Source organism: Coturnix japonica, chromosome Z (assembly GCF_001577835.2).
Source record: "Coturnix japonica isolate 7356 chromosome Z, Coturnix japonica 2.1, whole genome shotgun sequence".
NCBI classification, from domain to species: domain Eukaryota; kingdom Metazoa; phylum Chordata; class Aves; order Galliformes; family Phasianidae; genus Coturnix; species Coturnix japonica.
The window spans coordinates 25,274,417-25,378,387 of record NC_029547.1 but is presented as its reverse complement, the minus strand read 5'-3'; the positions used below and the strand labels follow the sequence as shown (position 1 = coordinate 25,378,387).

Here is a 103,971-nt window from a genome sequence, read left to right as displayed (position 1 = left end):
TTCATTAACATTCGATTTGCTCTTCAAACGAACACAAAATATTTAGCAGTAAGAAAAACAATCTACTCCACACTGATGTTAAAAGGCAGTTTATAAAATGTAATATGTAGGAGAGGTAAAATTTGGGGAAAAAAAATAAGAAACAGTGCATCTGGTCTATAGAGGTTATGTGATGATAAAAATAGCTTATAAATCAAAGTGTTTGCTCCCATACAGCCTCCAGGTTTCATGCTGGTTAAACTTTGGATTTACAACTATTCTGATCATTAGAAAAAATTCTTGCTGTCTTCTTTAATTTACTTTTTTTGCCATTACTATAGCTTACTCCTGGCAATGCTGATGCATTACTAATACATACTGGAGCCAGAGATAACCATGTGAGTCAGCTAATGAAACACCTTCTATGGGAAGAGTTTACATAAAGTGTTGCTCATTTTATCCTTGCCCTTATCTAGACTAGTTAATTATCTTCAATACAATTAGTTCAAATGAACAGCAGCCGAGCAGACACAGCTAAATGTACTTTGAAACAGACTTCAGTAGATTAAATTATAGCGTAAATTCCTTTCTAGCCTTTAATTTCTTGGTCCTGCATACGCTGAAGTACAATTGCTTTATCTTAACTGCAGTTTCATGACGTGTTAATTAGATCACACTAGGTAATTTCATCTCATACCACATCCTTAAACTCTAATCTATGTAGGCCTCTGATTTCCTTATATTGTTCCTAAAATATGATTAGCAACACACACAAAAAAATAACATCACCTTGGAAACGAGGCAGTATGTTGTCCCAGCACACAAATAATGATCTTACATTTTCTCTAGGTTGTTCTCATTATGCCTTTCTTAAAAAAATACATGAGATTTTAAGGCTTGAGATAAAATAGGCAAACAGAAGGAAACCGTGCCTATGATGTATTCTAAACAAAAAGGAGTTGTGTTCATCTTAATATCAAGCTTTATGCACTCTTATGCTCAACATGTTTAAGATCATGGAAAAGAGAAAACTAAATTATGATAGTCTTAGATCTTTATCTTGATGGAATTAAAACAGAACCAGCAACTGTTGTAAGAGGAATATCCATTATACTTAAAGATACATATGCTCATTTTATTTCTACACTGTTCTTATTACTTCTACACTGCCTATCACTATTTAGCACCCTATCAAATCCATTGCTCCCTGCAGCTTTCTGAGAAGAGGAAGCAGGAGGTGGTGCCAGGCTTTGCTCCTGGGACCCAATGGCAGAAGGAGAACAGCACAGAGCTGCCAGGAGAGGATCAGGATGGGCATCAGGAAAATTCCAGTCATAGTGAAGGTGGTTAAACACTGGAATAGGGCTCCTAAGTAGGTGGCTGATGCTCCAGGTTGACGCTCATCAGTGTTCCAGCGGCATTCAGACAACACCCTTACCAGTCAGGCATTCAAGCTCAACAGTCTTTGAAGATCCCTTCCAACTGTCCAATTCTACTGTATCCCTTCAAAGACTCTCTAGGTAGTAAGTTCAGTTTCTACAATATATACCCTTGACTACAAATCAAACCCAAATTTCCTTCATATCCACCTATAACATTCATATCCACTATGGCCAATGCAATCAAGAGAGGAGATAATCGTGCCTATTCACTGCATGTTTTTCTTTTCTAAACAGAAACTTGCTTACCAGTATTCATGAAACTGAACTTCAGAGACAAGACCAGAACTGACATGCATAGACAGCAAACTAAGAAACAAATCTAAGACACGTGAGAATGCCTACATTTTTACCTGTTTTTACAAAAAAAAAAAAAAAAAAAAAAAATTAAAATTAAAAAAATCTTTTTTTAACATTAAAGCAACAAATCAGACCCACAAATCTTCAAATATATGCTTTAAAATAATGTAACCTAAAGGTAAGCAGCTCAATATCCAAGCCAAACTTGGATTTCCAAAATAGGTATTATTATCACCAAGACAGGTATAGTTGGAAAACACTTCATTTTTACCTAGAAAGCCTGAGCTCCAGTTGAAAGACTGCAGCCACCACCATCTACATATTTCACCAGAAAAGGCACCTGACCACACTGAAACTGTTAGTGACCACTAGGCATCAGGGATGCTGTCACCTTCTGTAAAGGACTTCAGAGTTCATTAAGAAGGTGAAGGATATTTCAAACAAGATAGAAGCTATCCATCTTTCTCACCACATGCGTCCCCAAGCCACATTAAGAGAGTGTCCTTGTAAATAGCATTCTAATTTCTGAGGGAGGATGGTGAAGCCACCCAAGTATACCATGTCAAGCCACACAAACAAAGCACTGTATAAACTCATATTGTCCAAATACAAGCAATTGGAGAGGCTTTCTAGAATTACATATTATTTCTGAGTTATCAAAGCAGAAAGATCTCAACAAAACACATAAATCTCAAGTCAGGGTACATCCTTGGATGGGAGGTCTTACTCCCATAAAAACAATAATTGCACTTGATGGAAAAATGAATGGGTGATTTCTGGCCAATCTGAACTAACTGCTGGGAATAAAATGAAGTCTTAAAGAAATCATGAAAAGCAGGCCAGACTCTGAATGAAAAGTACACACTGTAAGGACCCAAAAGGTCACAATGAACTTGGGATAAAAGCAGCAGCTGAAGGGAAAGGCTGTCACTGTGGTTTTAGAAACAGATATCCGAAAAAGAATTATTCTCTTAAATTGAAATGATGATCAAAGAATTAACATGTTACAAAAGACGCTGGAATGGAAATAGGAAGAAGTGGTAAGAGACTTTATTTTAAAGCTCTTTGAGGAAAAAAACCTAAGGCACCCGAAGCTGACATGATAAACTGATAATCGTACACAATAAAATGAAGCAATTGCTCACCAAAATTCTCTAACTTTCGAATTTGCACTAAGGCTGTTGTGCTAATTTTACCCATTCCTTATTCAACATTCCATCTCATTTGTCTTCATTACTGCAAACCATCCAACTTCATGGCTTCCTTCTTCCTTCTTAATGAAATTCATGATACAACAAAATTGCAAACTAGATCTTTCCTGAAACGGACTTCTTCTGTACTTACTTTCCAAATGACAGAAATCAGAATGAAGAATGTTAAAAAGTCACTAACCTGTCCTGGTATCTAGACCAATTCAAATTTAAAAAAATAAAATAAAATAAAAAATATGTATATATAAATAGTAGGTCTGTCAGAAAAATTATTGAACATATCGAACATGAAGAGAGTAGAATCTGCAGAAAGCCTAAAGAGCCGAAAAATGGATCACAGGCGGACTACCACAATTCCTATTTTAGAATTTATTAAATAATATGGGTTATGTTTAGAATTTGCCTCATGGAGACTTGATGACCGTTGTATAGTATACTCTAATAAAAAGCTGTAAGCAGGTTGGTTATATATCAATAATGTAGTGCTGCCAAGCAGTCACTGAAGTAATTAAAAAATGCACGTCTATTTCACAAATGCAGTGGCAGGTATACACAAGTAAAACAGTAGGCAACACTGCAGGCCTGGGACAGAGTGGCTGGAAGACTGCACAGAGGAAAGGGTTCTGGGGGTACTGGTCAACATCCAGCTGAACATGAGCCAGCAGTGTGCCCAGGTGGCCAAAAATGCCAATGGCATCCTGGCTTGTATCAGAAATAGCTCTGCCAGCAGAAACGATCATTCCTACGTACTCAGCACTGGTGAGGCCACGTCTAGATTACTGTGGTCACTTTTGGGCCCCTCTGTAGGAAATACATTGAGGCCCTGGAGGGCAACAAAGCTGGCAAGGTGTCTGGAACACAATCCTCATGAGGACTGAGGGAACCGGGATTATGATGCAGGTGGGCCTGGCTCCGTGACAGCGGGGAAAAGGGACCCACAGACTCACATCCAGGGAAGTGGGGGGAGAGAAGGAAAAAATGGCTAGAAGATGAGCCTACACGAAGAAAACAGCATCAATGAACTAAGGAAAAACTCAGTTTACTAAATATAGCAGTGGAATGTGAGATTATACAATATAATACGACTGGAAATGAAGCTAATAAATTAAATAAAGAGTTTCCAAAACTGTACTTCTTATTCTAATGTTGTAGACAAAACAGCCGGAGAGCAAAGAGAAGCAGTCTCATGACTCCCAGTCAGTTTTATCCTTCTCGACAATTGGAAAACAGAAAACAAAATGAAATCTGGAAGTAGCAATTCTTTCTTCTCTTCTGAGACCAAGAGACCAGAACAACAGACAAACCATGGAACCAAAGCATTAACTTTTTAACAGCCAGTTTACTGCATGTTGTTACAATGTGGAATACCGATGAAGAATCATAAAAATCATGACATTTTAGGCACTTCAGTCTGGAGGAGACTTAGGAGTGACCTTACCGCTTTCTACAGCTAGCTGGAAGAAGGTGTGGTGAGGTAAGAGTCAGCCTCTTCTCCTGTGTAATTAGCAAAAGGACTAGAGGGAATGGCCTCAAGTTAAGCCAGGGGAGATTCAGGTTGGATGTTAGGAAATAGTACTTTTCTGAGAGTGGTCATGCAATGGAATGGTGGTGGAATCACCCTTCTGAGAAGCATTTAGATGTTGTACTGAGGGACATGATTTAATGGGAAATACTGGTGATAGGTGGATGGCTGGACTGGATGATCTTGTACGTCTTTTCCAACCTTGGTGAGATTATGATTCTGTGATTCTGGGCAATAAAGAAACCAAAAATCAAAAACGGCGGTAAATGGAAAAAATAGAGAGTAAGTATCAGAATGAAACATACCTTTTCCATCAACAGACATGGAGGAACCATTCAAATTGTGACAATTTGGGGGAAAAAAAAAAAAATGTTTAAAATAAAAAAACCATTTATAGCAGTGAGAAGATTATGTGGTAACCATGGCCACAAATAAACTCAGGACAGCAAGATTAACAAAAGTAACTCTTACTCGTTTGTATGAGAGTCCTAAGTGGCTGCCATATTACAAAAAAAGAAATTGTACTGAGAAGTAAACATTAAGTAAGACATCTACTGATTCACATAATATTCTATTGGAGATAAACGAAGTGCTCTACAGCCAATCTACATATCTCAATAGGCACAATACAGCTGTAGTACACTGCAACTTGTTCATTGTGATACTGATTGATACTCCTGCAACATCCTCAGGAATTCAGCAGAGACAAAATTACATGTCAACCATAAGAAATTAAAAATAAAAGTGTTTCCTGGTACAGGAAGCTCTGCAGAACTATCCATTAAACTGCATTTCATAAAGGTATACTCCTTCAAAAAGGAAATAGAAGAACACAATTAAAATTATATTTATTTGTGCCTATTCAATCCATAAATGATGCATAATTGTCTAGCAAAAAAACATTTGCTTCTTGTTTTTGCCTACAGTAAATTATAAGATAGCAGAAGTTTCTAAAAGCTAGCAACAAAATCCTGAGCAGTACAACCATAACAAAGAGAGGAACTATAAAATTTAAAAAAATAAAAAAGAGAGGGGGGGTGTGAGTGGGGTGGAGGGGAAAGTGTCTCTAAGAATTCAGTTTTTCTTCTTTTCTCTGTATGTGACATTTCAAGAAACCCCATGAGCCCTTCATAGAATCACAGAACCACAAGGCTGGAAAGGACCTACAAGATCATCTAGTCCAAATGTCAAAGGCTTTGCTGAAGCCTACACAGACTACATCAACAGCCTTTCCCGCATCTTCCAATCTGGTCACGTAGTTGTACAAGGAGATGAGGCTGGCTGAGAACAACCTGTCCTTCATGAACTCGTGGCTGGCTGGGCCTGATCCCCTGGACACCACGCACATGTCGTGTGATCTCACCCAAGATGATTTGTTCCATAACTTTTCCTGGTACCAAGGCCAGACTGACAGGCCTGTACTTCCCCGGATCCTCCTTACAGCCCTTCTTGTAGATGGGAGTAACACTGACAAGCCTGCAGTCCTCTGGGACCTCTCCAATCAACCAGGAGCACTGGTAAATGGCTGAGAGCGGCTTGGCAATCACCCCCGCCAGCTCCTTCAGCACCTGAGGAGGGAGCCCATTAGGTCCCATGGACTTGTGACAGTCCAGATGGAGCAGTTGTTCTCTGTCTCTACCTGAATCACTGGGGGTGTGAATCACTGGGGACTTCCAGATCAGGGCATGAAGTGCCCTGAGGATAACTGGTCTGCCCATTAAAGACAGATGTAAAGAAGGCATTGAGGCCCTCAGCCTTTTCCTTATCCTCAGTGGCCACATTCCTCACTGCATCAAGTAAAGGATGGACATTTTCCTTGGTTCTTCTCTTACCATGGATATATTTGTAAAAGGATTTTTTATTCTCTTTTACTTCAGTGGCCAATCTGCATTCAAGTGGGGCTTTTGCCTCCCTAACTTCCTCCCTGCATACCCTAGCAACTTTCTGGTAATCTCCCCAAGTAGCCTGTCCTTTCTTCCAGTGGACATAGACTCTTTTTCTTCCAGACTCTCAATAGTAGTTTCCAGTTTATCCCCACTTGTCTTCTTCCCCCACGGCTCGCCTTATGGCATTCAGGGACAGCCTGTTTTTGTGCCTTCAAGATTTACATCTTGAGGAGTGTCCAGGCTTCCTGGACACCTTTACCCTTAAGGAGTGACTCCCAAGAGACCCCTGCTACAAGCATCCTGAACAGGTCAAAGTCCATCCTGTAGAAGTTCAGGATAGCAGTTTTGCTAGTCACCCTTCTGACATCTCCAAGAGCAGAGAATTCTACAATTTTATGGTCACTCTGCCCAAGACAGTCCCCAGTCTTCCCATCTACCACCAGACCTTCTCTGTTAGTGAAGAGCAGGTCTAGCAGGGCACCACCCCTGGTAGGCTCTCGTACCAGCTGCATAGAGAAGCTATCTTCTACACACTCTAGAAACCTTCTGGATTACTTCCCCTGTGCTGTATTATATTTCCAACATATACCAGGGAAGATGAAGTCTCCCAAGAGAATGAGTGCTGCTGATCACGCAACTTGGCAAGCTGCTCACAGAATGCCTCGTCCATCTCTTCATCCTGATTAGGTGGTCTATAACAGACCCTGACCAAGACATCACCCCTACAGGCCTTCCCCCTGATCCTTACCCACAGACACTCAACTTTATCAATCCCAACCTCAAGCTCTTCAACATCAAAACAGTCTTTAATATAAAGGGCCACACCACCACCCTTCCTTCCCCATCTGTTCCTTCTCAAGAGCTTGTAACCATCCATCACAGCACTCCAGTCATGGAAGCGGTCCCACCACATATTGTTAGTAGCTAGGGAGGACATCAAGAAACAACCATTCTGTGTATCCCTTGATCATACAACTTTCCTTCTAATAAACTACTTTTCAGAGTCTTTCACCATCTGTACAGAAGTTAGCACCAGTGATTATTTCAGACGTGGCCAAACAATGAAGCAAATGATATGAAGAGATTTATGTTTATCTTTCAGGTCACTACAAAGTTATCAACAGACTAAGATAACAAATGTGGCATGAATCCTCTTTGCCTAAAACAGAGGATTCCATTTTAAGATTACCGAAGTAAACACATCCCCTTTTCTAGACATCTGCACACCTGCTGTATTCATCAACACAATTTTGATAATCGGGGCATAAAAAGACAAAAGTAAATTTTCTTAAGGACCAAATTACAACAGTGGGAAAAATATATATTAAATGTATATATATATATACACTGGCTGACAGTCTGCATTCTCATTTACAGTTAGTTCTGAAAAAACAATATGAATTCTAATCTGCTTTCAAGGCTCGTATAATATCAGTAACCTTTTTGTATCCTTTTTCAGAAGAGTCACAATGAGTGACACTCATATATCAACACAGTCAATTCTGATCATCTGTTCAGTTTTGCTACTATATATTTGTGTTTTCAAGCATTTGAAACTGCAGGCAAAATACAACTCACACAGTAATGCAAAATACAGTACTGGCAACAACAGGCCAAACTTATTGAATGAATACAGGTAAACTAAGTGTTAATCCAAGCTGGAAACAAGGTATTTGAGGCTACCGCTTATAAAGGTATCTGCCTGACATAAATATTTGCAAAGACCTCTGTGAACTCAACTAGTTCAATATATTCAGCTTTCCAATCTACTGCTAAGTTACAAGGCATTTGCCAAGCAATTAGCTCTACAGCTTTCTGCTCAGCTTCTCTGCCCTTCAACAGCTTCAGTAACCTTCACTTTCCATGACTTCTCCTTCACATGCATAAATGCAGAAATATATCACATGCTTATCACTGCACACTTACAAATAAAGGCATATATTAGCTCACAACAATCTCAAAATTCTCTTTTCTAACTGCTAGTTGTACTAATAACATCAAACAAACAAAATAATCAAGTAGTGATGTGCTTTTTAACATAGCGTTCATGTTATGGATTGATACTATACAGCAAGTCTTTCATTTTGGACTTTTTTCAATATATGCACTTCTGTGACCTGGTACCTATCTTGCCAGAAAATTATTAAGAGGTCAGAAAAGTTTGGAAGTGCAATTCAATGCCAGACAGACACCAGATAACAGGAAGAAACCACACAACAAATCACAGAATGAAGAAGAAAACAAGAAAATTATGTTGCACTTAAATTATCATTCCAGCAACTTCAGAAGGTATTGCTGGCAGCCATTCCTGTACTATGAGCCAAAAGAAGCACCTACATCATTTTAGAACTTACGTGAGCATAGATGTGCTCAAAAAAAAACACAGTCATTTTCTTTAGCCATGTTGTGAATAGCTCTGAAATGTAAAAGAGGACTACCAAATTTTAATTAAAAGTAAAAATCCAAATGAATTGCAGCAGCATAATCAATACAAATTGCATTATTTAATTAAACAAAATTCAATTGAAGGCTTTCTCATAAAATTAATTCTCTCTGGATTTAAAGCTTTCAAATTCAAACTGTTTTCTACCAATTGTATAGGTATTACAGCAGCCAATAAAATTTCGAATTAGTCTAAATTAGCTGCTATGTTTTAGACACATTACCTTTATGAAACAAAATACTGATTCTGATGAACATTGGAGTTTAGCAACAGTGCCCAAGAAAGAAAGCCAGTTCAGTCTCCAGACTAATCTGTAGTATTACTGCCCAGTTGATTAAGGAGACCCATGTTGCACAAAGTTAACGCCTCTCCTCCTGCAAGACAAGCACTTTGTCAGTGTATGACAGAAGAGCTATTTCACAGAAAACAATAATCTGCCTGCAAAAAACACAAGCAGCAAATGTTGCAAAGCAACACAGAATGTCAGAACAGAATGCCCACTGACGAAGACTAAAATACTATCTGAAATGAAACAAAAAACTACTGCTGGACTTTCAGAGATGCTGAATTATGCTGTTGGCCAATAGGACCTGTAAGAATTCAGCACCTCCCACAAGTCAAAAAAAATCTGTTGGGTTGTCATTATTGTATTATATAGCTAGCACTCAATTTATCCAGATAAAAAAAATGCAAGAGCAGATTTTTTTCTGTCATTTATTTCCACACAGATTGGTGAGACTGAGACATAAACATGGAAGTGACTTGCTGTAAAAAATACGCAAGTGCTAGGCGACTGGATCTGTGAAAGCCTGCAGATTTGTCGCCCTCCTCTAACACACATCATACTGCTACATTTCACAGGCCAAAGATCTCTAGTACATAGCAGTAGAGATTAGAAAACACTTGCTAGATTCCTCTTATCAGTGATCTGTCCATCAGAAGGTGATAAATGTTTTTAACAGTCTTCCATGTTTTTATTCTTACAGATTTCCTTTTTGTTGAAGGAGAGAAATAGGCAATATATTGGCAAAGGAAGCCAGCTGACTGCTCTGCTAAAACTGCAAATTTGTTCTGGATGTTCTGGACTTAGAGATCATAAAAAGAAACATTACAAAACTGATGTAAATACACTATAAAGGCCTCTCCTTTCAACAGATTCAGCTATGAGGAGCTGCTGATGACTGACTACTGTACATACATGTGTATGAATCATTACCGTTAAATTAACACAAGGCATTCAATTTTTAATCAACAAATAACAGAAAGCTGCCTGATAACAATTATGAGTAAGTCGATGTTTAATGATTTTAAAAGGAAGAATTCAATCAGAATGTTTTGAAGCAATTTATAACTTTCAAATAATGACAAGTAAGCCACATGCAACTTCTAACAGCTATTGAAAAGAACGTGCACTATGGAAAGAACAGCCCAGTACTATTACCGATGCTCAGATTCCCTATATTCTAGCTCCAAGTATCAGACTAGCAGGACTGTATACTCTACAGTCAGAAACTGGCTTGTCCAGAATTACCTACTTTGCCCAAAACTTCTACTGTCAAAAACAGTTTGTACAAGTAATTGTAACAGAATACTCCTCCATCTTCCCAGAACTAGTGACAATGTAGAAATAGCATTTTCCAGTTTGAAAAGGCAGAATGCAAAGAGCAACAGCTACAGATAAGTTCAACACAAATCTTAAACAGGCAGTCAAAGATTAAATAGACTGAATCTGACAATTACGATTTTTGCTCCAGATATCTTGAAAGCAAATGGGACTAGGGTATACAAAACAGATAATAACTTCAGGAAGGCAAACAAAATAGAGACTAAAAATGAAGAGCTGGGGCTGTTCGGCCTGGAGAAGAGAAGGCTGTGAGGTGACCTGATAGCAGCTTTCCAGTATCAAAAGGGGAGCTACAGGAAGGAAGGGGAAAGACTCGTAGTAGGGTATGTAGTGATAGAACAAGGGTAAAGTGAGGGTGGTGAGGCACTGGAACAGGCTGCCCGGAGATGTGGTGGATGCCCCATGCCTGCAGACTTCCAAGGCCAGGGTGGATCAGACCCTGAGCAACCTGATCTAGCTGTGGATGTCCCTGTTCGTTGCAGGGAATTTGGACTAGATAGCCTTAAGAGATCTCTCCCAACTCAAGGATTCCGTGATTCTATAAATAAAAAGTAATATGATCAACTTCTGATCACAGATGCCTACAAATTGCACAGATTCTCTGACTCCACACATGCTTTACAGCTACAGAGACAGAAGCATCCTTACTTTCAGCTGAAAACCAGCAGTAATTTTCAAGCAATCACACAGTAGACAGAAGCAGAGAAGGTACCTCGGTCTACTCAGGCAAACAAGTACAGAATCACACAAACCCTTACAACAGCCAACGGAGCACCACTACTTGATCACTTCAGCCTCTAGCATAAAACTAATCTGACTTCAGATCCTGAAGTCAAACTTGGTAACACTCTGCTTAATGGGGTTAACCTCATTCAGATTAATAAGAATTAGTGGCTGTGAAGCAAGTAATTATAATTAGCAAAAAAAATAACAAAAATATTCAACAAGTGCTTTTGTAAGGAACCAGCAATTAAATTTATTTAACTGTGCTGTATACAGATCTTTACCAACAACACAAGAATCTTGGCTGCTAAATCACATTAGTTCTTTATTATCAATCTCAATGAAATTTGATTTTAAACACTTACAACAATGGCAGAGAAGACATCAAAATGTTTCCTCTCCAATCCTGAACCAAAGCAGTGCATTTAGACTATAAAGGAACAATCTTGCAGAAATCTCGCTATATTTCTCATTAGTACACTTAAACAAACAGTCCAATAGCTGGATACTGTACTAAGACACAGTCTAACACTTACAGACAAACAACTAACTTTGCTGTTATTTTCCATGCAAAAAATTTCCAGTTCTGCATCAACTAAACTATTTCCTTTTTAACATCCTTTCTCTTTTTGTTCCAAGTACTAAACAAAACAAAATTACTTCTTGTAGGAAATTAAATTCATGATGCAGGAACAAAATATTTATTCCTTATAGCCAACAATAATCAAATAGTAAAAGTAAACTGAAATGGCAAGTGCAGAAATTATAGGTTTCTCTTGGTTCATCAAAGCTCTCTCATTAATACATCCACAGGACCCTACTTTCAGGATCTCCTAACATCAGTTCATTTTTATTTCACTGTTTCTTCCCTATCTATGCCAAAGGTCTTCTGATATAATGTCCACAAACACCTGGCCTCCGTTTTGGGCACAGAAATGTCTGAAAATGTCTGAAAATGTCTGAAAATGAGTTGAAGAGAGCTACAATTTATAGATTAACTCCCATCAAGCAGCTTAATATAGTTTTCTCTATTTTATTTAGAGTGTTTATCTCAAAAGCTGAAACTACGCCAACGCAAAACAGTAAAAATAAAAAACCTTTTTTCAGGACATTACTTGAACATGCCAACTTTCAGCTAAACAATGTTCCACCAGTGTTATCTCAGCCTGCAAATTCCTGTACCACATCAAGTAAAAAAAAAAAAAAACATACCATCTTCTTACACATGGCAAATCCTATTTCGTGAACTTATTAAGTTTCTTCTTAGTGCCTCTTCAAAACTACAGTACACATAGAGTACTGCATTTCAACTCTTCATTGTTGCTTATTCTCATTCTGATGTAGCAAATGTTTTTAAAAAATAGCTATTTTTAGAGTCTCTCGTCATTTTTATTATTTATATTATTCAGTTGTTTATATAACAAAGTCTGACATTCATCATAATGATGGTACTAGTTCTGTAACTGAGTTTTTAATGCATTCTGGGTTTACCTGGCCAGCTCTTAGTAGCTGTGAGGCGGCAGGAAGGCCTTTGCAAGCCGGAAGGCCAGAAGGAGGCACAGCACATAGAGCACCTTGAGCTGGTGCTGCTGTTTGTAGGGAGCAGCCAGTGGCAGGGCAGGAAGGATCAGTGAGCTGCTGCCCATTGGGAACAACGTGGAAGAGTGCTTGAAGGGTGAGCCCTGTGGTAAAGAGCTGTATTGGAGATGCGCTGGGAGAGCTGCAGCCTGTGGGAAGCCTGAGCAGGATCAGTGCAGGAAGGACAGGATTGCATGGGAGAAGAGGGAGGAGAGAGTAACCTGGAGGAGCAGCAGAGAGGAGACATTAAACCACAGCCCCCATCCCCTGTTCCCCTCTCTTCTCAAAAAGAGGAGGTAGAAGGGGGTGAATGAAGTTTGTAGTTTTTATTTAGTTCTCACTGCTCAAAGATGCAATAAATTGTATTATTCTTTCAAGTCTGTTTTGCCTGTGACAGTTATTAGTGAGTGATCTCCCCATCCTTGTCTTAACCTATCAACACTTCCTCACTTCATTTTCCTCCCCAGTTCCATTGAGGGGGAGTGAGAGATTAGCATGGTGGAGCTTACCAGCTACCTACACATGCTAAATCACCACATCATGACACAAGTGTGGCAACAATTCCTCCACCTCCAACTACCTTGCTCTGAAATCACAAATACTGTAGGTAGGTGTTCAAACTTAAAGTGATGTGTCCTCCTTCCTTTCACAGTCTTGTGCATTTTCTGCTACTGGGCATACTTTACTTCAGTGAAACAAAAGGGACTCTCTGTTCACTACCCAGCATGAAACTTGTACAGATACAGTAACTCCAAGAGCCAACCTTTCTTCTTTTGTCCAGTTTGGCTGACTAAAAAGACCCTTCATTTACAGCAAGCAAGCACATTATATCCTTTTCTTATTATCTTTCTGCAACCATAATTCAGAGTGTGATGAAGATGAAGCACAAACAGAACTAAGTCTTATTTGCTTAATTAAGCTTGCAAAGGCAGCGTTTTTCCAGCTTCTAAATAAACAGAATTTCTTCAGCACATCATTTTGATGCAACACGAAGCTACATCTTATCAGACACCTCACTTATTCAAAAAAATGCCATCATAATGAAAATGATTTCTATTTCCCAAACTTTCCACCTCCAAGAATCAAATACACTTTTATTTAAATACAATTATTTCTTAAGACTTCTGCCAAAATGTGTATAGACTCTCCAATGTCCCAATATCTGCTTTGACAGTAATAGTAATTGATTTAACGAAGTTAATGATGAATACATGAAACCACATTACATTCAGTGAACAAACTTCATACTATTACCTGAAGTTGTACTGGTTATAAGCTAAGAACAGGATGAAATAATACATCTTTTTCTTTAGTGTTAATATTGTAATGAAGCTGACAGGGAACTATATATTCTATGATGAAGATGACACACTCAAGGTGATTGATTCTACCTTTCCACTCATCAAGTTGAAAGCTGTTAATGCTTCAAGGCAGCTAACAAACCTTAGAAGCTGAATGTGACTGCATGAGCACTGAGGTCTTCATTCAACATTTTTGGATGTAAAATATATTAAAAAGACTATTTCAAGATACATTTAGATAGCTTCCTTTTCGTAAAGCATGTAGTTAGGTTTTGCAGTTAGTTTAATCTATAATCAAACCGGTACAGGTTAAGATCACTTAAGATCTTTTTGTAGACTTCTAAGATCTCCTTACATGCAGCTAGTTTTAAAAGAAACGTTCAAGTAAGAAGTGCACTGGAGTTACTAAACTTCCAAATAAGATGTTCAGCTCCCGTCTCACATATCTGCAACAATACATAAGATCATCTGCACCAGAAGTAACATATATACTATTTACCCTGATGTAGTTATCTCAGGACATGGGTATATCATCCACTCTTCATTCAAAGTAAAGGATTTTGAATTACGTACTTATAAAAATATGATTTCTTTCAAACAGTGGAAATGAAGAAAACATGGATGTTTCACATCTGCAATACCAACCACAACTCAACCTTTCCTCTTCATTTTATCATGATTTTCCAAATGCTTTGGGGGAGAGAAAACTGCAAGCACATGCTCATCTCCATCGTATGTTTGGCATGACTCTGTTCATACAATTTATAATTCAATCTGTGATATACTCTACCTAAAATCTCAAAACCTCTCATTGTCATTAGTATCACAGATAATTCATATTGCATCACTGTTTGCTCTGAAGTGGTACTGTTAAGTTCTAGTGTATAGTGAAACTAATAGTAATTGCAGGAGGATTCACATCTCATCTGCTGTTTCAATAGAAAATAAATAGCTTAGCTGAGTGAAAGTAATATTTACACAAAGCTTTTTCTCTATATACAGATACAAGTTTAAAAAAGAAAAAAAAATCCATATATATCTGAGCTGCCAGACAGTATCTGGAAGGACATAGGTAGGATATATGATATATGATAGCAGGATGCAGTTAATTTTTAGCACAATCTCTGCTTAGGAAAAGGGAATAAATAAGAGAGTATACTGACAGGGTATAAACAGGAGAATATACTGAAACTTCAAATGCCTGGGCATCCACTGCCACTTGAACCACCTTTTGGTAGCTGTAGCACCAGCACAACCTCCAAAAGCCACACAGGTCTCATGAAATTCCAGTTCTCTTACAGCTTGAAAGAGGAAAGCAAAATATCTTACCCACTTCACATAGTCTTAGAAACATGTGTTTCAGCAACTGACCCAAACCCAGAGTCTATTTTATAAGCCTCAAGTTCATAAAAGCTATTTCTCAGTTGAAATTATTGTTCTGTGAAAAACAATCTGGAATGAAAGTGGTATCTGCTTACAGGCTGACATTAATATATGGACAGAAAGTACCCACTGACAATAGTTTTTCGCAGTAAATGAAGGATAATTGTAATCAGCTTTCTGGTGAAAAGCAGTGGAGACAAACTGTATTGATTTACCCAGAGATTCATGTAAATTATATTCTGAAATAGAAGAAATAGAAGTTTATTGCAAATTAATGACCTTTTTCAGGGGAGGGAAAAAAAAAAAAAAAAAAAAAAAAGATCACTTTGTTTGTTGGTGATAACTGCCATAAAACAAAAACTTCCAAACAAGTTGGAGCAAGGGAGAATCCACTGAGTATGCCAATGTTGTACATTTGTTACTTTGATAAAACAAACTTTTACCACATGTCACACAAAAAGAGCAGTGAGACTCAGAGAATGCCACAGTATGAAAAAACCACACAGTCATATTAAGATTCAGAATATGAGCTTGCTATTATTGCACAAAGTGCAATTATATCCACAAAGTGGGAAGACACGGGAAACAATAAAACATAACTCTCTATTACATATGCAGGTAAAAATATCACTATTATTTCAAATAGAAAATATGAGTTGGCGGCACCTGCAACTTCAAACACCACAATTCTAAGAGATTCAGAATGTTCAAATGAAGGTACATCACAGTATTCCAGCGTGTATCTGTATCACTTGGATATATACACGTGGATATTGTAGGGGGCATTAGAATAGGTTTAAAAACAGAAAGAAAAAAAACAAGAAAGAAAGAAAAAAAAAACAACGTAATTTCTTCAACTTAGTAGCTGTAAATTTAGAACTATAAATTGTTAAGAGAATCATACCATGAAAGTCTTTTAAAGCTGACTGAAGTAACATTCTATTTCTAAAGCAATTACAATTCTAAATTCAACATCTCTAAGTATTACAAAACTGGAAGAACACAAGTTATCACCTATTGAGAAACCGGCCATCTCTCCACCACAGTGATAGATCTGAGGCCACAGGAACCAAATGTTAAAACAGAGGTGTTTTATAGGTGCTGTTCTCAGGAAATGATAAGTTTGTGATATAAGAACCAAACAGAGGGTGCAGATGATGGCAGCAGTAAGATAAGCAAAAACTAAAGATAAAAAAGATTCAAACCTTTCTTTTTTTATCATTTAATAAAAAAAGAGTGCTCCTTGACAACCATATAATTGACAGTATATTGATGACCCTATGACTGTGAACATGCAAGTGTAGAATACACAGCAAGTGGCACACTAACATCATGACCAGACATGGAAAGCATGTCTCATCCCCAAATCCTTGTAGTATTTCACTACAATATGAAGGGAAGTCGACAATATAAAGGGAAATTATGATTTCTATTAAGTGAAAATATTTATCTTGCGCAACTTGAATGAGGCTGCTATCACTGCAAACTGACGTATCAACATGTGTTTAAAAAAAAACAACAACAAACCAAAAACAAAAACATGACTTTGATGGCAGAACATAATTCAAACTAGCAAAATGAGCTGATGCAATAATCATTTATGAGCTCACACATAGCTATTGCTGACACTCAGTATTAAAATGTGCGTATCAGACTAGCGAAATTTTTTTTTAGCCCAGACTTTCAAATCATTCAACACAAAATAGCCTCTATGGCCTCTTTTAACAAACTATTATCTCAGTAAATTCTGGGAAGTGGAAAACTGCTATTGTATACTCACTAAGTATAATTTCTTCTCTCATATGATTACATAAGTCATACATATTGTCCCCCACTGCATGTTTCATAATAAACTGGACATGGCCATTCTCGAGACCACAGCTCTCTTTAACATAAACAAATCAGGATAGTAAATAACTTTTTTTTTCCCCCCTTTAAAACAGTCATAACTGCTTGAGGCTGTTGCAGCACAAAACCAAAATATCTTCACAAATGTCTCCAAACAGTCAAGCTGAAAATCTAAGCCAAAGTTTCATTTAACAGCCTGTCAGTTTTTTGATGTGAAGTTAATGAATGCAGTGGCAAACAAATCCATCAAACCTAACATCAAAACAACTGCACTTCATCCCACCAAAGGGAAAAATACAACCTGCAGGCCAGCACTTTGATGCAACCTATCCACAGAAAAGGTGTTGCTAAGCAGCTCCCACCAAAGAATATGCATGAATAATTACCAACTTAATTTTACAAAAGTGAGCAATTATTCTTAAGTGGCCATAGTTTCAACAGAAAAGGTTGGTAGACTTCTCTCTCTTCAGGTTCTGCACATCAGCTAAAGAATAAAAAGCTTTCCAACACAGAACTCTTCAACATTTAAAAACATATCACGTTCTGAAATGAGCTATAATACAAAGGAATCATTATAATGATGAGTAAAATCACCTAGTGTGACTTCTATCCCTGATAGAAGGCAGTAAAATTTACATACATTTACACTGAAGGAGAGTTCTCAAGTGGTGCCAGAACACACACACAGCAAGCAGTGGGAGCAGCGTTTGAATATGCCAGTGTTTTCCCTTTTGAGAAAGCTTTTAACTGTATGGATAGGTATTGATGCAGGCAAGGGATAACAGACTTGTGAGATGCTGAGACAAATGGATTTGGAAAAGCAAGATATAGGGAAACATTTGGATTTAAACAATAACAAAAGGAAGAGGGAAGGAAATAGTCTAATATAACCGAAGTCTAAAATATCAAGTAAAAAAGAACTAGAGATCCCTCTTCTGGAGATTCTCTTCAGAATCTCCACCTCAGCTCATCCCTGTGTTTTGTGAACTTCCTTCACCCATCACGATTAGATGGAATCATGCAGTTCAGACACTGTGCACAAGGTCAGACAAAGTGTTATGTGAAAGGATTCACTGTAAATAGGAAGTTCTTGTCTACACTGACACCTTTCAATCAACACTCATAAACAGCAGCAAGATAACAGAGAAATGCTAAGAAAAAAAAATGGATTTTATCTAGACTTAAATCTCTTTCCAGTATCAAACTGAAGTGCATATAGATCACTGGTCCTACCTACAGGAGCTAGAATTTGGGTAGGGCAAAATCAGGACTGAAAATCCCAATTTGGGCACCTGTAAAATGAGAGGTCTCACACTTAAAGCCTTGTATGATGGCAACATTGGCATTTATGAAAAGTAGAAATCACAACAGAAAAAAAGAAATACAGATGGGTCAGAAATGTTTGAGGAGCAAGGGGTAAGGATTTCCTTCCTACATTTAATGAAGATTAATTTTTTTGCTAAAGGAAAACATGACCTTTCTCAGACTATAGAAGTCTCTTTCCATTCAACCACTTCAAAAAATACAAAATAATTCAGTATTTATATTCTGTGATTGGGTAGCTGAGCATAACCCCATCTTCAACATCAAGTTTCCTGCAGTGTACAAATTAAAGTACGTACCTACAAAACTTATGAGCTAATTACTACTGGCCTAGCTGCTTTACTAATTATAACAAAATGTAATGGTATGATGACTTCATTAAACTACATATTTCCAATCTACTAATATAAATGTTGCTCCATTACGAAAAAGCCAAAACTCACGTTCCACCTACCCCTATTTTGTACAATTTTAAATTTTCAAAATTCATGTCATCTGGAAATTTAGTGAGGGTGCACTCAATGCCCTCATCCAGCTTATCAATAACAATGCTGAACTAGACGGGTCCCAGTACCAACTCCTGAAAAACACACCTCATGACCAGTTGCCAATAGGATTTAACTCCATCACCACATTCTGAGCCCAGTCCTCCAGCCAGAAAAGAGTGTATCTGTCCAAGTCAGAACCTAACACTTCCCTAGGAGAACTGTGGGAGACAGTGTCAAAGACTCTGCTGAAGTTTAGGCAGACTACATCAACAGCCTTTCCCACTTCCAGCAGGCAGGTCACCAGATCACAGGAGATCAGCTTGGGCAAGTAGGACCTGCCCTTCATGAACCTGTGCTAGCTGGGCCTGTTCCTCTGGTTGTCCCCCATGTGTTGTGCAATCTCACTCAAGATTATCAGTTCCACAAGCTTCCCTGGCACCAATGAAATCAGGCTGACAGGCCTGTAGTTTCCTGGATCCTCGTTACAGCTCTTCTAGATAGAAAGGCATCACATCATCAAGCCTCCAATCCTCAGGGACCTGTGCTGTTGACCAGGAACACAGAAGGATGGTGAAAAGCAGTTTGCCTATCACCTCTGCCCAACTCCCTCAGCATCTTCAGGTGGCTCCCATCTGGCCCCACAGACTTGTGGCAGTTCAGTTGGCACAGTGGGTCTCTAACCATTTCCACCTGAATCACAGGGGGTTTATTCTGCTCCCCACCCCAGACTTGCATGTCAGGGGGTAGAGTACTGGTCTGACTTTTTAAGACAGACATAAAGAAGGTACTGAGAACTTCAGCCTTTTCCTTACCCTCAGTGGTCACATTCCTTGCCACATCCAGTGAAGGATGGAGATTCTCCTTATTCCTCCTCTTACTGTTAATATATTTATAAAAAAAATTTTTGTTCCCACTGAACTCACCAAACACAGCCTAAAGCAGCAGCAGCCATAGAAAAAGGCACAGTTGGAAGCAAGCTTTTCATATGTTGCCCAAGTGAAAGTATTACACCAACCCTGTAAAACAAGGTGAATGTACTTTCCTGATCCCAGGGCACAGCTACCACAGGTAGGCAGGCTACACATACCAAAACCAAGATCACGAGTTCAGCATTTTTAATGGCAGGAAATCATTTGGGGAATCTGTATCTGTAGTTTGTGCTTAACTGATGTTTACAGTACTTACAGCCTAAATGATCTCTGATTTAATTAACATTTGCAATCGATTTCACAGAATATTTATCATTCCATTTTGTGCAGGAAAGCAATATCGTCACACAGCCTAAATATTTACTGCAACTTTAATGGAAATCTTTGCCTGATTTTATTTTATTTTTTTTCCAAATTAATGTAGAATGAATATTGACTGTATTTCAGGAGTTTTTCTTTTTCTAAGACAGAAATTCAGCTGTAAGCAATTAGAAGCTATTCTGTAAAAATGAATGTGTTCCTGTAGGAAGACAAATAATCAGTCATCAACATGCAATATTCTCTGAGGAGACCAGAGCAACTAACTGACCTAGATACTGCTGTATTTTGCTGACACAGGCAATTTCTGCAGTACCAAGCCAAGCAACTAAGAGACCCAAACCATATTTTTCAAGTACAATTCTTGTGCGAATAACATAAACAAAGAATAGATAAGTTAAACACAACATCAGCACTCTGAACAATGACAAATGAAAATGTAACGCTACTTTTTTTTTTTTTATCACATTATCAGAGCACTTACAAAAATAAAAGTACCCTTTGGGCATGCAGACCAGTATTTACTATTTTCAGGAAATTTTCTAAAGTTGTTATAAAAGCAATCATAGCTACACTTAAGCATTTCTTGAAAGGCCATAATAAAGAAACATAATATCTGATTTGCAATAGCTCTGGAAGTTCGTTATGCTTTCAAAGTGTCATGAAATTACACTTCAAGAATAGATTTCTCTTTCATCAGCTGGTTTACCCTATTTGTACAGCATAAGCAAATACAGACACGTATTACACAGAATATCACTTTATCTCACTTCTCGCTTACGTAATTCCAGTAAAAATACTTTAAACGCTATTTGTACTTCCTAGCATTTTCTTTTTCATTTAAAAAAGATTTAAAAAGAAGCTTTGTCATGTGTTTTCTGTAATAAGTCATAGAAATAAGTAACATTAAACACTTCTATCATTTGCCAAAGAATCTAGGCTTCTCATTTGACTCAGTTCACCCAGTTCTGCATCCATGCCCTTATTCTTCTCAGCTTCGTTTCACTGTAGTACTGTACTGAAATTCTGAACTACCTTTGGCAGTGCACTCCTTGCCCTCTCACCCAGCCTGGTCATTATGGCCCAAGGCCTACTGCATACAGTGAGATGCAAAGATTTTGTCCTTGGTGACTGGTAACAGTCAGGGCTTCATGAAGACAGTTAGCAACCACCACACTGACTCAGACTGAGTGCTTCGAGAACTGAAAACAGACACATAGCTCAGCAGATCCAATTCTAAGCTGCACGACTATGAGTCAATCATCTTACTCCATAAATACAAAGAAGCCTAAGAATCCCATTTGAGAGTTCCTCTTGCAAGCAGCTGGTTGCACACCAGAATCTCCCCCTGAGACACCTCTCAAGGTTACTTAACGCCTGCGCAGAGATATACCCTGGATAAGGTGATGCACTCCTGACAGATTCTCAGTAAACTATTTATTATTTTTAAGCTACACAAGCTTTGCTTAGATTTGATGTCAGATTCATTATGCACGCTGCCACCACCACCACCACCCTCTGTGTAGCAAATAGTCAAGGATATCTAGCCATTTCAAATCTTGTTAAGTCACTGTCATCACTGTTCAAATTACCACATTATATCCATTTTATATTGATAAATATCTTTCCGTCTTCCTCTTATGAGTGATGTGTGCAGTGCCTTAGCCTCCACCCATGACTACCAAATATTTAAACGTCTTTTAAATGACTCTGTAGTCGCAGCAACCTGGACAAGCTTGGAAAGTGGGCCCATGTGAACCCAAAGACATTCAGTAAGGCCAAGTGCAAGGTGCAAAATCTGACATTCTCAAAGACCTTTCTGGAGGCAACCCAAAATCTGTGAATGAAAATTGCCAACCCAAACAATGGGTTAGAAAGCCAACACTGCTTTATTGTAGCACAGCAAATTGTTCTTCACTGCACACATACCCAGGATCTAAAGGACAACGATTGAATACATTTTAAAATGTGAATATTCTTACTATTTCCACCAAGTACCTGCCTATTCCTAGAACTGCAACACATACTAAAATTTCAGTACTTCTCATGCACTGTGTTAACATGGGGTTTTTGCAAAGGGGTCTTCAGTGGTTACAAGGTTCCACTGGGAGGTGTTATCCAGGCAAAAAGTCATGTGTTATGTAGGCCAGGTCCTGTGTTAGGTCAGGAACTCTGCAAAAAGACATGGCTGTTGACTAAGTTTCTGATCAGTGTGTCAACTTAGTTATGATGCCTATACTATCAACCCCATGGTCTCTGATCATATCCTGCTCGACCAAAGGCAAGTCTTCTTTTCCTCAGAATCTCTTTCTTACCTCCAGGGTTCAGGATTCCCAAGAGGCAGTCTTGAAGCAAAGAAGACATTCAGTATCTCTGCTTTCGCAGCATCCCCTGTTACCAGGGCACCCACCTCATTAGTAATACACTCACATTTTCCCTAGCTTTCTTTTTACTGTTAACACACTTAAAAAACCTTCCTTGTTGTCCCTGACCTCCCTTGCAAGATTGAATTCCAAGTGAGCTTTAGCCTTCCTCTTTGCATCCCTCCATGCCCTGACAGTTTTTCTACATTCCCCCCAGGTGGCCAGGTCCTTTTTCCACAAATCCTACATTTTCTTCAATGCACTGCAGGAACCTCCTGGACCGTGCATGCCTGGCTGTCTTGCTAATGTAACAGATATCAGGATGGTTAAAGTATCCTGTAAGAACTAATGACCAGAATTACAAGGCTGCTTCCAGCTGTTTGCAAAAGGCCACAACAACTTCCTCTTCCTGATCAGGTAGCCAGAAGTGTAGGTAGCCAGTATACATCCACAACAGTGTCACCCATATTAAGCTGCCCCTTAATTATCATGCACAAGCTCTTCCTTTGATCATCATTCACTCCTTAAAGTGAAGCTTAATACATTATAGTTGCTCTCCCTCACAAAAAGCAGCTCTATCACTTTACCAGCCAATCACTCCTAAAGAGGATATACCCATTCGTGACAGCATTCCAGTCATGAGAGCCTTCCCATCATGTCTCCACAGTCACAGTGAGATCATGGCCCTGTGACTGCACACATCTCTGGTTCTTCCTGTTTATTTCCTATGTTGCGTGCATTAGAATACAAGCGCTCCAGGGAAAAAGAGGGTAAAGGTACCTATAGATGAATACAAGATTTCATGTAGGCATACTCACTCTTGGGACATCTGGCCTTCTGGCTTTTTCCATTACAGATACCTAAGGAACATTTGCTACCTCTACTGTTGCCTTGCCTCATTCCCTAGTCCATTACAGTGGCATGAGCATTGCCATCACAGACACCAATGACTCACAGACCTTCAGTACACTCAGCACTTGAAAGCTTCCATAAATAGAAATTGGTTTTAAAGAATAATAGATTTAGCTGAAAACAAAATTCAAATTCAGTAACTGAAACGCTGCTGGGAGGTAATTAATAAATAAATAAATTAATAAATAAGTAAATGAAGAGCAACTACAAATAAAACTGGCAGGAGTAGATGCTACCTGATAAATAAATAAAAGAAGAGCAATTATGAATAAAACTGGCAGGGGTAGACAATACCTGAAAGTTCCCCACTTCTCATTGACTTTAATAGATTCCCACCACAAAGAATCAACAGAAATCCCTTTCACAACAGTCCTCTGCAGTGACTTACCAACTTTGCTGCTTTTCCATAATCAATCCATCTGATGGTTGCAAAGTTCGTTGACTCTGCACAGTTGAAGCCATGGTTAAATCCCGCATGGTATCCGTATGGGAAAGTGATCATGAATTCCCCTGCTTCTTGTGTAACCTGTTGCATTAAGAAAATAAAATAAAATAAAACAGCGAAGCATATTACAAAAGCATTTCTGGTCTTGGACCAATTAAAATTACACTTTTCCTTTACCATTACCCAGACAGAAAAATATTTCTCCTTCCACACAATTGTCATTTAATATATTGGAGGTATTTTCTGATAAGATGGAGAAGAATGGGGCACTAGAAAAGACAGAGGAAAGAATGTTCCAATCTTCCTGAATGAGAGGAATCAGAGGTATAATGGACTAAAAATATCCACAGTTATCATCATAAGTACTAGTATGCAATGAAGAAATTATTCTGTTCACCACCCTCAAGATGATTCTCTAAAATGGCACCAGAATTATTCTGCTGTTTCAGGGGAAAAAAATCTTATTTTCACCTTCTTCTCATACTCACCTGAGGGACTGATTATGCTTTTAAGCTACAGTGATGATCAAGCATAAAATAGGAGAAACTAAGTTAGTGAGCCTTGGCACAGAAAATATGTTTTATACCAGTGGAATATACTAGAAGGAAAACAGTGAAACATATTACATTATGTTAACCCAAGGCAGTATCCTCAAATCATTTTGTATAGGAAAGAAAACTACAAATTCCAAGGCACCAGCTCCTAATTATTACATTTATTAACACATAACAGGATTCTTGAGCTAGGTATACCATGCAGAATGTCTGAACTTTAAATTGTTAATTTAATTGCACAAGCATTACTTCAGAATTAAATGTAATGTGCTTCTGTCCTTATCCTCTTTTTCCTTAGCCACAGTTTAAGAGAGAATAATTCTGGTACTACTCATGACCGTAACTCCATATACCTGGAGTACAGCTGGCCTCAAAGAAAATTCTCAAAGAGGAAAAGCCTGACTACACTTAAGATTTGGTACTGCATTAGAAAATAAGCAAGGGTAGCTCTGAGTCATTATTCTGTTCTTTCCAAGTACAGCAAAGAGCAATCAAAGTAAATGCAAGCTGGGGCTACTGATTCAACAAGAAATTACAGGTAGAAGAAAATTAAAACAAAAACAACAACAAAAAAAAAAGCGAAAAATACTAAAAATACAGTGACAGTAACTATATCTTGCACGGTCTCAATGAGCCCTAATTCCTAGCAGTCACCAGCACCAAACATAAGATATAAAATTCTTCTAGAGGAAAATTAAAAAGTGGGGTAACATAAGCAAAAGATTGGTCAGGATATTCTCTTTCAAGGTGAAAAAAACAACCTCTTATCTTCCCACACTTGGATGGACTGGTGCTCTCCTCCGGAGATGAAGAAAAATACAGTCAGCACTTACTCGTCACTCACTAATATCTGTCCAAGAGATTAAAGCCTCAGAAAAGACCACCAAAGTCTATATCAAGGACAAACTAGTCAGGGACTAGAAATGGTACACTGTCTCCTCAACCATCAGACAAGAGTTAATCTGTAAACTAGAAGAAATAAAGGGTCAAATGAGTTTTACATGAAAACAGCAACAAAAGACAGCAGCACTAAAAAGCAATCTATCTAAGCTCAGCAGAGGAACTGAGTAATGATGGATGTCTGCTCAAAAAGATGTATTCACTGATTACAGGGAAATAAGGAGACTTCCTAGAGATGAAATAGATTTATTTTCATTGTATGACAATGCTTTGCAAAAGCAATACAGTAAAAAATACTCGTACGATTTTAAGTAGCAAAAATTGAGAGACTTGAAACAATTCTATAAATCAAAGTCACAAATTGAGACATTTTTTCTAATAAGAATCTGATTTTACAACCCCCTTTTCTTCTCTCTCAAAATTTTCATCTTCTACTTTTTGAAATTCCTTTCTGTGCTTTTTACGTGTGGTGCAAGAATAAACACAAAGGTTTAACGCCTCACCTATTGATATAAATTGCTGATAGTCTTATGGGAGGATGCAAAGAGGGAAAAAAAAAAACCATGAAAAATATGCTGAGCCGAAATATAAAGCACTGCAGAACTGTATTTTACATTTTTCATTTGCATTTTGCAAGGTTAATATTTTGGGAGGTTCATATGTAGCATATACATGCAAACACAGATACAGATGCATATATTATAAACGCTACTATAGTACTTCAACAATCACTGTGGGAATGTTTAAGAAGGATTATTCTCAATGCCAGCAATTCCAAAATTTATCTCAATACACCCTCCCACTGCTGACAGTTTAGCAGGTGTTCTATTGCAACAAGCACCAGTTCAGCTGCCACCTGGTAGGCGTAGGCTGTCTTATCAGCGTTCAGCACATTTCCAGTTCCATCACTTTGAGCCATGAGAGATCACAGCCTGGTTTTCTCTATTCACTTTCTCACTGAATCCCATTAATTACAATTACACTCGGGTACAGACTGCTTCCTCCTAACACTAGGTGACAGAACCAAACTTAAAATATTTAACTATTTCCAGCACTTTCATTTAAAAAATCTGAAAAACAGATCCAATCAATGCAGTGAAATAAGAGCACCAGATCCCTTACCCAACCCAAACGTGTGCCACTGAAAACAAATGCACCAGCATTCACCAAAATCCTACCTTAAACACCAACCACTGAAAATTATATACTGCTCGGGGTAATGTTCAGTGAATTCAACATCATAAATCAAGCCATAAAACCTTCCAGTTTGGAAGGATACATCTGACACTTCATGATAAAGCTTAAGATTACGAAGGGGATCAATACTTACCTGTATATTACAAAAACTGAACTCAGCAACTTCAATGATAATATATCATTCAGGAAACAAACTTTTTATGTAATTTATTCAAAAAAAACTTGTTTTCCAAGGCAGGCCATATCATTCTAAAAGCCCATATTTCTCTAGTTTTATACATATGTTAATTTAAGCATAAAAAGAGAAGTAATCTTTCAGAAGGCATGTAACAAATGAGTGGCTTCATACCACATAAAAATCTACCTTACTCTTTGCTTCTGTGCCTGAAGAATAATGCTGTATTTCTCACACTTTTTTAATCAATCTTTAATCTTCTTAAATTTCTATCTATTCAGTTTTACCAAAAGCATTTAACTCCCAGTACCAGTTACTGTCAATTTAGTAATAACAATGCCACTGATAACCATTGTTATTGCAGACAATGGTGTAGATATTTGAGAATATTTTATATTGTTGAAAAATATCTGTTGTAAGATCTCTCTCAAGGCATAACAGAGAAATAATCTTTAATTATATTTACTTCTTGAACAAAGGATTGATTTCGGATGGCATTAAGGCTACAGAGTAAAATATAGAGCAAAGTCACCCTACCAGTTCTAAGATTATTTCATATTCATTCACATAAAATACTGCATGCAGTATTTAATATCATTCTACATAACATATATAAACACATAATTTAAGTATTTTTATGGGCTATGTTTAATGCTGTTAGATAAACATCAACAAAAAGAAATGGGAACTATTCCATAATCTAGGCAGGGGTATGTGGGAAGCTAACTTCATATCCAAAGGCCTATATGGCATCAATATACAAACGCATCCTGAAATGAAAGCTTCAGCAATGAACAAGGAGTGCGGTGAGGTCAGTTTATAGGACTTTCCTGCCACAAGATGAGAGTAAGAATTACGACCGATTTGTTGATCAAAGGGCTTTTAAGACACTGGAACACAAACAGATGTTCAGGCAGGAGACTGAATCAGAGTGTACTCTTCTGAGCAGGCTTGCAAAATCTTTTCATTTAGAAATTTAGAATTTACAAACTGTTCAGGATATGGAATACACATGCTAAGGAAAAAGCAATACAGTAGAAGCACTTCTACTAGCTGGCACCCACAGGAAATTAAAAATTCAAGAGAAAATGTTGAGTGAAAAAAAAAAAACCAGAGAAGAAATTTTTGAGACTAACAAAAAACAGAATACTTCAGCCGTGTTTGAAAGCTGTCAAGTTTTAAATTTACCCACAAAGAAAAGGCCCTAAACTTATTCTTTCCACTTCCTATTAATAAAAAGTTCCAGTTCACTACTACCCAGCACTGCAAAATAATCTTTTTTTTTTTTGTTTTCACGTTTCAGCTTTTTGTACATTTTAAATTAAATAAGTGTTCTTTCAGTTTCACTCCACTCTATAAATAGTCTGAGGCTTTTTTTTTATTTTACAACCTATGCAGTTGTATTAAATTGCACCAGAAAAACAATCCAGATTTAAAAAAAAAAAAGCATACATAATAAAATATTAGGTATGTAGCTAGCAGTCATACAGCTAGTTAAGAAGGGTCTCAGTCACTAGACAATCATATACAGGCTTGCATGGAAACGGTGGTCCATTGAAAGCACAGACACTTTCAGGTACAGATTGTGACAACTGCAAGCTGTCATAACTCTCCCCTAGAGAATCCCAATCTAACTCATGTAAGATCTCTAAATGACAGGCATTCATTTTCACTGTTTTAGGGAGCCAGGGTCTAAAATGTATGTTTTTACCTCAGAGTTGCTTCTGCAATACAAAACAATACAGTACAATCCTTACAATAAACACAGTGTGACTAGACACACAAATGCAGTTTAGAAATAAACACCAGCGTACCTTGTCGAAAGGAATTCCGTACTTTTTCAGTATTGAGGGAGAAATCAGAGTCATCTTGTGGCGAAGAAAAGCATTACATCCATGAGAGCTGCTTGGGAAGAACCCTAGTAAAGAAAGATAAACAAAAGTGAGTATCTTCTAATTAAAACAATAAGGAAATTTTCCCCCATTACTGTTCACTCTGCAACCCCTCCATGCATGAAAATCAAGCTTGCCACTTAAATTCAGGATTCCACAACAATCAGATTTACGTAGCACTTGAAGATCGTGCAGAGTGAAGAAACAAAACCTTCTGCTTACAAAAAGCTGGAAAGCACGGCAACATCATTTTTAACTATTTCCCAAAGTTCAGAGAGGTTTGGTTTTTTTGGTGTTTTGAGAATAGCTTTTCTATTTTCTTTCTTGCTTTCTTTGTATTTTGAATTATGTGAGCAGAAACTGGTGTGAAGCTATTCAGGTTTCAACTTCCGTGTTTACGAACTAATCCACTAACTCCACTTAGTTCATTAAGTAATGACCAAATCCAGCTGATGAGCATGTGGAGATGAATGAATAAAGGGAAAAGCAAAAAATCTAAGATGATGTTTCAGCATGACTACATTTTAGTATCTCAGTCTCTTTGCAGGATAGGAATGGGACCTCAGCAACAGTTCAAATAAGCGACGCTATCTTTCATTCTATAAAATGAGAACATCAGTTTCTTTTCCCCTCAGCCTTCTAAACAGTAAGAAAACACTGTTACAATAAGGAAAGTGGGGGAAATTTAGAAGGACAAGGAGGGCAAATTTCCACGACACTCATTTAGTCCTTCCAGACTACATCATGGAAAGAACAACAGAGACTCAAAAAAGAAAATGGCATCGTAGTTAACAACAAAATGCCCATGAAAAGTTCAGACTGAAAAATGAAGGAGTACAGTGAGACACACCTAACCAGCTGCTGCTGTCTCTGCTCTCAGTCCCTGTTCTAAAGTACAGATGGATTCCCTGCTCCTAAGTAAGGGTGACTCGTGCTGAGGAAATAAGGAATGCTTCTGGCTGTATCATAATGCAACGTTACTGAAGTTTCACAAGGTTATAGCACTAATAACCCAACAGCTAGAATGGCTAAGGGAAACAGTTCACTTATTAACCAGCAAAGATTAGAAGCTTTTTCTTATCTTTACAGTTATCAAGACAGTAGTATTTATCTTGACAGTCTTCTTCAAGTTTGTACCAGATCGTCACCAGGAATCACCAGGAGAGACAGTATAAATAATAAATTCACACATTTACCAGTCCCAGAAAATGTATTACTTTACTGTATCAGTCATAAAGCATTTGAAAATAACCTATTTTTTGCTGTTAAACTTCATTAATTTATTTTGCTTTCTTCTGGAGAGCATATTTTGCAATGTTGCTAAGACTTATTAATACCAACAGTTCACTCCATCCTAGGTCACTTATTTTCAAGTGATTTCAGTGACTTCAGAAAGCCTCATGGACTACTGCTGGAAAATAAAATACTCTCTGAAGTAATTATTTCAAACACTTTTGCTTAATTTGGACAAAGCAGAATTAAGGCACAAAGGAGCTCACTATCACAAATCCATAGGAGAAAACTCAGCTAACAAGCTGAAAGAAGTGATGGTTCCATATCTCAGCCTCTAATGAGTTCTCACTGTTAGAAATGTAAGAAGTTTCATCACTCTTAAAGCATTTGCTAACTACATAAATACTAATTTGTCTGATTCTACTGTAAAACCAACAAAAACAAACAAACAAAAAAAAAAAAGCCACTTCAGAAGACCAATTTTTTTCTGAGTTCAAGAAAAATGTGTGTAACATATGTAATGCTATCCTATTACAGAGACCTGTCCTGAGAAATATGGACATGAATTAAAATGAAGCAAATGGTATTAAAAGTATATATTACATTTTACCAATTACTTTGCATCACAACTGGAGAGTGGAGAAAAAACACCACCACCACTGTGAGAAAGTCTCCTTAATGACAGAAACAAAAATAATACAGGAAAAAGCCTTTTTGATTCATCTATGCATTAAATAGTTCATGCTTGAAGAATAAAAACAATCTCTGAGAGAGGTGCAGATTTCCTAGGATTATCCAAGGTGTAAACGCTTGTTCATAGGAAATATGTTAACCAAGAACATTGTTCAACTGTTCTCAAAAAATTTTAAGTGTTTTACTGAAAAGGCCTTGCAAATGTATGGAAGTAGTGAGAAGAGTTCACTCAAGATATATGAGAAAAATTAACACAAGCAACTAGACTAATGATATAAAAACACTGCTTAGTTTGGACATGAAATTAGCCAAGGTCATTTAATAGTAAAGGGACTGACATTGCTTTACTGTGTTTGCACAGGCAGTCCTTACAAAAAAAGTTCACTTAGGCAATGAAGGTGTAACACGCACATATGTTAGCAGAAGTATTAAGGCATCTTATTAGGATGTCCTGAGATCAAATTCTATTAAAGCTTGTCACCCCTACTTGAAATTACCGTGTTGGGTTTTTTTCCCACTCTACTGGAATTGCAAATAATGCTTGCTCAATTTTTGCAGAGTTCAGTTTCATCACAGACGTATGGCTTCACTAACATAAAAGACAGAAAAAGGAAACAACTCCACTAACAGATGGCTCCAGTGAATACACTGCAACTACTCTGGCTAAATTAGTATCTATAGCAACTATAATAATCATAACTTGAAATCGACAGCCAAAAATTCACAAACCTGAGCAACATTAGGAAATAATAGACTGAAACAAACTGAAAGAAAATGATCAAAGGTGACAATTGAGACTGACAAAACAACTGTTATGAAAAGCAACAAAGAAATCCCATTTCCCAAAGCAAGAAGAACTTGACTGAGTTGTTTTTGTCTGAGGAAACAGAATTTGTACCAAAGTTTGGTACAATACACTTAATTAGCTCAACAAATAACATCAGAAAGCAGATGATGGGCAAATAGATACCAAAACTTCAGTTGTACCACTACGGTTCTAAAAGATGAGAAAGAGTTGTGAACCACTCCAAACACAAGCTTTCTTGTTGAATTCTAAGCAAGCCGCTAACAACATGGAATAGCAGACCACAACCTGTTGAACATCCATTATGAGAAAGTTACAGGCAACAACTGTGATTACAGAGCTCTCTCAATGAAATCAAAGTTGCTGTGCCACTATAAAATATTTTTCCAGATTCTTTAGAAGTCTGCACCTGGACATACATATTTTTCAGTCTCATTCACAGCATCTTCTCAGAAATGTTCCCTTTCAATAAAGAAGTGAAGAAAGGAGGGTAATGTGTCTTTATAAGACGGTTCATCAGAAGGTCTTTTCATCTGCTCTAGCTGAAAATAAGGTTACACAGCCTCTTCCTTCAGCAAAGAAAAACCCTGCGGGAGAATGGACTAACAGATATAAAAAGACCTATTAACGTGCTGAAAAGAGGACACCGCATTAGAAGCATCGCAAGACCTTTAGAAACACATTAAATGCACAGACTCTCTTGCAGCATACTGACATTTAAACAATAAGAACGCCATATAGTTCTCTCTCTCTCTTCATTAACCTATTATTTTAACACCACAAGCGAATTCAAGACATTCCTGCAACACAGCAGAACCACTCCCAAATACCAATCTCATGTTACAATTAACAAGTCACAGGTTTACAAATCAATCCTGAATACACAGTGAATTTCCACACCCAAGAGAAAAAAAAATACTGCCATCTATCTAGAATGTACCTAACACTCAAGTTCCCTATCAGATTCAATTTTTTTGTAGAATCAATTCTACAAAAGCAAGTATTTTGTGATAATTCGCATGCAACCTCATTTTCACAGATATCTCTTGAAAAGTGGCAGACCTCTTCCGTACTTCTAACACAGTACACAAACTGATAATTTAAAACAGCAGCATCCCAGGGTCCTGGGAGCTGGCTGTGGTTCCTGGGCTCCATCATGTTTGAATAGTTGTGGCTATGAGGCACCAGAAAACGGGGAACACCACTTTCATTTACAAGAAAGGTAGGAAAGAGGATCTGGGGAGATAAAGGCCAGCAAGCCTCACCTCTGAGCCTGGGAAGATCATGGAAAAGATCCTCCTTGAAGACGTGTTAAGGCCCATAAGGAACAAAAAACTCGAGACAGGTTGCACAGCTTCAGCATGGGAAGGCTGTGCCTGACCAGCCTGTGGCCCTCTATGACAGAGGCCTTCTATGACGACATCCATGGACAAGGGGACAACAATTGATGTCACCCACCTGGACTTCTGCAAGGCCTTTGACTTGGTCCCCCACCACATCCTTATCTCTAAATTGGAAAGATACGGATTTTAAGTGTGAACTATCTGGTGGATAAGCAATTGGTTAGAAGGTTGCAGACAGAGGGTTGTGGTCAATGGCTGTATGTTCAGGTGGAGGCTGCTAATAAGCAGCCTCCCCCAGGGGTCCAGTACTCTTTAACATCTTTAACAATGACACAGATGATGGAATTGAGCGCACCCTCAGAAGGTTTGCTGATGACACCAAGTTGAGCAGTGTGGTTGACATGGCAGAAGAAACGGACGCCATCCAGATGGACCTTGATAAACTCAAAAGGTAAGCCCCTGTGAACATAAGGTTCAACAAAGAAAAGTGCAAGATTTTGCACTTGGGTCAAGGTGACCCCAAATATGTATATATACTGGGAGAAGAACTCAAGAACTCGTTGAGAGTATCCCTGTGGAGGATTCAGGGGACCTGGTTGATGAAAAACTTAACAAGATCCAGTACTGTGCACATGCAGCTTGGAAGGCCAGTGGTATCCTGGGTTCCATCAGAAGAGGAATGGCTAGCAGAGCAAGGATTGTCCCCCTCTATTCTGCCTTTGTGAGGACCCCATTGGAGTACTGAATCCAGGTCCAGTGTCCCCAACACAGGAAAGATGTGGAGATTTTGGAGAGGGTCCACAAAAGGGCCACAAAAAAGATCAAGGGCTGGAGCACCTCCCCTACAAAGACAGGCTGAAACACCAAGCCTTCTTCACCCATGAAAAGAGAAGGCTTCAGGGAGACCTCATTGAGATTCATTTAAAGGGAGTATATAAACAGGAGAGAAATCAACATTTTACATACGTCCATAGTGACAAAACAAAGGGAAAGGTTTTAAACTAAAGGAAGAGAGATTTAGATTAGAAGTCAAGGAATTTTTTTTTTTTACTGAGAAAGTGGTGAGTTGCCAATGCCAGCTGCTATGAGAGTTTGTGGTTGCCTCGTACCTAAAGATGTTTAAGGCCAGGTTATACGGAGCCCTGGCCAATCTAATCCAGTAGTTGATCTAGTGGCTGGAAATCCTGCCTGTAGCAGGGGGACTGGAATTTAATGATTCCTGAGGTCCCTTCCTACCCAAGTCATTCTATGCTAAGAATGTGATTCAACAAATGGTGGACAAATATTTGGGTACGAACACATAAGCAAAGGAAGAGACAAGTAAATGTAAGGTCCCACTCAAGCTTTTTATCAGGTTTCTATAGTTAGCACAACAAACAACAGCAAAGAGTATGTGAAAACAGCCTTCCGACTTCAAAGAGTCATGAGCATGCTCTCAGATGATTCCACAAAAGTACTCCAAGACCTAACATGACCAAAATTACTTTTAATAAACAACTTGTTGGTGGTGGTTTTGTTTGTTTGTTTGTTTGTTGAGTTGTAGTCTTACCACTGTGTCAGTGAAGTCTATTCTACCTCACCAGACATTAACACCACTTCACAATTTCTGGTTTTACAGTCCATATTCCAGATACAAATCAATTCTTTCTCATATTAAGGGGAAACTAGAAGAAGTCGGTACTAAGCAGATTGCATGCTGTCCCTGAGGAAGACAAGATTCGCACATAAAACAGTGCTGCAATGAGAGACATTACAGAGTACATAAAAAGACTTGAGGATAAAGTCAATTTTAAAATAAGTTTGGCTCAATAAGCTACTGAGGGCAGTGATCATTGATACCCTGAACAGTTTTATTTCGCTTTATTTTTTCACCTCTAAGAGTATAGTTTATATCAGAAGATAATATTGCCATATCACTGTTATCACAAGTGAATCTGTAGTGATCTGACTCAATTTTATTTACCTTCATCTACTGCACACTAAAGTAAGCGGGAGAGTATTCTGCATGGCAACATTCTCACAAAGCAGAGTCAATTTGTATGATACATAAAGCAGGGAGTACAAAAGCCACAAATGAAGTGCTGTGAAATATGAGTGTTATTATACCCAGATGAATATGTTAAGGACTTGCATTTATTATCTCTTAGATGTGACTTTCCTAACTTGACTCATATAACTATCAATTAGGAAGAAGTTAATTTTCTCAACTGCTGCAGCTTTCAGATTTGAGACCCGTACAAGCCATGCAAGCTCTATGTCAATTTTCATCCAAAAGACTACTTACACTTATTTTCGTATGTAACAGGTAACGACTTCTCCATGAAACAGACTAATTAATACCATATACCATACAAAGCTTTTTATAGCATCACTATATACTCAGGTCAAATTTTACTTTAGTTTCTTCTTGAACATAATTAAATACCAGATAAATGCCATTTGCTCTCTAAAACAATTTCTGCAATTAAGTCAACTATTAAAAGAACTTGAAAATCCTTCAAAATGTCATTTATGATTCTCCATTGTGCTTCTATTCTCTTTATTTTCTAACTCATTTTATGAAATGAGAAATCCTTAAGAATACCATAATATTACAGATTAATGTAACACATATAAAAGTTGCAGCAACAGCTCACTTGAGATTTTTATTACATTTATGTCTACATAAAATTGAAAAAAAACTTACATAAATGAGTAAGCAGCTGAAGGGCAAAATCAAACTGTTGCCTTTATTAGATTCAAGTCTAATGTATTTCAAATAAAATATCTGTAGGTGCCACAGTCAATCAAGATTTCAATGGAAAGTGAAGATGAAAGCATTCATGCACAAAAGGCATGTGTGATAATTGTGACATGTAGACAAGTTAATGGAAAATATTCTACCCTTCCTTTAATTTTAATGCATTAACTGTTGCCTTGACTCAGACAACCTGCCACACTTAATGTAACGTTTTATTATTTTTATTGCTATAGGAGCATTCAATTAATTCAGTAAGAATTAGTCAGTCATCAGACCTCTTGCACACACACCTGTAGAAGTACAACTGATTTTAATACGCATGTAATTAAGCACTCTCATTTATACTATCTTTTATTAACATTTCTTATTAAGCAAATTGTTGCCATGTAGATTACTTTGTATATTCACCTTCATATTATACCCTACTGTAAAATTCAAACTGAATTTCAGCAGGCAGCAGCTACAAAGTAGAAGACTACAGAAGTCTTTCCCTTCTTAAGCAGGGAAATAATCAGAATCAGAAGACTACAAACAAAAATAAGTGAAAAATATGTCAAGGTGCATAAAGTTTAATATCTTATGAACTGTATCTTCCACATTACTAGCTGGATGAAAGATACCACAGGAACAGCCTACTCAACGAAAAACAAAGCAGCAGATATTAAAGTCAAACACTGAAAACAGGAAATGTCAGGGATGTCTGTCTGTAAAACTAACACATCTACCTTCTGTAACAATAAAAACCTTTGTATGAGCATGTAGCTCTCCTATGGAAATCAACTTCCACTCCATAAATATAATAGACAAAAAAAACCTATCCAAAATGTTACTTTCACTGTTCAACACCTGATCTATTTTCAATTTGATACTCACAGCTCAAAACCCAGTTCTGAAATAAAAATAATTAAGTTTCAATCATACTTATCATGATTCAGCAAGGAAAGCAGATTTGTATTTGCCACACATCTTTGTAGCTTGCAGTGTCAGAGACTTATCAGCAGTAATCACCAACTTCCATGCAGGTGTGCTCTGAAAATGCTGATTTGACATGCTCTGGCAGCTTCATTAAATAAAGCTATCATGAAGGATAGCTAGGTTACTGTTCCTATCCGTGGAAAAATGCGTAAGCCAGTATTTCTCAAGCCCGAGCTCTGCCTGTCCTACATACATTTACTAGTTCTTGTCCTAAGAACTGTTGGGTGATGCTGTTTATTGAAAAGAACATCTCATCTAGCCCATTACCAATATTGACTAAGGCATTCCAAGATAAGACACTGCTCCCTGCACATGTCCTACCAGCTTCTGACATACCATGTTTACAGAGATTTCCAGTACTTCCCCATGTTTCTATGTCACACTCCTCTTACCACAGCAGGCCACCATTAGCAGCAGTTAGAGCCTTGAGAAATCTCAGGACCTCATCTGCCAACACAGTATTTTCTTATAGAAATTAACACTGAGCAACATCGTAAGTTCCCACGAAACTATGGATTTATTATTTTTTTAAAGGTGTAGCAGAGCAAGTGTCTCAAAAAGTCACCCAGTTCCTGAATTTATATAGGTTACCCCCACATCTGAGTAAACTACAGTATGTCAAAGAAAAAAATGAAATGTTATTTAGTCTGCTCCCAAACAATAGCACCCTTCACTTGCACTTATTTGTTAGAAAGGAATGAACAAATGCTGCTGAAATTGTCCATTCACTTTCCTAGCTCTCTCTAAAAAAGAAGGGTTGGGCACACGCTAGTTTACAGAATGCTTAAACCTGAAGAGTTAGCTATAAACTGCTGCACAGCTGTAAGTGCTCAATGCGAAATCCTATAATACGCTTGAGAGCAGCTCAACCATATCAAGCAAAAATTCTATCTACCCAAATACCTTCTTCCCAGTAAACATCAAAAGTGGATGTATACCAGACTTTAAATACATCAAATCTTTGCTTCTCCTGAGTAATCAAAGCATGGATCAAAGATTTGCTGGCTGAAGAACTGGCCAGAGGGCCAGGCCCAGAGAGTGGTGGTGAATGGAGTTAAATCCAACTCGCACCAGTCATGAGTGGTGCTCCCCAGTGGTCAGTACTGGGGCCTGCCCTCTTCAGTATCTTTATCAATGACCTGAATGAGGGCACTCAGTGCACCCTTGGTAATTTTTCAGATGACACCAAGTTGGCAGGAAGTGTTGATCTGCATGGGGGTAGTGAAGCCCTACAGAGTAGAATCTAGGCGGGCTGGAAAGCTGGGCTGAGACCAGCGGGATGAAGTTCAACAAGGCCAAGTGCCAGTTCCTGCGCTTTGGCCACCAAAAGCCCAGCAAATGCTGCAGGCTTGGGGTAGAGTGGTTGGAAAGCTGTGTAGAGGAAACTGACCTGGGTGTATTGGTCAGTGCTCATCTGAACATGAGCCAGCAGCATGCCCAGGTGGCCAAGAAGACCAATGGCATCCTGGCTTAGATCAGAAATAGAGCAGCTACCAGAAGAAGGGAAATGATTGTCCCTCTGTACTCAGAACTAGTGAGGCTGCACCTTGAGTACTGTGTGCAGTTTTGGGCCCCTCACTACAGGAAAGACATTGAGGCCCTGGAACATGACCAGAGAAGGGCAACAAATCTGGTGAGGGGTCTGCAGCTCAGGTCTTATGAGGAGAGGCAGAGGGAGCTGGAATTTACCTGGTCTACCACATGTGTTTATCAGTGAAAATCAAAACCTTCAACTCAGATTTCATATGGTAAATTTCAAAACAGTGAATGTAATTATCCAGGTTGAAATGTGCCTTTCTAATTTGTGCTTTTAAGGCTGTGAGCTCATGTCCTTATTTCCACATCTCAGTGATACACACGATATTATTGTTCTCAATAACTAGTTTAATAATTGCTCATAAAAACTGCCATGAATATATATGTGCATAAAATAGATATGAAAAGAAAATGAACAAGCATTTTCAGAAGACAGTCCAGATATGCAGTATCTAATTATCAGCTTTCAGTGGCATTCATAGAATCACAGACTCATAGAATAGCCTGGGTTGAAAAGGACCTCAAAGATCATCTAATTTCAACCCCCTGCTATGAGCAGGGTTGCCAACCAGGCTGCCCAGAGCCACATCCAGCCTGGCTTTCAATGCCTCCAGGCACATCCACAATCTCTCTGGCATTCCTTATATAATTTAATTAATAGCAGGCCATAAAAGATATGCTGCAGTTCAAGAAACGTGCCTATTATTCCTGTGTTCATATGCACTACTCAATCTAGAAATAAGAGGAGACCTGTAGTGTTATTTAAAATAAAACAAATAATTGTGCAAGAAACATTTTTTCTATAAATTATCTTTTTTTATCCTTCAGAACCATCCCCACACTATCCTCTGCTTCTTCTCAGAAGATGTTCCTCACACCTTCAGAGAGCACAAGCTTTGGGTAATTCATGTACATTATTATGCTGCTCGTTGGTCAGTAGATTTAGAGTTGGTGCATTTTGCGAGCCTCCCCCTCATTAAAGGCAGTGATTCCCCTTCTCTACCCTGACATCCCATTCCACTTCCACAAAACTTCAGGAAACTCTGCTCTCTAAAACGTTTCTTTCTTTGAATCAAATCTAATTTGATTAGATAGCAAGGGTTGCAAGGAAGTATGACAAAGAAAAGCAAGGCCATGGAACGAGGCAAAGATATTAGCAATGAAAATCTAATGAACAAAAAGGGCAAAATTTTGTCTTACTTTCATAAACATGACCAACCTAAAAATGCCCATACAAAATAAAGTACTAAGGAAAAAAAAAGCTTATTTTGTGCTTTTAAAATTCCTCAGAGTATTAAAAGGCGCTTCTGGCTTGCAAACATAAAAGTCATACAATATTAAGAAGTAATAAAACACAGTAGTTCATAGAGGACGTTTTTCAATTTGCTGGAGGCTTGTCCTTCAAACATCTCACATACAGTAACACTGAAAATATTACCTTGAGCCAATCGTTCAAGCCGCTTCCCATGCTCTGGAGGAATTGCATACCTAAAATACACGTGAAGAAAAGGATTATATGTTTAAAGAAATAATTATTATACAAAACAGTATTTTACATATAACTAAGTACCTTAAGTTAGAGAAAATAAGATTAATGAGTGAAACAACATATAGGAAAAATGCACTGGTTGCTCCAAAAGTAATGCCCCCTATTTATTTCCACATAAATGACAATAGACACGAAGAGTATAATAACAAAGAACACATTCTCAGCTACAAAACACTGCTCTTCCTCAGTTACCACCATTACCTGTGCATTTTCTCCAGTGATGAACAAGAGCCTGCATGCGAGGCTCACACAAATCTGCACTATCAGAGGTGACCCACTGTTGCTGTCACCACTGATGAAACACACCACTTCACTGTGCTCACATCCACTGGTTGGCCTCCAGAAATGCTCAGCAAGTGTCAGTGAATGTCAGCTGGTGCCATTTTTAATTCAGTGACACACCATTGCTCCACCTGCACTTCCACGACAGACACTGTTCTGTCAGAGTGCCCCGTTGCTGCCATCTGTCACATGGAAACAACATGCAGTGGAATACTGGTGGGAAGGTTCAACCTCTACTGCAGAACCACCAATACATAGTGGGCCAAAATCATAAAACAGGATGCATTACTTTTGGAACAGCCTTCATATATTATTTTCTGGGGAAGAAGTACAGATTAAGGTATTTTGAGGAACAACTTTAACTTACTATTACTTTAAAAATTACAATACACAGATCAAAAATGTATTACTGTTTAAAACCATGCATAGTGACATTCATAACCCCACTTTAAAAAGATGCATTTTCATTTTCCAAGTGAAACAGAAACACATATAACAAAATAAATGCAATTCCCACAGGTTTAACTTCCTTGCTTTTTTAATGTATTTCACAAAAGCTCAACAGGAAAAATATGAGTATTATATGTCTCCTGTGTGTTTTTTCTTTCTTGTGTAACGAGAGGCTACTTGTCTCCGTAAATCATTGCAATTCTTAAGAAACACGTTTTCTAAAAATTCAGAAATCATGCAGATCCTGGAAACATTCTGCTCCTGCAATAAAGTATTTTTACACGATTCCATAAGCACTTTGCAACAGCTTCATAAAGCAAGTGAAACCAGAGCAAACACAGAACCTTGTTCTTCACAGATTTACTACACTTTCATAGACATTCATTAGACTCTGCTTTTGACTTTAACAACTTCAGCGCATGATATAATCAGCTTTCATTTCAGTTCAATATTTTAACAACACTGAATTGATTCTTATATATATATAAAGTTCAGAAAAGGGAAAATGCATACCTAGAATAGTCCAAACCCACATTTTTGAAGATAACATGCAGATTTTTTTCTTGTATTATATTATGAACACAATCTTTTTTCATATTTCCTGTCAACTCACTAAGAAAAAACAAACAAGCCATTCACAGCCCCTCATTTGGCACAACATTCCTCTCCAGCTTTCATTTGCACCTAATGCAGACAATTTTTAACTACTGCAACTGAAACTGCTGCACAGAAGCAAGACTATTCCAGTACAACGGTCTGTGCTCTGAACATAACAAGTTTAACAAAGCCCACTCCTTAGGACAACCCACTCCAGATGCTACTAAACAAAGACTTTTGGTTTGACTCTGCTCAATGAGTGGAGTTTTATTCAGAATTTTGTCTTTCCAAAATTGTTTCTCCCAACTTGTAATTCTGAGCTATGTTCTCTGCCACATATTAAGTGTGCATACATAATAACCTAAAACATTTTGAATTTTCACACCTCAGATATAAATCTGTGTATAGCATTTTTTTATTGCATTCTTTGCCATTAAACACTCAACTCCAAAGTAAAACCAAGAGACGGTATTTTTTTCTAAGAAAACGATCTAGAGACTTTGCTTTGCTTTTCTTGTCTCTAGTTGGACTGTTGGACTGGGATTAGTCTGAAAAGTTCTTCTTCTGAAAGTGCATCTGGCTATATTTTTGTGATAATACAGAGCCATAATCCTCTATCTATACCTGCATATAATGTTAAGTACTTACCAATAGTACAAAAACACAAAACGTGAAAACTGAGGTCACTTTAAAAATTCTATCTATCAAGCTACCAGAAAGATAAATGGCGACAAAGGATTTAACTGGGCTACACCTATTTATTCAGTTATTTATTCACCTTTGTTTCTTCCCCCTTCTGCTGTTGCCCTTGACTAAAAGAATCAAGAAAAGGAGGCCGCCTTTGCAGTATCATTAGGAGCCCCAAATTCACTCTCCAGGCATGATGGAGTAACACCTCTCCTTGGTTCCAAACACAATATATTAGAAAACTCTACCTTTTTAAGCACATGTGCCTGTCTTGGATACCAGACATGCATGGTGATATGAATTTAACTGGATGCTTGGTCTACCGTATCAAACATTAAACAAAAAACACCCAGATTCCTTCTCAGATCATTAAGTCAGCGTTAAAAGGAAAAGAAAAAACAACAACAAAACCATTCTCTCTCAGTCTCCTTAGCATACATAAGACATTTGGCAGATTTTTGGATCTCATAACGCAAAACACTTCATCACTTTAAACACACAGGTAAGGCACATTGTTTCAAGCAGTAGAGAAATGGATTCTACTGCATCCCACTAAAGAAATAAAAAGAATTCAGTAATGGCATTTCAGTTTTCCCCAGCAACACTGAATATTTTGGACCAGGAAAGAAAAAAAAAAAAAGAAAGAAAAAAAAAAAAAAGAAAGTTCTTTTTAAATAACAGTTGGCATGGCTTTTTTTTTCCCCCCTAAATACATCTCAGCATTATGGAGTAACATTCACTGCTTACCCATAAACTACTGACAATGCAAACTCACTGTCCCATCTGTATTTTTTGGGGGAGTCAGTAACAAACTACAGTCCAGGTCCCTGTGATCACTCAGTCCCATAGCTTAGAAATGAAGTTTGTTGAGAAACAGTTGTCTATGATATGGAAAACCAGTGTCTTGCAAACTCAGCTGAAAACAGCGATGCACAGCCTGCTTAAATTTAATAACTATGCTGGTTACTACTTTTTTTTTTACACTCCCAGATGCAAAATGTAAATAACCTTTAACGTGCTGTTTCCTTCGCATTTACTTTTCAATCAGAGTGAATTTTCCGTGTAGGAAAACAGTTTCCCCTTGTATGGCAAAGAATTCACTGCAAGGAAAAAACGAAATATGCATTTTACTCGAGCTCAGTTTTATTAGGAACGTTTGGATGTTGCAGGTCTCTATAACAAGACACCAAAGAAAATTTCCATTTCCTTTAATCTTCCTTTAAGTCAGAAATGGAAACTTTAGCACAGCTCATTTCAACAAACTAACCAAAAGCATGTGGACCTCTGATGAAACTGCTTAAGTCAAAGGAAAACGTAGAGGAAAATTACAGTCTTCAGAAGAAAAAATAACTAATACACATCTGAGAAAACACAAAGCCAGCTAATATCATCTCTCCACAGCAATATTTACTTTCCAAATTTCCATTTGAGAGACTGCAGCAAAAAACATCAGGCAACGTAATATAAGTCTACTACATTAAACGTGCTTATAGAAAATAGGACTAAAATCATTTATGTGAACAGACAACAGATCTTTTTAAATAACTTTAAGGCACACTTGCACCACTTTATCAATAACTTTGTGATTTTTGTATTAATTTCATGTTCTTTCCCCACTTTCAGCTAAGGTATAACAATCTGACTGTCCTGATAATAAGCACAAGTCACAATAAAATTAGGTTTCTGAAATTATATTGAAACAAGACAGAGGAAATGACAGGAAAAAAAAGCCAAAACAAATTTTGATAATAAATATCAGTATACTAATGTAATTTCAGAGGGAAAAAAAAAATAGGAAACAGCACTACTACAGAGTTTGAATTTTAAAGATTTTTTACTCAATCTCTTTTCCATATCTGCATATTTAAAGAGCCAGAAAGTCAAGTTTCTAAACTCCAGAAGGCCATTTAAGTTCAATTATGGTAAAATCACTGCACACAACTCAAGACTGCACTATTGCTGCTGTGTCACTCTGTGACATTAGTCTAAATTAAATGATTCCTTCATATCAGCCCAATGCCTGGTAAAAAGCCTTCTAACACCTCCAAAGTACACACAGCAGTCTGCAACAGCCTCAGAAGAACCTCTTGTTTACAGGGGTAAATCCGTACTCATTCTTTTTTTTCCCTTCTCCTCCATAGTAGAATATTCAACAGAAAAACAATAAAACTCACAGAAAGTCCTAATACCGTTCCCTAGTTTTAGAATTTTTCCTTTTACCTTGTGACCAGTTAGCGAAGATTAAAGAAACCTTCTGTTTGCAAATGTTAGAAATGCAAGGTTTCTTATCTTCTCCCTCGTCCCTACTTGCTCCCACATCACTTGCAACACGGAACAGTGAAGAATATACTCCCATAACTTAACTATTAAGGAATGGTTTGATAAGATACAGGGTTGTCAGGCTACTTTAAGATACAAAGGGAATAGAAATAACATTTTCACTTCTTTGTTAGATTTTTGGTTGCAGGCAAAATGCATTTATACAGGAGGATGACGTCAACTTCTTAAAACAAGTACTCTGCTTTTCAGTGATGACTTAGGAATATAACTTCAGAAAAAAAAATACGTATCCAAACCCTACGTTCTTACGGTTCTTATATAATTAAACCACAAGCATTAAAATCTTCCCCTCTTCTGCCAATTGTCTAGACTGGGCAGTTCTCCATTCACCAGCTCTATCACAGTGCATTCCTTTATGACGCACCTATTTTCACCCATCCATAGCATGCAGAGCCGAAACAGAGATTTCAGGGTTCTGCTAGGATGAGCAGCTTGCACATTAAGCTCGGTATCACAGCTCTTATCTTCACAGTGTCTTGATGAGTCAGCTCTAGGTATTCACAGGGCAGACACCCTGCTCATATGCAGTTGCTTCCCAATTCATAGCAGTGAATGCACTATTTAAGTAACTCTTAGCACTTCCATCATGCATTCTTCCTCTCGATGTATTTTGTAATAAAATTTAAAAATCTGGACCACACTATAAAATTAATCAATCATAATTCCCAGAAGTAATTCTTAAAGTATATAATTTCATTTTTAAAAGTCAGGAGAGTTTGCACATTAAAGGCAACTAAACCTTACAAAGACAGAACTGAAATTAAACAAATCCAGACAAAACTACCAAGTCCTTCAATAACAATGTAACAAAGATTTTTAAGAGTGATATGGTAGAATCATAAAGGGTTGGAAAAGATCTCTAAGACCACCCAGTCCAATCATCCACCTACCACCAGTTCCCCAAGTGATACACCTGCCCTTTCCTTAAACATCTCCACGGACAATGACTCCACCACCACCCCAGGCAGTCTGCTGCAATGTCTAACCACTCCTTCTGAGAAGACATTCTTCCTAATAATTCTAATCAATTAGGGAAGAAATGATAACCCGGTTTCTATTCCACTGTCTGAAATGCTCTCCTGCTTTCTACTGAGAAAAACTTCCAAGAAGCCTCAAAACATGAGGCACAGAGCAATCCGAATTTCCATAACTCCAGCTGTACATCTTCTAAACAGTGTTAATAAAATTAAACAAATGCATTTATATGCAATTAAAATGTCTTTACATTAAGAATGTTGTTAATGTCCGTGTTTATTTTAACATTAACTAAATTCAAACCGTAATTTAGCATTACCATTTCTTTGTTAAATTAAGTTAGAAAACTGTCATGTTTTTAACACAGTAGTATGAGAATACCAATTTAGAAGAATGAAGTGTAAAGTCACATTATCATAACTGTGCTTCCTGAAACAAAATTCAACATACGGTTTTTAAAAACATCCTGCACTATGTAGCTAAAAACAAATCACTGATCCTATTCTTTGTCTGTACCAGAATTAAGCCCTGTTTTAACCTCAGTTCAGTGCAAAAACATGATATGTACTTACAAATCCATCTATACTGGCTTAAATTAAGCAGAAACACATGACAGTGCATCATCAATCTTTGAATAAATAGCATTTAATATGAAAAAAAAATAGTCATCAGAAGTCAAAATTCTTAATGATGCAGTCTTAAGCTGTATTTCTTCGGACCTTCAGAAACTTTTCAGTAGGATATATACCATCTACTAAAACTTCAAATGTTCTGCATGCACCAGCATTCATTCCATGTCCAAGTTTGTTTCACCATTAAAATCCTAGCTTAAGGAAGAATTCAAGATACAAACTAAAAATCTAAGTTCTCACTCCAGGAATCTGTATTGGAAAGAAGGAAAAGGTATGGTTTGTCCTCACTGGCTGCAAAGAATGTAAAAAATCAGTAATACCTGTTATATGTTCTATGAATCGCATACCTGTCACTGTGTGACAGCCTAGGATACCTTGCTAGAATAAGACGCTTTCAATTTAGTGCATTTCCACAGAAAGTGAATTTTGCTTTCACAGCAAGGAAAGCAGTGGAGCTAAATGATGCTATAGACACGAATACAAAGATCTCAGAAATATACGTTGCTTTTCTTTTTCCAAGGACTCCTTAATATCATTTCCAAGAAGGAAAATGCAAGCTCTAATAGCTTCTGAGAACAATGACTATGAGTTGACAAGCCCTTGGTTTCTAAGAAGGGAAAATGAGACCTCTACTTGTCATAAAAAAACGTATAGGGTTAGGCAGACAAAGAGATTTATCAGTGAGTCTGTAGTGCAAGGATCAGCACAAAGTTCTATAAAGTGTCAGTCATACACCGAGTAATATACTTGCCTTGCCTTATGTCTCCTCTAATGTCCAGGAGGGAAAAAAAAGGAAAAATAACACAACACTAACTAAAATTTGATTTGCCCATAATACAGACACAGTAAAGCAGTTCATTGAAGTTAAATCAAAACAGATGCCCCTCAAAACATTTACAGTTATAAATTTAACAACCTTAAAGATTTAATAAAACTAAAATACATGCAAAGCTACGCATGTCTGTAAAACCACTAAGCCATAAACTTTCACAGAAAAAAATATATTAAAGAATATTAAAATAAAATTAAAAACCAACGCAGTTACAGCACAACATTACTATAAGTGACACAAGTTCAAAATGTAGTCTGCATTCTGAAAGTTGATGGTTATCTTTCTAACATGCCTCAGGAAGTCATTAAACGTTTGACAGATGAATAACATTGTTCTAGACACCAGAGTCAAAGCAGTTACATTTTCTGGTACAGAATCACTACTGTGGGAATGTTTTCAAATTCATAGTTCTACTGAAGCTACAGAGGTGGAATATGCAGTAGTCTCATCCTTCCATCAGGATAGGCTGATATTGGAAGGAACCTCTAATGGCCATCTGGTGCCTAGGACCATGTCCAGGAGGCTTCTGAAGATCTCCAAGGAGGAGACTTCACAGCCTCTCTAGACAATATATGCCCGTGCTCATTTGTTTGTAAAGTACTTCATGATGTTCCAATGGAGCCCCCTCTGTAACAGTTTACACCAACTGCCTCTTCTAGTGTCTCTAGGCACCAGTGAAAATGCATTTCAGCAGTGGTGACAGTAACATTGGGTCACCTATACCAGTGCAGATATTTACAAGCGTGGCATGCAGGCTCTTATTCATCACTGGTAAAAAAGAACATCTAATGCTAGTGACAATGTTTAAAACTAGTCTTTTGTAGCTAGAACTTGTTCTACTAAATAGTGCTATTGTGCTCTTCATATCTATTGTAGTTTCCACTGAAATAAACCGGAGGCATTACTTTTAAAATAAGCCACGTACATTAATGAGATCCACCCCTGAGCCTTTTCTTCTCCAACCTGAACAATTCCAGCTCTCTCAAGCTTCTCCTCATCTTTATATAGAATTACATAGAAACTTGAAATACCGGCACTTTCATGGAGAGCATCGTAGCTTCCAAATATGTGGTCAGTTTCAAGTACAGAAACAGTGCTGACTAGCTTGACAGATCATACCTAACATTTTAAAGCCAGAATTTCCATTCTGATTATAGCTACCTCTCTGTCTCCTGATAGTCTTATTTCTGCTCCTTTTCTGATCATTTCAAAGTAAATGTGGCTGATCCTCTCCTTACTTGATCATAACCACCTTCCCATCTATCAGGGAAGGTTTTGCAGATTACTCCCACTTCATGTTAAAATATTTGCACATCAGTGTAATTTTATCTGTTACTTTTCTGAGACCTACAACACAAATAGCAAACGTGCCAGTTCTGTAAATGTATGCACAACTTACAAAAAGTTAACAGCACTCCTCCACCCGTGCTGAACTTTGTTTCACCTGGCCCAATTTTCACCAGTTTTTGTCGTCTGCTGATCACACTGAAAAAGCCTATTTACGATACTCCAGAAGACAACATCAAAAACAGGTTAAAAGAGACTCTATCTACAGCATTAGTGCTAGTCTGACAATGCTGTCCCTTCTACACCATTGCTGTCTACAATTTTCTCCTTATTATTAACATCATAACACCATCCCTTTCATTCCACAATATTTGTAACCCCATCACTATCTCTTTGCTGGGATATTCAAAATCTGAAAGCCCACATGTGAAATCATTTCAATCATGTTCTAACATGTCTCATAGCCCGTAACATGAAACAACCTTTTCTTACACTTCCAGTTCATAATTTCAGATATAACACACACCAGTACACATTCTACACTAGCAAGGCGGTAAAAATAGAGTAACAGCTACAGTAGTTAAGAGGCAACATTAGAGTAGCCCATGAAAGAATTAGAGGCAGTCTTGAGATCAGTGTTCTCACCATCCCGGACCCACTGAGCTCCCCAGATCAGAATTACTAAACCTAACCCACATGCTTTGAGTGTCATCACAGATTCATTTCATACCGCTTCTTCTACGATAGTGATATTTAATCTGATTTGGCTAAGGTGTCTCCTTATGAAACCAGTCCTTTTCTTGACATAATCACCAAAAATTTTCCATTCCTGTCAGAAATATTCATCTTTATTTTATGAACGATAATCCTTGCAAGGTGTTCTGCAAAGTATGAACTGCACGACTAAGCAATTTTCTCTCATTTTTAAACAACGTATTGTCTATTCTCGTTTCTGGGCCAGGAAGTAAAGAGCAAATGGAATGTCACAGGAAACATCACAGATTAATACATTATAATCTGTCTGAATTACTCCGCAGGTTTGTACTCTTTTCCTGAAAAGCGCTGCTTTCAGATACTTAATGCAGCATGAAATAATTTCCAAAATGCAAATAACTCATGCAGATTTTTGTCATTTATAAATTTATAATGCAAATTGAAGCACTGTCTATAGTTGACGCATGTATATAGCACACATACCAACGGGCTAACAGTTTACTACTAACAACTGTGTTAGGTGAGGCATTGATGTCTAAGAGCAGTTCAGTATTTGAACATGTCACACTCCTCAAACTATTACTTTAAAAAATCTTCAGTCAAGGCCTATAAGCCTGAAATAATAATTACAGCAGAAGATGATGAATATACTTAACAACAAATGGCAGAGTGAAGAAACTTCCAGTGTGGATCCACAGCTCTGAGAAACCATTATGAAATACGCAAACAACAAACTGGAATAACAAAGTAGGTAAATCATGCCAGTGGTTATTCTGGGTAATGAGACTGTTCTCATAAGAAATACTGATGTTAAATGAGGCAGTGTCTTCAAGATTTCCTTCCCCTCAGAAACAAACAGACACAAAGGAAAAGCTGCAGCAAAAATTCTGCCTGGCAGCAAGCAATTACAGCAGACACTGTTCTACTTTCTCCCAAATCTTTCCTCAGAACATCCTTCTCCCCCATACTGTATTATTTCAAGGCTTCCGAATTATATTAATTCATTTCTTCCTCTCAAATTATTGCCTATCCTTAGGACTTCTCCGCAGGTAAGAAGTAATTTATAAAGCAAGCATATAAATTACACAAATACATATATATATACATATGTAGACAGAAAAATAACCATAATCCTGACTTTGCTAATGGTTACCTGGCATACTTCTTGTGCTTCAAATGAAGCAGTCAACAAAGGAATCAGTATACACTCCATAGTATGAACTCGTTTGCATGCCTCTTAATGAAGTGCACAGAGAATAAGAAGAAATAGAAGACTGCCTATGACTAACTATTGGAGAAAGCTCCAAAATACATAAAGACAATCCCACCAGTCAGGTGTAGCTGCTACCTGCAAAATCTTATTTGGGATTTGAGGTGGAAGCTACTCTAAGAACTCAGAGAAAACATATGAAAATGCTTCTTAATAAAATAGTTTTCATTTGGGTTCTGTAAGAAATCATGTCAGTTCACTCAGCACACATAAGATCTGAATCCTAAACTGGAACTCCTCCACTTCTTTGAAGTAATATGTTAATATCATTTTAACAAAAGAACATTTGAATACATTAACAGCATTAGTGTAAATTATTGCAGCATTCCTCCAGCAAGTATATAAGAATAAATACATAAACTTCTAACTGATTAAGACTGTCAATGAACTTTAATGCAATGTTCTGAAACGATATGGGTCAGTTTGGTTCAGAGAAGGAAATCAGTGTCCACTGCTATTTGTTCTACAGGTATTTCGGGGAGAGAAAAAAACATGTCTTACTATCAGCAGGAAAACATTTCTCTCTTGCGCTTTAAGACATACACATAAGACCACAGTCTATGCATATATTTACTTTCTTATCCCTCCTTCAAATAATAGGCTCCTCAATTAAAAAATCTTAAGTGGGAAGGATAGCAGAAACTTCCTATTCAGAAAATGTGTCAGTGCTGAACCCCCTCTGCTACAGGGCCTGAGTAACAGTGAATAATAAGATTCTGATTTAAAGAAAAAAAAAAAAAAAAAGAGCAATTAAATGCATCTTTAATACAAAAACCTGTAAGCAGTCCCAAAAGACAAGTCAGGCCAAAACAAATTGAACCAAAGAAATTGATTTCAAAGAGGTCTTACAAGAGCTCTCTCAAATGGCCTCGGACTTGCCAACTCTAAACTTCTCAAATTGAATCATTACAACCTATTTCTTCTGAACTCACATAAGCCCTGTGTACTTATTAGATTTGTTCTTTAAAACAGAAGAGTACATTACTGCAATGTTCTTTATATCACAGACCTCCCATTTCATTGTTTTTCTTAGCTGAGAATGCTGTCTTGGCTTTTGTGTAAAGTTAATCACTGTGAAGCAATTGCACTGCATTTGTTTTAGTCAGCTGAAACACACAGATAAATAAACTTCTAGAAAAATTTAAACTTGCCATGACTTCGGCTCCCCAAAATGGAGATAATTAATGCTGTAGAGATCCATATCTTCAGTGTGCCATGCAAACGTTGTTTTCCACATGCCAAAATACAGATATGGGGTATTTACACCCTCAATAGAAATTCCACAGTCTTCTCCTACAACATCCAATATTGTATTAAGATGAGCAATATTCCATTCCTCAATACCCTGGAAAAGATACATAACAGGCATATTAATAAATCAATAAAGTAATGCAACTTTATATGATAGTACATCACAAAAGATAAGTGTCTTATCTAGCCTTTAATAAGATTGTAGATTTTAAAAAATGGAACAGTACTGCAGCAGACTGTTGAAGTTTTCCCAAAAAATTGTTTTGTCCTTAGCAGAATTTAGGTCATGTGTTAAGCCTGAGATGTTTACAGCAGGGAACACAGAGAGACAGGTACATATAAGCTTAACATTTAGTATTTCAAACTTAACACATGTTGTAATATCATACAACAGAAATAACAGCTGCAGACAGGAATCTATGATAAGTTGGTTGCTATATGTCACTAGGCATACCTATGCTTCTTACTTACAAAATAATACTAAAAAAAAAATAAATAAAATGTTTTTAAATAGTTATTTTTCTGTATTAGTTTAGCACTTTTCTGAAGAAAGCCATAAAAAACAATCACTTCAGAGATCTTTCTACAACCATAATAACAGACTGCATAACACAGCATCACAGAGGAAATCTACTAATTTCGTGGGATTTCAGACATTTTCCTCCCATAACTGCCTTAAGTTTGTATGTTAAAAGACACACATGTAGTTCTTGCTGTACTTCAGATTCACTAAATATGATTCCTATTTCAGGTAATACAGCGTGTAAAAGTCAGTTTAACAATGATCAAAGCTACAAAATTGAAGAGAAAGAGATCAAACTTCACTACAAAAGCAATTAATAGCTCCTTGAAGGAAGACATTTGCCAGTGTTCAAGAAATAAAATGAAAACTACTATGAACTCAATACAGGCAAGTTTCTTGATTAATAAGATAGCAACTAAACATGCTCTTAATGATCACTTGCTTCCTAACTGCCATCACTGATACTCTACACAGTCCTAGCAACCCAACTCAGATTTGGGGAATGGGTTGATGGCACTACAGTTCTGATGCAGTTGATTGAGAAATACAATGGCATTCAACAGCTGGGCAGGTGATAAATTAAGTATTCAAGTTACAGCAAGAAATAATGAACATTTAATACACTCAGTTTTCATTTTCTTTTTAAGCACGGGATAATGAAGCATGATATGCAGTCAGTAACTAGAATATACATAATACAGTAACTTCCATATGAAGTTCAGCTGACTCCTTAGAGACACTATATTTGACTGCCCGCAACGATAACCTCACTTAAGAAGACCCTTACATTACCTGGAAGTCTTAGAAAGGAGCTATGTTTATAGAATGAGCTCATTCCAGATAACAAATATATTTATTTATAATTAAAGCTTTTGCTTTGATGCACTTACGTGACTTAGAAGCATTTGAAATAAAAACATGTAAAAATTTATTTATGATAGGCACTATCAATGAAAATTAAATGTAAATATGTATGCAAGTAGTAGATGTTGGTAAAATTTCTACCTTTCAAATCTAAAACTCAGTCGCCAGTAAGGCAATAGAGCTGTGAGATACACAGTTCATTTGCAGAAACAATTTTAACTAATTATTCTTCAAATTAATTTACCTACTTGATTGAAAAAAAATCCACAAAATTAACCACTGTTCACAGATTGTGCGTGGTCAATTTGGAGAAACATACTAATATGGCAAAATAAAAGCAGTGACTTAACCACAGAGGCATACTGGAGCATAATAAATGCACCAGGTTAAAAAACAGAAAGCAACTGTTAATCTAGGTAGTATCCTCCTTCTGACAGAAGGCAGAAACAAACAAGAATCAGAACACCCTTCCAGCCTCCAGCAATTTGCAGATTAAAGGTTCCACCAGAGGTGTTATTCATCTGCTTAACAGGACCCAGTGGGCGTTTTACCACTTAGAATTCATTCCTCCAGTCACCATTTTTAATCCAAATAAACTTTTACCAATCATAACATCTAGAAATCTTACCTTCCTCTTACTAAGATCTTTTGCAATAGTTATGGGACTCTTTTTAGACATCAGAATTGCAATGCAGAACAAAAAAATCATAGGACCTGTAGTTTAGCAAGTCAACATATAATAGTACTTCAAAGAGTTGAAGTATATCCTAGATGGGTATATCATAGCTAACAACCATTAGCTATGGTTATTAGCTTCAATAGTATTCATATTCTTTGACTCAGAAGTGAAGGAGAAGACCATTTAGGCATACTCTTCTTCTTTACAATAATAGCAAGTAAAGTGTAAAGAATGTATTTCTAGCATCCACACTTTCAGTGGCAGATTTTTGAATACATGCAATATATATTCTTCTGTACCACTGTGCCACTTCCATCCAGTACCACATTCTGTGGTTCAGCTGTACCACACAATCCAACATTAGGGGAAAAGGAAGTTAAAAACCAGCGTATTTTCCCTGTTTGCTACAACAAAGAAATACAGATGTGAAACAACTCATTTGTCTTTGCCACAGCACATTAGGCTTATTATGCATTTCTTCAGAGAAACAGTTCAAGTTATAGGCAGCAGGTTATGTAAAAAAACTAATACTCCAATCTTTGCTAACTTTTTAGACGATTCAGACTATCTGTAGATTACTGCTAGGAGTTTTTATGATTCTTTTAATTGCACTTGAACCAGATTGTAAGGCAGTATGTAGATAAAAGGGAACACCTCACAAGCAGCTCCCATAAATGCCTAAACACAACTCAAAAGGAACCAACCCATTCTGTTCTCAAGGACAAAAAAAATAAATAAACAAAAAAAAATGTGGCTTCCAGTACCTTGGTAAAAAAAAAAAAAAAACCTGAAATTCAGGATTTTTTTTTAACAATGAGAATCTTCATGCAGAAACAATGAGAATCTTCATGCAGAAAAGAATAAGGTTTCTAACAAAATTTGAACAAAATTCTATTCATTTCCCATTTTTAGAGTAGTTATAGTAGTGACACAATACCGTTCTCCACATTTTCCTGAAACATATCAGACCGAGGTATTCTATTCCTATGAGAGTGGTTTCTGTACACATATATGTTAATAAACATAACTGTTTTTCAGTATTTAGTTTTTCCCTTAATTATCACATGGATTCACTTCAATATTAATCTGGCAAACAATATGTTTCTTGTACAACTAGGATTAAAATGTCTCTACAACTGACTGTAAAAGCTCACATAATAAGACATATATAGAGGGCGAAGGAGAGTAGAAGAAACATGTAGAAAAATCTCTGCTTGGTCACCCTAAAAAGCCTGCCATGTTTTTATTGCTTCTTCAAGGTGCATAAGAAGGAAATAGGAAAATTCTGCAATCGGAATTTTTGCACCATAAACAAGTACTTGATCAACTTTTTCTTTTCTTGGTAACTTGTCAGATATGACTCTTACTTTTGCAGCAATATTTTTTAAGGGTGGAACAAAGAGAAGCTAGTAGATTGTCTTTGGAAATAGATACTAAAACTCTATACGTAAGTGAAGGAACACTCATAGTGATCTCAACTCTGAGAAGATCATACGCAGAAAGGACATTTCAAATTATCACATGCTGAAGCACACAGAAATTGCTACATTTAAAAAGTGCTGATTTGCAGTGAGACTTTTCTTGATGTCAATACAGAGTGCGCATACGTAATCCTACTGAGAGATAAGAGTTCGGCTTATCTGACCACATGATAGAAACATTTAGGCAAAATCAGGTTTGTGGCTTTGAGGCAGACTGAGGAAGAAAATCAGGCACATTTCATGCTCAGCCACATTCATTCTTAATCTCTACCATTTCTTGTAAACACTCCTACTCACTGTCATTTTTTACCAAAATAGCATAAATTGTGACCTCTGAGAGCTCATCTGCACCCATTATCACCCATTACCTGACGTTCTTTCTAAATTTAATTCCTGTATACTTGTACATAACTCTTTTCCTATACTCTTATTGTCACAGAAACAGCAACTGCTGCTGTAGTTCTTGCCTCCTCATTAAGCAAACCAGTAGCTTCCACTATCCACTACCATAAGGAATGCCATATAAGACACATGAAGTAGTCAGCTCACAAAAGAATCTTTAAGACTATCTTGACAAGCATGGAGAATCCACAGACTCTCTAGGCAACTTCAGTGACACTCATAGTGAACAAGTGCTTCCTGACATTCAGATGGAAGCTCCTGCAAGTCAGTTTGCACCCACTACCTGTAGAACTGGTATCAATGAAAAGAGCTTAGCCCCATCTTCTTTGCACTCTCCCTTCAGCTATTTATATATACCAATGAACTACCACTTTTCCAGACTGAACAATTTCAGCTCTCTCAGCATATGTTCCAGTCCCTTTATCTGCGGTCCTTTTTGGATGGTTGTACATTTGTACTGTTCTCTCTTGTTGGAGTCCAGATTGGACACAGTATCTAAATCATAAAATCACCAAGGTTGGAAAAGACACACAAGGTCACCCAGTCCAACCGTCCGCCTGTCACCAGTAGTTCTCCCTAAAAGGTGAGTTGCTGCACCTGCTAAGAGCAGAGAGGAAGGACCACCTCCCTTGAGAGTCATTCCTCCTTTAATGGTATGCTGAGGATACCATTCTCCTTCTCTGTGGCAAGGGCACATTGCTGGTTCACACTCAACTAGGTTTATCAGAGCTCCTCATGGCCTTCTCTGACAAACCGCTTTCCAGCTGATCAGCCTCCAAGACATATTCATATGCCTGGGGTAGTTATTTCCAAGGTAGAGGACATTACATTCACCCTTGGTGAACTAAGATTTCTGCTAGTCCATTTCTACAGCCTGTCCAGGTCCATCTATCCCTTAGGATAACTACCACTAGCTATTGGCCCCCAACAAGACCCACTGATCTCACCACTAGGGCCTAGCCAATCAGCCAATTTTGAAATCCTTATTCTTTTGTCATCCACACTTCAGCTTCCACAAGGATCTTATGGTAGAATGCTGAAAGCCCTACTGAAGCCAAATTAGATTGTATCCAGTGCTTTCCCTTCATCTACCAAGCCAGACACTTGGCCAGGTGTCGAGAAAGTTAACAAGGTGGTGAAGCATGACTTCCCCTTCATGAATCCATGCTGACTTCTTATGATGGATGACCTTCCTGTTCTTCCTGTGTCTCAAGATGGCTTTCATAATTAGTAGTTGTTCCACCTGGTTCTCAGGGATGAAGGTGAGGCTGAATGACATGTAGTTCTGTCAGTCCTCATTCCTGCCCTTTCTGAAGATAAGATCTTTCCTCCAGTCCTCATGCATCTCTCCCAGACACCATGATCATTCACATATAATTGAATGGCCTCAGTGTGACATCAAATAACTCTCAGCATTTATGTGTGCTTCCCATAAGAGCTCATGGACATGTATATGTCTGGTTTGCTTAAGTTTTATCAACCTGATTCTTTTTCACCAAGAGTAACTCTACCTCACTGTAAACTTCTGTCCTATCTCTGGTACTCTGGATTTCTATAAGTATTAGTAAAAACTAAGGCAAAGAAGGCATCTGGCCTCTTTCATGCCTCGCTACACTCAGCAGCAGACCTGTATTTCCCATTTCCCTTTTGTCACGTACAGTTTAGAAATCTTTCTTAATGCCTTTGACATTTCTCACCATATCCTGTTATAGGTGGGCTCTGGATTTCTCATTTTCATACCTGGACAGTGTCTGTGTTCCTTACAGATTACCTGTTCTTGCACCCACCTTCGATATACTTTCAGTTTATCTTTGAATTTTGTCAGAAGATCCTTGCGCATCCACAATGGTCCTCTTGCCATTTTGCCTGACTTTCTGCTCACTGGAACTTGTCACTCTTAAGCTTGGAGGGGGGTGAACTTCAGCCACCTTTCTTGGGCCCTCTTTTCTTGCAGGGTATTATCCCATGAGTCTCCTCCTCTTTGAATATGTCAAAGTTTGGCCTCCTGGAAGTCAGGACTGTGGTCCTGCTTTCTGTCTTGCTGTCTCCTCATAAGATCCAGAACTCTACCCCCTCACTGTCAGTGCAGCCAAGATTTCCTCAGACTTTAATACTTGTAACAGGCCTTTCCTTTAAAGTTACCAGAAGACCACATTTCCTTACCAGCTGCTCTACCCCTTTGGTCAGGAAGTTGCCACCAATACTCTCCAAGAACCTCTTACACTGCTACGACCTGCCACTCCCCTGTCTTAAGTTAAGTTACAACTCACATTCCATCCCTAACTAATTTCACTGTCAAAACCGAATTCTACAGCTGATCTTAAAAGTGGTACTTTAAATTCCAGTTAGTTCCTCTGTTAAGGATACAACTGCAAACCAGAGTACCTCTGATGCTGAAGCTAATGTTACACTAGAGACGTACCTACAACTCAAAGCAACTGTTAATGCGCAAACTCAACTGAATCAATCTCTCTGTATTACTAAACAAAAGTGCACCCCACAGCTTAAGTATGGAAGAAGGAAGGCATTATCGCATCAGGAAGAACAAAACTAAGGGAAGGAAAAGGAAAGCAAAGTTCTGCCTTCAAGACCATAACCTCTGTGATTAGTAGTGTGATTTATTCAACTGGGAGTGGCGCTGAAGTAGGCCTAACTAGTTCCCCAGGACAGAGACTGTACAGAAAAGAAGTAGGTGAATCACAATTTCCAATTAAGTCACAGTTACAATTGCCAGATGAAGTAATACAGTTATGATATCAGAAACAAAAGAACTCTTCTCCTTCTCTTTCTGAGAGGAACAACAGGTTTCCGCAACTGTTCTGCAGCCTCAAGTAGGCATTACATTCAGGCTAGTTTACAAGCAAGAGAGATCTATTAAAACAACGTTAAAAAATAACAATAACCACTCTGCAATTAAACTTCCAAAACAGTCATAACTGGTGTCCATAACCAATTCAAGAGCAGGTTTAACAACTGAAGCTAAAAAGACTAGTGCTTTATTGTAGTCCTTGTAAGTTCTGTCAGTATTACTAATTTTCACTCAAATTCGGATGAAGTTACAGCAACAGAAAAACAAAACCCTGAACATCTAGCTAATTAAGCTTATAAGCTTAACTTAACAGAAATAATGTTCTTTATAATCTATTTGTTAGTGCAATTATTTGCTTGAGCCATCCTTATTGTCTTCTTTTCTGAAAAACACTATAATTCTGTATAAAAGCAATTAGAGTGCCTTCAACATAGAACAGTATTTCAAGCAAACATTCAACTATCTTAAATTTGTTTTCTAGAAAGCTGCGCACAGCATACAAAACATTTATTCTTTCACGTTATTTCCTTACGAACAAAGATGTAATGTCTGTTCAAAACCAACAAAATGCTGTAAAACCATAAATACATCACAGGAGATAAACAAGAAATCACAAATAAACAAGAGAGAATCTAGAAAAATCTATATATCACAAGAGGAAACTCTGAATCATCGACAGCAGCTGTCAGATTTCAAAACATGTATTTATAACTGTTCAAATGTTTTCTTCTACATAACACTTTTTACTTTTGCCCCTTCACACAAACCCTTCAAAATCCTTCATTTCCCAATTTAAGAAAAATAAACTACACAATCTATGATCTAAGCAGCTATTAAGATGCTGCATTCCACAAACCTTATTTCTTACATTATTAAAACTGCAAAACTTAAGATTTGGTTGAGCTTCAGGCAGTGATTTGTCATAAAAGTGATCATCATGGAGACAAAAAACGCAAGTAGCAAACTTTTAAAATAAAGAATAAAGACAGAAATAGCTCTCAATAATTTTGACAGCCCAAGCATGCATACACATCACATTTTCACTAATTTCCTGGTATTTTCTATTAGGAATCCAGCTAGACGTGCATCATTCTGTATCAGTAACACGCAGTGTAGAATAAAATGCACTCTGTAAAAACCAAGCACTTGTTTTTGTCTCACATACACAGGCTCTTATGCCAAATTAATTCTGTCGTGCTCTTTCTCCTGAATATTGCACCGAAGTATATCCATCCCTTTCCCTCAAAAAATGGCAACAGCAAAACAAACTGAATTAATATGAAAAACAATCCCTAATTTGAAACCGAAGGAAAGAAAAAAAATCCATTCTTAGCACTATCGAGTATAAGACAATAAAAAATATAAGTTGCCCAAGAGCACCATCTAGTGGCTGAACATTAACTTCAGCAAAAATATTCTGAGGTAAACATTTTGATCTGGTATCTGCAATTTTCTCATCAACAGTTCTCACACCAGATTATTCCGTCTTTTTGTTTTCATTACACTGAACTGTAAACTCTGAAATACCTGCTGCATTAACTCTTCAGACTGTTTACTCTTTCTTCAATAATTTTACCTCTCACGAACATTTCTCTCCCTTTATTTTTAAACACTCATCTAATCACAACCACAAGGACTGTATTTGTAAAACACTGGTATGATGAGCATGAGGTGTCATCTGTCAACACTAAAAAAAGGCATGGGAAAGAAGAGGGGGTGAAGGGAGCGACAAAAGAGGGATAAAAGGGTGGAGAAAAGGGTGCACACAGGAAATAAAAACTTATACTTGAAAAGCTTATACTTACTGGGACACATGCAAAAAAAAAAGCAAACACTGTTATCCCGTGCCCAATTTTTGTCTATAAGAAAATAAAACAACTCAAGAGCATCTAAGCTTGAAGAGGCTCTTCACTGAACCAGCTCAAATCAGAATCTTGGATTATTTTCTTTATCGCTTTTACATAACTATTTGGACACAAAACAGAATTTGGACTTGCTGCTTTTTCTATACTGAAGACCACTAGGCATTTGCATCTGACTTCAAAAGATCATATAACCTAGCACAAAACTTGAATAGCCTAATGCTATCTTGGCTGACTGTATGTATCTTTGGACAGAATTCCAGCAATTAGTCCCCTGTGAAAAAAATATGAAATATTAGCAGTGTCAAAGGCCATCTGCCACAGGGAAATTCTACTTTTTTTTTTTTTTTAATGTTTGGAGCTGGGAGTGACACAGATAATGAAATAACTCAGGGGCCTTTAATTCTATACAAGACAGGCTCTTATGGATAAAACTTATGATTTTGTAAATCCTCAAACTTACTTTTTTTTAATGCCAGCACTTCTTCAATCAGTCTCATTCCTTCAATAATTCTAACAAAATCTATATTTAGATATATTTTTAATTTATATTAAATATATTTATATATTTAGAAATATAATGATTTTTACATAGCCAATGTTTATATAACCAATCTGATACCAATTGATATGCTGTAATTCTATGGAATACAATATGTGCTTAGTCCTTTTTAATCCATGGAGATCTTCATGAGTAACCATTAAAACGCACTTCCACTTTATCGTAATTCGGAGGCACAGAGCAACCACAAGCATATTTCACTGGAACCGTAGACACTCCCAACATGTATAAAGTACTGCTATCCATTTTTCTCCATGAAAGTGAGAACTAAAAGTACTTCTTATTTTACTTAAAACATCACTAGATTTCCACATAGGTACACAAACATAATGCATACTGAAATATTAAGAAATAAACAGTAAGGCATTCCAAAGCCCTAGAAAGTTCCAGATGAAGAAAAGGGAAGTCCTATGGTAAGCAAAAGTATCAATACCCTGCAGAAGTGTTCTTGCTGATGTACAATTAATTTCAACCTTGCTTAGAACCTTTCAAGAAAGTAACACAAAGATTTTAGATAGACAGTTTTTTCAGCCACAGAACAAGAGTGTATGCTCTAAGTATTAAACCCTTTCAGAAGGGGCTGGAAGAGAGAAATTTCATAAAAAGCTACGCATACTTTATCATAAATGCTCCCATTGATATCTGCTCCATAAATTGGTGCCACAAAAGTCAAGTTCTTCCAGTATTTACGCTCCAGATCTTCATAATCTATGTATCTTGGGGTGCAGTATCTGCAGAGGAAGAAGAGGTAAGGCAAATGTTCAGCATAGTCTTTCAACAACAAACTTCACAATGGACTATACTTCTGATCCCGCAAAGAGAATTCTAAAAGATCACTTTATTTCAAATACACTGAAAGGGAAGAATTATAACTTGTCCTCAATTCCTCATTTTATAGTTCACCACAGAATGTAACCTCACACCTGACAGCTAGAGTGGTTGAAGTTACACACTTACCCATACAACATTTTCTTCAATCTTCAGGAGCTAAACAGAACTCCTGACTGCTTTCATACAAACGTCCTTCTTTTTGTTTCTATCCTTTGCAACAAACACACATGGAAGAGTCACTTCTCTGACAACTGACATTTATTATGTCTCTGCCTCAGTACTATCTCTGCAAACACAGAGGCAGGGCCTACACAAGCCTATCTCACAGTAATTCAAATGAACTAATTCTGCCAAGCAGCAGTACTGCCTTTGCTTCCTTCCTCCTCCCCCAGGAGAAGACTTCAAGAGGAGACAGAGCGTTTCGAACACTGACAGCAAAACTTTTCTCAAACAATGGAAACAAAATGTTTAAGAGATCTTTTCTTTTTTCCCCTTTAGGGTACCATACCTTTGTATATCCAAGAAAGTTACTCTGAAGATCTTCTGAGACACAGCATTAGCATACTACCGTAAAAAAAAAAAACATTTGCTTTTGCCTTAAAATTCTTTTCTCAGGACTCCAATATCCAATATTCTGGCCTTCAGGAAAGAAAACATGCTCTCCTACTCCTGCAGCTCTGAGAAATGATTTAACATTAGCACTGCCAGATTACTACAGCTGAACTACTGGAAAGAAAACCTGAATACAAAGTACATCGTGTGATAGAACAGAACAAAGATAAGCTGTTAACAATATACATCTTAAACAATTAATTTCTAGCAACAGAGTTTTTATTTCAATCACTTTTCACTATATGGCTCCAGAAAATGGCCTGTATTTCTGCATAGCACTGAGTAACAAGGATACATAAATTCAGTTACTATTACAAGTATCTCCACTATGGAATGCAGGTTCGCCCACATTTCCCTGTAAACAGGGAGGAGAAGCATGTTGGTTAAATGGTGAATTGAGAACGCCTACATAAATATAAGATGCAATGCATTAGACTACATATACACCACTGTTTTAAAGAGAGCTATGACTTTCATTCAGATGTTCATGGCCCTTTCTTTTTTTCTAAAGGAAAGGGATATTACCACGATATTCAAGAGGCTGTCCTTAACAGGGAAGCTTTCTTCATAAAGGGATAAAAATCTTTGTTTATAAAAGAGGTCCCAGTTCTTTAATAGCTTAAGAAAAATAGTATTAACAGTGTCACAGGAAGTGACATTTTCTCAAGAGCAGTTACAAATATTCTGAGAGAGACTCATAGCCAATACTTTATTAAAAGCTCTCCCAAATGTTCTCAACTTTGACTATGAAGATGATTGCTTTCAGTAAAACAGGTATAAAAACTGAAATCAGAAAATGCTTCCCAAATACATTCCTTGATAAGGAATAAAACATACATAATAAGCATTGTGCTACATAATAAACCCTCACAGGTATTAAGCATTCTCAAATCTATTTTAAAAAATTGTTTCTCATTTTACCACATTAATCAAATGCACATTTTAGTTGTACGTGAATAGATACCATAGGAATTGACTTAACTATTAACTCTCTCCTCTAACAGTAACAGAACAAATACACTTAAACAACTACAAAAACAGAGTTCAATTCCTACTTATCAGGAAAAGAACCTCCTGTGTGAGAACATCATTTTCTTCACAAGAAGTAGAAAAATAAATATGCTGATCTTTTTTAATTCAAAAAAGGAGATCAGTTTTCCACTTCTACACATGCATGGATACTACTCAACATTTACTAAGAAGCCTCTTCAAGAGCTCTTCATCTCCAAGTTTTTCTTAATCTTGGTAACAGCTTCTCTCCACACATTTTAACTTCTTAAATTAGTTAGCAAGAGAAACTTTCCTTCAAGCCATGCCAGTATTACTTTGCTTTCTTTAACTCATTACTTTCAAATATCTTTTCTCTCAACAATTCTTTGTGTCACAATCAAAAAATCATTTTTCACCAGTTTTCGAGAAATACTGACGTAGAATATATTGTTTTACTCCGGCAAAAGGGATGGGAAGTATTCCTTCTACTACTTCCCTCCCTCCTCAATCACTGATCTGAAGCTTTTTTAGAGTACTGCCTAGCCCTTTTCAGCACCTCTTTTTCCTTCCTTTATAGCTTTTTTGCTATGCCCAGAACATGGAGGTGCACTAAGCACACCTGTGTTATAGATGACCTTCTTTACTTCAAACATATGCAATGGCCACTTCCAGCAGCAGATGAAAGATTCATACTGTGGTATGCTTCTACAACTAAAGAGATAGAAAAACTTCTAGGAGGTTTTATAGTAATAATAATCACCATCATCCTCTCACCAACTTAAAAGAAATCACAACAGAGGAACAAATAAACACTAACCATTTTAAGCAAGGACTACATATACATACTTGTCACTGTTGGCCAGCTGCTTGAATTCTTTCACTGTCATTGGCTTTTTCTGAATGTTATATTGTGTGAAGAGCCCCGACTGTCCAGTGACCATCTGCTGAATTGGAGCAGGAATCACCAAATCTTCAATGTCATCATAATGTTTTCTTGGCTTCCATTCTTTTGGTGGGATAACCTAAAAATTTGGATGAAAAAAACAGAATATTAACAGCTGCCACACCAATTCCAAATATAATGAAAAATCCAAAGAATCAAATATGCCCACGCTGTGAACTTCCTTCTTACCAGCTGTTATACTTAACTACATGTCCATGTAAGTGTTCCTAGATGGTCAGAAACTTAAAAGAGAAACTTAAAATGGACATAGCATCATATTGTTGTTCAATTCACAAGCACCAACTCACTAATCCACAGCAACTCAGACTCATGCAACTGTGCAAATGGACAGGGAAATGTACAGGAAGTGAAGTAGGGTTGTGTAGCCTGGGAGGAATACAGGGCTGCTGTCCGCGTGTGTAGAGATAGGATTAGGAAAGCCAAGGCACAGACAGAGCTGAACTTGGCGAGGGATGTGAAAGATAACAAGAAGAGGTTCTACAGGTACATAAGCAGGAGGAGACAGGCCAAGGAGAGTGTTTCCCCTCTGCTGATAGGTAATGGGGAGCTGGGTTCCTCAGATAAAGAAAAATCTGAGGTGCTCAATGAGTGCTTAGCCTCAGTCTTCACTGGTGGTCAGGCTACCTATGTCTACCAAGACCCTGAACCTCTAGGTGAGCATGTGGGGAGCCAATTCCATCCCACTGTAACAGAGGAATAAGTCCAAGACCTTCTCAAGCAATTGAATGTATATAAGTCCATTGTTCTGGATTATATCCATCCTGGGGTTCTGAGAGACGTGGCTGATGTGGTTGTTGAACCATTCTCCATCATATCTGAATAATTACAGCTGTCTGGTGAAGTCCCCGATGACTTCCCCAGCAGAAGGAAAGCAGCATTGCTCCCATTTTTAAGAAAAGGGGAAAGGAAGACCCAGTGAGCCTCACCTCTGTGCCTGGGAAGACCATAGAGCAGATCCTCCTAGAAGCTTTGTTAAGGTATATAAGAGACAAAAAGGTGATCCGAGACAGCCAGCATTGCTTCACAAAGGGCAGATCTGGAGCACCTCTCCATTAAGAAAAGGTTGAGAAAACTGGGTTTGCTTAGCCTGGAAAAGCAAAGGCTCCGGGGAGAGCTCATTGTGGCCTTTAAATATTTGAAGGAAGCATATGAACAGGAGGGAGAATGGCTGTTTGTTATACGACAAGAAGGAATGATTTTAAACTGATACAGGTGAGGTTTAGGTTAGATATTAGGAGGAAGTTTTTCACTCAGAAGGTGGTGACGCATTGGAACAGGTTGCCCAAGGAGGTTGTGGATGCCCCATCCCTGAAGGCATTGAAGGCCAGGCTGGATGTGGCTCTGGGCAGTCTGGTCTGGTGGTTAGCAACCCTACACATAGCAGGAGGGTTGAAACCAGATCACTGTGGTCGTATTTAACCCAGGCCATTCTGTATGATTCTATGATTCCTACAATTGACAGTCCTTCTTCCAAATGTTGTTTGCTGAATAGAGAATGAACAAATTTCTTTTTTACTGATATATTTAAAAAATCACAGCCAATTCAGAGAGCTGCTGTCTGTTTAACTTACATAAAACTGCAGGGTACAGTTCTATTACAATAGCAGTTTGGACTCATTAAGACATACTGATTTTATATTAACACAATTTAAGGCTCATAACTAAATATTAAAGCTCTGTGTGGATTAACCAGTTGTAAAGCTAACATTTATTTCAGACATCACCGTTGTCCCAAATCTATTCCTCAGCAGGTACTAAACCGTTATCACCAAAGCCATCTCAAATTTCCTAGAATCCCATAGTGACTGGAGTGCTCTTTAACAGACTACTTAATTTTGAATATTCTTTTTACTACTTGTCTGGAAACATAAAATTCTCTAGATTTGAAATTGCAAATTTTGAAACAAAGTTGGAGACAGGTTTGGGGCAGCTGATTTTATTGCTTTCCTTATAGCTTCTTTTTTTTTTTTTTTAAATTTTACTTGACAAAAGATCTGGATGCTGTATATGTGAATTTGCTCCACTCATTATAATTGATTTCTTCAAATTTTCATAGGCATTGGCTTGGAAATTTTTAAAGGAAGACAAAGCAAAATGGATGGCTTTTGTAAAAGTATCTCTACTATTCATGAAGTACAGTAACTTGAATAATTAATTCATATCTTAAAGGTAGCTTTTACTCAATGCTAGCTAGATCGCTCCTCTAACCAAGCACTTCAGGATTTCATACAACACTGTCCATTAAGACACTGTTATAACATCACTCAGTAAAAAGAGTTAAAGAAATAAGAGAAAATCATAACTTAGATCTTAAGACCATTTGCAAAACAATTGTAATTCTCACATACTCAGCATCCAGCCCTCAACAAGATCTGGTCAACACCATTCACTGTAGTAAGCACATAGCAAACTGAATATAACAAGAAGAAGAAAAAAAATTCAGATAGTAATAGACTTCTGATCTAACATTTTTACTTCAAACCAACTTTCTTTATTCAGTTTTCACATGGATAGAATCCCCTGCTCTTTTTTTCCTCTCAAATACCATGTGATTTCACTTACACAGGGACTCCAGAGCTTGTTTCGGAGTTTTTAGCTTTTAAGGAAAAACTAAGTGTATCATCTTGCAATTTCTACATAATTCTTTCATGCAAATCTTACATTACATTCACATCAGCATAATACCAAATGTTAGTTTGGAAGCAGGGAAGTCATGCATTCAGAATATATGCATAGAAATCAAATATGTGCACAGAGATTTCCATTTTCATGATTATTAAGCATGAACTCATACATTTGGATCAGCCAGATGAATACTGAAAAGCATAATTTGCATCATCTTCTTTAATTCAAGGTCAGTTTGTTTTAAGCAATTAAAACATTTTTGTGAATACTGGTTTAAATTACCCACTTTCAACTATCTGAAATATGTTTATGATTGTTATTACTAATTAGAAAAGCATAATTTAAATGAAAACTAAGTCTCCACTCCAAATAATTTACTTTCTCTAACAAAGGTCAGCACAAGGAATAGAGATGTTAAAATATCACATCCAAAATGACACACAGTCACAGGCTGTATCACAGCTGGAAATAATGACTGGAAATTAGATATTTTACCACTGACCTGTCCCAATGAAGCCTCTTAACATTCCCTTTAAAAATGAAAACCTTCAAAGCGAGGCAAATTAGGTTTACTATATGGAAGCAACTTAGATCAAAATCATCAATCAAGTGTTCAGTGTTTAAATATAAAATGAAAAAACTAAGGTAAAGTTTTCTCATCTATATTTACAGCAAATATCTGAAGTATATTTACATTGACTGATGTTACTCGAGGGATATGTATTCAGTTTGAGATAACAAATGTCACAGTTATAAACTACCATTCATTTTCTCCTATGAAGCTGCATATTATGCCACTGAGGATATTTAAGAGTGCTATCAAAGCATAAAATTTGTATTAAATCCTCTTTTGTGTACTAGTAATCTCCTGTTCTGATTCTGAACAGCACTGGCTACTCTTTCTATGTAGATAATTTCATTCAAAATCTGAAAAAGCTGTTTTCCTTCTGCTTGTCAATGTATACCTTCAGTGCAGTGTTCCAAAATTTACCTTCCTACTTGTCAATTTGTTTGCAAATTAATTTAAGTGCTTTACTCCACATAACTGCGTTTTGAGGCTCCACAACAATTCTTAGTCAAGAAAGAGCAATTAATCCATCAGTGTACTTTATTTTTTGCTTATTCTATGGCTTTCCTTTTTAAGAAAAGGACACTCTGTAACAGTAGAACTAAAATGTATTAACTTATTCCATGCTCTCAAAAGCCTGATTTTTTTTTTAGCCAATTTGCTTTAGGGTGTACAGCGCATCATCTGTCTAGGAATGGCTTTAATATTGTCTCTCTAGTGCCTCTACCGTTTATTTGATGTATATTAATAGGAACTTTACAGAATTATACAATGGTTTGGATTAGAAGGGACTTAAAGATTATCCAGCCCCACAGTTCAGAGAACCAACCAATATCAGTTGTCCCTACAAGCAAAACAAGGAAATGTCCACAGAAGTCAGTTCAGCAAAGAGAGAAGGTTCTAAGTTTGGAGAAGACAGAGTACAGCCTTCACAAAGGAAGGAGAAGGAAAAGACAGAAACCACCCAACTCCTAATTTTGATTGAGCTGCAAGATGTGCAAAAAGATTACAGCCATGAGGCAGGGAGCACACTGTCACCTGGCTGCCTCAGTGCTGGGACGGTGCCGCCAGCAGCCTGGACTTAGGGGGGCAGTGAAGCCAAGCAGCTGGGATCTCTTTCTAGGAAAAGTGGCATTGATAAAGAGTTGGAAAAAGGACATACTCTTTCACCCTATGGTGGCAACTCTTGTCAGTTATGAGGGAAAGACATGGTATTTAAACCAGACAAATGGAACACCATGAAGAAAAGTATCCAGTACTTGAGGGACCTAGCTGTGGTAGAAATTATGGGTGTAATTAACCTGCATGATAACACCCACTTCCAAGATCCAGATGACATCAGGTGTACATGACTTATGTGGAGGAGCACTGCACGGAATGAATCATCATTGTATGCCTGCTCCCTGCCTAGAGTGAGGTGGGAAGATAACAAAAAACAACAGTGGATGACAATATGAAGATAGTCTTTCTTCTTCCTTACTGGCCTCTGTCTCAGTTCTGGAGAAAGTGTTTCAATGGCTCCTCCACCTGTACAAACCAGTACTTCTTTCATTAGAAGTAAGCAATACTCTGCCTTGGAGAGAGGATATAGTGGGTACACACCATATACTATCCCGTGGCTTTACCTACACAATCTTGGAGAGGATATGAGAAAGAAAACCCACATCAGCCCTACAGGTGTATGTGAGATGCATAAGAAAACAATTGCAAGAGGGGTCCTTCCAGGAAAACATCTATCCCAGTTTCCATCAGGCAGTTCTCCAAACAGAGAAGATGGTCCGATCTTACCTCTGAGGTTGACAAAAGTGCCTTCAGGATCTCTCACATGAGAGCTGAGTAATGAATACAAGAACCAGAACTAGAGAGACCATACCTCCAGCCAGAGGAAAAGGATAACTGAGTTTACTGAGCTATGTGGATTTGGTGGCCTGACACATCAGAACCACAAAAAATTCAGGCTTTAGTGGTCACTGGTACACAACGTACTTCAATGCCATCCAGTTATTAAAGGATAAAATTTATATAAATTTCTGGATTGATAGTCAGATCCCAACAGTTACCTGTATTAGAGGCCAAAGAGGAATTAACAAGAAATGAGCAGCTCTGTGCATCCTTGGTATAGAGGAGGAGGGACTTAAAGGACCGGAAGGGGTTATCAGCGGGCTTTCAGTATAGCTGCCTTGGAGATGGAGAACATTAAGCAGTTGTCTATCTTGCCTAGTCTCTCAGAGGACCCTTCTGTTGCAGGGTTACTAAGAGTAGAACAGCTGGTGCCAACCATTACAACAAATGTGCACTATCAGCTATTCAGCACCAACCAGGATTCTCTAATTCCCATTCACTGACTGATTCACCAACAGAACAACTATGTACTAAACAGCAAGACTCACTCACTCTTCAACAGTCCCATATGGCCAGTGCAAAAGCCCAGTGGAATGTGGAGGTGAGAGTAATAGTGGACTGCCACGGCTGAATGAAGTCACACCACTGCTCAGTGCTGCTATGTCAGCCACTCTAGAACTCCAATTAGAACTACACCTAAAGGTGGCAAATTGGTATTCCACAGCTGACGATGCAAAACCATTTTTTCAGTCCCTTTGGCAGCAAAGGGTAGGCCACCCCATGGGTAGAATCACTGTCCTATTATTTGTCACAGGCTGATCCAGACTGCACTGGAACAGTGGGAATCTCCTGAACAGCCACAATATACTGATGACATCATCATGTGAAGCAACACAGCATAATACATTTTTGAGAAAGAGAATAAATTAACTCAAATCCTTCTAAAATGCAGTTTTGCCATAATGTAAAGTAAACCTGGAAAAGGCTCCTCAGGGAAGAGGTCACTGCACTGAGCTGCCCAAGTTCAATAAGTATTTGGACAATGCTCACAAACACAGGGTCTCAGTTTTGAGTGGGTACTGTGGTTTAACTTTACAGGCGTCTAAGCATCAGACAACAGTTCAGGCAGGACAAAATATAAAAAACAGGTGCTCTACACAGCAGCCAGGGAAAATGACCCCACCTGGAACCTTTGTCAGAAAGCACCAGGGGAGACTCAAGGTTGACCCATAGGGCTTTGGAGGTGGGGACACAGAGAATCCACAGCCCACTATCCTCCAACTGAAAAAGATACTGGCAGCATATGAAGGGGTCTGAGAAGATTTGAAAATAGTTTATATTGAAGAACAGCTCACCCTGGCAATCCAGCTGCCTGTGCAGGGCTGAATGTTCAAAGGAAGGGACTGAGACTACATCCAACACACATACAAGTCTAAGACCATCTGCACCTTTGTCTCAAAGCTTGCTGTTGGACAACTTCAACAGATGGACAAGTCCAAGAAATCTTTTGTCTGAAGACTTGCAGGCCAGGAGCAGTGAAAGGCAAGCAGCTGCCAGAGATAATCACCCGCTAAATGGTCTATGAGCAGACTTTTGTGGTCACAGACAGAGGGAGAAAACCATTCAAAGAACCTTCATGCCCATAGGTGCTTTGACTCTTCTCTAAAGTGCCAAGAATGCAGAAGTGGCAGAAGAGGACAAAACAAAGGCACCAACGATCAAGGAGGGGTGTGCTCGATATAGGATGCCCCAAGGCAGAATACCTGCTTGGTGCCTGATCCTCCTGGGCCTGCTACCTGACACCCACCTCCTGGACCAGCTGTCGGTTGGCTTCTGCTTACCTGCTTGCTGCCTAAGGCTGACCATCCTGCCACCTCCTTCCCCTGCCCTTACTCCTGCATCAGCCCTAGTCCATCAGAATGGCACACAATGGATTCCACTGGATCCTTGGTGGTGACTATCCCTGCATTACACAATACTTGCTTTTTTCCTACCTTTCCTATTGCCTGCCTTCTCTTCCCCATTGCCCTAATTTGTAATAATCACTAGCCTTTCCCTTCCCCATCACTTTAATTGATAAAACTGCTGGATGACATCTGACCTCCTCTGTGTCCCAGTCTCACACTGGATATGTCAAAGAATCTCCCCTCTCACTCTGATGACAGAGGGCCCATCCATACATCATGCAACTGATGCTAAATGGAGCAAATGGGTTGTACAGATCATACAGCAGTCTTGAATAAGAAACCCCAATCATCCAAGAATCTTACAAGTGATTATGGACTGGCCCAAAGACAGAGACTGACATGTCCTCCCTCTTCATAGAGTACAGTGTTGAGGAAGCCCCCAGGGCAGAATATGCTGTGATGCTGCTGTGAATATGCAAGCAGTCTGTTCCATGATAGCTCCCAAAGAAACCCAACATGTACCCTTCAGTGCTAATAACGGGAGCTCGGTATGTTAACTCTATGAGATACAGCATAGAAGGCGAAGTGGAGTGCAAACAGCGTAGCCAGGCTTCATCATAACACTGCAAGGATGGGAACATGGTGGTACCATGGAACAGATCCACTGTATAGTTGCTGCTGTGAGTCAGCAGCTTTTCATTTTTCCATTGTAACAATCACACAAAGCTATGTATAACTAAAGCACACAGGAAAGTAATATAAAAATGGCATAAAAGAGGAGGAATTTGAGGGAAGATACCATCCATTACCACCCATCCAGTCAAGAGGATATGGCTGACTTCTGGGACTTTGTACCTACCAGGTAAGGTTCACACAATTGGTTTAACCAAGTGCTTTCCCAGGAAACTCAGAAATCTCTACAAAATTGTTCCATAATTTAACTTGTTTGCAGTAAGGCATTTTATTCCCATTCCTGGTATTCCCATGTGCTCTGCAAACTGTGTTTATCACAATCAGTCCAAAAGAATCCGCAATCTATTGCTTCAATAAAACACTATACACAAAACTATACATGAGAGTTTGTACTGAGCATCACCAAATTCCTTAAAGGTGGGGGTTTTTTTTTCTTTCTTTTTTTTTTTTTTTTTTTTTTTCTTGCTTCACACTATGGGTGAATCCAAGATCACACAATGATAGAATTGTAAGGGCTGGAAGGGACATCTAGAAATCATGTAGTCCAATCCCAAAACTGGACACAATACTCCACGTGGGGCCTCACCAGGGGAGAGTAGAGAGGGACCCTTTCTTGACCTGCTGACCATACTCTTTTTAACATACTCCAGGATGCCACTGGCCTTCTTGGCAACCAGGGTACACAGATGACTCAAAACCTGTCATCCACCGGGACACCCAGGTCCCTCTCTGCGGAGCTCCTCTCCAGCAGGTCATCCCCCAGCCTGTACTGGTATATGCAGTTAATCCTCTCTAGGTGCAAGACACTCCATTTGCTTTTGTTAAACCTCATCTGGTTCCTCTCTGCCCAACTCTCCAGCCTGTCCAGGTCCCACCAAATGGTAGCACAGCCTTCAGCTGTGTAAGCCATTCCTCCCAGCTTTGTATCATTGTATGATCTCATTGGATATGACCAAACTCCTTAGGAATGACTGTGCAAGCCCCTTCAGATGTAAATGGACTTATGTAGTCATCTTTTAAGGCAACAGGGGCCCCAGAGCTTAATGCACCTTTGCAGGTAGGGTCTCAGAGCACGGGGTGGGGGGGGGGAACAGTTTTGTCCCTCACTCTACTGGTCACAGCTATTCTGATGCAGCCCAAGCTACATTGCTCTTTTTGGGTTGCAGACACACAATGCCTATTTATGTTGAGATCTTCCTCCACAAGTACCCCAAGTAATTTCCCAAAGGGCTGCTTTTTATCCACTCAGTGCCCAGGCTACATCTGTGCTTTGGACTGCCCTGACCTCACAGAAATCACAGAATTGTAGCAGCTGGAAGGGACATCTAGAGATTATCTAGTCCAACCCCCCTCTCAAAGCAGACACCACAGACCAGGTTGCATTTGACCTATTAGAATTTCCTGACATCTGCATGGGCCCAACTCTCACACCCAGATGACAGTCCTTCACTGTACCACACAGCTTTGTGTCATTCATACATCTTTTAACTGAAAGCTACAGCCTTTACAGTTTTTCCTGTTAATCTTACAGCTCCTGCTGTCCTAGTGGCATTAAAATTTTTCCAACAAATAACTACAATCTTACTTCACCTTGTTGTATTTTGTCTTCTGCCCTTGCAAAAAACAGCAAAAATGCTTTATAGCCCAGGTGTCCCATAGGGACACCGCAGAATGACATTCTACTTTCTGTTTCAGAACCTGGCTTAACTTTACTAAACAAGTAACACTGCTGGTTTATCCTGTATTAGTGTGGGCACACAATATTGTCATTGGATTGTCTGATCGTTTCCTCAGCCTTATTCGCTTTTTCTTCTTTCAATCTTCAAGTCTGTAAGCTTTGACATATCTCCTCTGAGTACACTTATGTCACACCACAAAAAGCATATACATTTTATTTTTCCCCTCACAGTATGTACAAGCCTTATGGTCATCGTATGCCTACTTACATACACACTCTTCTGCACAGGCAAGAGGTCTTTTCCCCCCTATATCCATAAGCAAATCTAAAGAATTAGTTAAGAAATACTACTCTGCTTCATGTCCTCTATTTAGAGGTTAAATGGCTTAAATGTTTAGAGGTTAAATAGACTAAACTCTAGACTTGATACTGCCCTTGAAAGATTTATTTTGAAAATATTTAGTTCCTTAGTTTGCTGAAATTTATATATATGTGTGTGTGTGTATAATATTATGTAATTTTTTAAAGAATAAACATTAGAATATATTAATTTTTAAGACAATTGAATAATGCATTAGTCCAGGTGTTCTGTACATCCAGGTTAGCATATTTCCCATACATAAATTCAAACATAGATAGAGAAAAATATTTCTAGTGCTCCTGAGAATCATACGTGTACATGGAGAAAAGTTCCCCAGACAGTTCTAAATTCTGATGATAAAATGGGAGGACAACAGTAGGAACCTGGACCAGTCATAACAACACTGTATTGACCAAAAATGGAGATGCACACATTTTCAGCCACATAAGCATACGGGCATTAACATTAAACTGAATCCAGTTACATTACGTAAAATATCATAGATCCATGACTACATAACTGAATTCTAATCTTGAATACTTCAGTAGAAACAGAATGAAATTCCAAGAGCTATGAAAGTAGTATCAACCTCCTAAAACCAAATCTTAGAACTACAATTTAAACTAAGTTAATTTCTGACTTCTCTTAACTACACATTAATACAATTTGAGAGAACAGTAATCTGTAGCCAAATTTTTCCAAGCCTACTATCTAATGAGATGTAATAACCATCTCATTCAAAGGTGAAAAGAAAACAGCGTAGCTTGGATGAAGATACAAAATTAATAGCTATACTTTGACAATGGCAATGACATATAGATTCACCCTCAAGGAAATCCTGTCACTAAAGAAAAAGTTTCCACTTGAATTAATTTTTTTAAAAAAAAAAAGTGTTCTTTGAAAATTTAAGAATTAATACAGGTTAAGCAATATTTGTTAGATGTGCATGCTAGAATTCACCATCTACTTTTCCTCCTAATCATGGAAGATATATATATAACAAAAGATATGTATATACCATCTTTGAAGAAATTCATTTAAATTACTGAAATGTATTCCCCACTCATTTTCAATTCAGTTAAAGGATTCTAATCTGCAGTCTTGCAGCACAATACCAGAGTAAATATGAAAAGAATAAAACACCCCCCTGTGTTAAAATAAGTCAGATACATTTGAAGCTTGCAACTACTCCAATGCCAACATCTGTATTACAACCCTTTAAAATACTGAGACATTTGCTATATATTATTGCACATGAAAAGTCACTTTCATACATTCCTAACCTAAACAGATTACTACTGCTTTGATCCATACAGTGTTCAGTTGGGGTGTTTCAGCTTTAGAAGGTTTATAAGAAAGTTACAGATCTGCTAAACCACACATTAAACACTTAAGTATCAATCTTTCTGAAGTGGCAGCATGAGTAAATTCTACTGATATTTATGTTACCTGATAGCATGCAGAGGTTAATTTTTGGATAGTAGAAAAGGAACCATTGGGTAAATCCCAATCAAACAGCATTACAATCCACAAACAAGTGAAATAAAATTATTTACATAAATAGCATGGAAAAATAGTATTTTTTAATGTCAAAGATAGTAACAGAGATATACTCTCCGGCCAACTTATACGCTAATATAAGTAGATCTGTTGAGCAACAGACTTGCTGGTAAGTTTACTCTCAAAGATGAGGTCTGTAATAGCTCATTCCCACACAAACAGATTTCATAATATATAGTTGACTGTAAGAAACAAGAAATAAAAAGAAGCCTGACTTTAGTTTATCTTATTTCTACTCCTCTTTGCAGAGAAGAGTTCAGAATTGTTCTATATGCACTCTGACCTGAGAGGTCACAAAGAAAAATGGTTTTAAAAGTTTGAGATGTTCAGAAAAGTTTGTTTCTCTCCTCTCAATTTTAAATATCTTGATTTCACTCTGTTAGCTTAAAGTCCCAGTAATGAGGAGAGCCGTTCCCAGAAGCAGCTTAAAATAACTAAGTTAGGATTTCTAGACCTGCCCTGCATGCTGTTCATTTCAGAAGTGACAAAACAGATAAGGCACAAATATGACGCAACACTAAATTACATCAGATCTAATCTCTGACAACAACTCTCCATTAGGGGAGGAGTAACTACTGTAACATTCTGGATATACTATTGCTTGAAGGTATACTTACTGCTTTCTTTGCCTCAGACTTTACTACTATGACCAATAATTAACCAACTGCCCAGACCACTAAGCTGGAAGACAGGGAACAGAATGAAGCCCTTAAAATCAAGGGGAAAACTGTCAGTGACCTGCTAGTCCACTTGAACATACACAAACCTGTGCAGCTGACTGGGATCCACCCAAGGGTACTGATGGACCTGGCAAAAGTGCTCACCAGCCCACTTCCCTTATTTACTGCTGGCCACATAGGGAAGGGTCCCAGCTGACTTGAGCTTAGTGAACATGATGCCTTTCTAACATGAAGGAGGATCTAGAGCATTATTGGCTTGTCAGACTTGCTTCTGTACCAGGGAAAGTCACGGAGCGTCATCACGCAGCACGTACTGGACAACTGGCTAATCAAACTCAGTCAAGCATGAGTTTATAAAAGACAGGCCCTGCGTGACTAACCTGATCTACCTCTATGATAAGATCACCTGCTTAGGTAGACAAAGAAAGAAGGCTGTGCATGTTGTTTACCTGCACTTTTGCATAGTACCTGATAGTGCCTCTTACAGCACCCTCCTGGAGAAACTGACAGATGTAGTGTTCACTGGGCAAAAACCTGTCTGGATGGCCAGGCACCAAGGGCTCTTGTGAATGAAGTTAAAAGTGGTTTGCAGATGGTTACAATCAGTGTTCCCTAAGGCTCAGTATTGCAGCCAGTCTCATTTAATGTTTTTATCAACTGGATAAAATCTCTGGACAAGATTGGGTGCAACCATAGCAAACTCCCAAATGACATTACACAGAGTGTGAGTGTTGATCTGCTTGAGGGTAGAAAGTCTGTGCAGAAGGACCTGGGTAGGCTGGATGCAGGCAAGGCACATGACTTGGCTGAAGTGCACATAAAACAATGCACAGAGCACAGGCAACACACAGGAGGAGCTGGAAGCCATTATGCATCAGGTGAACTATGACCTAGTTGTTATTACTGAAATACGGTGGGACCGCTCCCATGACTGAGGTGCTGTGATGGATGGTTACAAGCTCTTCAGAAGGGAGAGACAAGGAAGGAAGGGGCAGTGGTGCAGCCCTTTATATTAAAGACTATTTTGATGTTGAAGAGCTTGAGGTTGGGAATGATAAAGTTGAGTGACTGTGGGTAAGGGTCGGGGGAATGCCTGCAGGAGCAACATCCTGGTGGGGGTCTGTTACAGACCACCTAATCAGGATGAATAGATGGATGAGGCATTCTACGAGCAGCTTGCAGAATTTGCACATTCACTAGCACTTGTTCTCTTGGGAGACTTCAACTTCCACAATATATGTTGGAAATATAATACAGTGTGGAAGAAGCAGTCCAAGAGGTTTCTGTAGTATGTGGAAGATAGCCTCCTTATGCAGCTGGTACGAGAGCCTACCAGGGGTGGTGCCCTGCTAGACCTGCTCTTCACTAACAGTGAAAGACTGCTAGGAGATGTGAAGACTGGGGACTGTCTTGGGCAGAGCAACCATGAAATTGTAGAAATCTCTGTTCTTGGAGATGTCAGAAGGGTGAATGGCAAAACTGCTATCCTGAACTTCTAGAGGGTGGACTTCGACCTGTTCAGGACACTTGTAGCAGGGGTCTCCTGGGAGTCACTCCTTAAGGGTAAAGGGGTCCAGGAAGCCTGGATGCTTTTCAAGATGTAAATCTTGAAGGCACAAGAACAGGCTGTCCCTGAATGCTGTACAGCAAGCCGCAGGGGAAGAAGACAGATGTAGATGAACCAGGAACTACTGTTGAGACTCCAGAAGAAAAAGAGAGTCTATGACCCTGGAAGCAGGGACAGGCTACTGGAAAGATTACCAGGAGATTGCTAAGGTATGCAGGGAGGAAGTTAGGAAGGCAAAAGTCCAACTCTAATTTAGATTGGCCACCGCAGTAAAAGAGAATAAAAAATCTTTTTACAAATATATCAGTGGTAAGTGATGGACATTTTCCTTGGTTCTCCTCTTACCTGATGCAGCAGGAAATGTGACCGCTGAGGATAAGGAGAAGGCTGAGGTCCTTAACACCTACCTTACATCTGCCTTTAGTAGTCAGACCAGTTATCCTCAGGGCACTTTACACCCTGATCTGAACGTCTGTGATAGAACACATAATACACCCCTTCAGGTGTACCACTTCAGGTGGAGACAGTTAAAGAGCTCCTCCTCCACCTGGACTGCCACAAGTCCATGGAACCAGATGTGCTCCACCCTCAGGTGCTGAGGGAGCTGGCAGGAGTGACTGCTGAGCTGCTCTCAGCCATCTACCAGCACTCCTGGTTAACTGGAGAGATCCAAGAGGACTGGAGGCTTGCTGATGTGACTCCCATCTACAAGAAGGGCCGTAAGGAGGATCTAGGAAACTATAGACCTGTCAGCCTGACCTCAGTACCAGGAAAAATTATGGAACAAATCATCATGGGTGACACCACACAGCATGTGCATGGCATCCAAGAGATCAGGCCCAGCCAGCACAGGTTCATGAAGGACAAGTTGTGCATGACCAACCTCATCTACTTCTACGACTGGGTGACCAGACCAAAAGATGAGGGAAAGGCTGTTGATGTAGTCTACCCTAGGCTTCAGCAAAGCCTCTGACATAGTCTCTCACAGTATTCTCCTGGGGAAACTGTCATAACAATGGCATGCAGCTGTATGGGCTTGGGGAAAAAGTAGTTGGCAGGAAAGTACTTGGGAGTGTGGGTCAACAACTAGTTGTACATGAACCCAAACAGACAAGACAGTGAACAGCATCCTGGCCTGCATGAGAAATAGCATAGCCAGCAGGACTAGGAAGAGACTGTTTATACACAAGCACTGGTGATGCCACACATGGAGTACCATCTTCAGTTTTGGGTCACTTACTACAAGAAGAATGTTGAGTTGCTCTAGGACATGCAGGAAAGAGCAACAAAATTGGTTCAAGGATTAGAAATTTATGTGAAGTGGCTGAGAGAACTGGAGTTGCCTGGCCTGGAAAAAAAAAGGAGAGACATGATCATTCTCTACAGCTACCTTAAAGAAGGTAGTAGGAAGGAAGTCAGTATCGTGACTCAGGTGTCAAGACATATAGAAATGGCTTCAAGTTACAGCAGGGGAAGTTTAGACTGGATATCGGGAAGAATTTATTCTCAGAAAGAGTGGCTAGGTACTGGAACAAGCTGGAGGAGTCACCATCTATTTAATAAGCATGTAGATGTGTCATCTAGTGGCATGGTCCTGTCGTATACCTGGTAGACAGATGAATGGTTGAACTTCATGACCTCAAAAAGCGTTTTCCATAATTTTATTCTACATTTAATTCTCATTATTTAAAAAAAAAAAAAAAAAAAACCACAAAAAATAAACAAATGCAGATTTAACCTCAGTAGTGCCTCACTAACCTTAAAACATACAGCTACTGACTGTAGTGTGATTATCTGCTTCAGTACAGCTATATGCAAGCCTAAGGGGCTGAATTTGCCATCTAACAGATGAGAATTTTCTAGTTTACAGTAACACCTCTCTATTAATATTCTTCACACACAAGGGCTACTCCAAAATTCATGTCTCCTATTTTATGATGTTGGCTTATAATATCAGAGGCAGATGCTGGTGGTAGAGCACTCAAGGTTGAAACCTCCTGTCAATATTCTAGTACATCCTGTTGTACTCTCTCAGTACAGAGAGATGCTGGATGGTGCATAGCTGTCACAACATAGTGCGTCTCAAACTGTGGATTACAACCAGGAAACTGTATGAAGATGAATGTTGACATCAACATGTCAGAAACAATGGTGGCAATATTGGAATACTGCAAAGAATATTGCACCAGATTAGCACCATGAGTGCTCACACAGGACCACAAAGAACATCATATGCCTGTTTGTCAGGACAGCTGTGACAGTTTCCTGGATCACATCACTACTGGTGATGAAACATGGTATCACCACAGTAAGCTGGAGTGAAAATAGCAGTCCATGGAGTGGAGGTACATGAATTCCTCATCAAAGATTAAGCCCTAGAACATAATGTGATGTTCACTGTCTTTTGGGATAGGAAAGGGATGATCTTTCTTGATTTCCTGCAACCCAGATAAGCTAGCAACTCCGCTAAAACATGACACTGACTAAGCTGAAGGCTTGAACTTCCAAATTTAGGACAGAGAAGATGACAACTTCTCTCTTACCACACAGTAAAACCAGGCCCCATACAAGACTAAAGACCATGGAGTACACTGCCAACCTTGGCTGGACCATCCTACCACATCCACAGCATGGTCTAGATTTCACACATTCTGACTTTCAGCCATTTGGGCCAGTAAATAGCAGCATTGCACAGGCAACATTTTCCTAGCAACACAATCATAGTAGCTGTGAAACAGTGGGTTAACTCCACTTGTGTACTTTTTTGTTGTTGTTTTTTTTTGTTTCTGTTTTTTTAAACAAGCACAGCGCATGCAGGCTCTCATCATTGGCAAAATGAATAGGCAATAATGGCAACTGTGCTGAAAAACACTGTTTTGTAGCTAAGAATGTGCTATATCAAGGAGCACTACTTCGTTCTTTGTAACTGTGTTCTCATGAAAATAAATTGGAGGCATAACTTTCAGAGCAACATATGTATATAAATTTCTTCCCTATGTATACATTCTGTGTTACCAAAACTAGTTTAAACCTGACTTAAGAAAAGTTCCTTGTTTTCTGTTGCAAACATGCTAAAAATTGAAGGTTGGAAAGAGAAGAGCATCTTCATTCATTTGCACAACACAAAAACTACAGTCAGAAATACAGACCAGCATCCAATTCACTGAAATTCACATAGAAAAATGTTATAAGCTAATAAGATCAGTATCACAATCAGTGAAATAAAGGTATTAGGAAAATAAGTATTAGGAACAATTTTCCTTCTATATGAAAGATGTTTACCTTTGCAACTCCAGCCCTGTGAGCACCTTGCGATTCCATGTATGCTAAGTATTTGTTGAACTCCCTGAATTCATCCATTGAAGGCCTAAAAGTCATGATTTTGCAGCTTGGGTTTGGAGGACTATCAGACGTGACCGTCGCCATCCTGGTTCACTTCCAATCCAGCTGAAAAATAAAATTACATAGTTAAATAGAACAATCTTCTGTCAAACAGCATCTGAGATTCAACGTAAGTTTTGATGAGGAAAGAAGTTCTCAAAATTCCACAGTATTACAAAAGGCACAAATAAGATACTCACTTTCTCTCCCCACTCCTTTAAGACTACTCAGCCCTTACCCTGAAGGCATATTTACCATAAGCAACAACTACATAAAAATCCAGTACAGAAATCCATGCAATCTTCCTGCCGTTCTTACAACACCCTTTTTCAACTTCACCCTTAACACCATACTATTAACTTTCTGTGTTGATGCATTCACAGCTTGCTCCATTTCTCAGTGTAGATATTTATATTACACAGTATGTAATGTATACATCTATAATCTATAGGTATAATCTAGACTAAGCAGCTACGCATATTACTATTCCCACTTGAATATTACCACTCCCACTTAGTTCACGAAGAAACTGATTATGAACTTCCAACCACCCTACAAATGTAGGTAAAGAGTACCTGGATGTTCTAACTCGTGTAACATTTACATAGAATTGTATCAGACTGCATTGCCAGGTTGCAATAAGATGACCATCTACAAGGTTACACCGTAATCTTACAAAGTCAGTTTTGACTAGCTTTTTCAGTAATTTGCTGTCTAATTCCTCATTTAAGGAAAGGGAGGATCTGTCATTGAGGGATAAGGTTTAAGGGATACGGACATGATGTGCTTGACTAGATGATCTTAATGGTCTTTTCCAACCTTAAAGATTGTATGACCCTATCTGTGCAAAACATAACACATCTACAGTTTTGTTACTAAACCATGTCATCTTACATTGCTTGTATGTTAGCACATTAGTCAGTAATTTCATTAGCTTCACATCTCTCTTAGATTGGATATGAATCACTTGAAGGGAATTTCTACGTACAGTTTTCCTGAATGTCTTCACATGTTTCACTTTCCTACTAGCATTTAAACATTCAGCCTGCTTTCTGTGCCCTTATGTTTTTGCCTTCCTACTTCTCCTAGAAGACCACTCTCCATTTTTAACAATTACATTTCTTTTTTCAACACTCCCCTCTTTTCTACCCTCCCCCCTGCATTAATTTCCACATCTGATTGAAATGAAATTAACTATATTTCTGCAAGCCTCCAATGATTAGAAATCAGTACTATGTTAATCCAGGGTTATTTCTGTTATTTAAAATATGCTTATGATGTCCATACAGGCAAGCACACCCTAACATATAAAACTGAGATACTTTCCCCTGGTGGTAAACACATGCCATGCATCTAACACATCCTTCACTTAGTCCCATCCATTAAAGAACCACATATAAATTTGTTATGATGACCAGTTCCAAGTCAATGAGATTAGGTTATATCTGAAGTTAAAGCTTGTTTTGCTTGTATCCATTGCGCCATGTAGCATACAGAGCTTATTATTCCTAATGCTTCACTGACAATAAAATGACATTGGAAAGATAACAAAACAGGGTAGTTGATCTCTCTTTAACCAGTTTTAGCCTTTCAATTTCATATGTGCGTACGAGTGCGGTGTACACAAACATATCACCTCTAAAAGAACTATTTACCAGCAAAAATAAATTGATAGTCCATCATTATTATTTCATACCTTTAAACTACTTCACTAACTGTTATACAATACAGCCTGCAGGCACGGTTATTTTTTCCAGAGGCATCTAGGCAGGCTTGAGCAGTGGGCCCATGACAACCTCATGAAGTTCAACAAACCCAAATGCGGGTCTTGCACCTGGGTCAAGGCAACCATCACTATCAATACAAGTTGAGGGATGAACAGAAGAGTAACATTCTGCATGCTTCAGCATCGTAACTCAAATCTGTTATGGGAGACTCTTAATTACCTACACCTACAACACACAAACTTAACACACTGTATGCTTGAACACACACCAAACACTCATATAGAATAAAATGCAGAATCTATGGGACTGTTTTCACTACATTCTAAAACATAAAATGACCCCTATGTACAGCTACAGCCAACAGATTCTCAGCTACTCAAATTAGTATTGGGCAGCTACCACTTACAGCTTTCCCTAAGCAATCAGTGGACTGATTTTTGTCATGTCCACATCTTACAAAAGCCTAATTGTGTGAGCAACTGGCTCCAAAGAGTCATAGTAAATGAGGTTACATTAATCACAAAAGGGGATCCATTTTAGGACCAGTTCTCTTTAATGTTTTCATAAACTGCCTGGATGAAAAACTAGAAGGTGTTCTGAGCATGTTTTGCTGATACTAAATTGGGAGGAGCTTCCAAGCCCATCATGGGTGGAGAGGCCTCAAGAAATCAAGATAAATCAGAGACAATCATCAACCACATAAAGTTTAACAAGAGCAAATGCCAGATTCTGAACCTACAAAGGGGTAACCCTGACTTTACTTACAGATGGGGGGATGACACACTAGGGAGCAGCTCCAGTGAAAGAGATCTGGGGGTCTTGGTTGACAGCAAGTTGAACTTGAATCAACAGTGTAATCAGGGAGCCAGGAAGGCTAACCATATGCTGAGGTACATCAAGCACTACACTGCAGCCAGTCGAGGGAAAAGACTGCTCTACACTGCACTGGTACAGCCTCACATTGAGCACCATGTGCAGTTCCAAGCACCACATTACAAAAAGGGGACAGAATTATTAGATATATACAAAGGTGAAGAAAGGTCCAGAGGGGAAGACATAAGGATCAGCTGAAGTCCCCTGGTTTGCACAGTCCAAAGAGGAGACCAGGGGGAGATTCCACTGACATCCAGCTTCCTCACAAGGAGGAGCAGAAGAGCATGCACTATGGTCTCCCATGACAGTCACTGGACCCCAGGGAATGGCTTGGAGAGACAAAAGAGGAGGTTAATGTTGAACACCAGGAACAGGTCAAGCTGCTGAAGTTCAATAAATATATGCATAACACTCTCAGACATATGGCTTCATTTTTTAATGGCACCCCAACTACCTGCACAGGACATTCAAAGGGAGGGCCCACATGTAATTCAACTGATACTGCATGGAATAAGCAGGTTGGGTCACACTGATTAGAGTGGGCTCAAATAGGGAATCCAAGTCATCCAGGAGCCTTTTAAGTGATCATGGACTGGCCCTAAGACAAAGATTCTTGGAATATCAACGAAAGAGGAGCTGACGTGCTGAAGAGGCTCTCCATACAATGAACTGCATAAAACAATAATATGCCCTGATCACCAATGCGTCTGACTGAAGCACTGGAGGAAAGCATCAAAGGTGGAAGGCTTCTGTATGGAGTCCTGCATGACAAGCTGCGGAAGCCTGGACTTTCAGTAGTCTTCACTGTGGGCACTACTGCACAGATAATCCATGAACGTGGCACGTGAACTTCAATTAAACAAGCCAAGGAGATAAAGTCTCTTTGGTATGGAGGACAATGGCTGAAATAAAAATATGGGGAGGCCTGGTAAACTGACTACATCACACTCCCACAAACCTGCCACAGCAAGAACCATGTGCTTGGGCTCCCAAGCCCCACTGTCCCAGATGAACGTGACAGCTGGTCTTTGGTGAAGATACAAGTTAGAGATAATGATCCTTGTGGGTATCTTTCAACTTAGGATAGTCTGTGATTCTATACTACATCACTAAATATGGTGGAAGAGTTACCTGTTGAAACACATATGTGTCATGAAAAATTCCCTGATTCCCTCAAAAGAACACAGAATATATTGTTCCCAGAAATGGGAGAAATCTTCCAAGTTTCATTTATTCATTACGCAATAGAGAAACTTAAACTAATAATTGGATTTAATTAAATTACAAGCAAATTCACACTGCTAAAAATTCACTACTGAAGTAAAATGAAAACCATTTAAGAAAAAAAAAAAAAGAGCATTAATCTGTAGATAGTAAAAGCATGTGAAAACCTGCTTTAACCTGAAGTCTTACTGCATGAAATCTTCAGCATTCCAATACTCTCAGCCTTATAACTAAGCTATCAGATCTCCAACTCTACACACTTCTTTCTTCTTCTAACACACAATGAACTAACCAGTATTTTGAGTTCCACCCCTCACCAGCAGGGAATTGGAGTTTCTGGCTTTAATTACAATAGGCTTGACACATTATTCTTCTAAAGATGCTTGCAGTAGATATTTCTTGACAAGCAGTACTAACACCAGCCTCCACATCTGGGGAGGAAAAACCACATCATCGGTAAAGGTTAGGAGGTGACATGCTGGAAAGGAATTCCACTGAGAAGAATCTGGGCATCCTGGTGGACAACAGGGTGACCAGGAACCAGGATCCTGTGACCAAGAAAACCATCTGTATTCTAGGGTGCGTTACAAAGACCATACCCAGCAGGTTAAAGGAGCTGATTCCCCCTTCCCCTCCCCATCTATTCTGCCCTGGTCAGAATAGATCTGGAGTACTGCGTCCAGTTCTGGGCTCCTTAGTGCAAGAAAGACAGGAAACTCCTAGAGAGAGTTTAGCAAAGGCACAAAGATGACTGGGGAGAAAAACCCAGCGTCTTACCAGGGAAGACTGAGAGACCTGGGACTGTTCAGACTGGAGAAGGCTGAGGGGTTTTTATCAAATATTACAAATATCTAACAGGCAGGAGTCAAGTAAATGGGGCTAGACCCCTTTCAGTGGTGCCAGAACAAAGGGCAACAGGCAGAAACTGGAACACACAAAGTTCCACCTAAACATGAGGAAGAACTCTTTATTTTAAAGGTGACACTAGAACAGACTGCCCACCACAGAGGTGACAGAGTTTTCTCTGGAGATACTAAAAAACCTACCTGCACACTTTTGTATGTCTCTAGGGAGCCTGCTGTAGCAGAAGGGTTGGACTAGATAATGTTCAGAGGTCCCTTCAAACCCCATAATTCTGTGATTTTTCTTATTTCCCCCCTGCAAAAATTTCACACATGCTAACAGCGGAACTGTAATTCATTTCAAGAAGAATCAGTTCATCCTGAGAAGAAAAAAAATTAAAGTAGCTAACAGGATTTCTACAAGAGTTGGAAGGGAAACAAGCAGTGAGAACACCAGTTTCAATCTATAATAATAGTCCCAACAGCAGCTTATAAGTAAAAACTCTAAGTTCATCCAGTAATTTATTTTTATAACAGATTTTTTTTAAAGTTCGCTTCTGCATTTTCCTGCATATCTTTTAGATGTTTATAGGCTTCATTTCTAAGTAAATTCCATGTGACTCCTCAAACTTTCATAAATCAGATTCAAAGAAAATCGGAAACACAACAGAATAGTTTGCTTATGCAACTATTACTGAGCATGCAAACAGTTAATTCTGAAACCAATCTGACTTTGCATAGTTGTCTGAATTGTTCCTGTAGTAGGTGTGCATGCAAACTGTATAACTAGTATATGTACATGGCTTGGGAAAAGAGATATTAGGTTCTATTTATTAGGAACCCTAAAACAGTAATTTGTGCTACCTGACCTCATTAACAGTTGCACCACAATGCTTTGAGTTTATAAAATGAGGTACTTATAAGTTAAACCTCATAATAAGGTATATATCCATCAGATACCCATCATTCATAAGGAAAAACAAATTTAAGTTTGAAATGATAGGAGTACTAAGTTATTATGGAAGCTTATGGATTATGGAAGCTTATAACACTTGGTATCTAGGCTGGTGAACATATTGTAAAGCTCTCACTATCATCTCAACTTGACTCTAGACAGTTTGACAAACCATTTCAAGCTTGTGTTTTTATGTCCTGGTACTACCTCTAAAGCACTTATTTCCAGAGTAGAAAAATGACCTATTTTGAAGCCAGAAGTACCTAACTGGAAAACAATCTGAATTCATCCTGTAGCCATTCATCGCCAATGCTATGCTTGCAGTAAAAACCATCCTAAAACAACTGATTTGAGACATGGAGCTAGAAAAATAAATTGTATTTTTTCCTCATTTTCACCTGCAGCCTGTATTTCAATTGGTTTTACTTTTCATACTTTGTTTTCATTAAAATCTGTAGTCCACATTTGGTGACAGTAACAGCCTCTAGAAACACCAATAGTTCAGCTTATCCAGCTCCTAGAGCTACTAACAGCAGATACCTCTGAAAAAAGAATAGAATAAATGTACAATTGCACTTTCCCATCTCACTTGTCAGCAATTCACAGCTCAGAAGGTCTTGCAGAGAATATTTCTGCACTTCATACAGTTTCAGGACTTCTCTATCTGCAACCTTCGAACTCTGTGGGCCTTTAATAACAACAACAAAAAAAACCTTCTGACCAAGTACACCACTATCAAGGAGATGTTTCGTCTACAGTACGCTTTGCTTATTTCACTTTCTAATTTCAACTGAAATCTCACACACGTGCTGGAAGCAGCTCTCTATTTTCTAAAGTTTACCTTTGGAGCATACATGACTTCAAGGCCTCTACCACAGCCTCCCTTCAGAAACCTCCTTTCTAGGCTGAAGGCTCCCTGCAGAAAATCCATTCTGTTCTTCTGACTGACCATTCCTACACTCTATTTCTGGAACCAGCAAGTTACTTTTAGCTAGGGGAAAGGAACGCAAAAACCACAAGCAACAGTCAAGACACGATCAAACCACAAATTAACACAATGGAGTATCAACATTCCTGAATTAGGTACAGTCCTCAAAGAAGCCTTTACAGATCTCCTTGCAAAAGTCAGCCTTGTAAACAAATGTAGTTGATTTCAAAGAATCCTGAAAACCACAAACTTTTTTGGGGGGGAGGAAGAGGGGGAAATATGCTAGATTAACGATGATTAGATTTAAGCTGCAGTCACATGGCAAAAGTCTTTACTAGATGAGGAACCAAGACAGGACTAAGTTAAAAAATAAAAAAAAATAAAATAAAAAAATAAAAAAAGCAAGCATTCACAAGCTGAGAAACAAAGGAGAGTTTTTCACCTGTGCTGCTTATGGCACACCTGAAACTACAGAGCTTGTCAGAGGTGCAGAACTAACCGTATGACCTTCCTAGCCAGCATCTTTCCTCTCATTAAAGGAAATGAAATCATGCAGTTGTCTTACACTTAGAACCAGAGACTCAACACCAAGCAGCCTGGAAGGAGTCACACATGCAGTTCTGCTGTTATTACTTAAGTGAAATATATGACTACAAGCACATTTGTGGTATAGCTGTACCACGTTTCTATGGCCTGCTACAACACTCACAGCAGCAAAGAAAGCATTTCCTCTGCTCACACAACCAGAAGTTTCCTCACTTCAAAATGATCACAGGCCACCAAATGTCCTACTTTTGTCTACAAGGAGCAGACCACCTAAAATGGACTGATCGATCAGTACAAGGGAACCATGCAACTCTAATGCACGGTATTCTATCAGGTGATAGAAGCAAGGAGAAAGAATCAGCATTGTGCCTGTGCTGGATTTACAGCTGTAGCATAAGGTATCACCTTGTCATACAAGCAGCGTAAGGCAGAATTTGTTAAGCCACCCACTTAAGGTTTGTACAGCAAGATCCTGCAAATGCTGTATCTGAATAAATCCAGAAGTGATTTCCATAGGGGCGACGAAAGAACATTGTGAGCTTCCAAGTATCACCAGCTCAAACATAAGGCATACTTACAACACTCTAACCAAAAAGCCTGCCAGGACAATTATTTTCCTTTAAGTACTTTTTACTCATTTTATTTTCACTTATTTCTCATCACTTATTGAGATCAAATACTTCAAATAGCTAAACCTGAAATCAAACTCGGGCATTAAGGAAACCCCTAATGTTTAGGAATCAAGTTACTCAACTTATTTCTGTTCCTTTACTCACAGCTGTTTGCAGACTTCTATACTTCCTCCCAACTTTTTAGTTTTCAAACCAAAATTACTTTTTTCCCAAAAAAAAAAATTACAATAATTAACAACTAAGCCATATACCCAATTACAGTTTTTGCAATTTATAAAACACATTTTAACAAAAAGAAAAAAGTGAAACAAAACCTGATCTAGAAGAATAATCTACAGCACAAAGGCAGATGGAGTGGCTACACAGGTCCACCTAAGGTAAGGCTACCTGCTAACAACTAAAACTTTAATTTCATCAGACAAAACCCAGCAGGAAATCAAAGGTCAACAGAGCTAAATAAAAAGAAAAAAAAAACTACACTCAAGCAATACTGTATTTTATAGGCAGAAATATCACAAGGGAACTGAGGAACTACAATGCATTTTGTTTGTGAAACTCCCCTACAACATCTGCAGTAATCAAAGTAGTTCCCACCAGGCCTGGCAGCAAAACTGATTAAGATACTGAAGAACTTCTTGCAATGTTCACTATAAGATATATTTTGAATTCTAACCCATTTAACATACTGAATTAACCTACAGCTAGCCTGTATTTTCCTAAATATGCTTTGCCCCTAGTGTTACAATTAAATAGAATCAAGAAAAAGAAAACAAGTTCTTGCTTAAGTCAACTGTATAAGCTACTCCCAGGGAAAAGGTAACTTACCACTACACTTAACATCACAGTTTCAAACAAGGGAAATGAAGTCAGAGCAAAATTTAAGTTTACAACACAGTGAATTATGACACAGGATACTGCTTGAGAAAACTAAAGTATGTTCTAATGCTTTGTATACCCAAACTACAGCTTCAGAAACTTCTTGCAAGAACCTTCACTGTCATTTAATTACAGAACTAGAAAGATAATGGATTCCTACAAAATATCTTATTTGTCTCTGAATCTTAATGAAAACCAAGGACTCAACATACGACTCATTTGTTTTGAGATATGAAGAGTCATCAATCAACTACAGGTGTATTTTACTGGACATGTATTAAAAATCTTAAAACTGTAATTACACTAAGATGTTACATTCAAAACTCCACGCACATTAAAAATGAACCTAAAAATACACTAGCTTTTCAAATGGGGGACAGGGGAGATTAAGACCTTTGTAAAGCAAATCTAAACAAAACCAAATGCCCCATTCAGCTTTATATTGCAGAAACATCCCCCCTGCAAAAGACAACTACAGACAAAAAGCTGAGTTGACCACAGAACCAAGAAGTGGCCCATTTAAGAGCTGAAAAAGGACCATAGAAGTCCTTAATCTCCTCAGTCAACTTCTCTTTTCAGTTATATGTGAAGTTACCAGTCTTTCTGCTGCACAGTTACTGTGCTTGTTCATAATAGCTTAGTGAGATCACAACAACTAGCATTTTACAGCACAGTCTTCAGAACTGAACTCATTACTGTGGTAGCTGTACATTAGCTGCAGAATTGTTTACCTTGTTTAAAAATCAGGACACTAGATAAAAAATAACGTTGCCAAGAGTTAAGGACTAATAATTAAAGAACCTGATTTTCTTCCCTTTTTTTGTCATGTTTACCACAGAAACCTCAGAAACCAAATAAAAAATGTTGTGCGCTTTTCTTTAAGACGAAATTAACTAAAGGTTTTTTTTCTCTTACAGACACTGGCTCCAATTCTGACCTAGCTATTGCTTTATCCCATCCATGTACTTGGATGAGATATTCTTTCCTGTGTCAGGCCAAGGAAAAGAACCTGCCCTTACACCCATCAGTACCTGGACTGTGATAAAAGCCAACCACCAGCTGTCCAAACACACTGGCACGGCTCCACTTGTTCCAAGGAGCAGAAATCAAACCGTGCCTGTTCTCCACATCCCCGCATGCAGAAGGCCCTTCTGCAGCACCAGGCAGACCCAGGGCCAGGCCCGAGCTGCGCCGCAACAACCACGTTCACCCCAAACGTAACAAAGAAAACATCACAGGGCGACAGCAAACACCCCGCATTACGCTGCTGCTGCGTTTATTTCTGGTGGAAAGCGTTTAAGCTTAAGAACTGCTATTTTAGGAACTACCAGGTAACTTCTGTTCCCGCCGTTGCTCACACCTCAGAAGGAGCACCAAGTAGCTACAACCTACAGCTCAGCAACACCCAAACAGACGCTGCTTTCTCCGGGTACAAAGTCACCTGTTTTCCCCTCGATCTCACACCAGAACGCGTGTCGGCGCTTTGTGCAGCGGGACGCTCGGCCCAGCGCAGCACCTCGGCAGCAGCCGCAGTTGGCGGAGTGGCAGCGGAGCAGGTGCGGGGTGCGCGCCGGTACCGACAACTCGCCTCGACGCCGCTTCCAGACACGTTACGTCAGGCACAGCCGAGCTGCGCCGAGAAATGAATGAACCGCGGCACCGGGAGAAGCCCCGCCGATACCCCGTGCCGCGTGCTCCGCCGGCGGGCAGCAGGGGGCCGCCAGCGCCCCGAACTCCGTCCAAGCTGCGGAGCCCAGGGCCGGAACGTAGAGCGCGGCTCCCGCTGCCCGGCACCTGCCCGCGGCTCCCCCCGCCCCGCCGCCAGCTCCAGCCTCCGAACCCTCCCGCCCACGGAGCCGCCGCCCGGCCCGGAGCCGCCCCGCACCTGTCCGACAGAAAAGGCTCCGGCGACCGCAGCGGAGCGACGCGGATACACGCTGTGCCCCGTCCCGCCCGGACCCAGCGAACACTCCCAACCTTCTGCCCCTCGTTCTCCCCGGGACGGCTTCTTCCGTGCGCCGATGACAGCTGCGCGCTGCGCATGCGCCCGGCTCTCGCACGCCCGAGGTGGGGAGGACCGGGAGAGGGGAGCAGCGCGGAGGCCCAGCGGGAGGAACACGTGACGGGGACGGGCGGTCGCGTCACGTGCCCAGCGGCTGCCGGGGCCGGCACCGCCCCCGGGAGGAGCCGCTGCGGGCGGGAGGATGCGCCGCGCTACGAGGGTCACGTGGTGCCGGGAGGCTTGGGGGGGGGGGGGGGTCTGTGTGGGGTGAGCGGCGCGGGGCGGGGGGTGCGCTGTGTAACAGGGCGGGTATGGCTGGATCATAGTATCATAGTGATAGTATCATAGTGTGGTGCGGGTTGGAAGGGACCGTAGAGATCATCGAGTCCAACCCCCGGGATTCGAGCCTCTGTGTAGCAGAGCGGCACTTCTACCACTTGTGCCACAGGGGGGATTCGAACCCACGGACTGCGGTGTTGCAAGCAGCATTCCTACCACCACACAACGTCCCGTCATGTCCCGTCCCGCCTCGTCTCGGTCTTTAACATCACTTTTATCTCTGTGTGGTGGAGGCTGAGCCCTGTTATGTTGTCATGTATTTAGTTTTTATCAGTTATCACCCCTTGTCTCCCATCTTAGTTTGAAGGCTTATTGTTAAAGTAGCAAAAAGTGACCAGAAGATAACTAAAGAAGTCCCTTCAGGTGTTGGGAGCTGGGATTGTTTAGCTTGGAGAAGAGGTGTTCCTTCCTTCTCTTGTGATCTTACAGTCCTCGAAAGGAACTCAGAAGGGGAAATGGTTTTAAGTTAAAAGAGGGAAGATTTAGGTTGGATGTTAGGGGGAACTTCTTCACTAGGAGAGTTGTTAGGCCCTGGAACAGGCTGCCCAGGGAGGTTGTGGATGCCCCGTCCTTGGAGGTGTTCAAGACCAGGTTGGATGGAGCCCTGGGCAACCTGATCTAGTAAATGTGTATGTTTGGTGGCCCTGCCAGGCAGGGGGTTGGAACTACATGATCCTTGAGGTCCCTTCCAACCCGGGTCATTCTGTGATTCTGTGATTCTGTGAAGCAGGAGGGGGACCGACTTTGTACAGAGGTAGATAGCAACAGGACAAAGGGGAATGGATTTAAACAGGGAGGGGAGGTTTAGGTTAGGTGTTAGGGAGAAATTCTTCACTCAGAGGGCGGTGGGGTGCTGGCACAGGCTGTCCAGAGAAGCTGTGGATGCCACATCCCTGGAAGCATTCAGGGCCAGGCTGGATGGGCTCCTGGGCAGTTTGGTCTGGTTGGCAGCACTGCTCACAGCAGTGGGATTGGGGCTGGATGTGCTTTAAGGTCCATTGCAACCCAAGCCATTCTGTGATGTGCTTTTTCAAACATGTCTGTTATCATGAAAGAGCTCTTTCTTTAGACCAGAATTTAAGCACTGACAGAACACCACCGACTTGAAAATGTAATAGAACCTGAAAATGTTTCTTGAAAATGAGTGTATCTAATGCTGTAACTTCACTGTGCTAAGAGAATTTCATGCTGATTTGACATCTGGTCTCAGTGCTACACCTTAAAGACTGCAGTACTGAGTATGCAGTGTCTCCAGCCCCAAGGAAACTCATGCAGCCATCTTTAAAGATCTCTCTTTGGCATCACTGCTTCCAGTAGTGTCTGAAATGAGCCATCCTTATCTGCCTTAGGAAAGGAATTTTATTTTGTATATTAGAAATGGGACAAACAGAGCAAGTTTTGCTTTCATAATTAATCTTTTCCAGGAATGGAGAAGAAAATGTTTATGTGATGTTTTCTCAAAGATAAAACAGCCCATCTGAATACAGAATTTCTCTGTTGACTCTGTTGATTTAAGATTGTTTTCCATTAGGCTTTCTTTGACTGAGGCCGAGTACTCACAGAAGAGAAAGAGCAATGCCTGTTGAAGCACTGCATGAGCAGCACCTCTCCCAGTCTTGTGTCTGGTTAAAAGTGTCTGTTGAGATACTGATGAAGCACGTACCTCTTAATGCCACTGGTTCAGCTTGTAAGGATGGGCTGAGGAAGCATTTGGGCAGTTTGATTACATTAACCCACATCAGTGTGCTGCAGTGCGGAAGATTGTGCCTTGATATCATTTTTCAAAGAGCACATCACAGCACTTCTGTCTTGCTAGATGGAAGTACAAAGATTGGTCTTCTTCAGAATGGCTCTGAAGCCTTGCATGGTCAGTATTTCACTTTTGATGCAGTGCTTTCAGGACTCACTGACTGCCTGTAGTTCAATGGGTTCATCTCTGAGTACCTGAGAGATTGAGTACACCCTCAACAAGTTTGCAGATGAGACTAACCTGAGTGGTGCAGCTGATATGACAGAATGAAGGGACAATATCCAGAGGGACTCAGCATAACATGAAAAATAGGCCCATGTGAACCTAGTAAGATTCAACAAGGCCAAGTGCTAGGTGCTGTACTTGCATGGGGGAGATTCCAGATATGTGCAGAGACTGAGAGAAGAACTCCTCGAGTCCAGACAGGCCAAGAAGAACCTGGTGGTCCTGGTAGATGAAAAGCTGGACATGAGGCAGCAGTGTGTACTTGCAGCCAGGAAGGCCAACTATATCCTGGGCTCTTTCAAAAAATGGGTGGCCAACAGGGCAAGGAAGGTGATTAGCCCCCTGTTCTCTATCCTCATAAGGATCACTGCACACAGGCCTGGGGCCCCTAAAACAGAAAAGATGTGAAGCTGTTGTAGCAGTTCCAGAGGAGGGCTGCTAAGATGGTCAGAGGGTTGGAGCACCTCTCCTACGAAGTCAGGCTGAGGGAGCTGGGCTTCTTCAGCTTAAGAAGACTCCTGGGAGACCTCATTTTGGTGAGGGAAATGAGGTACTGGCAGTGGCTGCGCAGAGAAGCTGTGGATGCCCCATCCCTGTACACATTCAAGTCCAGGTTGAATGGATATATGAACAGCATGATCCAGTGCCTGATTTAGTAGTTGACAACCATGCCTGGAGCAGGGGATTGGAACTGGTTGATCTTCATGGTCCCTTCCAGCCTAAGCCACTCTCTGATTCTCTGTTTTGTTAACATGTTCTACTGGCATGAGTTTGTTTGTTTGTTTTCCTTCCTGAGATCTCAGCAAGTTTTTGTGCACTTTCTTTTTGTCTTTCATGTTTGGGACTATATATATGGGTTAGTGTTGGTTAGTAACACCAGTTACAAGAAAGACAGTGTCTTTCATCTACTGGACACAGCACATCATTTCATCCAAACTAGTTCAGAACATATATATTGTTCTTGAATGTAAGTAACTTCTACATTGTGTAGTAATACAAGGAAATCCTTTCAGAATTGTAAACAATGTGTTTGCTTAGCATGTCGGCGGCACAGCTATCTAAAGATGTGGTCACATTAGAGGCAGAAACCGTTCTCAGGTAGAATTCCGATGCAATACTGCCTAAAACTCACGAGATGGCAGCAAATACCAAGAATTAACGTTCTGCTCACTCAAGTCAGAGATAATGAGGAACATTTTATTCCCGTTAGTTCTGTCCAGGCTGTGCAGGTTGTTGCCCTTGCTGTTAAACCATCCTGAGCTGTGAAATAAAACATGAACGCTCACTGTAAGGATGACCAATGCGGTCCCAAAGTCCCGACTCCTGGTAATAAGTAAGGCAGTGTGCACCGCTTCCTCCTTCTCTCACTCCTCCTTTCTGGTCCCAGACTGTGGGCACACCTAATGTCGAGGTGATAAGGGAATTAGCATTCCTAGGACACAACTGCCGGGTCACCCTGAAGGATCCAGGAGCACCCCCTGACGCGGTAGCTGAGCCCAGCGGCGTTATGAGCAATGCACAGGTGTTGAACTGCCAGAAGATGGCGATACCCGCCCTAGAAAGGGAAATCTGACAGCGCTGGGGGTACTGCCTATGAAGGTGATATTTAGACTAGAACCGCTTCTGACGACTAAACATGTGGTCCTTCGTGACCAGAGATATCTACACCGCTTTCTTCTTTATCCTCAGGCTGAAAAGCCCTTGTGTCTGAGAATTCTAAAAATGCTGTGCAAATATAAGCTACACTAAGTACTAGAAGTTCTGAGACAGCATCCATCATTATATGACCGATGGCTGAGAGTCTTGATTGTACCATAGTGAGATAGAGATAAAAGATTAAAAACATGCAATCAGGTCATCTTATCTCCCCTCTGGGCCAGTGTAATTGTATTCCTTTGAGTACAGTGTTGCCCAATACACTCTTAATAGCTTTAGTTCAAAAATTTCATCAATTTTCTGCACATTGTCTATCGACTCCCACCCAGTTTCATTCCCTTTTGGTAGTTTTATGTGCATAAAAGGCAATGCCCAGGATGATGACAAAGTGAAGATGAATATTTGGACAGCAATGAAAAAAGATTGTGTGGGGGTTTTGTTTGTTTGTTTGTTTGTTTTGCTTTTCACTGTAAATAAATAACAGAAATATATATGTGTGTATACTTACCCTAAGTGGGATGCAAAATAATTTTGTCATTAAGTATCTTGAGGCAACTTATACCCATAATGTATTTGGCTTGTTGATACCAATATCCGCTGAAATATAGGAAAAGAAGTAAAACATTGGAGAGGAACCAGAGTGTTTTTACTGGGGAAGTGCTAGAAGTGACCTCCTAGAATCGGGACAAACAGGTGAGAACAGCTCTTTCCATGCCTTAGAAGAGAAAGTTCTGACGTTTATTTTGATCCGCTGTGAGACTGCCTGCAGGTTCTTTTGTTGTTGGTAGAATCTGTGTTTTATTTCAGAATGCAGTAGGTGGCAGTCTTTATCTTCTGTTTTCTAGTTGATGAGCATTTAACACATCTTTTCTTCCACATCTGCTTAGAATGAAACAACGGAAAGGCTGTAAAGCTTATCTCTGCCGGTAATCCAACTGCTTGCACAGAGGCAATAAGTTAGACCTCTGTATACTTGTCTACGGGATATTCAGACTGACAAACATGGACCTGCAAACAAGTGGCATTTGACTATTGCTGCCATTTCTTTCACTTGTCAGATTTGAGGGCTGAACTAAGAAAAACAAAATTGCTTTCTTTTTAAAGCAGAAATTTATTATTTTCTTTCAAGTTTGACCAGTGAATGTGAGGAGGATCATTGTTACTTGTGTGTTATTTTCACTGCTGCCAGGAAAAGCATTTCTCTGCTCAGGAAGAGTAACACGGGGGTTAAGAGGAAACATTAGACACTAACGAGGCAAGTACCTACAGCAGGTTACCAAGAAAGAGCTAAAAAACAAATTTAGTCTGTCTGCTGAGAGTGATTAGAAATCATGAAAATAAATCAGTTTGGATGAAATACAGTTGCTGTTGTGCTGGGGGCGAGGGAGTGGGGGTAGGTATGTTCATTTTTGTTTTCTTTTTTTTTTCAAAAGCAGTTCAGAAACTCTTCCAATCCAAAGAAGACAGCAGTTGGATTACGCCAGGGTTCTGCCACAGATTGACTTAGACAGAAAGTCAGTCTGTCTTCTGGACAGCAAGTCCAGTACTTCTTTGATCAGAAGCTGAAATTGAGGAGGATTAGAAAAGGGACTGGGGGAAGCAGTGGAAGCATTCTTCTCATCATCTACATTTTTAATTCTAGATTGTTTTGTTCTGTTTTTAATAACCCTTTATGCAGTAATACAACAAGAAACTAACTGTCTTTTTGGTTCATTGCATGGAACAATTTTAAAGGAAAAAAAATAATAACCAAGTGTATACAGCTGAGAACATTCCTCAAAATCTTCTGTATTTTCTGTAATTGGCTCTAGCTTTAATATTCTTGAGAAACTGGAGATAAATATAATCTGTACTGACCAGAAGTTGCCATATTTATAATTGTTCACTTAAATTCTTAAGTATAGTATCTTAAAACCTGCAGTGAGTGTAGAAAAGAATGCAAATTTGAAATTTCTGTTTTTGCCTTCAATACCTTCTATCAGACAAGATAATTTGGTTTCAGTAGTCAAATACTTGACCATCTTCAGCTTAAATATGCAGCATCCTGTAGTAAATAAGTTAAGGTGTAATTTATAAATAGTTAGAATTAACATAAAGCTGATAAATCTTATTATGTTTGAAATTTTAAATCCAGTCATTCTGAGAGTTGATGCAGTTTAATTGAAAGTTGTAACAAATTTTGAATTGATTTTAATGCGATATTCCTTAATTATTTCCAATTTTAAAGTTTTTACAGAAATCTTTTTGGGATCATATAAATATGAAATGAAATTTAGAGGGCTTACTGCTGCCACAGCTGTGCAGAAGCAACATGAATTCAGAGCCTTTAGTATCTGACAATATATCAACAAAGAATTTCTTAAAGATAAATACATTTTTGGCCCCACTGATGATTTTATGCAGTCTTTACTGTGCTTAAATGCAGACATTAATCCCATTATTAGTGCAGTATTGATACATACAAGATCACAGTACCTGAGGAAGTCCAAGAAATGTTCTTTCTGCCTTCAGTTGACATTAATGATTCTTTTAATGCTGGTGCTGTAAAACAGTTAAGCATTTAGTGTAGTAAACTCAAACAAAGATTATACTACTGATGTTTCTGGGATGCATATAGAAAGAAAAAAAAAAAGGTCAATAAGTTTCAAGAGGTGCAGTGACAATTGTTTCTCCTCTGTGCTGCCTTCTCTTCAGTGTAGTTGTACAATATGTATACTAATGGATGTCAATATGACATATGCAAGATTCTTTCCTGCCCTGCTTTGAAAAGCATTAAGGAACTTTCAAATATATGACTAGGGTAGTGAGGACATTTTAAGAGACAATAGTTCAAGGATCTTTGATTTGAATGACATCAGTGAACGCTCCAATCCAGAGGTCATCCAAGGAAAGATAAGGAAGGGTCACAAGTTCCAAATAAATAAATAAATAAATACATAAAAGCCTTTCATCAACCTGATTTCCTTTCATTTCTGTCTTTTAGGTCTGCTGTGCAAAGTCTGACAGAATTCCAGTTCTGTTCTAAATTCCCATACATAAAAATCCTGGCACAGTGTTAGATTACCATTTGGATTACTTTCTGAGAAGAGGTTTTGAGAATAGGGAGTTTTAAGCACAGTTCACTGATGGAAATGAAATCTGTTCACATAACTTCCCTTCTCCTAAGAGATCCAGAACTTTAAAATGCATGAGCTGTTTTACAGGTTCAAGACAAATCCATTTCACTGGGACCTGCACAGCTGGCATAGCTTCTAAATTTCTAATCAGATGAAAAACTGAGGATATCGTAAAATTAATTATAGAACCAGGACCTCAAATTAGAACTTCTTTTCAAGATGAGCAAGCCAGCTGGCTTAAGTGGGTTTTTGGAAACTCTCACTACTAAATTAGTATTACTGCACTCATATCTCCTATTTGATTTTTTGAAGAAGCAAATTCACTGTTTGATCTCCAAACCTATTGCTACTAGCAATATTCTTTTCCAGCTGGGCCACAGCTAACATGCCTTTTATTCTATCTCCTTTGTGTCCCTTTAATCGCTTCAGTGTGCTCTTCCATGTGTTGCAAAGTACAGATGGTGAAATGCATTGGGTCATGCAATGTTGTCTTTTAATTCTTTTGTGAGCTGTGGCGCCAGGTGATCTGCATTTTTCAATTTCTGATGAGTCCTGTGCAATCAGGCTCTTTTGGTTTAATCATTATGCCTGAAATAAAGAATGGCTCTTAACAGCTAGAAGTCAAAGGCATTGAGCCAAATTGTTCTTCCGCAGACTTTCATGTGATTCACGGGCTTTGCTGATACTAAGAGGAATGGGAAAAAAGGAAAAAAAATAGCCAGTTTTACACAGTAATGAACTCTTCATAGATACTAGAAATAAAGCTACAACAACTACAGTATTCAGAGAAGAGTGAATGCTCCAAAATGATGTTCAAATGTAACTTACAAGATATTTTACTGTAAAGAGAAAAGGGAAGGAAAGCAACAAGTGACAAAGAAGCAAATTGCATTAACAAGGGTGATACTTGTAGGCAATGGTATATGATGTAGCAAAGATCTTGAAGTAATGCTCTGTACAAAGACAAACAACGTGAAGCACAGAAGGAGTGTGTACGTAGCTTAACTGTAACACTGGAGAAATAAGCCACCTAGAATAAAGTAGTGATGTTACTAAAACACATGTACAAGTCCTTATGATGGGCTGCATCCAAATACCATGTTTTCAAAAAATCTAGCTTTATAATGAAAGGTGGTACTCTATGCGTTTCAGAGGCACAGCCAAACAGATACAGGGCATTTTGTTAGCATACACTGACACCACTTATCTTCTGCTCCCTAAATGTGTCAGGCTGTGGGTGGAATTTTTTGTTGTATACAGGAAATTTTTGGTATGATGACTTAGGTCAAGTCAACATTTTGCTCCTACTGAAATGGAGAAAGTCTCTCTCTCTCACGCCAATTAATCAAGCAATTTAAAATCTCTATATAAAATTTTCTCATAAATTTGAACACTGTACAGATTTCAGTACACATAAAGGGCCTTTCAGTCTAAAGAAATATCACAAAACCACAAGGCACCTGGGGTGAACAGAAGAGAAGCTGAAATCCCTCATTTTCAACAGTAATCAGTTCAAGCTGACACTGGTTATGTGCTTCTCCTTGTTGATTTATCTGTTGATTTTTATCTGTAGTCTTGTACTTGTCAGGTCTGTAACCTGTACAGGTTTTCTTTCGTTTGTCTTTTAAAGTTTCTTTTAAATATCTTTAAAACAAATTAAAAGGGTAGCATTTTTCTCAATCATTTCTGTCTGAATAATACAGGGTGTACTGCTAAGAAATCTGGTTAACTGAGATTCACATCCTACACTGGATAGAAGTAAGCTAAGCCTGATCACAGTTGTTAGCTGTGGTTCTCTCCTATCTAGTTTAAAAGACATTCTGGGAATTCCTACATTGTTTAAATAAATACTGCTAACAGTATCCAGCTGTGTAGGTGGACCTACCTTTTTTTACTTCCCTTTTTGGTGCTCTTGTAGTAAGAGATGTCATGAGTATACTTCACGTGTATGCAGAAATTAAATGAGCTGCTTCGAGCTGCGTATGCAGTTCCATTCTGTCTCCCTCCCTTATTTTTCCTATATTCCCTAATATCCAACAGACCAAGTATCAGTCTCCTGAATCAATCTGAACATTATCTATATGATATGATCTATATGATACTTATCAATCTGAACATTACTGTGTAGCAGCACTTTTACATGGTTTACTTGCTGTTACTGTTGCATCTGCAGCAAATTAAGTTCTTAATCTGAGATGGGAAGGTAAAGGGATGGCAAACTTAGAATAAAGAAGGCAAGCTTACAAACATATGGGATACTGACAAGACACTGATGTAACTGAGCAAACTTTGTAAAATCTGATAAGACTTCACTGGATATTCCTGGACCTTGCTCCATGATTTTTAGGAGGGATTTCCTTCCTCTATTCCACGGCTAAATGAAATGCAGGTTAAGTTTGACAGCTGTGGCTACTGCAGTTGGTGGCAACCAGGTCTGAGTGCTGCAGTTATTGAATGACAGTAACTGGCAGTGTAAGAGCAAATGGTAAAAAGTGTGGTTTTCAGTGAAAGCAGTGAACCAGCCTATCCCAGTGTGTTGGCATCAAGCTGATGTAATATCACTCTTTCTTTTGTGGAAGGAAGAATGCTGCAAAATTCCTGAATGACTCATACTTCTTTTCATTTATCCTATAAGTAGGGGTTAGGAAATTAATTTGCAGGTAGTTTTAGAAAGAATGAAATTCAAGTGATTGAGGATTTGACCCTTGCAAAATAAAGATTATTTTTGCTATTCTAACTGAAACAGCTGAGAAATGCTTCAGACTTCTTTAGATAATGACTACAAACATGCTTTTCAGTGAATGGAAATCCTAAAGTATGGTGTGAATGGGTCTAACAGTGTGTTTTAGTTGCACCTTTCTCTTTGTCTTTTAGTCATTCCCACTCCTGCCAGACTTGTTGACTGATCCAGCACATTAACCAAGCAGAATGCTAATCCAGAAAAAGAAAGATGGTTTTCTTCACAGTCACCATGAAGAAATGGTTTGTGAAGAAAGGAACTGGAAACTCACAGCAGAGAAGAAGAGATGGGAAAACGTAAAAGAGTGACATGATAGCAGTGAGATATAGTTGGGCTAAAAATAAAACTACTCAGATCTTGCAATTTTTGTGATGCTGAATTATGAATCAATACAACACTACTGTATGGCAGAGCACTAAATCTAGTTTTGCCAAATAATAGAACACTTGTATAATTCTATACTATGAGAAGCTGAAGATGCAGTCTAACAAATCCTGCTAGTTCTTGTGTATTACAGGAGCTTGTTTGTTTTTTAAGTTAAAGATTGTACTTAATTCAACAAAGAGCCAAGTATATTGAAGTTCGTGCCAACAGTTCTGAAGAGAAAAAGGTGTCTGAGCGCTGTAATTTTGGCCCACAGAATTAAAATGGAAGTTAGAAAGTAGGTAGTTTCTGCAGAAGGATGTATGAAAATATACCAAAAGTAAATAGAGAATGCATAGCTGTACTTAGTGGGGTCTCAGACTGGTGTTCCTATTTATGGAAGAAGGAAAGATGATTAACCTGATGAAACAAAAGAAATAATAGAGCAAGGGGAATGCTGCTTTGGAAGAAAATTTCAAAGAGAACAAAATATAACTGAGAATCCAAAAGGAGCGGTAAAGTGAGGAACACGTAAGCTAAATAACAACAACAACAACAACAACAACAACAACAACAACAACAACAATAATAATAATAATAATAATAATAAATTATTACAATGTGTAGAAGCTAGGACCTCTGAAATGCAGTGCTACACTTATTTTCCTCACTTAGGCATGGAAACCAAGCTTTTAGAATGCCCTGCTGCTGTGTAGTGTGTCTACTGGCTCGAAACCTGAATGGCTCAGAGGATGGAGCACCGATCTGCTGTTTCTGCACAGAAGCAGTAATTGTAGTATGAGGTTGCCATGACAGCAAGTAACTTTCTTCCCTGTTTGGCTGAGCTTATGCCAGACAAAAGAAGGATTTGAAGTTTTATTCAGTATCCTTCCTGTTATCCTGAGAAGAAATGCAGAAAAAAATAAATCCTCTTCTTGCCTGGTGATTTTATTCCATTATCTGTTTTAACTCAATGCAACCTTCAAGACTTTTTCTGCTTATACATTTTGTCATCTGAAGCTCATCAGACTTTGAAGTACAATTCCACACATATCTACACATATATTACATGTATACATAAACTGTATCCATTACAGAAGAATAGAAATTTAGAAAGTGCTGGAAACAAGTTGCCCATTGCAACTGTTCCATGATGGAAAGGGAGATAATCAGCTTCTTCTTTTCTATTTGTGAAAACAAAAACTGTTGGTAACTTAGAGAGAAAAATATTTAAGCCTATATAAAGCAAAAAGCAGTGGCAGTGTTCACTGTAGCTTACTTAATGACTATTAACATATAATATGATTTCTGGAAAAAGTTTCTGGGTTTGGAAGATAAGATTGAAATGGTTTCAATTTCAGAGATTTTCATGAAAAAAATAGGTTAAAAAAAAAAATGTTTTGTTAATGAAAAGAAGCATTTTAGCCCCTACTATATACCAACTCTGAATCTATTTGAGTAAAAACGGGAGTCACTCAAGAGTCTTAAATAAACTAAAAGTACAAAATATTGGCCACATTTCAGAACAAAATTAAGTTTGAAATACAGTCAATACTAAAATAGTTTTTCAGTGTTGTAGTTTCTAAAACCAGCTATGGAACAAACATTTCTCTCATTGGTTATCATTATTTTTAAAGCTGGCATGGTATCCACTACAGCTTTGTAAAATATTTGTATTTCCCTCTGAATCAATGCAAAATGACTCTCATTTAACATTCTGTTCTTTCTCATACCCAAGCAAATGCAGATAATATTTACTTATCAGATAAGCTGGCAGATCCCCTCCCATTAAAGGCTCTCCCACACTTCATCCAAAAGGCATTTCTGTGCCCATTAGCTCCCCAAAGCCCTCTAAAGCTTATGAAAAGCTTATGAAAAAGAATACTGAGATTTGTCAAAAAGCAACAATCATGAAGGGGTTAGGATTGACACCAGGACTATGTTCCTAAAACCACAATCAAAACAAATTTTGCAGAGCAGAGGAGTGTATAAGTAAATCTGAGACTGGATTGTTGGGATGGGAAAAAGTTTAGATTTTGTATTAATTTATATATTGCTGTGAGTTTTATGTTAAGTTCTCTGCTGAGAACTATAATGTGGCTGATTGACAGTGTGTTGGCCTCTACTGAATCTTAATTAAGCAGAAAGATTGTAAAGACTGGTTCATGAGAGCTTGAACAAGAAATACAAGTTTGCTGGGGAATAACTAACTTCCGAATTCACTGGGAAGCAAACAAATTTATGCAAATGGTTTAAGGCACACACAGAATCATGAATAGAATCGTGAGTATTTCATGTGTTTATCAAGCATGTATGTGCATGAGCTGTGAATGGGATTAAAACCTCAGAGAAGTAAAATTATTTTGGAGGCAATAAAACCCTTCACGCTGTTTTTTAATTAAACATACTATTGTCAATTTTCAGTTTTTCAGTAAACCATCAAACATTTAATTGCTGTACTCATAATTGTTACTGTTCAAATATGTTTCCATAGGTCAACCACCCTCGCTCTGAAAGTAATTATACTGCTTTAAAGTCTTAAGTCTGTAATTATGAGAGGTCTCCTGATCCACTGACTTACATTTCTGCTTCACAGTTAATGAAATGTTCAGACTAATTTATAGTTTAAAAAAACTTAGAAAAACACAACAAATGTTAATGGAAGATAACCAATTTCAGGCACTGCTGTCTCCTAATAACCATAGAATCACAGAATCACTAAGGTTGGAAAAGACCTACAAGATCACCCAGTCCAATCATCCACCTACCACCAATATTTGCCCACTAAATCATGTCCCCCAGTACAACATCT

At 38.7% G+C, this 103,971-nt stretch overlaps 1 protein-coding gene across 4 annotated transcripts; it reads right to left on the bottom strand.

Moving 5' to 3' along the window:
• Positions 1-23,916: 23,916 nt before the first annotated feature.
• LOC107306118 (lysine-specific demethylase 4C-like) lies at positions 23,917-91,103 on the bottom strand. Of its 4 annotated transcripts, none has more exons than XM_015848976.2 (8): positions 90,854-91,103; positions 80,267-80,431; positions 63,386-63,561; positions 60,723-60,837; positions 50,825-51,018; positions 39,497-39,546; positions 28,656-28,759; positions 23,917-24,096 (listed from the first exon to the last, which is right to left on the bottom strand). In XM_015848976.2, exons 2-8 carry the CDS (start codon positions 80,408-80,410, stop codon positions 23,932-23,934), a joined length of 948 nt encoding a protein of 315 aa, XP_015704462.1. In that variant the 5' UTR covers positions 80,411-80,431; positions 90,854-91,103; the 3' UTR covers positions 23,917-23,931. The 4 variants fall into 4 exon arrangements, with proteins under 4 accessions (XP_015704462.1, XP_015704463.1, XP_032297153.1 ...); XM_015848977.2 differs by having other exon boundaries at positions 90,946-91,103; XM_032441262.1 differs by lacking the exon at positions 90,854-91,103 and adding an exon at positions 90,410-90,602.
• Between the last annotated feature and the right edge of the window lie 12,868 nt (positions 91,104-103,971).

Excerpts from the sequence above, each read along its gene's own strand:
- LOC107306118 (XM_015848976.2), bottom strand. The coding sequence starts at position 80,410 with ATGGCGACGGTCACGTCTGATAGTCCTCCAAACCCAAGCTGCAAAATC. Across the intron at positions 63,562-80,266 it reads ACAGGGCTGGAGTTGCAAAG|GTTATCCCACCAAAAGAATG; the intron begins GTAAACATCTTT and ends CCAAATTTTTAG. Across the intron at positions 39,547-50,824 it reads TTTGGGGAGCCGAAGTCATG|GTATGCAATTCCTCCAGAGC; the intron begins GCAAGTTTAAAT and ends CGTGTATTTTAG.